This window comes from Rhinolophus hipposideros (assembly GCF_964194185.1).
Source record: "Rhinolophus hipposideros genome assembly, chromosome: 7".
NCBI lineage: Eukaryota > Metazoa > Chordata > Mammalia > Chiroptera > Rhinolophidae > Rhinolophus > Rhinolophus hipposideros.
Window position 1 is genome coordinate 7,239,538 of NC_138053.1, and position 144,179 is coordinate 7,383,716.

Here is a 144,179-nt window from a genome sequence, read left to right on the forward strand (position 1 = left end):
AGGAAGCATTCGTGAGTCCTTTTTTTTCCTTCTACTTTTTAAAAATTATGGCAAAAGACACATAACATAAAATTTATCATTTTAACCATTTTATAGTGTACAGTTCAGTGGCACTAAGTACATTCACAATATTGGGCAATCAACAGCTCCAAACTTTTCATTACCTCAAACAGAAACCCTGTACCCATTAAGCAGTCACTCCCCATTTGCTTCTTCCCTGAGGCCCTGCAATCACAAATCTGCTTTCTCTCTGTGAGTTCCTGTTTTGCTCCTGGTTCCTAAGGAAAACAGAATCATGGTTCAGAATAATTCTACATTCTATACGTTCAAGAATTTCATTTCAGGGGCGGCCCATTAGCTCAGTTGGTTAAAGTGCAGTGCTCTTAACAAGGTTGCTGATTCGATCCCTACATGGGCCACTGTGAGCTGTGCCCCCCACAACTGGATTGAAACAACTACTTGACTTGGAACTGATGGGTCCTGGAAAAACAAATAAAAGTTAAAAAAAATAATAATAAAAATGGAGGGACCACAAAGAAGAAAAAAAAAGAATTTCATTTCTTCAAATACTTTCAAAAAGTATTTCCTAAAGTGATTCCTCATTTCTCTCAGGGGTTCCAGGTATCTTGGACGAGACTAGAATCCAAGTTCTGCCCTGTTTTGTCATCCCGTTTTTTTTTGTTTTTTTTTAATATGTACTGTCAAGTTGTCAAATGTCACAGTGATTGGAATTGTATGTGGTACATAAAATGTTCAAATGTGTTTTTATTTTTTATTTTTATTTTTTTTTCAAATGTGTTTTTAAACAGGAAGTTATGGAAAGTATAATGACTATGATAAAAAGAACAGGTCGATTTAGAAAAGAACCAGAGTTTCTATAAACAGAATTATTGAAATCAAGTGTCACAAAAGGTAAGCAGGAGAGAAAACAAACAAAGGGAGATAGCAGTTGGCACCTGTGGTCACTTCATGACCAGGTGTGAGGCCTGGGAGGAATGCTGTCCCTTGGGGGGTGATTGACTGGCTCCGGAGCTGGACCTCTCCAGGGAACTACATAGAGCACAGTGTGGTAGGTACTGGGGTAGAGCCCACAAAGGAAGAAGTAGGATGATGAAAAATGTGTAATAGAAACCGTTCTCTTCTTTCATTGACTTCCACTTTACCACCACTTCATTGATATTCTGAGAAATTCAGGCTAGCAGTCTCCACTACCGTTCCAGAATCTTGATGCAGTAAGGATTAGGAGGAGGAGTAGAAAAAGAAGGGAAAAGGTCTAGGAATGACCCCAGTTACAACTTGTAAGTTCCCTCTGGGTAGTGGTAGGCCCAATGCATATGCACATTTGAATTATTAAGAAATACATTTTAATTCATATTCTTTGAATAAGCACTAAAGAGCAATAGAGCTTGGATTTTTGCACATGAGAATTTTGGAGTATGCAGAAGGTGAGTACATGGGAACAGATTTACTCATCATCTTGGAAAATGGTATTTATTTTACAAACATTTGTTGATAACATATCCTGGGTTCTCTCTAAGGTTCAGCTGGTAGACACATGGTCTGCACCTTTCTGAGGTAGAGAAGCTAGTCAAGAGTCTGTGCAGGGGGTTGGTGAGGGTAGAATACTGTCAGGGCTCAGAGAAGAATCTTGGAGGCTTTGTGATCCCAGAAGGTTTATAGAAGAGCTGGCAGTTGAGGCTGGGCCTTGAGAAATTTGGATGTGAGGAAAGACTACTTGGGACAAAATAGCATGAGCAAACAAATGGAGGCCGTCAGGCATGGGGTGTATGTAGGGAGTAACTGGGGAATTGGGTGTCTATTTTTACAACTTTGTATTTTGAGAACTTTCAAAATGCCAAAAGTTGAAAGAGTAGTTCAATAAGCTATGTAAACCCTTCCCTTAGATTCAACCGATTATTAACGTTTTGCCACATTCGCTCTATATTTCAATACACATTTTTTCTTTGCTTGAAAATAGGTAGCTGTCATTCTGACTCCTTAGATCTAAATGCTGGTATCTCCTAAGAATAAGGACATTCCCCAACATGACCAGAGTATCATTATCGTACCCAAGAAATTTAACAATGATAATATTTAAACACGGTCAAATTTCCCAAACTGTCCAGATAATATACTTTATAGTAATTCCCCACACCCCCAGATTCAGGATCTAATCTGGGAGCACACATAACATTTAGTTCTGTCTTTCTAGTCTCGTTTTAGAACCATTTTGGGGAGGTAAGTGGGTAGATTTCTTTCATATCAACAATATTTTTGAAGGGTCCTGGTGGTTATTTGTAGAATGTCCCATAATCTGGATTTGTCTTTTAAGAGTTTCAGGTTAAATGGTTTTGGCTAGAATACTACAGAGGTGATAAGTACTTCTCATTGCCTTATATTAAGCGACACTTATTGTCAGTTTGTCCCATTACTGGTGATGCTGAGTCTGATCACTTGGCTAAGGTGGTGTGGGCCAGACTATTCCACCTTTAGGGTGCATTTACATAAATAATCTGTAGGGAGTGTTAATTTTAGACGGTTCCCTAACAACCTTTCGCCCAGTGATTTTAGCATCCATTGATGACCTATTTCTGAATCAATTACTTCATGGGAGGTTGCAAAATGGTGATTTTTCTAAATCTTTTAAATCTATTCATTCACTCATTGTCAGCCTCCTGTAAATAACAGATTTCCCTTGTCTTTCACTTCCGTTTCTCTTTTTCTCTCTGAATATTATGACTGGCTCATGGATTCCTTTAATAGTCAATGTGTATTATATTAAATCCATCACTGTCATTTTTATTTTTGTACTGTCATTTTCTAAAATGTTCAAATTGTCCCAGATTCAGCCAATTGGAATCCCTTCATGCTGGCTCCTGTGTCCTTTTGACATGTCCCCATCATTATTTGAGCAGTTCCTTACTATCAGGCCCAACAAGATGTTCCTGTCTTAATTTGAACTTTGCTAGCCGCAGTCATTTTTCTTAGGAGCTCTAGATCTTTTTAGTGGGGCATTTAGAAACCTAGAAAAACCTGGTTTTGCTGAAGAGTACGGAGTCTGAGGGATGTTGTAGACAGATTGAAAACAGATTATGGAGGGCCTTGAAGGTCAGGCCAAATAGTTTGGTTTTATTCTGTTGGCTTTGGAGAGCCAGCCATTGGAAGCCAGGAACAGGGGAGTGACATAGTGTAGCAAGATACCATGGAAAGGAAAGAGGGAGGCAGGGGGACAAGTTGGAAGGACATTGCCCTCCTGATGCGTTTGCATGTATTGAGAGAAGACTTAGAGTTCTGTCAGTTTGGGGATAGAACAGGCAGTGACAAAGGAAAACAGTAATAAACTGAAGCAAACAATGGAAAACAAAAGAAGAAAGAAAACTAATCAGTTCACCATGTGGATCATCTGCGAATAATATATAATCATAAACTACTGAATTTTGATTTAACTGATTACAACATAATTATTTTGGGAATATTCTTAAATATGTGTGTAGTCTTTCTTGGGGAAGAAGACAACTAAATCCTCATCTTCCATTGAGGATTTCATATTAAAACTGAAAAACTAAAACAGCATTACATATGTTACTTAGAAATATGGAGGTAAATGCCAGAGGAAACAGCTTAACAAATTGAAAATGGCTGCCCAGGCCACTAGAAAGTCGATGGGGAGAGTGCTGCAGGGCTGCTTTTTGAAGAACTATTTGGTTTTTTAATCAGTTTATACTCGTATGTTCCCTTCTTGGAGCTATGTATGTTCATTTTACCATGTAAAAGACTATAGTTGAAAACATATAGTTTATAAAAATAGTATAGTTTAAAACATTTTAAAAGAAGTCAAAAAAAAAAAAAAGAAGGAAGTCATAGTAGTAGTTTTGGTCAGAAATAATAAAGGCCTGAAGTAGGATGCTGGAAGGATGGCGGGAAGGGGATAGTTCAAGATCTTAGGCAGATAGAATTGACATGACAGTAGTCCCCTTTATCCATGGTTTTGCTTCCCGTGGTCTTAGTTACCTGTGGTCAGCCATGACATGAAAATATTAAATGGAAAATTACAGAAATAAACAATTCATAAATTTTAAATTGTATGCCATTTGGAATAGTGTGATGAAATCTCATTCCATTCTGCTCTCTCCCACCCAGGACATGAATCATCCCTTTGTCCAGTGTCGCCACGCTGTACTATACCTACTCCTTAGTCACTTAGTAGCTTTCTCTGTTATAAGATCAACTGGCTGTATCACAGTGCTTATGTTCGAGGAACCCTTATTTTACTTAATAATGGTCCCAAACCACAGGAGTGGTGATGCTGGCAATTTGGATATGCAAAGAGAAACGTAAAGTGCTTCCTTTAAGTGAAAAGGTGTGTATATATAGGAAAAAACAGGATATGTGAAAGAAAACTTTCATGACTGAAAGCTTTTCCAGAAGAAAGAGTTTATCGAGCTTAATGTTAGCCAGAAAAAGGACTAGGTTCTGGAGTATGAAGTCTACACCACAAGCATCAGGGCTAGACCAAAAAGACAACATGTCCACCGTCCTGGATTTGATGGGCTCTTTTATGCAAACAATTTGGAAAACAAAGATGTAAGTTGTTTTGAAAGAATCTACATTGGCTATAGATAAAAGAGGTGGGAGAAGTGGAAGTGGGGCCCGTTCTGGGATAGGTTCATAGTCCATAAGGAAGAAGTGTTTGCTCCTGGGCAACAGTCTGGAAAGTTCTGCCTAGGCAAGAAGTGGAACTGCCTGTAGCCAGCTACTCAGCTATTCTCTTTAGATAATGGAGGTAATAGCCACCTGGAAGTTATTTCAAAGTTTCAACACATTCAGGAATGTAAGCAGTATTTTGTTGGTCTTGTCCCTTGCAGTGATTAACTGATTAACCTCTCTTTTCTCATTTCACTCCCAGTCCTGCTGCAATTTAATTTAGGACATCTCAGAATTTTCGCCATATATATAATATTATACATGTGTATTATATATATTTTATTATATGTTATATATATTATTTTATATATATGTAAATATAATATATATTTATAAACATATAAAATATAAAAATATAATATACATGGTTCAGTACTAGCTACAGTGTTAGGCATTCACTGGTGGTCTTGGGACATTTCCCTGTAGATAAGAGGGGACTACTGTATCTGGTTTGACCCTATGGCTGTGGAGCTCAAGAGAGGTCAAGGCTGAGCCTGCAAGTTTGTGAGGAAGGTGGGGCTATTAATAGAAATAAAATACTCGGAACAGATGATAGAGGGATGGAAGATAATAAACTGGGTTTGGGATGTTTTGAGTTTTAGGAACCACAGGACAGGCGGGAAAAGACCAGCCAGAAGCTGAAACTGTGTAATCCAGGATTTGTGTCTGCATCAGTAAAGGATGGGTGTGTGGCAGGGCATAGTTCCATATGACACAGACCACAAATATAGGCCCTGCTTACTGCGCTCATGTCATAGAACTACCCAGTGGAGATCTGCATAGGGAAATGTGCTATGCTTCCTTAGTGTACTCCTGCAGCTAAGCAGTCACAGTTGACTTTGAGCAGTAGAAGCACACATGTTAATCTCTGCCCTTTATTATCATTTATTCAAATGTTGGGAGAGAAAACACGTTGAACAACAAATTTTGCTAAAATTACGATTTAAAAAAACCCCAAGAAATATATGGTGATGGAAGGAGAACTGACTCTGGGTGGTGAACACACAATGGGATTTACAGATGATGTAATACAGAATTGTACACCTGAAATCTATGTAAATTTACTAACAATTGTCACCCCAATAAATTTAATAAAAACAAAACAAAACAAAACAAACAAACAAACAAAAAACCCAAGAGCTCAGTGAAAGCTGCCTTTTCCCTATGGGCTGGAACAATCGTGAAAAGGCACTAGGAAGACTGGGATTCAGATAGAGGAGGAAGAAGTACACTTCTGGCAGTGGGGAATAAGCATAGTGAATTCTGGGAAGTGGTGCACTTGGGGCTTGGTGAGAGTTAGACTGGATGGGAGAATAAACTCAGAAAGGTTTTGCTGGCAACAGGAGTCAATGAAAGTATTACAACAAGAAACTGACAGTTGTGTTAACTTAGTCTCTCTACTTCCCCCTTTTTTTCACATCTTCAGGACAAGATGTTAAAATCTTGTGTTAATCAATTCCATTGTTTGTAAACTTGAGCCAGAGAAATGGCACATATCCACCAAGCGAGAGTCACATTAAGTTTTTTATATTGTAAAAGTAATATAGCATAATCATGATAGAAAAGGAATTGAAAAACATAAAACATTTAAGAATAAAACCAAACATAATTCCACCTCTCCAACGTAAGCAGTTCTTTATTTGAGGAGACCATTATCAACTCCTTATTTTGGGGCTCCCGTTGATAAGCTGTGCTCACAAATCTCCACCTCCAGCTTCCACTTCTGGCTTCAGATTTTCCAACTGTGTTCTGGATGGCTCTCCGGGGTGTCTCTGGTTTTTGTGGCTGAAACTGAGCCCATCACTGAATCTCCTATTCTAGCTCTCTAACAATACTAGGGCTGGAATCCAGCGTGCATTGGCCCCACGGGCTGAACTAATTACGGTGCTCATTCTCCTGTGCAATTAGATGCTTTTTATGAAATATCAAATTTTCCCCAAAATTTGTTTCTTAATGCTTTTGGAGTCTGCGTGTGTAGTCTGCTGTTAGGTACCTAGCCCTGGGAATGTCTATCCCTTTAGTCACCTAGTCTGTGACTCTCAAATATGTCCGCCTGTCTCATCGATCCTGCTGCAGTTGAAGCCCTTGGTGTCACTGCCACAAACTCCTGCAGTTCCTTTCAAAGGGGTGACTCCAATTCAAGCATCACACGCTGTGCCCAGGGTGATCATGTCTTTTGCGACTCCCATGTCTTGTACTTTCTGCCTCAAAACCCGTTTGAGGCACATGTCCTGAATGTATCCAGTTTGTCCTGCGGCTCGCTGTCTGCAATGTTCGTCTCTCATTTCTCTGCCTAGTCAAATGCTCCTTATCTTTTCACAATCAACTCAAACGCCACATCCTCTGAGTTTCTCCTAATCCTCCTAGAAGAAAAGGCTACTGAAGGAAGATGAGCTCCCTCCGCTGCAGGTGATCAGAGGAGGCTCCAGAGAAGTGGCACCTAACCTAGCAGTTACGCTTTACGGGCCGTATACTTCTCACCTCAATGTGAGACGAAAAGAAGTCTTGCATTGGAAGGCTGCATTCGGGGACCTCCCGCAGTCGAGCCCTGTGGAAGAACAGGCTGGGAAAGTACGTCCTGGGGCCGCTGAAGATCTTGGAAACGCGGGGGACAATTTAAAAGGGAGAGAATTATTACGAGTGCGTTTCTGACTGCAGTGAATAGTCAAACAGATTTAATAGTCAAACAGAAGCTTGGACAAGCAGCTCAAATGTCTCCCTCTCCAGGCAGTTATTGCTGTCTCCTTACTGTGCATTTTGTTCAGCACTCATCACACAGAACTGTGATTATTTGTCTCATTTTTGCAGGGCAGTCTGTCTTATTTTCCACCCCTATACCACCCAACACAAGGGCTAGCAACATTGTAGGTGCTAGTAAACGCTCTGAAGGAATGTGGTCTCTTTAATAGATGGATGTCCTTGAATATATTTTTCCAAGAAGCCTCTATGGTATCATTTTCAGCAAGCCCCTAGAAACAAGCACCATACTAATATCCACATCTCAACTACACTTTCGTCCAGAAGTTAACTTTCGGGTGAGCAAGGCTGGGCTCAACGTCTCCTTCAGTAGAACCTTCGCTGGGGCAAGGTCTTGGGGTTACTTCCCGCCCAGCCCTCCTCCCATCCGCTCCACCCGCGCATCTCCGGGCGTGGCCGAGCGCTGCGCCTTTAAGAAGGGGGCGGAGCACAAGTGGAAAGACAAAGCCCCTGGCCGCGCGTTCCCCCTCCCCCCTCCGGCGCACCACACGGACAGTGGTGCCCGGATGTCGGTGTCGCCGTCGGTGACAGATGGCGCAGTGTCTGTATGTGTTAGGGGGCTTTTCTGACCTGACTTCTTTGAATTCCCGGCTTTTCGGTTCTCCGTTATCCCCCACTACCAATTCTGCGGGTGGAAGCCCGCACGCCTGTCAGCGGCGCTTACATAACGTGACCTTTCACCTCTTCATGCTGCCCTCTAGTGCGCTGCAACCCAACTACGCGGTCGGGGAAGGGGGCGGGACCCAAGAGCGGAGCGGCAGCTCCTCTGAGCCAATAGACTGTGAGCGCTGTCCAGCTCTCCGCCTATTGGATCCTTCGCCACCGGCGCCACAGGGGAGCAAGTTAGTGTGTGCACTGGCCGGGCGGGGGGGAGGAGGGGAATCTCCCGCCATTTTTCAATAATTTCCTCCTGTGCAGCTGAGGAGGAGTCGTGACTGCCGAACACGGCGATCGGTAGCGGAGGTTGGCCGGAGGCTGCCGGGCAGCGCAGCGGTGTGCGTGGGAATTCTGCGCTCCTGCGCCCCGTTGCATGGTCCTCGCGCGGCCGCGCCAGCAGTGAGGGAGCCGAGTTCGCGCCGCCCTCTCACCCCTCCCCTCCCCCACCCCACTCCCGGGAGCCAGGCGCTCACTCCGGGCCGCAGGGCCTAGTGTTGCACCGCGGGCTCGCCGAGCACCCGCCTCTGCCTGCCTTGCTGCCGCCGCCGCCGCGATGGCGCCGCTCCTGGGCCGCAAGCCCTTCCCGCTGGTAAAGCCGCTTCCCGGAGAGGAGCCGCTCTTCACCATCGCGCACACTCAGGAGGCCTTCCGTACCCGGGAGTATCCTTTTCCAGCCGCGCCAGCCTGGCTGCCTGCGGGGGGGGGCCGGGGGGGCCGGGGGTCGCCGGGCCGGACGGCCGTGCAGCCCCGCGTCGGTGGCAGCTGTCAGCGTGCCCGGCGATGGCGGGCGGGCGCGCGGGGGGTGTGGGCCGGCTCCGCTCGGGCCCTGGAGCCCGGCGCCCTCGTCCTCTCGTCCGCCCGCACTTTGTCCCCGGGCCTCTCGGTTGGGGGGAGACGCTCCTCCCGCGCCCTCCGCGGTCGGCTTTAGGCCCCGGGTACCACGGGGAGCGGGGTTGCCTTTGCTTTTGTTTCTTTTTAAATTAAACCTTCCACTTCAGTGGTTGAAATTGTACCCGCGTGGCCTCGTGACCCGGCTTGTGCGAGTCTCGACTGCGTGTTCCCCGGGTCTCGGCGAGGGCACCCGGGTTTTCCCCCTCGGGAGTGGGCGTTAGGCCCCCGCGGAGCGGACGGGACCCGGAGGCACAAAACCACGAGTCCATTTCCAGACTTCGAGGAGGAAAGGGGAGGAAAACATCCCCGTGCAGTGGCTGACGCCATCCTTCCTGCGCTGCACAGGTTTGAAGTTTTGACGATGGAGAAGGAGACTGGTGTTTGTTGTTAAGTAAAATGCAAAACGGATGCCAAGACATAAAGTCTTTATGTTTTAGAAGCATGAGACCGATGTGTTGAATACGAAGCATCCTTCTAATCATTGGGTCTTGCACAAGCTTAGTCATTTGGTTAAAAGCTGTACCTTTGTTTACTTTTTCCACGGATGCCAGTTGCGTCCGTTTTGAAGGGTAAGGACATAGAGGATTTCTGCATCAAGCTTCCTTTAACGTACGGAACGCTTCAAGAGTGCAGGCTAACGTATTCAGTTTTAGTTAATGTATTATTTGGGTGCTTTGAGCTCACGTTCCTGTAGGGCTTGATTTCTTGTGGCTTCTGCTTGCTTCTGTGTAGAGAAGGAAGTGCCCGTGGGAGCCGATATAGTTTAATTTCTCTTTGATCATCTCCTTAATGTAATCCTTGGGAAGGTAACCTCATTCTTGTTTCAGTGCAGTTTGTGAATGTCGGGTGTTTACATACGAAGAGACCTGGAAAGTGAGTCCATGCTGTAGCAAGTAAGGCTCTTGAAATGTAATTAGCGCATCTCAGAGCTGATGGGTTTAGGAGATGGGCAGGTTCTCCTCCCGGCCTTGCCAGGTGGGTCCAGAGAGTTGAGGCTGCCTTGTTAGAGTTCACACACACTGTAACTGGTGAGAGGCAGGAGTAGAATCCTGTGCTCTTCCTACCTCATCCCGTAAGTAAATAAAAAAAAAGAACATGGAATGCTTCTCCTTTCTTTTAATGTTAGCCTACTTTTGTGTCAGTTTGTGACATAAAAAAGGTGCATTGAAGGGACAGGTGAGAGTGGTAATCTGGTTCCTTTCCTTGTCCTGTTAGAGTTTTTGGATTGCTTTGGAGAAGTCCTCTACCTCCACTAGATACAGCATTATTCTAATGGTGCCCTACTTTTTATTTTTATTTTATAACATTCCAAACATTGGTGAAGTAAAAGATTACTTGGGGGAATCTGCCATATCCTTTTTAAATGTCATTTAGATGTCACCTTTTGAGCAGTTGATGATTACTCACACACTAATATTAATAAGATGTCAAATTTTCAGGTCTGGTTCTAATGCAGTAAAAGAAACGTGATAGAGAAGAGACAAGTTCTAAATCTGTAATAGGTACTGAGCCATGTAAAAAATTGCGGTAGATAGCTACTTTAGAACTGGCAGCACAAGCCTTTTCATATCATTTGCTGAAATGATTGAAATATAATGATATATATATGTATAAATATATATATGGTATATGAGGAGTTCCTCTTAAGAATGACAGTTGAATCCTGAAACTTTTAGAGTGGTAGATGTAGTTAACAAAATTCTTCACTTAGAAAGTTTCCCATACCAGTATTTAGAATACTTTCAACAAAGGAGTTCTTAAATTGTATTACATATTGGAGAGAAATTGCTCACTTGGGAATTTCTACAAGTGGAAGCACTTTAAAGATGGTTTTTAAACAATTGTATTGTGTGGTTGGTAGGTTGGCATATTTCTTTATTAGACTATTAGGGATTTCATAGAGGAGAATAAGTATGTGGTTGAGTAACAGTTGCCATTTGAAGTATTGCTATTTCCAGTTCTTAATTTATAGTTATAATTATGTTTTTAATAGGATTTGATACTTTAACTTTCTCGTAATACCTACCTTTTGATTGCATGTATATTCTATAGCAAATTTATATTTTATTGATTTAAATCTGTGAGTGTTGGTATGTTTTTGAAGGCATCGTTATACATCTTAAACTCACAGTGGTAGTTGTGAATGATGCACACACTTAATGACTGGGTGTTATATTATTGACGATGTGTTTATTATACTGTGTCTTTGAATCTGTGGTACATTACTCCCTAGGGTAGTACTACAGGCTAGACACTAGATCTTAGTTGGAAAAATTCACTTTATCAGTCAATTTTTGATGTGATTATTTGACAATAGGATAATACACTGACTAAGTCAAGATGTGTTTTAAGGAGGAATGAACCTACAAGCAGCCTGTTGTAGATTAATATTTTTGTTGTATTGCTTTAACCTAGTTTCTAAAGCCTAACCACTAATTCATAACCTTTGTGGCATCAGTGTTTGAGAACTTTTAACTGGTGTAATGAGGAGGGGCTGTTATAATATGGCTAGAATAACTTGACTTGTCTAGAAAAACATGGGTAGAGCACGGGACAACTGGAATACTGAGCTCTTACGTTGATGTTTATAATTTAATTTTTTAAAGTAACAGATTGTACTAGATCAGAGTTATTTTTAATTTAATGACAAGCTAGTCCAAAGAGAAAATAGGATAAAAAGCAAATCTTGACATGGTTCTTTGCCATCTCACTTAGAAGTCTTAGGGTTATAGTTGTGCTCCCTACTTTCCTGGGCCACTTCATTTCAGGCACTTGTAGAATCAAGTACTTTATTGAAAGAAACAATCCTCATACGGCTAAAGAGAACAAAGAAGGAGCATATTGTGGTAAGGTAGCTGTTGGACTCATGAAAAAGTAGATGCACATGAGATAGTCTAGGATTTGAAAATATCATTTATAGCTTACACAACCTTTAGAGAATTGCTTTGACATTTTGTCTGCAATTATATGTACAGCAGTCGCTGGAACATAAAAACCTCAATTGGCATTTGCTCTGAGTGGTTTTCTTGAGAATGAGTGGCTTATTTTCGTAATCTAAAATGTGAAATAGGATTTAGAGGCAGCTGGCTCAGTATCCTTTTAGTGGACGTTCTCTTCTTTCATTTTCACTTTTTTCTCTTGTTTTCTCTTAACATAAAGTAATAATCAGACAGAGGTACATAATACTTAATGTTAAGCATTGTAGGAATTTCAGTTTTAGACTTTTGAAATTACTCTAATTTTGATGACTAGCCACTTCAAAATTTTGTGTTGTCAGAGCCATTCATTCCTAGATGTAAACCTTAGGTTATAATGCTGTCCAATACAAACATAATATGAGCCACATGGAATTAAAATTTTTCTCGTGATCACATTTGAAAAAAAAAGGAAAATGGGTGAAAAAAGGGAAGAGACACATTTTTCTTATTTCTCGGCCCAGGCTGAAAGAGCGTCCCAGTCTGCAGCAGGCTTTTCTAGTGGCAGGAACAGCTGGAGGAAACCATGATGGCTTTTTAAGTTTCTTCCTGGAGGTGGCATCTTTCACATCTCACATCTGTTGGTCAAAGCAAGTCATGTGGCCAAGCCCAACATCAGTGGGGGAGGGGATATTTTTCCTCTTCACCTCAGGCATTGCAAGCCACATGGCAGTGGGTGGAGAAGTAGACTACTCTTATGGAAGGGAGGTGAATATTGGAAAACATAATACAGTCTACCGAATTTCAGGGTTTGAGGGAATGTTTCCTGGGGAAAGTTACTTTTAATCTGGGATCTAAATGATTAGAATGTAGTTAGATAAAGGATGGAGGACAGTTCTTTGGAGAGTTTGTGAGTTTGAACGGTTGTTGATTTTTTGAAAAATTCTTGAAAGAAGTTTCATATAGCTGGAGTGAAGATGGAGTTCCTTAGGGGTGAGAGATACAGAAAAGGGTTGCATTGCACAGGTCCTTGTGAGACAGGTTGAGGACTTTACCTTAAATTTAGTGGAGGCTGTTGAAAAATTTGAACAGGAAAGAAGCAGGCTTTTAGGTTAGAAAGATCACTGGCTGCAGTGTTGAGAATGGATCTGCAGCCGTGAGACTAGCGGCACCTACACTTAGGAAGTGGTCATTAAATAATCTAGGCAATAGGTATTGGCGGTCTGAATAAATATACTAGTCCTTGAGGTGGAGAGAAGTACAACAGATGGATCTCAGAAATACATTAGGTAGCTTGGACAGAATTTGGTGAGGAGGAGTCAAGGATAATGTTTTGGTTGTCACTTGGTTAGTGGTGTCAATGTCTGATACAGAGAACCCTGAAAGAGGAGCAAGTGTTTACTTTTTGTTTTGACTGGGAATGGGTGGGGGGGAATAGGAAGTGAAATGCTTAGTTTGGACCTTCTTATATTGAGTTCCTGTGGATATCCAAGTGGAAATGTCTGTATTACTAGTGTATAGGAGGTAATTTAAGTTTGCAAACTTGTTGCAACGATGTCACTAACCTTTTTAATATCAGAGGGATTATTCATTATGAATTTCTACCAACTGGACAAACAGTGAACCAAGTTGACTATTTGGAAGTGCTGAAAAGGCTGCGTGAAAAAGTTAGATGACCTGACTTAGATTAGTTAGATTGTCGCCAACAATTCACGGCTCCTGCATCACGACAATGCACCAGCTCACACGGCACTGTCTGTGAGGGAGTTTTTAGCCAGTAAACACATAACTGTATAGGAACACCTTCTCTACTCACATGATCTGGCCCCCAATGACTTCTTTCTTTACCCGAAGATAAAGGAAATATTGAAAGGAAGACATTTTGATGACATTCAGGACATAAAGAGTAATACGATGACAGTTCTGATGGCCATTCCAGAAAAAGAGTTCCAAAATTGCTTTGAAGGGTGGACTAGGCGCTGCCATCGGTGCATAGCTTCCCAAGGGGAGTATCTCGAAGGTGACCGTAGTGATATTCAGCAGTGAGGTATGTAGCACTTTTTCCAAGATGAGTTCGCGAACTTAATTGTCAGACCTTGTATAGGACCTGGAGTTCAGAGAGGAGTCTGAGCTGGTGAAAGAAATTATTAGCATGTAGGTTGTACTTGAAGTTATGGAAATGATGAGGTTACCAAGACTGAGACTGCAGTGATTTTCAAAGGAGGGTGGGAAATACACGTAACAGGTAGAAGGGACTTCCGTTGTTTGAAAAACCATAATCAATCAGTATTTGGTATTTAAATATATACAGTTTGAAACAAGGTTTCCCCTTTTTTCTAATTAAAAATAGTAAAAATCACAGAAAATAAACCTCAACCAAATCTTGATTAGTGGAGTGATTTTTCAGTACTGGGGGAGTCAGAGGATTGCTTCCCAGTGGGAACCTATTTGCATTTCAGGGGGCCTGAGGGCAGATGGGATTGTTAAAGTAATCAGAAGAAGAAATGAGTTTAAAAATAAAACTGAGAAAAAAGGACTTAATATTGAGAAGCACAAAGGACCAGAGAAGAAGAGGATTAACGGTGAGGCCAATTACAATGTTTTAAAATGTTAAGGCTGAGTGGGAAATGAGGATCAGAGGCTGGATTTAGATAATGGCTGTGTTACTAGAGAGAAAAGACTGAATTGAGAAATATATAGGGGTGACCGGTTTGCTCAGTTCGTTGGAGTGTGGTGCTGATAACACCAAGGTCGCCCGTTCCATCCCCACGGGGGCCGCTGTGAGCTGCGCCCTCCTTAAAAAACAACCAAAGAAATATGTAAGTGTTTGTATAGGGACTGAAGAGATGAAGATGATTTCCTGAGTTCTGATTTGGCACTAGGGCCATTCAGGGAGATTGGGATTATCTGTGAAGGAGCAAATTTGGGAGGGGGGAGAGAGATAATAAGAATATAGTTTAGAAAAAGGTGGATTTGAGGTATGACAGGCATCCAGGTAATACCAGTTCTGTATGTTGCTGACTGTGGTCTAGAGCAAGGAGAAGGGGCTGGGCACATTAGTCCTACTTTTAAAAATAACTAATAATAAAAACTTCATGTTCTTTCTTGAGGACATATTTGCTAATCTCATTTGCATTCACACTGATTACTCAGAGAATTTCTTCAGTGTAGCTAAGTAACATATTAGAATGTTAGGCTTTTTGTATGTTTGAATGAATCCAATTACTGATTCTGTCTTTATTTTACCTCCCTTCCCCCAGTGGAAACAGGCAAACAAAAACAAAACAAATCCTTCTTGTTGATTAGTTATGATAAAGGAAGCCATGCTATTTCCTTTTCTCTCTATACAGTAGTCCCCCCTTATCCGTGGGGAATTCGTTCCAAGACCCCCACTGGATGCCTTGAAACAGTACCGAAATACTGAAATAGTACTGAACCCTCTATGTGTTTTTTTCTTATACATACCTACTTATGATAAAGTTTAAGACTTCTCTTTAGCATATCCGAATTGCCAGCAACATTACCCTTTTGCTTTGGGGCCATGATTAAGTAAAATAAAGGTTATTTGAACACAAGCACTTCGTTACCCAGTGGACCTGATAACAGAGATGGCTACTAAGTGACTAATGGGTGGGTAGCCTATACAGTCTGGATACATTGGACAAAGGGATGAGTCACGAGTGGGATGGCACAAGATTTCATCACACTACTCAGTTCAAAAGATTTCATCACACTACTGCAGTTCAAAACTTATGAATCGTTTATTTCTAGAATTTTCCATTTAATTATTTCAGACCATATTTGACTATGGATAACTGAAATTGCAGATAAGGGGGACCATGTAGGCTGTTACAAATTTTTAGTGATTGGATTTACATAGCTTTGTATGGAAGTCTGACTCCTGGTTTTTACTGTTATTCTGTTTTGTTTAACCCTTTAAATATTAGCACCACCACAGTGAGGAAAAGAGAATTATTACTTTGTTTTTGTTAGATCCAGAGAATGATAGATACAGTGAGGGCAGGTGCTTTTACTATTGGCTAAAACTACTATTTTGGATTGCCCATAGATTTGACCCTGTTTCTGTTTTCACCGATCATAACTCTGGAAAACCAAGAATCTCCATATATTAAAAATGAATTAATTACTTATTTAGTTGTGAGATAATATTTCGGAGGGAATTGTTTAAATATTTTTATTTCAACCAGTATAAAAAAATGTCACTTGTGCAGAGATTGGCAGCTAATTCTCTAGTTGTGCTGTCAGTTTATTTTCTTGCACAGGGTCTGATGTCTGATGCTCTGCTAAAACAGTTACTTGTCATTTGAATTTGAATGTGGCTGGCTGATACTGAATTCCAGTTAGGATGTTTTGGAAAGTTACCATGTATATGGCACTAATTTATGATGTTCTCTTCCTCCATCTCACAAAGAATGACTGGTAAATGACTTGTGAATGTATTATTATTGGAGACAGCATAAAAACTGGATAAATATTATATCAAAATTATTTTTAGGACTTTATGAAATTTATTTTTTAAGCCCTAAGAATGAATCAACAGGTGTTTCTAAGGTAAAAGCCAGACTTTTAGTAAATGGATCCTTTGCAGATGTGGAAGGTTATTTCAAACTACCGTGAGACTGGTCTAGTCATCGCATCTTACTGTGGAACTGATTCTTAAACTTCCTGACTATCTGAGTTGTGTAACAATTCCATCTACCTTAAATTCTGTTCCTTGTGACTTATGTCTTGTTTTACCTTTATTTTTTCTTGTGAATTTTTAATACTGTGTAAGTTTTGTGAAATGAAACGGGTGAATTGAAGAAAACATTTGTACTAAAATATTAATATTTTGTTTGTAAAGCATGACAAACCATTCTAATCATAGTTTAGTCGTAATCGTCTTGTTTGAATTTCCTAATTGAAAACTGATTTTATCTTCTCATGCTATACATGATAGAAAGAATACTATAGGTTATTTTCCTATGTATGATAAGTATTTTATGGATATGGATTGTTTGTCTCTGTTGCTTGAATATTGTTTTCCTGAGCCACTGCTAACAGAGAGTATGAAGCCCGCTTGGAAAGGTACAGCGAGCGCATTTGGACGTGTAAGAGTACCGGAAGCAGTCAGCTGACACACAAGGAGGCCTGGGAGGAGGAACAGGAAGTTGCTGAGCTGTAAGTAACAGAAGCATTCCTCTTCCGGCACCACCTTCATATTAGTGTGAAAGGGAGGACAGTAACTGTAAAGCAGTGTTGGTGTTTAAATGTATGGGCAGAAATTGGAATACATTGCATTAGGATAATGTATTGGTGTCTGAGTGCCCTTGTCTAGCGGCATGTTGTTAGTAACAAAGTGTGTGGAATATATAATTGTGTGTATACTTACGTAGATAGTTACCAGGCTTTTGAGTGTTCCTGCTCTGTACCTTTACCTTGTAACTATTCTGGAAATGTGGTTCTAAGCAATGGATGCAAAGTGACCTAGAAGTAATATGGACGTAGCAAATTAGCAGAAGGTTTTATTTTGTGGTCGTTTGAAATTTAAGAGAGTATTGACAGCAGCTATCAAAAGTATGCAGTTTGAAGACCATTTATCTAAGTGGGGTGGTTGAATGAGATGTCTTCAAAATCCTGTCTGTATTCAAAGTGCCTGCTTATCTGGGTATTCTCTCAAAGAAAACACTCAGAATTTGTGCGGTAAGAGCATGCAAATGATAAGGAGAAAGTAGGGATGATAAAATTACTCTTCTGGGAATTTGGAATAGAATCTTTTTCTGTGGACTTCTCATTGGCTTCTCTTGATAGTAGATAAGCAGAGAGCAATACAGTGGAGTAATCTAATACTATTCTGCTCTTTCCCTGGTGTAACAGAGCACTGGGTTCAGTTGAGACCTGGGTTCTAGTCATGGCTCCATCATTGATAATAATTACTCAAGTCTGTTAACCTGGTGCCTGTTTCTTCTTTACTTGGATCACTTACATCATTCTATGTTGGATTAGTGTTATTTATGTATGTTCCTTGTTTAGACCAGGCATTGGTCAACCTGTTCTGTAAAGTGCAAGTTAGTAATATTTTAGGGTTTGCTAGTCAACTCTGAGGTAGTACAGTGAAAACAGCCATAGATAATATATAAACGAGCGGGAGAGACTGTGTTCCAATAAAATTTTATTTACCAAAACTGGTAGCAGGCTGGATTTGGCCCACGGGCTGCTCTTGCCTCCTGTAGTAGCCTGTACACTTCTTGAGGGCAGGGCTCATATTTTACATATTCTTGAACTGGTTACAGTCCTCTGCACTGTATAAACACGTACTGTTTGCTCTTTGCAAATAGAGATAGTGCTACTTTCTCTGGGTGTGTTTTTGGGAACACAGGAGACTAAGCTGAAGTTGCTAGGGAAAACTTAATGGGATTTCATGAAGACGGTGATGTTTGACATCTGAAGACAAGATGAGACATTCGAATTTAATTAAGTGAACAGTGTGAGGACAGCAATAATTAAGAGAGGTACATATGATGGTACAGTGATGATTGAAGTTGGGCTTTGAGAAGTTTAATCTGGAAGCAATGTGTAGGAAGAATGAGAAAGGGAAGAGGCAGGTGTGAAGTAGCGTAGGCTAACTAGGATACTATTCAGGTTGGGAATCATGGCACTATTGGGAAGAGAGAGAATGAGATGGATCCTCTAATTCTTCCTGAAAAGAGGGTTTTGGCCATAACTGGAAAACCACCACACACTTTGGTTTTGAAAAGTTATACACATTAGCATGTTAAAGATTTTCAAAAGACCTGTAATAAAGAAATGTTAGCTTGGTTTGATCTTGTGGGCTTCAAACTTCTTTGGCCTCGGAACTGATTGCATTAGTTGGAAGTTCTGAAGAACACACTCGAGGAATGTTTTATGTGATTGGATAGCTAACAAGATAGGGGGTGATGGGAGGAATTACTGAAAAAGACAATAAGGTTTTACAATTTTTATTCAGAGTAGAAATATTTTTTTCTGATTATAAAAGTAATGCATACTTGTTATAAGAATGTAAATAATACAGAGTTAGTAAAAGAATCTGAACATCATTGTTCAATTTCACTCAGAAATAACCCAGACAAATGAAGTTTAAGCCAAGTGACTGGGAGGATTAATGGAAAGAGTGTGTGAATTTATAGGGGCCAAGAAAGGCCTTAGGAACTTGAGGAAGGCTGAGGACAGCTCGGAAGCATGGTTAAGCTGTGAAGGAGGACAGTGGGGAGAGGACGAAGGTAACAGCCTTAACAAAGGCAGGAAGACCAGAAGCTTATTGATTGTGACTAGGGAATAGCAGCTAATTCGGTGGGTTAATTGTAAGGGAGTATAAGAGGTCCCCCCCCCCCCAAGTCAAGTTGTTGTCCTTTCAGTCTTAGTTGTGGAGGGCGCAGCTCAGCTCCAGGTCCAGTTGCCTGTTGTTAGTTGCAGGGGACACAGCCCACCATCCCTTGGGGGAGTCGAACCAGCAACCTTGTGGTTGAGAGCCCTCACTCCAACCAACTGAGCCATCAGGGAGGCAGCTCAGCTCAAAGTGCCATATTCCTTCTTAGCTGCAGGGGGCAGAGCCCACCATCCCTTGCGGAACTTGAGGAATTGAACTGGCAACCTTGTGGTTGAGAGTCCACTGGCCCATGTGGGAATCGAACCGGCAGCCTTTGGAGTTAGGAGCACGGAGCTCTAACTGCCTGGCCCTGTAAGAGGTTTTAAGTCTAGCAGTCAGTTGGTGGAATATTTGTAGTTATGAATAGTACAGAGAGCGATTGAGACTATTTTAAGATGATAATAAACCTAATATTTGTATTTGCATGAATGTTCTCATGCCTGATGACCGCCCCTTTACCCATAGCACAAATACTAAACTATCTGGTCAGAATTGGATATCTAAAGATCCATTTAGGTTGCTTTCTATTTTCTGCTACCATGAAGAATTCAGCAGTGAATGTCTTTGTGTACATAAGACAGTTTTGATAATTGTTGTCAAACTGCTTTCCAAAAGAGTTGAAACACAGGCTGTCAGTAGTGTATGAGTGTTACATTGCACTAGTCAGTTGCCCATGTTAGGTATAATTAAAATTCTTTTTTGCTAGCTTAGTAATTGAAAAGTGGTACATCATAGTTTTACTTTGCAAGGGCTTTGGAGTTCAAGTCATGGTTCTAACATGTTGACTCTTCCTGATTAATTTTCCTTATGTATAAAATGAAAATTCTAGGTACCTCATAATGTATTATGAGAACTAAATGAATGAATATATATGAAAGCATATTATTGATTGAGATGTAATATAAACATAATTGTTATGGTGCCCTAACCAAAAAATGGGAAGAGGCTATGAATAAATAAGTCACACCTAAAAAGGGAAATCTGCAAAAAAAAAAAAAAAAAAAAAACCAAAAGAAAAAAAAAAACTAATGGAAAAATAATCAACCTTACTAATTATGTGCCTATTATTTTTATTTTATAGATGAGAAGATTAACCTGGATAGGTCAATCTGACAAACTACTTAAAAGTTCTTTTCTTTTTCTTGTGTATCACGTGGTTTTTAGTCTTTGTATTCCCCAGTGCCTTGCATATACTTACCAAAGAAATGTTTGAATTGACCCCTGAATCAAATTAAAACTGGATAGGTTTTTCTGTGTTTTCTTGGTAATTAATGACATACTTGTTTAGTTTGAAGGAAGAGTTTCCTGCCTGGTACGAAAAACTTGTTCTGGAAATGGTTCACCATAACACAGCCTCCTTAGAAAAGTTGGTAGATACTGCTTGGTTGGAGATCATGACCAAATATGCTGTGGGAGAAGAGTGTGACTTTGAAGTAAGTGCCTTTCTTTTTCTTAATGTGATTTGACTCACTAACCATATGTCAGGATTGGAGCTATTGATGTAGATTATAGAATGCATTTATTTCTCTGTGTATAAAGTTGTGTTAATAGAAGTTTGTTTTTCTTAATATCAAATATAAGGACCAAATTTTAGAATCATAGTCATTATTGGGAATGTTTAATGTTATAATTGTTATACTGTGTATCATTGCACTTTTGTTTTCTCTGTTTTATACTTTATTAATAATTCAGTGCTATCTTGGCTTTTTTTCCGTAATTTTTTTTATACTTTGTTTAAAAGACTTTTAGATGTATTTAATCCAAAACTATGGTACCAACAAGCAAAGGATCTCATTTCACTCTAATAGTGAGTGAATTGACTTTTTTCTTTTTCAACTGAAATTTTTAAATTTTCCATCTCAAATAGCTCAGGGATAACTATTACTAAAGTGATACCTAACACTAAAACAATCTCTATATAATCCTTTGAAGCTTAAAGTAAGATTCAGAAGGAAGGGAAGTGACGTTTGTTAAATATCTGTATGCACTGGATACTGGACTAGTCATTGTATGTAATGTCTTACAGAATCTGCACAGAAATGTTGAGGTAATAAACAGGCTCAGCTATTTGAACAGGTTGTTTACATTGTTAACTCATGAGATACAAGTGATTTCAGTTGTGTATGTAATGAAATATCTAACAGGCCAGTACTTTTAAACTTTAGCCTAAATAAAATCACTTATTTTTTAAACTGTTTCAAAAAATTGAAGCAGAAGGAATGCTTCCAAACTTATGAAGCCAGTATTATCCTGATACCAAAACCAAATAAAGACGTTAAAAAGAAAGAAAATTACAGGCCAATATCCTTGATGAACATAAGTACAAAAATTCTCAACAAAATATTAGCAAACTGGATTCAACAATGCATTAAAAGGATTATACACCATGACCAAATGGGATTCATTCTAGGGATGCTAGTATGGTTCAACATCCATAAATCAGTGTGATACATCACATTAACAAAATAAAGGGTAAAAGCCATATGATCATCTCAGGAGGTGCAGAAAAAGCAGTTGACAAAGTTCAACATTCTTTTGTTATAAAAACTCAACAAAGTGGGTATAGAAGGAACATGTCTCAACATAATAAAGGCCATGTATGACAAACCCACAGCTACCATCATACTTAATGGTGAAAAAAGCTGAAAGCCTTTCCTCTAAGATCAGGAACAAGACGAGGTTTCCCACTATCACCACTTCTATTTAACGTAGTGGTGGAAGTCCTAGCCAGACAAGACAAAAACAATAAAAGGTATCCAAATTGGAAAGGAAGAAATAGAACTCTCATTTGCAGATAACATGGTACTACATATAGAAAACTCTAAAGACCACCAGGAAACTATTAAAACTAAAAAATGATTTTAGTACAGTTGCCGGATACAGAATCAATATACAGAAAACTGGTGTGTTTCTATGTACCAATAATGAAGGAGTAGAAGAAAAAATTAAGAAAGCAATCCCATTTATAGTTGTATCAGAAAGTATAAAATACCTAGGAATAAATTTCACCACGATAGCACAACTAAAGACACAAAAGAGGACTTCCAGAACTGCTGTAGAAAGTGGCAAGAACGGTGGGATAAGTGTATTTGAAGCAAGGGGGAGTACTTTGGAGGGGATTAATGGCAATGTATCTTTTACTGTAATAATTTTTTTTTAATTTAAATATTCAGCATATTTTTTTAAATCATACCTCGTACTACCTAACATGATAAAGTGATTCAGTGAAATTCCTATTAAAATATCAATGACATTCTTCTCAGAATTAGAACAGCTAATCCTAAAATTGATACGAAACCACAAAAGATCCCTAATGACCAAAGAAATATTGAGTGAGAAGAAAGTGGCAAACTTATACTACAAAGCTACAATAATCAAAATAGCATGGTACTAGCATAAAAACATAGATCAATGGAATAGAGAACCCAGAAATAAATTCTCATTTACATGGTTAATTAATCCTCACTTATATATGGTTAATTAATCTACAAGAAAAGAGGCAAGGATATGCAGTGGTGTAAATGTAGTCTTCAACAAGTAGTGTTGGCAAAACTGGACAGATACATGCAAAAAAATGAAATTGGACCACTTTCTTACACCTTATATAAAAATAAACTCAAAATGGATTAAAGACTTAAATATTAGACCTGAAACCATAGGAACTGCTGGAAGAAAACATAGGCAGTAAAACTCTTGGACATTGCTCTTAGCAATATCTTTTTGGATATATATTCTTGGGCAAGGACACAAAAGAAAAACAAATGGGACTACATCAAACTAAAAAGTTTTTGCACAGCGAAGGAAACTGTCAACAAAACAAAAAGCCTACCAAGTGGGAGAAGATACTTGCAAGTGATAACCTCTTGTAAGGGGTTAATATCCAAAATATGTAAAGCACTCATACAACTTACACCAAAACCCAAGCAATCCAATTAAAAAATGGGCAGAGGACCTGAACAGACATTTCTCCCAAAATGACATACAGATGGCCAACAGATATGAAAAGATGTTAGATATCACTAATCATCAGGGAACTGCAAATTAAAACCACAGTGAGATACCACCTTATACCTGTCAGAATGTCCATCATCAATAAATCAACAGTGCTGGTGAGGATGTGGAGAAAAGGGAACCCTTGTACACTGTTGGTGGGATTGTAAATTAGTACAGCCACTATGGAAAACAGTATGGAGATTCCTCAAAAATTAAAAATAGAGCTGCCATACGATCCAGAAATTCCATTTCTGGATATTTATCCAATGAAAACAAAACCACTAATTCAAAAAAACGTATGTACTTTCCACGCTATACAGCATTGTTCTCGATTCCCACGTAACTTAAAGGAAACTGTCGCAATGTCCCTAGCCTTTGATGTCCTCAAATTGCTTGTAGCAGTAACACACTTAGGTGGCACCATCCTCCCCCCTCTTCTTCTGCCTCCCGCCCCTCCCTCTCCTGTTCAAGCCTCTGTTTCTCAGTCTAGTTGTGTAGGACACAGCTCCCTGGCTCATGCTGGTATTAGGAGCCTTGCGCTCCCCCCCTCCCCCACTGAGGCAGCCAGTCGCCAGTCGTCGGTTGGCTACTCACAGCAGCTCACGGCAGCTCTCACTGGCTGCCAGCCGTTCACAATGGCTGCTGGTCACCAGCCAGCCACTCATGGCAGCACACAGTAGACCAGGGCAGCACATAGCAGCTCACACTGGCTGCCGGCCACTCAATGCTGGCCAACAACCGCTCATGGCAGCACACGGTGGCCCACGGAAGCACACTGCAGCCCACGGCAGCTCATGCTGGCTGCTGGCCACTGACCGCCCACGGCAGCACTCAGCAGCCCAGCTCCAGGGAGAGCTGTTGTTCACAATCTTAGCTGTAGAGGGCGCAGCTCACTGGCCCATGTGGGAATTGAACCGGCAACCTCGGCATTAGGAGCATGGCATTCCAACCACTTGAGTCACCAGACTGGGCCCGGCACCATCCTTGACTGGTAAATGGAACCGTACATCTACAAACAGAGAAGTGATGGCATCTACATCATAAATCTGAAGAGAACCTGGGAGAAGCTTCTGCTGGCAGCTTATGCCATTGTTGCCATTGAAAACCTGGAATACACGCTGGCCAATGTTCTTGGGTGGCGATGTATGCTGAAGTTTGCTGCTGCCACTGGAGCCACTCCTGTTTGCTGGCCATGTTACTCCTGGAACCTTCACTAACCAGATCCAGGCAGCCTTCTGGGAGCCGAGACTTGTGGTTACGGATCCCAGAGCTGACCACCAGCCTCTCACAGAGGTGTCTTATGTTAACCTGCCGACCATTGCTCTGTGTAACACAGACTCTCCTCTGTGTTACGTGGACATTGCTATCCCTTGCAACAACAAGGGAGCTCACTCAGTGGGTCTGATGTGGATGCTGGCCCAGAAAGTTCTGTACATGAGTCACACCATCTCCCATGAACACCCCTGAGAGGTCATGCCTGATCTTTGCTTCTACAGAGATCCTGAAAAGATTAAAACGTAAGAGCAGGCTGCTGCTGAAAAGGCTGTGCCCAAGGAGGAATTTCTGGGTGAATGGACTTCTCCAGCTCCTGAGTTCACTGTTGCTCAGCCTGAGGTTGCAGGCTGGTCTGAAGGCATGCAGGGGCCCTTTGTGTCTATTCAGCAGTTTCCTACTGAAGACTGGAGTGCTCAGCTGCCACTGAAGACTGGTCTGCAACCCCCATTGCTCAGGCCGCTGAATGGATAGGAACAACCACCGAGTGGTCCTAAGCTGTTCTTCCACAAACGCTTATTAAACAAAATGAAAAGGTTGATGAAAAATAGTTTCTAAAAGTTAAAGAGAAAAGGTATATGTACCCTATGCTCATTGTAGCATTACTAGTTACAGCCAAGATATGGAAGCAACCCACATGTCCATTAATAGATGAATAGATAAAGATGATGCGGTAAATATATGCAATGGAGTATTACTCAGCAACAACAAAAAAAATGAAATCTTGCCATTTGAAACAGCCTGGATGAACCTAGGGAGTATTATGCTAAGTGAAACAACTCAGACAGAGAAAGACAAATACTGTATGATCTCACTTATATGTGCGATATGAAAAACCAAAAATGAATAAACAAAACAGAAACAGACCCATAGATCTAGAGAGCAAGCTGATGGTAGCCAAAGGGGAGGGGTGAGAGGGATGGGGATTTATATAAAAGGAAGGTGTAAAACAAATGAGCTGCTTAAAAAAGAAACAGGGAGGGTACTATTTTTCTATTTTGGATAAGGGTTTTATTTTTACAGATTTGATGTGATCACCATAGGTAGACAAAGAATCTCACACACATAGACATATACACATGGACACAGACAGACTCAAATTAATATTCATGAGCCTACCGAAATGAAAACAACAGAGGCAAAGGACAAGAAGAAAACAGACACACACAGACATGAGGATAGATACAGAGATAAACAAATTAAGAGGTGTACACAGGTGCAAACATAGTTTTCTTATAAACCCATCAGCCTGGCCAGTCTGCCCATCTTGGGAAATAGTAGCTGATTCAGCTCAGCAGGGAGCAGCTGAATAATTGGAGTTGAAAGATTCCTTGTCCAGAAGGCTTAAATATATGACCACTACCCTAGGCAAGGAGATGCAATACAAAGGCTTATTTCAGGTGCCAACTTGTGGTTCCAGTTAATCTTCACTGGTGAATTCTCTCAAACGTTTAAGAAAGAAATAATACCAATTCTATACAAACTCTTCCGGAAAATAGAAGAGGAGGGAATTCTTTGTGATTCATTTTATGAGGTCAGTATTACACTAATACCAAAACTATATAAACACATTACAAGAAAAAAACTACAGTCTAAGAAAAACAAATATATATATATAAAAAATATATATATATATTTTCACAAAACTTTCTCATGAACATAGATGTAAAAATTCTAAAAAAAAATTTTAGCAAATGAAACCCAACACTATAAGGATCATACATTATGACCAAATAGAGTTTATCCTAGGAATGCAAGATTGTTTTACATTTGTAATTCTCCTTATTGAAAACAAGAAAAACAATATGATCTCAGTTTATACACACAGAAAAACATTTGACAAAATCCAATATCAATTCCTAATAAAAACTCTCAGCAGACTGCCAATAGAAAAGAAACTTCTTCAACCTGATAGAGGATATTTACAGAATAACTTCTAGCTAACACCATACCTAATGGTAAAAGACTGAATGTCTGCTCTCCCAGTCTACTTAACATTGTATTGGAGGTTCTAGCCTGTGTAGTATGTCAAGAAAAAGAAAAGTCATCCAAATTGGAAAGGAAGAAATCAAATTGTCTTTATTCCAGACATGATTGTCTATGTAGCAAATCTCATGGAATCTACCATAAAAGTTAGAACTAATAAGTGCGTTTAGCAGGGTGGCAAGATACAAGATAAATATAGAAAAACCAATTTGTGTTTTTACATGTTTGAAATTTTAAAAAAGTAATACTAACTTAGCCTGAGTGGAGCAGGGAAGCTGAGTTGTTACAGGGTCACATCTCAGAGACAAGTAGGTAGCGCTTGCAGCATGGCTGACCAGCTGACCGAAGAGCAGGTTGCAGAATTCAAAGAAGCTATTTCACTATTTGATAAGGATGGTGATGGAACTATAATAACAAAGGAATTGGAAACTAATGTGGTCTCTTGGGCAGAATCCCACAGAAGCAGTTACAGGACATGATTAATAACATGAATACTGGTAGTAACGGCACAGCTAACTTCCTGGAATTTCTGACAATGATAGCGAGAGACATGAAAGACACAAACAGTGAAGAAGAAATCAGTGCAGCATTCCGTGTGTTTGATAAAGACGGCAGTGGTTTTATTAGTGCAGCAGAGCTTCACCACGTGATGACAAACCTTGGAGAGAAGTTAACAGGTGAAGAGGTTGATGAAATGATCAGGGATTCAGATATTAATGGTGAAGGGCAAGTAAACTATGAAGAATTTTTATGAATGGTGGTAGCAAAGTGAAGATTCTGTGCAGAATGTGTTAAATTTCTTGAATAAAATTGTTTATTTGCCTTTTCTTTGTAACATAAGCAAAAGGTATCCCCCTACTGTCAAAAAATATACATGTATACTAATTAGGACTTCATTCCTCCATGTTTTCTTCCCTTAACTATCAATGTCCTGAAACCTTATTTTAGAAAATCAGTCAAGTAATATGTTGCTTGCGGCATGGTCTGGATATATCTAAGCCCTTCTGTACATCTAAACTTGGAGTTGGTCAAATGAGGGAACATCTATCTGGGTTATGCCTTTTTTTAAGTAGGAACTGTCAGCATGTTGTTGCAGTGTGGAGTTGTAACTCTGCATGGACTCTGGACAGTCAACAATATGTACTTAAAAGTTGCACTATTGCAAAACAGGTGTATTGTCCAGGTACTCGTACACTATTTTTTTGTACTACTGATCCTGTACCAGAAACACTTTCTTTTATTGTTACTTGCTTTTAAAACTTTGTTTAGCTACTTAAAGAAAATTTGCTTATAGCACAATTTGCCTCAAATCCATTCCAAGTTGTATATTTGTTTTCCATTAAAAAAATTTTACCCAATTAAATAAAAAAGCAATACTATTTCAATAACATCAAAAAATATGAAATACTTTGGGAGTAAATCTGACTAAAGATATGCATGACCTATACCTAAAAATTATAAAACATTACTGAGTAATTAAAGAAAACCTTACATCAACGTGTCAGTTTTTCCCAGATTCAATACAATTACAGTAAAATCCCAGCAGCTTTTTTGTAGGAATTGCCAAGCTGATTATAAAATTGATTTGGAAATGCAAAGAATCTAGCCAAAACAACTTTGCAGAAGAACAATAAAGTTAGAGCCTCGATACTGTCTGATTTTGCATCTTTAAATATTAAAGTATTAAGATGATGTGAAATTGGTGCAAGGGTAGACAAATAGATCAGTGGAACAATAGCATCCAGAAATAGACCCATATATATACACATGCATACATAAACACATACACACACTACTGAAATTTGGTAGAAGTGGAAAGGTAATTAAGCGAAGAAAAGATAGTCTTTTTAGTAGGTGGTTCTGGAAAAATTGGATATCCATATGTATAATCGACTTTTTATAAAATGGAAATTCTTGAACTGTAACTACATACATCTGTGGTTTGTGCAGTGATTCCCTGTGGCCTTAGTACATTGGTACATGAATTACGAATTAGATTGTGATCATTTTATTTTTTAAAATGTCATATTTTAACCTAGAAGTCTGAAAAATAAAATTGGAAAAACATCACTGTACTTGGCCTCTTTATAGAGTTTTAGTGAGTTTTTTTTTTTTTTAACTTTTATTTATTTTAAGTGTGTTTTTCCAGGATCCATCAGCTTCAAGTCAAGTAGTGGTTTCAATCCAGTTGTGGAGGGCACATCTCACAGTTGTTTCAGTCTAATTGTGGAGGGATCAAACCAGCAACCTTAAGAGCACTGCGCTCTAACCAACTGAGCTAACTGGCCACCCCAGAGTTCTAGTGAATTTTTGTCAAGTGAGGTGGAATATATAATGGATTAATATATTCTAAACATTATCTTTAAGTTTCTAGTTCTTATTTATTATCTCTGATTCTCTCTCCTGTCTCCTTTATAGATTGGCAAGGAAAAAATGCTCAAGGTGAGGATTGTGAAGATACATCCTTTGGAGAAAGTGGATGAAGAGGCCACTGAGAAGAAATCTGATGGTGCCTGTGATTCTCCCTCAAGTGACAAAGAGAATTCTAGTCAAATCGCTCAGGAGCATCAGAAGAAGGAGGCAATTGTAAAAGAGGATGAAGGAAGGAGAGAGAGTATTAGTATGTATGATGCTAGTTTTCTTATGTGACTCTGTTTATTTTATTATACACAGATCTTTTTGTATTCTCTTTCCACTAAACTTGTAATTGAGTTTTGTAGATAGATAGACATGCTTTTGTTCATTTATGATTCAGAAAACAACTAAAATACTCAGAACATTTTGTAAATTTCCCTACACAATTAAGACCTTTGGGAAGTAATTTCCTCTAGTTGCTTAGAAATCTACGTGCGCATACCTAGCTACTCAACAGGGTGAAGAAAATTTGCTTTCCTTTTCTAAGTTGGGAATACGTGTGTGTGTGTGTGTGTGTGTGTGTGTGTGTGTGTGTGTAGGGGGTCAGAGTAGGAGGCACAAATTCTAATTATTTCCCCCCCTTTTTCCGCCCCTCCACCCCCACTCACTCCCGTTCAAGCCATTGTTTCTCAGTCTAGTTGTGTAAGACACAGCTCTCTGGCCCATGCTGCTATTAGGAGCCTTGCGCTCCCCCCCAGCTGATGGGTCGCAAGTCAGGTCGCCAGCTGGTCATTGGTCGATTGCTCACTGTAGCTCTTACTGGCTGCTGACAGCTTTCGCTGGCTGCCAGCTGCTCATGGCAGCACAGTAGCCCACGGTCACGGCAGCCCAGCTCCAGGGAGAGCTGTTGTTCACAGTCTTAGCTGTAGAGGGCGCAGCTCACTGGCCCATGTGGGAAGCAAACTGGTGACCTCAGCTTTAGGAGCACAGTGCTCCAACCACCTGAGCCACCAGGCCAGCCCCAATCTATTTCTCTTCACATTGTAAGCCAATGTGATGGTTTTAAGATACTTCTTTTTATTTATATTCTGTAACTCAGGTCCCTCTCAGATGGGAGCTGCCAGAATTTTGAAACACTGTGATGTCTAAAAGTAATTTTTAGAGACTTGGAGATTCTAACAATACAGTTTTGAAAGTTAAAGAACTGACATTGCCCATTGGGAAAATTATTCAGCCTCTGAAGCTTCCATTTAAAAAAACAAAATCTAAATAAGGAATTTGACTAGAATAGATTCCTTCTGTCTCAAAATATGAGTACTCAAAGGGTTTATGTATTTTGAACCCCTCCCCATGACTGTTAGACGATCAAATAATTTTACCTCATGTTTAAGTGGTACAGAGTTTAAATTACAATGTTGCAGTAAAGTATTATGCTGTCAGTTTTCCATTCTATTTTGTGTCTTTCCAGATGTTTTGGACATGTGCAGATGGTTTTAGAGAGACATCGTTATCTAGCTCCAAGGAAACTTTAGATACTAGTGTTGTAGCTGGTCCACCCCAGTTGTTGATACTTCAGTTTTTCATTTAATAATTTTAAAATTGCAGTTAATATTATATTACTATACAATACTATGTTAGTTTCAGGTGTAATTAATGCTTCTTTTTGTTTTCCACTCTATTATGAATGCTAATGTCTGTGTTTCTAGTTTTCTTTTTTATACTGAAGTGTTTTTTTTCTTTTTTTCTGCAAGAGTGCCAGGTTATTAAAAAGTAACACTTGGTAAACTCCAAACAGCAAGCACCTCCCCATTCCTCCTAACCTGGCCCTGCTACATCTAGCTCCTTGGTACTAGGAGATCAGACGTGTCTCTTAGTTTAAAAGTATTGATAACACAGAAGATTATTCAGTAAATCAGTGTCTCAACCTTGCTTGCCATTAGAATCAAGGAATTTAAAAATATTGTTGTTAAGACTCCACCCTAGGCAACAAAATGAAATACTCCCCGGGATTAGTGTCTGGATATTGGTTATTGAGAAAAAAAAAATCTCTTTGGGTGATTCTTATGTAGAATCAAGGTTTTGAGACCTTGGACAAACTTGAACCATATGCAACCCACCTTTTTATGATCTTATAGCAGGATTCATCAAGTTGGTCTGAAAACAGGAAAGGCAAGTAATAATACCTGAGAGGTCCAAGTAGAGCAAGAAATATGGAGAAAAGACCATTTTTCAAATGTTTTTATCTCTTCTTAAAGTTCTCATACACTCATATCAGATCCTGAAGTTTTCTAATATGTGCAATACTTAAAATTCCCAGGACTCGACATTGATAAATGTTTTGGTTAGGTTTTGGCTGATGATATGTCCTGTAAAACTTCTTTCTTCTAGATTCAGGTCATTGGACTACCAATGATGTGTTGTAGTTGTTAATTTTATGCCTTAAGCACTGTGTACCAGGAACCCCTTACCTAGTTTTAGGCTTTGACTTCTTTTTTAGAGTGTTCTGTGCCTTAGTTTAGTTTTCAGTTACTGGGATATAATGTTATTGCTACTATGTGGGAAGAGTGGTGGGCAGATTAAAGAACTTGTGTGATGATGCCTTTGGAATATTTTCAGGGGAACAATTGATTAGAATTTCCATAGAAATGATAGACAAATTCCAGTATACAAAATATTTTCTTACCAGTTGACCTTGCCTTCTACTTTATGGAAAAAGATAATGAATTAGGCAGGAACTTTTTCAGTTTTGTGATCTTAAACTCCCTGTTACAATTTTCTCTATTCTTCCTCCATCTTAGTAGGGAGCTGTCTTTCTTCTTGTCTAAGATACTTGTGCTTTGTATTCCATTCCCTCCTACTTTCTCAAGGGTTGGATTAATTTAGATTATTCTACTCTACAGTGTTTTTTAACTCTCTCGCTAGTGATTCTTTTTTTTTTTTTAATTGAGGAATGTTGGGGAACAGTGTGTTTTTCCACGGCCCATCAGCTCCAAGTTAAGTAGTTGTCTTTTAATCTAGTTGTGGAGGGTGCAGCTCAGCTCCAAGTCGAGTCGCCATTTTCAGTCTTTAGTTGCAGGGGGCACAGCCCACCATCCCATGTGGGAGTTGAACAGGCAGCCTTGTTGTTAAGAGCTCGCGCTCTAACCAACTGAGCCATCCGGCCGCCCATCACTAATGATTCTTTTCAATTTGTAAACAAAGTTCCATTTTCCAAAAACAAAAACATATCCTCCCTTGATCCTGTTCTCTTTGTCTTACTCAAACCAAGATTCTTGAGAAAGCTGTCTCTACTTTCTATCACTTTATTTCTTATGTTATTACAGTCTAACTTTAGCTTCTTTACTCCCGAAATTGTTCCTAATAAGATTATAGGTGACCTCCTAATTGCCAAATCCATTGATTTCTTAGCTGTGTTTAACTTTTCTGTTACATTTAATTAACACTTTTGGTCAGAATCATATGTTTTTACTTATTTGATACCACAGTCTCCTAGTTTTCCAACTACTTTTCTGTTTTTTTACTTCCTTTTTTCCCTGTTATTCCTTAGATTTTTTTCCCCCCAGACGTTTTTGTTCTGCCTTTTTATTTTAATACAGATCTGTTGTATTTCATTCATGCCCACGGTTTTAAACTCAATCTGTCTATAGGCTGATGAGTCCCAAACCTAGATCAACTTAATTTCTTAACTTTAGACCTAGTCTTCAGTTATATGTCCCAGGCAATTCAAATTTAACACATGTAAAGCTAAATTGATCATTTAATTCTTTATGTTGTCTCTCCAAGGCAAGTAAACAAGAACTCTTGCTATTTTTTAACATTCTCGTACTCAATTAACGATATTATCATCTACTCCATTCCAAAGGCAGAAAACTTGGAAACTTAACATTCCCACATCTAGCTCGTTACCAAGTCTGTCTTCTGACTACCTCTTGGCTCTTTCCTTCTCCATTCTGGTTGCATTAATTCAGATATTTAACATATCTTCTGATTTCCTTCTCTTCAGTTTCACCTTCACATTTTATTTTCTAACTGCTGAAAGCTTTCTTTTTTTTTGATTTTTCATACTAGTGATTTTCCCAAAATGTACATCTAGTTAGTAAGACCAAAAATCATTTGCTTCCCTACTGCCCACAAGACAAATTCCAATCTCTTTAAATGGTATATAATGTTCTTTATAATTTGCTCCTTACTCACCTCATTAGTCTGATTTTTTACGATATTCTAGATCATATTCACCCATACTTCATTACTTGCAGTCTCTGAACAAGTCATATTTTTTCTGTGTCTTTCCTGCCTATCTTCCAGACTAAGTTAGACATAGTATTTTTCTGTACCAACTTCTATTATAGTATTTACCACATTGTATTATACTTGTTGTTGACTCCTCCCATAGACTTTAGCTTTAGCTGGTTGAAGTAGGATTTTATGATTCATCTTTCAGTGCCTGGTGCAGAGTAGATGCTCAATAAGTTATTAACGAATGAATGGATAGTATTAAGAATCATTTTTTTCACTAATTTTCTCTTGATTTGGCTAGATGACAGAGCACGTAGATCTCCACGAAAACTGCCTACTTCATTAAAAAAAGGAGAAAGGAAATGGGCTCCTCCAAAATTTCTGCCTCACAAATATGATGTGAAACTACAAAATGAAGATAAGGTTAGTTGGCTATTTATATTAAGGCTCTTACATGAGGTACATGTTGTTTAAGAAAATATCATAGGGCTAGTTTTCTGAGAAAATATAAATGAATGTGTATCTACAACAAATTCTGAGTGGTTGTCTAGTCTTAGTAATCATGATTTTAAGTTAAATTGTATTTTCTTTCCTAGGAAATTACATGGTTTTTCCCTTTTAATAGAAATTTTTAGGGTTAAGAGGAATTTGCATTTGATCTTCAAACTCAGATAGTTTGAAAAATAAGGATCTATCCCAGCAGTTACAGACTTCTGAGGTAATAGTTCTTCCCAGTTAAAAGTAGAGCAATTTGTAATGTAGTTAAATTCAGAAACTGAGTCAACACTAATTAGTGCTTTTTCAAGGAATCTGTGGAGCTAATAATCTAAAATAATAGTAAACACCATTAAAACAACTTAGTACTGTGTTTTATTGATTCTAAGATGTTCATCTTTCATATTTTTTAATACGTCAAGAATCAGTATATATCTTAAAGTCAATTGGCAAGAATTTTTTTCTTAAGTGGTGCATAAAATAATGTTTTTCATTAATAGCATCTCAGATTCCATAAACTATGGTATGTTACTTTCAGGTACTCATATACCTGTGTGTAAAATCTTATAATTAGAAAGAAGTGGGAAGGGTGGCTGGGTGTGGAAGGCAGCTGCACATTTTTCTGCACGTTTAACTGTTTTATAGAAGAAATTGTTAAGGCCTGAGAAATGTACTAATTCTGTCAAAGTTCCTAATTTAGTAAATAAGATTGGGAGGATTATAGCCCCTATTTTTTGCCTCTTTTAGAAAGTTGTTTTTTCCCCACCTATTCTATTTTGACTCATTTGTTTTATAGTTAGTGATCAAGACATAGCTGGATTGTGAGGACTTCTTTATATTTGAAAATGTTAAATACAATTTTTCGCTAAGTTTTTTACCTCCTGTTCAGCAAGGTAGCTCGTTGAAACATTGCTAGGGAGTTTCAACTACTTCCCTGATTATCATTTCTATTCTTATTGCTGAATATAAATTGTTTTGTTTCACATGTAGGTAAAAAAGTTTATACGATGATAGAAAATGCAAATAATAAAGATATTTCTAATCTCATACTCAGATGATAATTGATGAATATAGATGTGGTTAATGGTGGTTAGCTTCTAAGTGACTTTAAAAAGTAAGAATATTCTATACATACACTATTTTGTTGCTTGCTTTTTTCATTTACTGCATGGTAAACATCTGTATTGTTATTACATTTTCTTCCAAAACAGTATTCTCAGGTTGTCGTATATATATTAGGCAACAGGGAGTTTATTAAAAATGTAGATTCCCAGGCTTTACTGCTAGAGAGTCTTCTGATTCAGTAAGTTTGGGGTGAGGTCTATGCATTTGCATTTTAATAGCACCCTAGATGATTCTGATGCTTTGTTCTGATTGAGAAATGTTTTTCCCCCATGGCTGTATGGTATCCATTAAATGGGTGTATTTTAATTTTTAAAATCAATCCCTTATTAATGTATTTTAATTTTCAAAATCAATCCCTTATTAATAATGCCTTTATATAGTCCTACCCTTTCTTGGTTTTGCTTTTATAACAAGTTGATGACTGTCCATTTATTTCTAAAATTTTTTTTTAAAGATTTTTTTATTGGGGAAGGGGTACAGGCCTTTATTGGGAAACAGTTTTACTTCCAGGACTTTTTTTTCCAAGTCATGTTGTCCTTTCAGTCTTAGTTGTGGAGGGCACAGCTCAACTCCAGGTCCAGTTGCCATTGCTAGTTGCAGGGGGTGCAGCCCATCATCCCTTGTGGGAGTCCAACCGGCAACCTTGTGGTTGAGAGGACGCACTCCAACCAACTGAGCCATCGGGAGCTCAGCGGCAGCTCAGCTCAAGATGCCGTGTTCAATCTTAGTTGCAGGGGCCAGAGCCCACCATCCCTTGCGGGACTTGAGGAATTGAACCGGCAACCTTGTGGTTGAGAGCCCACTGGCCCATGTGGGAGTCGAACCGGCAGCCTTTGGAGTTAGGAGCACGGAGTTCTAACCGCCTGAGCCACTGGGCCGGCCCTATTTCTAAATTTTAACAAGAGAAATTGCTGGCTCAATGGATATACACATTTTAGGACTTGGATACATACTGATAAATTACCTAGGGGTATCTTTAAATGAACATACTGACTCTGAAAATTATTCTTTTCTTTCATTTAGTTTATAGCCCTATTTTATAGATGGAATTAGGATTTTTCTGGAGAGAACATAAATCTCCTCATTGGTTAATTTATTTTTACCCCAGTGTTGAATTGTTTATATTTGTTAACCTAGATCATCAGTAATGTGCCAGCAGACAGCTTGATTCGTACAGAACGCCCACCAAATAAGGAGATACTTCGATACTTTATACGGCATAACGCTTTACGGGCTGGCACTGGTGAAAATGCACCTTGGGTGGTTGAAGATGAGTTGGTGAAGAAATATTCCCTGCCTAGCAAGTTCAGTGACTTTTTACTTGATCCATACAAGGTAAGGTCACTTAATTTTTGAACAGCAGGATAGAACACTATTAGATGAGTTTCTCTTCTCAGATGGCTCCAATAAGATTAGATTTATAGCAGAGTTTGAACTCTAACATCAGATAATGAATTCAAAACTTTTTAGGGATGTCTCATATAGGTTGTGGTGTGTGGGGTTTGTAGGGGAGAGGCCACATTGCCCTATCTCCCCTAATTTGGTTTTTTACTACGGTTGCCTTATTAACAAAGAAACTACATATATGTGCTTTTTTTGCCTCAGCTCCTTGGAATGAGGTATGGTATAAATACAAAAAATGTTTTACAAATTGATTCTTAAAAATGAAAACTGATTTTGTGTATCAGAAAAGATGATAAATCATACTGGCAGCCTTGAAAAGGACTTGGAATGAGTATTAGTTTGGTAGGTTAGTAGGAAATCTGGCATTTCCCTTTTGAGAACTTGCTTTTTTTTGTCTTATTTGATCTTCAAAGTATAATTATGAAGTTGTATGGTGTGTGTATGTGTGTGTTAGCGTTTTACTTTCCAGTTTGGGAAATGGAGGTCAGTCTAATGAGAAGCAATAGAAAGTAAATGACAAAAGCCAAGAAGACATTGGCCTCAGATTTCTGATTGTCTTTTCCATCTCAAGGTTTCTCCAATAAGATTTTTAATGTAGGCTATGAGAGTATTTATGCTTCTTTCATTGGTAAATATTTGCATACTGATATTTTCATCTTGGTCTCTGGGCCAGAATGGGACCAGAAGAGGGCTGCTGATCCATTGAAACTAAGTCAGAGTTCCAGGATTTTTTATTTTCCCCCTTTTCTTTTTAATCATGAAAAACTAAAGATATCTTGAGTCACATAACTAAGTTACCTCAGTTACTTTATGTTGATTTTTGATGACAAAAGTATGTTGAGAAATAACTATTTCTCCAAACATTGATAAAGACCTCCAATCATAGTTTAGCATTTAGCATGTTTTCTTATTCAAGACCACCATGATCAAGCAGTATGCTCTTTACATTTATATTATTTGCATGAAAGGAAAAATTCAGGAATTAATTGGCTTTTTCTAGATCAGGACTAAATTTTCCATGTAACTATAGTAAACCAAAAATTTTTCCTTAATATTTGCATTTACTTAGGGGAAATAATTCATTGTCATTTCATTGCTATAGTTTTGGAACTGATACAGCTTTTGCTGGTTTTAACTTAAGATTACTATTTTTACTGTATGAGAATCCTATATAAAATTATCTTTGAGTGGGTTTTAGATTCTTGTATCATTTGAGTCCTTTAATAGTTACCTCTTTTTAAATTTTATGTCTGTCTTTTAATATATTTTAGTGATTCAAGTATGTTAATAACATAAAAGACTGAGTATTTATGGTTAAAAGTTCTTTGGAGTTTATTAGAATAAAACGGATCCACACTTTGTAGGGGCCAGAGACTAGAGTTCCAGGAACTTAGATCTTGAAAAGCAATTTCTGAAAAAATTTGCTACTCTCAAATTTTCTAATGCATGCTTAAAATATTAACTTAATGAAATTTGGCTATAATTCAGTTTGAGGCTTGAAAGTGCAAGCTTGTATAGACTAAACTGCTATAAGAAGGCAGTGATTCTACCTGGTGAGAGAAATTGAGACTCATGTAAAATACTAGTCTACAAAATTAAGGGCATATACTTAGCTTTTATATATTTTTCCTACCTTAAACAATATTTCTTATTCCCAATACTATTTGATATTTCATTGATTTTTGTCTCCTCTCAGTTTTGCACAAAAGTTTTTATTCCTTTTTGTAAAATTAGTTTTCTTAAAGGCCTCTTGGCGACTCAGCCAGGATGGAATAAATATAGTAAAGGCATAGATAAATAGACTACAAAATAGTGCTTTTGATTCTTTCCTTATCTAAATGAAAATTTAAATAATGTATTGAAAATTAGAGTTTTGATCACATGTGATCCACCTATCCCCAAAGCAACAATTTTTTTCTCTTTGTCTTCTCTTTGGTTTTGTAGAATTTAATGTTCTACTAGGCTGCTGAATACAACTACTGTTGAGAGAAATGAGGCTTGGAGAGACGAAGCAAGTTCTGAGTAATAGTTTTAGGAAAGGACCGATAGGGAAAACTTAGGTGGGAGAGAGGAAAATTATTTAGAGGTATAGAAGTTTGAACTGTTATCTGAATAGGACCCAGTATGATGAGGGTGTGTTTGTGGTCTTGTAAACACTAGAATATGAATTATTTGAGAACAAGTATTGTCTTACTCATTTTATATCTTGTGATGTTTAGCATAGATATTATAGGTTTGTGGCTAGTGAATTCATTTCTTTAAGAACTTCTGTTCCTCAAGAAAAATGGAATTGACAGTTGATTTTAGGGATAACAATTTTTTTGTAGGCCTAATGATTTGGAGGAATGATTTACAAGGCAATTGGGTAATAGGATAACTCATATAAGATGAAATCAGCCTTGTAGCTCATTTTCCTTTTGTAATACGTTCAGCTCTAGTGTTTTGTTATTCTGTCCATAATGTTTGAACTCTTCTTTTGTACTGGTATATCCTAGTGGGGGAGCTTTTGGATAGAGACATAGCAAGAAAATAATACTTTTAAAGATATTTAGAATACTGAAATAATTTGAATAATTTAATATGGTTCTTAATACATTTTAGAAACATTTTATTTTGAAATAATGTTATATAGAGAAGTTGACAAAATACTATAAAGAATTTCCCTTCAAGTAGATTGTAGGAGATTCATGTAGATCCTTTGAATGTTAACATTTACTACATTTGTTTTATTATTTTCTCTCTTTATACACACACCAATTTTTTTTTCAGAGATATCTGAGAGTAGGTTATAAGAAATGATGCCCTTTTACAAAATACTTGAATATGTGATTTTAAAGACAAGGATATTTTCTTTTTCTTTTTTTTTTTTTTTTAATTAAATTTATTGGGGTGACAATTGTTAGTAAATTTACATAGATTTCAGGTGTACAATTCTGTATTACATCGTCTATAAATCCCATTGTGTGTTCACCACCCAGAGTCAGCTCTCCTTCCATCACCATATATTTGATCTCCTTTACCCTCATCACCCAAGGCAAGGATATTTTCTAATATAACTATATAGTACAGTTATCAAAATCAGTAAATTAACATTGAAACAATACTATTACCTGACCTATATAGTTCTTACTCAAATTTTGCCATTTATCCCCATAACATCCTTTTAGACAAAAAAAAATTTCATTTTGGTTTTTATAGGATCGAGTGTAGTTTCATATATTACATTTAGTTATGTCTCGTGAGGCTCGTCTAATATGGAATAATCCCGCTGTTCTTTGTCTTTTAAAAACCTTGACATTTTTAAAGAATACAAGCCAGTTTGTTTAATGCTCCTCAATTTGGGTTTATTTTCTCATGATTAGGTTTAGGCTATGAATTTTTGGTAGAAGCACCACAGAAATGGTGTTGTGTTCTTCTCAGTGAGTTATATCAGAAGGCACGTGATGTAATTATGTGTCATTGATAGTGATAATTATTATATTTTAAAAGATGTTTCTTATCTCTCCCAATAACTGATGTTTTTAATAACTGTTCATTGCCGTACGATTTTTCTTTAAATTTTGGCTCTCCAAGTTTGTTTGAATTGGAGAATAGAACAGAAATATTAAAAAAAATTAAATTATATTCATTTTCAAAGCACTTAAAATATTTTGTACTGTGTTTCCCCGAAAATGAGACCTAGCCAGACAATCAGCTCTAATGCATCTTTTGGAGCAAAAATTAATATAAGACCCAGTTTTATTTTACTATAATTTAAGACCTGGTATAATATAATACCTGGTCTTATATTAATTTTTGCTTCAAAAGATGCATTAGAGCTGATGGTCTGGCTAAGTCTTATTTTCGGGGAAACAAGGTAGTAACACATTTCACAAGTTTGCTGATGGAGGCATCTGGGTTGAGACAAACCCACTATGTGAATGTTGCCTTGAAACTCCTAACATGGTTCCTTGGGTGAATGAGAAGAGGAAAAGAAGAATCAGAATATAGACAGCCAAAGTTTTCTAATTTAGGGTCCTTGCTGCTCACTGTTAAGTTAAATTTAGCATGTAAATGGGCTGCTCTAAATCAAGTTTCTTCATTTTTCTTGTTAGATTTCCTTTTTTGTGATAGTGGTGGTTTGTTGCAGGTAACAGGGAACAAATGTAGAATTGCATATACTATTTTCTTATAGCCTCTTATGTTACTGAGACAGATAATTCTTTCTTGTTTAGCAATCAGGAAGGGCTTTTACAGACAACTATAATAATACTGTTAATCCAGATGTCCATTCTTTTCTCCCTCCCTCCTCTAGTAGATTACTTATTCTGAATGGGGGGTAGGGGACACCCTTAGCACATAAGTGGTTTTATACTTTTTCAGATCCCCCTGAGTCCAGCCATGCTGGCTCCCATTTGGCTGTGACTACCCAGCATGCCCTATGCTGAGATGATCCAGTTACTGAAGGACTGCTCACGCTGGGAGCTGGCCTGTTGGGAGGGGGTTGGGTGAGTTAATTTCTTTCATTTTTAAGAGAAAAAACGTTACATGGTGTGGCTTGGCAAAAAACACACCTTAAAAATAGGAAGCTGGACCCTTTTTCATGGTTAAGCCATCCCAGCTTTTTCTTGCATAATTTCTGCAAAATACATTGCTTCTAAGTAGAAGAAATTAGAGGAAACTTATGCTAAATTTGAATGACTTTTTAAATAGAAAGAAACATGATCAGTAAATTAAATGGTCCAATTATAATAGACCCTATTAAAACATCTAAAATGGTGAAAATGAAAGTCTCAAATTAGTCTCCTTTTAAGAATGATTTAAATATAACCTGTTATCCTAAGCATTAGGAAATGTATCATTCTATATTGTCTGTACTCCGAAGATTTTCCAAGGCTAGCTGAAGATGTTGGTTAACTCTTGGGAGGCACATTTTTTTGTCTTTAATTCCTGCCAGGGTAGTGTTGGATCTAACTCTGATTTATAGAATCGTCTTGAAATATGGTTCTCTTTATTGTCCACAAGAAGTGTGAAATCTTACCTAAGTTATCTTTGCTTATTCTTTTTAACTTGTTGAAACTATTTCTGGGGAACCAGAACTGGGAGATTCTGCAGGGATGTATCCCCTGAGTCACTGATAATGTTTATATTCTGTAAACTACAAATTTGTCAGCCCGCGTTGATGCTGATAATTGAGGAACCCAATTTAGCCAGGCAACAAAACCAGTCAGCTAGAGTAACAATAACCTGCAATTGCCTATATAGTTCTTAAAAGGCAGATTGATTTTTAAAGTTAGAGAACTGAGCCAGAAAAAGGGTTTGTTAAGTATAAGCCCACTTATTCATTGCAGACCATATTTAAACCTCTTGTGCTGCCTTGGTTTGTGAGTTTGTATCTCTGATTATATCCTTAGGGTTTAAATTTTATTTGACAATGTAGTACAGATTATTAAATTTTACTATTCCTGTTTGTTTACTCCAAATAAGAGCATAGGTGTTTTTCTGTATCATCTCTGGGATTTATTTCACCATAGCCATTTCCCTATAAAAGGTGTTCATAATTTTATCTTTGATAGTCTTTAGCTGTTTCCTTGCCTACATCTCATTTCCCAGTAACCTGTTTTACCTACTGCCTCTAGAATGCTTCTTTATGTGTTGCTCCTATCAAGTTAGTTCCTTCCACTCAAAAACCTGAAGTTTTCTAGAATTAAGTATTCTAGAAGTAATCTAGTTTTTCCCCTAATTGCTTGAAACAATTATTTCTTTTGAAATATGCGGTACTTTTAATTGGTGGTTATTATTTCATTTAATTTGTGTTTTAGCTTCCAAGCCTTTTCTTAGTAAATATATTCTTTAAAGCATGGAAATCAAGTGTTTTTTGTTTGTTTGTGTTTTTAAATATGCATTTAAACAGAAACAGTGGTATGACAAGTTGATTGGTTCTAACGTAGTAACATTTCTGTATGATGAGGATAAGGTAGAGGTTTGAGGAGACAGGAGAAGATGTGTGTCAAGGGAAGTGGGAAAGTGAATAGACTAAGGGAATACTGTGATTACTGGGTGCCATTCAGGAGAGGTACCTGGTTATGAATTTAAATAAGACTACACAGTCATTGTAGTTTTTATTCTAGTCTTGTTTAAGCCGGACACGTGCAGGCCAGGAGTAACTAGATACAAGAGCAAAGGAGACAAGAGAACTGTCACTGTATGCAGGACTGATTATAATTACTAACTGGACTTTAATCTGGGTAAGAGGGATAAGGAAGTGAGCATGGTGAAAATGTGATAGAATTAACAGATTTAAAGTCGTGATGGGGTTGAAGGATTGCAGAGTTGGGATGCTCGAGGGAGTGAATTAGAAAGATGTGAGGGGATGATCAAAGAGAATGATATGAAATTGAGAATTTAGAGGGCTTCTAGTTACTAATGTATTCGTGGGAATGAGTTCTTGAGGTATGGGGAGACGACAAAGGGGGGTTTGAGAACTAGGAGGCCATGGTCACGGTGGCTTTTTATTTGTGAGCAGTGTTTTTGTTGTTAATGTACTCACTGATACTTTTAATAAGAAGAAAGCATACTTCTGAATTTAGACAAAAATTCTTATACAGTAAACACAGTAAACTTTTTCTTTAAAAGCATAGACATAGACTACCCCCCATTGGGAACAAATGCTTAAAGGATAAAAATCCAGTCCTGGCTCAGGAGCAGTACTTTTGAAATTTCTCACAGGTTGCCATTCCTAGATAATGGATATCCTTCATCCAAGATCCATGGATAAATTCTGAAATTGTATGCGTAGTTTTTGTGTGTTGTTTCTGAGGAAAGGGTTCATAGTTCATTAAAGTATTTAAGAACCTAATCTGTATATAAACAGAAAGCTAGTTGCATAGCAAAAATGTCTAATATTAGAGTATAGATTTTTAAGTGTGGGTATCGAGAGTATTTTGTGTTGATATGGCTAAAACATTAGCTAACATTTCATGTCTTTGTTTTTTTCAGGGACATAGTGTCTATGAAGAGAAATTAATATGTAGTTTTATCTGAATAGTGGAAAGAGGGCCTTTAGGCTGCTTAAATAATTGCTTCTTTAAATTAGTTTTTAAAATTAATTTTGCTCCTGTTCTTAAATTCTAGTACATGACTCTCAACCCTTCTACTAAGAGGAAAAATACTGGATCCCCAGAGAGGAAGCCCTCAAAGAAATCCAAGACGGACAACTCTTCTCTGAGTTCACCACTAAATCCTAAGTTATGGTGTCATGTACACTTGAAGAAATCTTTGAATGGTTCCCCACTCAAAGTAAAGAACTCAAAGAATTCCAAATCTCCAGAAGAGCATCTGGAAGAAGTGATGAAGATGATGTCACCTAACAAGCTCCATGCTAACTTTCACATTCCTAAGAAAGGCCCACCTGCCAAGAAACCAGGGAAGCACAGTGACAAACCTTTGAAAGCAAAGGGCAGAAGCAAAGGCATCCTGAATGGACAGAAATCCACAGGGAATTCCAAATCTCCAAAAAAGGGCCTGAAGACTCCGAAAACCAAAATGAAGCAGATGACTTTGTTGGACATGGCCAAAGGCACTCAGAAGATGACACGAGCCCCCCGGAATTCTGGGGGTACACCCCGGTCCTCTAGTAAACCTCATAAGCATCTGCCTCCTGCTGCCCTCCACCTTATCGCCTATTACAGAGAGAACAAAGACAGGGAAGACAAGAAGAGCGCCCTGTCCTGTGTTATTTCCAAAACGGCCCGTCTTCTGTCGAGTGAAGATCGAGCTCGTCTCCCAGAAGAACTGCGAAATATTGTTCAAAAGCGCTTTGAGCTTCTAGAGCACAAAAAGAGGTGGGCCTCTATGTCTGAAGAACAGCGCAAAGAATACTTGAAAAAGAAACGAGAAGAACTGAAAGAAAAATTGAAGGAGAAAGCCAAAGAGCGGAGAGAGAAAGAAATGCTTGAGAAACTAGAAAAACAGAAGCGGTATGAGGACCAAGAGTTAACTGGCAAGAACCTTCCAACATTTAGACTGGTGGACACCCCCGAAGGGCTGCCCAACACTCTCTTTGGGGACGTGGCCATGGTGGTGGAATTCCTGAGCTGTTACTCAGGGCTCCTCTTACCAGACGCTCAGTACCCTATTACCGCTGTGTCCCTTATGGAGGCTTTGAGTGCAGAAAAGGGTGGCTTTTTATACCTGAATCGGGTGTTGGTCATCCTCTTACAGACCTTACTACAAGATGAAATAGCAGAAGATTATGGTGAGTTGGGAATGAAGCTGTCGGAAATCCCTCTGACTCTGCATTCTGTTTCAGAGCTGGTGCGGCTCTGCTTGCGCAAGTCTGATGTTCAGGAGGAAAGCGAGGGCTCAGACACAGATGATAATAAAGACTCAGCACCATTTGAGGACAATGAGGTACAAGATGAGTTCCTGGAGAAGTTGGAAACCTCTGAATTTTTTGAGCTAACATCAGAAGAGAAGCTGCAGATCTTGACAGCACTCTGCCACCGGATTCTCATGACATACTCAGTGCAAGACCACATGGAAACCAGACAACAGATGTCTGCAGAGTTATGGAAGGAACGGCTTGCTGTATTAAAGGAAGAAAATGATAAAAAGAGAGCAGAGAAACAGAAACGGAAAGAAATGGAAGCCAGAAATAAAGAAAATGGAAAAGAGGAGAATGGGTTAGGCAAAACTGATAGGAAAAAAGACGTTGTGAAGTTTGAGCCCCAAGTCGATATGGAAGCCGAAGACATGATTAGTGCTGTGAAGAGCAGACGGCTGCTTGCCATTCAGGCTAAGAAGGAGCGGGAAATCCAGGAGAGAGAAATGAAAGGTAAAAACTTACGAGGAAAGAAAAGGGGAACAAGCCCTTTTAGGAAATGGCAAAAGTAAGGAAATTACTGAGGTAATGGTGGAGTCTATTTGTCATAACTGTGTCGTTATTTCTGTGTGTAACAACCCAGGCCCTACTATGTATGTAGTATTCTAGCAGGAGTGTTCAGCCTGCTAGAACGCAGTTTATGATAGCTTGGCTTAGAGCATTGTGATGTTAGCATCTTTTCTGGCTTTTCTGGTTTGTAACCAAATCCACAAATAGGCATAGTGGAAATAACGTATGACCTGGAAATTGCTGATAAGAGTTCTAACCCCACCTCTGACTTATCTGTGTTCCTTGGGGCAAGTTACTTATTCGTGCCTCAGTTTCCTCATATGTTTAAGATTGTTGTAACAATTGAATGACAAGGTATTTGAAGCCGTCAGCATAGTTGCCAACTTAGATATTAATATATATTAATTTTTTTTATTAAGATGTAAGAACATAAAAATTTGGGGCTTTGTTGATAGCCCCATCAAATCCGAACTTTTAAATAAGCAGCTTTATTAAGAAATAATTCATATACCATGCAATTCTTCCATTTATAGTGTACAATTCAATGTTTTTCCTTTTAACACATTCACAGATATGTACAACATTTACCACAATTTTAGAATATTTTCATCACCTCAAAAAGAAAACCCATACCTTTTGGCTATTATCACCCCACCCTCCCATCCTTCCCAGCCCTCAGCAACTACCAGTCTACTGCTGTTGCTAAAGATTTGTCTGTTTTGACACATATAAATGGAATCATATAATATGTGGTCTTTTGTGCCTGGCTTCCTTCACTTACCATAATGTTTTCAAAGGTTCATCCACATCGTAGCATGTTTCAGTAGTACTTCATTCCTTTTAATAGCAGAATACTATTCCATTTTTTGGATATACCACATTTTGTTTTATCCATTAATCAGTTGATGGACATTTGGTTTGTTTCTACCTTTTTGGCCATTATTAATAGTACTGCTATAAGCATTGGTGTACAGTTTTTTGTGTGGACATATCTTTCATTTCTCTTGGGTATATACCTAGGAATGTAATTGCTGGGTTTTATGGTAACTCACCGTTTGAGGAATTGCGCAGGTCCACTTAATATGTGGACATTTTTCAAAGTGGCTGTACAATTTTGCATTCCTATGAGCAGTATATGAGGGTTCTGATTTTTCCACTTGTCTGCATCCTCATGGACACTTGTTATTATATGACTTGGATTATAACCGTCCCAGTGGTAGTGAATTGGTATCTCACTGTGGTTTTGATCTGCATTTCCTTGATGACTGATGACGCTGAACATCTTTTCATGTCCCTGTTGGTCATTTGTATATCTTCTTTGGAAGAATGTTAATTCAGATCTTTTGCCCATTTTCAAATTATATTATTCGTTTTTTTTTAATTAGTGGTACGAGTTCTTTATGTATTCTAGATATAAATCCCTTTTCTATCAGATATATGATCTCCACGTATTTTCACCTGTTTTTATGCGTTGTCTCTTTACTTTCTTGATAGTGTCCATCAGTTTTTTCCTTTGGTTGCTTGTGGCTTTGGTGTCATCTAGGAACCCATTGCCAAATCCAAGGTCATGAAGATTTACCCCAGTGTTTTCTTCTAAAAGTCTTAACGTTTTAGCTCTTACCTTTAGGTTTCTGATTCATTTTGAGTTAATTTTTGTATATGGTATGAGGTAAGGGTCCAACCTCATCCAGTGATGTCCCAATATCATTTGTTCAAAAGAGTTTCTTTCCCCATTGGTACCTTTGCCAAAAATCATTTGACTGTAGACGTGCAACAGTCTATTTCTGGGCTCTCAAATCTATTCCATCGATCTGTATGTCTATCCTTACACCAGTATTTCAGTGTCTTGATTACTGTTGCTTTGTAGTAATTTTTGAAGTGAGGAAGTGTGAATCCTCCAATGTGTCTTTGTCGAGATTGTTTTGGTTGTTCTGGGTCCATTTTTTTGGTTGTACTGCGATTCCACAGTAATTTTAGAATTACATGTAGCTTGTTACTTTCTTCTTCCAAGAAGCCAGCTGGGATAGAGGTTGTGTTGAATCTATACATCAGTTTTGGGATCCATAGATCTAATAGACCTATTGCCATCTTAATGGTATTTTGTGTTCTGATCCATGAATATGAGGTTTTCCATTTATTTAGATCTTCAGTTTCTTTCAACAACGTTTTATAGTTTTCAGAGTATAAATTTTGTCCTTCTTCTGTTAAATTTATTTCAAATAAAGCTCAATACCCAAGGGTTCTGCTTTGCCGTTCCTCATTCTGTATTTGTTTTTCCCGTCTTGTAGTATGTGATCCCTGGCACTCATCAATATCATTTACTGACTTGATCAGTTTTCAGCATGCACAAAATTAGTTTCAGAATTGCTGTCACCACAGTAAACCTACTAAGTGTCTTAGGTGTTTGCTTTTTTTTTGTCATTTACACTATTTTGATCACTGTTATAGTTTCCAACCTTTTGAAAATTTCCAGCTTATAAAATGAAGGTGGGAAAAACCATTTATTTGTCAAAGTTGGATATTTAGAATTAGATAGACAGATACTAGAAATAGTCTTAAATTATGTGTGACAGATTCTAGGTTAAGTCTAACAACTTTAGTGGTTCTTTCATTAGAAAATACGTAATAATCTCTTATAACAGAATTTAGGTTCTACTGTTTATGGCCATTGAAATGTTTTTACATATATACGCACACCATGTGTGAGTATGTGTATATATGTACTTTCCAATTTGGAAGGTGGTATGTATACTTGCATTCGGATTAGCGTTATTTATATCACACTTCAGCTGTGTTTTATCTGAAATATAATGATTTCTTCTTGAGTTTCTGTGTGCTATATTTATCTTATAGGAGAAAAGCGAGGCAGACGATACTCTATTATTGATATAGAGAAATGGGACAAAGAATATTAGTATTTTGCCACAGCCAGTATTTGAATTAGAGGTTCAGGTCTTTCATATCTAGTTCAGTGCTGTAACCTCTGACACTAAATTTGGTCTTCTTTTGACTACTTGCCCAGATTCTTTTTTGTTTGTTTGTAGCTGCAGGAGAAGAAGCTTTTCCTTTATTGTGATTTGACCATCACTCTTTATCATTTACATTTGTGTACAGACCTCTACTGAAATCATTGTTGGGAGCATAGTTTCATTCAGACTAGAAAACTGTTTATTAAAAGGTAACAAATGCTATGTTATGTTTAAATAAATGAGATTTGTCTTAACTTTTTAAAAAATAACATAGTTAGACTGATACGTTTTCCAGATTCTCATCATATTGTAGATGTTTAACTGGGCTTTTGTTGTTGAGGGAAATTTCAGTTGCGATAGAATAAACCCATATAACGAATGATCAGAAATTGATTAAAACTTTTTTTATATCATTAACAGTAGTAAGTTGCTGAACAACTCAAAACATAGTGTTTAGTATGCAGTTATTGTTATTATCCACAAGTGCTTCCCTGCCCTTGTGTTCTCAATTCTTTTTCTTAATTCTTTTTTCACCACGGCTAATAAGCTGAATTACTATCAAATTCCTCAAGGGTGAAATTTGTTTTATCTTGAAATAGCTATTCAAGTTTTATTCACCCTGATCATTTTGAGGATCGTATGACTGGTCCTGTCATGTTTCAGTTAATTCCATTTAAGGACTGTTTAAGGTTACATTTGCAATGAATTATTAATAAAATAAAATTAATATAATTATTGCAATTAATATATTATATTTTGGAGAGAAAAGATTTTGCATTGAGCTGATGGCTGAGATAACACCAAAATTCAAAGCTCATTGAAGGACCAGATAGAAATTGCTGTCTTCACATGTCATTTCTTATAACAGATTGGAATTAGGAGGAAAAAACTTTGAGGTTTGTTGCGAATCGACTTTATACCAGGCACTTTGTACTCCATATTTTATTTAAGTTGTAAGAGTGGAATTTACTAGAAAAAAAAAATCTAGTTGATGCTTTTTGTCTTTAACAGTGAAACTAGAACGCGAAGCTGAGGAAGAACGAATACGAAGGCACAAAGCAGCTGCTGAGAAGGCATTCCAGGAGGGAATTGCCAAGGCTAAACTCGTCATGCGTAGGACTCCTATTGGTACAGATCGAAACCATAATAGGTAAGTTGAACTCAATTTTTGTCATCTTGTAGGGCCTTTATGTTTTTACTAGTTATGAAACTGTTTAAAGTATTAGGTTTGTGCAAAAGTAATTGCGGTTATTGCAATGTTTTTTAACCTTTTAAAGCGCAGTTACTTTTGCACCCACCTAATACTAAGAATAGACAAGCTTCCCTGTTGGTGGATTTTGGAAACAGAATTGCTCATCACATTCATTGAGTATTTACTCTGCCAAATGCTAGGGTTACAAAGTTAAATGAGACATGACCCTATTCTTCAAGATACCAGATATATGGAACTTAAAAATTATGGTGATAGGTGAAATGTGAACCAGATAGAGGTCTTTGAAAATTGTAATATATTTTAAATGCATGCATTGTCTGGAACCTAAAGTAGAGAAATATTAGAGTTATGAAAATTACAGATAAGTAAACAAGACTGAAATTCCAAAACTTTTGGTATTCTTTGCTGTACTTTATAATTTGTGTATTTCTGAATGTTCAGTAATATTTTGTAATCATCTTCCCAAACAACAGAGTCATCCTGTGCTCATGATGTATCATGTTATTAATATGTAGTTGTGATTTGTAGATACTGGCTCTTCTCTGATGAAGTTCCAGGGTTGTTTATTGAAAAAGGCTGGGTGCATGACAGCATTGACTACCGGTTCAACCACCACCGCAGAGACCACGCAGACTCTCCTGATGAGGATTACTGTCCTCGTAGTACGTATATCTGTTAGTCACTTACCCTGCTCAAGTAGGGTAAATATTAGGACTCTTCCCTCTGTCACCTTTTCCATTCGCAAAATTTCTTTATTGCCTTCTTAGGTAGATGCATGTGAGTGGGGTGGGAGGATGTGAAATGTACAAAAAGAAGGGAGGAAAGTAACGTTTTTTTGTTTGTTTTGTTTTTTTTTTTTTGAAATGAACGTTTTGATTATCAACTTTATTCAGGCATAGTGTAAAAAGGTAGAGCTTGAAAACTACTCGTATAAAATCTAATTCCCAAACAAAACGTTGACAATAGATTTTACACGAGTAGTTTTCAAACTTTGTTTCTTGGAAATTGAGGTAAGGGGGACTTGAAGGCAGTTTATGTCTTCCACTTTTAAAATTCATTTATTCAGTATTTATGGAGTGTCTCTTATTTGCCTACCAATTTGTCATGTGCTGTGGTACGAGAGCAAGTAAGACATAAGGTTCTAAATGTCATTTAACTCAAATTCTAGTGAGGCAAAACAACAATATCTAACTAAAAATAAGTGACTGAGAAGGAGGTCAGGAAGGGGCAGATTATGTTCTTTTTCTTGATCTGGGTTCTGGTTACATGGGTGTGTTCAGCTGGTAAAATCAACACAGAAATGTACTTTTCTAAGTATATATATGTGTATATCTTTCCGAGGTGTGTGTGTATATATATATATGTAAGTGTGTGTATATATATATATATACACACAGTTATATATATACTATATATACACAGTTGACCCTTGAACAACACAGGTTTGAACTGCACAGGTCCACTTGTATGTGGACTTTTTTCAATAAATACTTGGACTGTTTTTGACCTGCAGTTGGGAGTCCACGGGTGTGGAGGACTGACTACACATTTTATTTAGGGGACTTGAGCATCCTTGGATTTTGGTACCCGAGGGGGCTCCTAGAACCAATCCCCTGTGGATACCGAGGGGAGTTAAGTTTTTGGTGAGTCAAAAGTTACACGTGGATTTTCGACTGCACAAGGGTTTAGAGCCTCCAATCTGTGTTGACCAAGTGTCCACTGTATAATATTGCAAGGAAGAAATTAAATATATATATTTTTAATTAAAAAAACCACAGATGGTTAGGCTAGATCAGGTTTTCTCAACCTCAGCTTTATTGACATTTTGAGCCAGATAATTTTTTGTAGTGGGGAGTTGTCCTATGCGTTGTAGGATATTTAGCATCCCAGGCCTCTACCCTCTAGATGCCGATAGTGACAATCAAATAGGTCTCTGGACATTGCCAGATGTCCCTTGGGAAGCAACATGGCTCTGAGTTGAGAACCACTGGGTTAGATGATCACAAGCTTCCTTCCAGCTCTACTTTCTATAACCTAATAAAAATTGCTTCTCAAATATTAGATTGTTTTTTTGAGAAACCTTTTTTTAAAAAGTAGTTTTCCTTCATTTTAGAGGAACTCGTAATCCAAATTACAAACTCAGAAAGTTGTTAAATATGGTAATTAATAAATACATAGCCCAAATTTCAAATTTAAGGCATTTTTGTGTTCAATTATATTAAGTGCTAGATTATAATATTTAGTAGAAAAGTCTATTTCCGGCCTTTTCTGCCATCTTGGGGCCTGTGGAGGCTTACTGGGAACAGGACTTCTAAAATGACAAATTTGTCTGGAAGGCTCTGGTCCAATGCTATTTTTGCTGGCGATAAGTGGCGTCTCCAGACCTAGAGAGAGCGCACAGCTCTTAAAATTGAAGGTGTTTATGCTCGAGATGAAACTGACTTCTGTCTAGGCAAGAGCTGTGCGTATGGCCAAGAACAACACAGTGACTCCTGGTGACAAACCGAACAAAACCAGAGTAATCTGGGGAAAGGGAACTCGTGCTCATGAAAACAGTGGTGTGGTGGTTCGTGCCAAATTCCAAAGCAACCTTCCTGCTAAGGCCGTAGGACACAGAATCCATGTAATGCTGTACCCCTCAAAGATTTAAACTTACTGAACAGTAAATAAGGTGGATTTGTTCTCTAAAAAACCAAAAAGAAAAGTCTGGTAGACTCTGTAAACCTCCTCTGGTAGACCCCAGGTGAGGGCAGTTTGTTTGAGGGCAATAAGGTGAAGTCAGCATCTTCCGACAGAGAGATTCCAATGGGGTGAGAGACTGAGTGTGTTCCAGAAACTTAGTGACTGTCTTGGGCCTCCACGGTTACAGCTCGCTGAGAGAAGATTGGCGTCCAAATCCCTTCACTTGTAGAGCATCCTGGTAGATGTCGTGGCTTCCTGTTTTCTAGTTCTAGCATGGCAGGATCTCACCAAAATTACCTGACTGAAAAGGTGAAAAAAAGATTGTGTTAGTATTGCAGGGGTGAGAATGGGAGCAGGGGAGCAAACCATCGTAGTATTAGGTAAGACTTCAAATACTGGCATAAGATTTATCTGTCTATGTTAATGGCATATATTAGTGTATAGGAACTGGTTTACAAAAAAGTTAATCATGTCTGACATTTGAAGCTTTCAGGGATAAGTTTGTAGTAGTTGATATATTTTGATTGACTCTCACTACAGATGCCTTTGTGTTAACATTGGAGTAAGTTATTTATTTGCTTTGATAGAAACTTATTTAACATCCCCCTCTATTCTAAGTTGTGAAACTCTTAACCTTTGAACTGTACAATGATTCAGCTGTAGAGAGAGCCAATATCTCAAATAATGTGCTAGATGTGAAGATTTTTTAAGAGGTTAGCATCTATTGTATATGTAGATATATTTAATATGCAGCGTCTATGTTAATTGTTGGATTTGATGCAGTGTACTGCTTAGGTTTGAAACTAGGAATTGGATATTTACTATTTTCAACTTAATGTTTAAATTTTTCATAGGTAAGAAAGCAAACTTAGGCAAAAATGTAGGTGTGACCATACAACATGGACCAGCAACGGAAATTGCTGTAGAGACCACCACCCCCAAACAAGGACAGAACCTATGGTAATGTGAGCATTCATCTGGTTGCTCTTTCTTTTCCCTTTTCAATGTTAAGAAAGTACTTACTAGAATGATATCAGTGAGGTAGTGATTATTCAGGTCATTTTGTGTGACGTTGATTTCTTGGCTGTGTGAACTCATTGCTTTAAAAGCAGACTTGATTTGTTTTCCAGACTTGATTTTTTGATAAGGAAATATTTGTTTGTTCTAAGGTTTGGAAATTTTATTCCCCACCCTCATAATGAAACCTTGTATACTATATGATAGATGTGACATAGCATTGGAAATACTTTTCAGTCTATTTGGTAAGAGAAGTATTTAGGATTTTCATCTTCATTAATTAAAGAATAAAAAATTATATACATAGCCATTAATCTTTTGTGTGAATCTGCTTTCAGGCAGGGCGTTAGATTTTAAAAAGGCCCTTTGGACTTTGTGATTGCATTAACTGTTTTAGTTATGTTCACCTTTGGTGTAATGACTATTTATCTTTTGTTTTTGGATATGTTTACTCTTTGAAGGTGTGCGGACTAATATGCCTATTAACTTTATAAAATTTGCCTGATTATATTTTAGTAAGAAACGTTGGCTCCAATGTCCAATGATAAAGTTAACATTAAGCCTCATAGAAATAGTAAATTAGGGGCGGTTGCCTTGCTCAGTGGTTAGAGCGCAGTGCTCATGACACCAAGGTCTCCAGTTCTCTTCCCACATGGGCCAGGGAGCTGCGCCTCCACACCTAGATTGAAGATGACTTGACATGGAGCTGATAGTAGGTCCCCAATTAAAAAAAAAAAAGTAGTTCCTATCGTAAGCAAGTTTGGGATTCTGCTCTCCCAATTCCCACTATCAACCCTAGATCCCTTTCTTAGTTTGATCTCCCTCCCCCCTTATTCAGCTCTGTTTTGCCCCTCCAGGTTTTTATGTGATAGTCAGAAGGAACTGGATGAATTGCTAAATTGCCTTCACCCTCAGGGAATACGAGAAAGTCAGCTTAAGGAGAGATTAGAGAAGAGGTAAGGATTTTCATCTTGCTCCTCGCGTTACTTCTCTTCAGCATTAGATATTATAAATATCTTAGAGGGTTTTTTTTTGTGCTTCTCTGTAAAAACTTAAATTTTTACAAATGTCTGTAACTCATATTCCTTTTGCTTGGTATTTTCTTGGTACATCATGCTTATTTGGGAAAATACGCGTTTAAACCATGTATACACAGGGTAGCAGGACTAGTCATTGAATAACGTGTGCCATGCACCATGCTGACAGCCTCTTTGTAGGTAGGAAGCCTTGCAAATGCAGTTCCACATCAGTTGGTGTTCAGAAGTTTTTTCTCATATTCAAAATAGCCAAAAACCAAAAACAACCTTAATGTCCATCAACTGATGGATGGACAAAGCAAAATGTGGTTTGTGTATCCATAAATTCAGCCAGGAAAAGGAATGAAGTACTGACACACGCAACGGCATGGATGAACCTAGAAAACGTTTTGCTGAGTTAAAGAAGCTAGACGTAAAAACCACCATATTGTCATCTAGAATAGGAAAATCCATAGACAGAAAGCAGATTAGCAGTTGCCAGGGGGTGGAGGAAGGGGAGAATTGGGAGTGACTGCTACTAGGTATGGGATTTCATTATAGGGTGATGAAAATGTTTTGGAATTTTAGGTAGTTTTAATGGTTCCACAATATAAAAACCCCTGCAAGTGTATGCTTTAATACTGTGAGATTAATGTTATGTGAATTACATCTTAGAAACCCCCAAAATCCAAAACAAAATCTGTTCTGTGTACAAAATTAGCATCAACTCCATCTAGATTTGCTAGTGTCCTTCCTGTTCTATCAAAGCCAGGACAAGGTTTTGCCTTAAGGCCACCTTTAATTTCTGACCGCGTGCTCTCATGGTTGAATTTAGGTTTGATGGAAGAGAGAAGGAAAATACCATTCAGTATATACTGTGTTTGCCCGAAAATAAGATCAGCCGGACCATCAGCTCTAATGCGTCTTTTGGAGCAAAAATTAATATAAGACCCGGTCTTATTTTAATATAATATAAGAACGGTCTTCCCTAATTTAATATAAGCCCACTAATTTAATTTCCCTAATTTAATATAAGCCCAATTTAATATATTAGCCCACTGCTTAATGTGTAAAATTAATTAAATTTATATTCAGAATCATGCTGCATTGATACAGACGTAAGACTAGGCAAATTAAGAAAGACAAGGGAAAATGTCAGTACACAGAACCACAAAGGAGTACAGTTCTATAATGTTCCTTTTGTTTAAATATTTGCTAGGCACATGTGTTGGATTGAAAGGACTTGATCCATTTACTAAATGTGAACAGATCAAATCCTTCCATTAAAAGGTTAGAGATTGTCAGAATTAAAAACAAAACTTACACTTTTTTCCTTTGGTTTTGTTGATCATTAAAAAAACCCCACTTCGTTTTGTTTGGTTTTGTTTTAAACTTTTTAAAAGCTGTCAAATAGTATAAAGCCTTTGGGACTTTCTGCTCTTTACTCAGCACTAAAGAGCCATCAAATTTTTTTTTTTTTAAGTAACTGAACTTCATCATTTTCCTTTCTGTATACTGTTCCAAGATACTAATATTTGTGAATCTGCCCCAGTTTATCTATTTCTCTTGTTGGTGGTTATTTGAGTTGCTTCCCCTGGGGGTAGCCAAGGGGATAGGATAATGTATCACCATTTGAGGTTCAAATTTATAAAAAAAATATATATGCTCTTTATAAGAAAATATGTAAAGTGACGAAGGATATAAATTAAAGGGTGTGCAGTCAATTATAGCTCAATTAAAAAAATTTTTTTAAAATGTGCCAAAAGCTAGGCCAATTGGAAACTATAAAGAAATAGTTTTTTCTGTTAGATCCATTGAACATTTGTAAAAATTTGTCACATACTTAGCCACATAAACAAACTTCAACAACTTAAAAAATAGAAAGCTTCAGGATACATTCTCTAATCAGATTGTAATAAAATTAGAGATAAATTCTTTAAGATGACTAAAACGATAAAAGGGAAATTATGTTATATCTAGAAAGCAATGAAAGGAGAATTTTTTATAAGAAAAACAGCAGGACACAATGAAGTTGTATTCAGAGGAAAATAATATTAAAAACCCTTACTATTAAGAAAGGATGGGGAACTTAGTAGTCAGATGTCCTTGAGCTTTAGTTTTCAGTTTGGTGTAAGAACCAAACAGGTTTATGGCCCACCCAGGGTAGGTAGTCTTATTGAAGTCTTTTTTTGCTGGGACCTCCTCAAAGGGTTTAGTGTTAAGCTTTAGTATTTAGTGTTAAGAGTGAACTTGAAGGTCCTTACATAGGCTTTCAGTTGAAATCGTGTATCTTCTGTGTTGTATTTCAGGCAGATGACTTAAAGTAGTCTTGGGTTGGTAGCAATTCCTGAGAGCTGACATAAGCAAAGTGCACATTCTTTGGAGGAGTACAGCTTCACACCAGGCTTCAAAGAATTCCCACAGAGAAAATTCCAAGAAACTCATGGTAAAAAAGTTACAAAATACACAAACCAGGTACCATGATGAATAAGAGCTAGGAATTGGAACCCACTTCAGACACTGGAATTCATCAAATGTAGAATAAAATAAGGGTTTTTAAAGTCAATCTAGAATAAGAGAGATTTAAAAATCTGTTCAAGAAACATGAGACTACTAAAAAACACCAAAGACAGATGAAAAAGATCTAAATGTTTTATAGAAGTAAAATATGTTATTCAAGGAATTGAAATTTATAGACTATCTTCAGAATTCCTTTATTTTCCCTTCCACTTGCTTCAACTTTTCTAGGTACCAGGACATTATTCATTCTATTCATCTGGCCCGAAAGCCAAATTTGGGTCTGAAATCCTGTGATGGCAACCAGGAGCTCTTAAATTTTCTTCGTAGCGATCTCATTGAAGTTGCAACAAGGTTACAAAAGGGAGGTCTTGGTTATGTGGAAGAAACATCAGAATTTGAAGCCCGGGTAAGAACATGAAACACTCTTTGAAATCTCTTACTCATGGAAACCCAATTTGGAATTGTTCCCTGATACCGTGCTTGACTTCCCTAGATGATTCTGGAAGTCATACATTTGGGTTTGTCTTGAAAGACACATGTGGCACCAAAACGTATTTTCCCTTTGTCATCTTATGCTGGTATCCAGAAAAATCTATTAGTTGGCTCAGAACCTTTGTTTAAAAAGAGGTTTTCTGTTAAGTTGAAGAAAACCAGCATTGGAACCATAGTCCTGTAACATTTAACCTGTCTATTCCCATGTGGTGCTTGTGCTTTAAGGTATGAAACATGATTGTGTATCCTGCTTTTGTCCATTCTTTACACCTGATCAGCTCAGAGTTACGCTTATATTGGGCAACACACATGCTGTTAAATGGGTCCATTTCAGGGCCCATTTATAGTCCCATTATTTATGCTCAGTAGGACCCGTAAGTGGTATAGGTGAAACAATTCAAGAGACCCGATCGATACTACACTTTAGATAGGTTTAGGTGTCAAAGACGGAGAGAAGATAGGAGAATACTATCCATCAATTATTATTGTAAAATGTTTTTTACTGATTTTAAATAATAAAGTCCAGATTAACTCCAAATAATATATAGGGTGCCCAAAAAATGCATACAAATTTTAAGAAAGGAAAAAACTATTAAAATTGTAATACTCAATAATACAAGACAAGTTTGACTTCTGCAGTTACAAGAGGTCCTCAAAGTGGTTGCCATCAGTGTCCAGATGCTTCTGATTACAGCAAACTACTATTTGAGCAACATTGACCAGTGTCCTCTTGTATACATTTTTTTGGCACCCTGGGTATTTGTGGGTTGTTTCAAGTTATTCATATGCATTATAGCACGTGTATTGTAGTTGTGTGATTTCTATAATCCCCCCTCCATTTCCCCAAATTTATGAACACTTTCCATTTCTTTTAGTCTTAAATCTTTTGGGGGGTACATACTAACCCTTGGAGTTGATAAAATCAAATCTTCTGTCAGAGTTTGTATTTGCTATTTGAAATAGCAAATTATATGTGCATCTTATGTATGCACACCTTATACATGCAACTTTTTTCTTTTAAATTACCTTGGTTATGAATTCTTGGTACATTTCCTGCAGGAAAGAATTTAAACAACTGTTTTTTAAATGATCTTAAAAATTCAGTCCAAAGCACTTTGCCATTTTAAAATATGTATTACATTTACTTTTTTGTTTATTTAGGAAATGTTTATCAGTTGCCTACTTTGTGCCAAAATCAGCCCGTTCCTTGCTAACGTTGGGGTATCATGATTCTTTGTTTCTCTTTGTGGATTTTAAAATGGTATCTTTTAATGGCAAGTCTTGCGTGACAGAGAAGGCAGTCTTCAGTATTGAACAGCATGATTTGGTTCAGAGTGATTTAGTTTCTTTTTCCTCATTCATAAAATAAATGTGAGGCTTAGATGAGGTCAAGTATGTAAAGCATTTACCTGGCTTATAGTTAGTAAGCCAGTAGGTCAGAAAAGTTTTATTCTCGTCAGGTGTTCTTGGCCTTGAGACTGTAGTTTGCACACAATAGGCGCTCAGTTTCTGACTGAATGGACGTGCGGCCTAACTTCGTAAGGAGAGCAACTTGCAGCATCTCCTGGATCCCTCCACTGATGAAATGGACGCAGTCGGCTACTTTTAAATGCCAAAGCCATACGCTGAATTGAGGAACCGGGATCAATTAATGTCTTGTGACCCATTGCGGTTAGGTTGTTCGAATTTAGTCAAGGATAGTCTCCTTTCATCTTTCTCTTGGCCCTTCTCTCAATTTGGTTTTTAAATCAATTCCTGTAGGTGATCTCATTAGAAAAACTGAAGGATTTTGGTGAGTGTGTGATTGCCCTTCAAGCCAGTGTCATAAAGAAATTTCTCCAAGGCTTCATGGCTCCCAAACAAAAGAGAAGAAAACTGCAAAGCGAAGATTCAGCAAAGACTGAAGAGGTGGATGAAGAGAAAAAAATGGCAGAGGAAGCAAAGGTATCTATTTAACGAAGATAGAATTTTATGACTGTAGAAGAATGTGATTTGGTTTTAAAATAGTCTAACCCTATGCTTATTAACTACTGTAAGTACTGTTCCCTGAGCCACTCTTCCATTTTTGTCACTTCCACTTAATTTTGTGGTTTTCAAACTGGCCCGTGGAACACAGGCCTGTCTCTAGGGCTGGGTAATGGATCAGAATGCTCCCCCCTAACAGAGCCAATTCCTTTTTTTAAATGATGGTGGTGGTTTTAACATTTTTAAAAACTGTGGTAAAATATACATAGCAATTTAACATTTACCATTTTTATATGTACAATTCTGTGTCATTAAGTACATTCACATTGTTTTGTAACTGTCACCACCATGCATCTCCAGAGCGTTTTCATCTTCCCAAACTAAAACTATGTTTATTATAAACACTAAACTTTCCATTTTGCACCCCTCCCACTCCGGCAACCACCATTTTCTTATTGTGTCTATATATATTTTATTGTGTCTATATACATTTTCTCATTGTGTCTATATATATATATATTATTGTGTCTATATATATACACAAATATTGTATATATTTGACTATTCTAGGTACCTTGTATAAGTGGAATTGTAGAATGATTGTCCTTTGTGACTGTTGTACTTAGCGTAATGTCTTCACAGTTCATCCACATTGTAGCGTGTGCCAAAATTTTCTTCCTTTTTCAGACTGAATAATGTTTTGTTGTGTGTATAGACCACATTGTTTATTTCTCTGGGGATGGACACTTGGGTCACTTTCCAGCTGTTGGCTAATGCGAATAATACTGCTATGAACATGGGTTTACAAATATCTGTTCCAGTTCTGACTTTCAGTTCTTTTGGGTATATATCCAGAAGTAGAATTGCTGGATCATATAGGTATTCTACTTAATTTCTTTTTATATGCCTCAAATTTTAGTAAGGTCCCCATTTATTTGCTACTAAAAACTGAAATGCACATCAAAAAAAATTTTTTTAATTAAAGTTTATTGGGGTATCAATTGTTAGTCAAGTTACATAGATTTCAGGTGTACAATTCTGTATTACATCATCTATAAATCCCATTGTGTGTTCACCACCCAGAATCACTTCTCCTTCCATCACCATATATTTGATCCCCTTACCCTCATCTCCTACCCTCCAACCCTCTTACCCTCTGGTAACCACTAAACTATTGTCTGTGTCTATGAGTTTTTGTTTCTCTTTTGTTTGTCTTGTTCTTTTGTTGTTTTTGGTTTATATACCACATATCAGTGAAATCATAGGGTTCTCTGCTTTTTCTGTCTGACTTATTTCGCTTAGCATTATACTCTCAAGATCCATCCATGTTGTTACAAATGGTCCTATTTCATCTTTTTTTACTGCCGAATAGTATTCCATTGTGTATATATACCACACCTTCTTTATCCATTCATCTATCGAAGGACATTTTGGTTGTTTGCATTTCTTGGCCACCGTAAACAAAGCTGCAATGAACATTGGAGCACACGTGTCTTTATGGATAAATGTTTTCAGATTTTTTGGGTAGATACCCAGGAGAGGGATTGCTGGGTCATATGGTAATTCTATTCGTAATTTCTTGTGGAACCTCCATACTGCCTTCCATAGGGGTTGCACCAGTCTGCATTCCCACCAACAGTGTGTGAGGTTCCTTTTTCTCCACAGCCTCTCCAACACTTGTTACTATTTGTCTTGTTGATGATAGCCATTCTGACTGGGGTGAGGTGATATCTCATTGTGGTTTTTATTTGCATTTCTCTGATGATCAGTGATGTTGAGCATTTTTTCGTATGTCTATTTGCCATCTGTATGTCCTCTTTGGAGAAATGTCTCTTCAGGTCCTCTGCCCATTTTCATTTGGGTGTTTTTTTTGTTGTTGAGTTGCATGAGTTCCTTGTATATTTTGGATATTAGACCCTTATCGGAGGAACTATTTGCAAAAATCTTCTCCCATTCAGTTGGTTGCTTCTTTATTTTGTCATTGTTTTTTTTTGCTGTGCAGAAGCTTTTAAGTTTAATATAGTCCATTCATTTATTTTAGCTTTTACTTCCCTTGCCTTTGGAGTCAAATTCATAAATTAAAAAAAAAATTGAAATAGCACATCAAAAAATTTTTTTTCAAATTTTTGAAAAACAGAGAATCTAATGTACCCTACCCTAATTATGCTCCAGCCAAACCACACAATGTTTTCTCTTTTACATTCCTTCCACACAAATTACTTGCTTCTAAATTTTTTTTTAAAGATTTCATTGGGGAAGGGGAACAGGACTTTATTGGGGAACAGTGTGTACTTCGAGGCCTTTTTTCCAAGTCAAGTTGTTGTCCTTTCAGTCTTAGTTGTGGAGGGTGCGGTTCAGCTTCAAGTTGTCATTTTTTCAGTCTTAGTTGTGGAGGGCACAGCTCAGCTCCAGGTCCAGTTGCCCTTGCTAGTTGCAGGTGGCACAGCCCACCATCCCTTGCGGGAGTCGAACTGGCAACCTTGTGGTTGAGAGCCCGCACTCCAACCAACTGAGCCATCTGGGAGCTCAGCTCAAGGTGCTGTGTTCAGTCTTAGTTACAGGGGGCACTGCCCACCATCCTTTGCGGGACTCCAGGAGTTCAACTGGCAACCTTGTGGTTGAGAGCCCACTGGTCCATGTGGGAATCGAACCGGCAGCCTTCGGCAGGAGTTAGGAGCTCGGATCTCCAACCGCCTGAGCCACCGGGCCGGCCCATTGCTTCTAATTCTTGATATTGGGTTTCATGTCACTGACTTCAGGGTTCTAAAGCACACTGGCCATACTGAAGACAGATTAGTGCTTCTTTGGGTCAAGTAAAAAAGTATATTGAAGGGGCCGGCCGGGTGGCGCAGGTGGTTAGAGCTCTATGCTCCTAACTCCGAAGGCTGCCGGTTCGATTCCCACATGGGCCAGTGGGCTCTCAAAAACCAAAAAAAAAAAAAAAAAAAAAGTATATTGAAGTATACTTTAGTTCAAATTTAGTTCAAAAGTATATTGAACTAAAGTATATTGAAGTCATTCAAATCAAACTATATAGATTCCTTATAAGTTACGGGTATCAAGGTAGACAAAAAAGATGCAAGAAAAAAGACATCACAGAACATACCACAGAGTATCGGAATATTGGTATACAGTCTGTCCGAGCATAGAGTAGCTTTCCCTTTTATTTAATTTCTTGAGAAACTGCCATAACGTCTTCCATAGTGGCTGCACCATTTTATACTCTTACCAGCGATGCACAAAGGTTCCAGTTTCTCCACATCCTTGCCAAAACTTAGGTTCTGTTTCCTTAATAGTAGCCTAGGATGTGAAGTGGTGTCTTGTGGATTTGATTTGCATTTTCCTAACGATTAGTGATGTTGAGTATCTTTTCAAGTGCTTATCGGCTATTTGTCTATCTTTGGGCAAATATCTATTTTAGTCCTTTGGCTATTTTTTAATTGGGTTGTTTGTTGTTGAGTTGTATGGGTTCTTTATATTATCTGGATATTAATCCTTTATCAGATACATGATTTTCAAATATATTCTCCCATTCTGTGAGGTGCCTTTTCATTCTGCTGAATGTCTTCTGATGACTAAAAGAAATAGATAAGAAGTTCAACTTAGCTACTTCTTTTGTTGCCTCTGCTTTTGGTGTCATATCCAAGAAATTATTGCCAAATCCAATGTTGTGAAGCGTTTCCCCTATGTTTTCTTTGAAGAGTTTTAGCTTTTTTGTTTAGATCTTTGATCTATTTTCAGTTCATTTTTGTAGATAGTAAAAGGTGAGGGTCCAACTTCATTTTTTTGCACGTGCATATATATGTAAGTTTGTGGTTTTCTAATTTTAAAAGCCTGTTCATTGCAAGTAAATCATATGTGAGAGGTAAATAAAATATGAAACAATCTTTATTTTAACTTCACTCCCCAAGAATATCACTTTCTAATAGTTTGACCTGTTTTCTGTGTACATACAGTGACGGGTTTGTTGGTATTTACAGAATGCAATTTTCTGCGTGTTCTGCAGTTTTGTTACTTGTCATCCTATTCTGAGCATTTGTCCCCTGTCCCTGTGAGTCCATGTAGATTCACCTGACAGTGTATTGGTTTTGCTAATATCTCAATTCCTTACCTATGAATATTATGTTGTCTCTGTTTTTTCTTTATTAGAAAAATCAGCAGGTCTATTTTTGTCTGTTACGGGTATTAGATTTCTGCTTACGATTACTTAAGAATTAAGAATTATTTGAAAACACTACCTTAAGGGAAAGGTCCCAGCCATTATCCAATGGAATACTTTCCTCTATTTTTTTATTTCTCTCTCTCCTTTTCTCCCTATCTCCTTTCACAAACAACTGGTAACTGGCCTGTGCCAGTCACCGTGGTACGTCTGGAGGTTATAGTGATGAGTACAAGTCAGAAGTTTGTGCCCTCTGGAAACTCAGTTTGAGTGTGAGAGGTGGTTAGAGTAGTGTGACAAGTACCGAGGATGATAAAGGAGTGGTACTCGGCTCACTGGGAGGGATACCTAGGTCAAATGAGAGGACTACCCAGAGGAGACAGCCTGGCAGCTGGGTTTGGAAGAATAAGTTGGAGTTAATCAGTTCATGGAAGGGGCCATAACTTTGTTAGATTGAGTTGAAGTTGGCCTTCTTATCATAGCTGCCCTCCCAGTTTACACAGAATAAGTCTATTCGCTAAAGCTCCTCAGATATTTGAACACAGTTGTCATGTTTCCAAGGCCAAGGGTGATAGGTGATATATGGAAGATCATTTTGGGGAAGAGGTAAGCAGAACAGGAAACTAAGACTCAGTTAGATGAAGATTTAACATTTATGAAGTAGGCTCAGAGACTCCACGCCCATGTTGTTATCGTACTGGGATTTAGTTCTCACCTTCCTGTGTTCCTTTTAATGATTATACGGCATCCAGATAACTAGATGAAGTCTAAGACATTAGATAGTAGTCTCCTTTGCTAAATCTGTTCTCATTAAGCATGATTTCTAGCCTTGCTGAGTATTACATGGGTTTTGTTTTACACTTGATCTTGGCCAAAAGGCCAAGAAGCGATACATGGATTTTGTTTTTAACTTAGTTTTGTACAGAAGAGTCTTTCTTAATGTGATCTTTCTTTGCCGTTTCTTTACCTGTAATGTTTTCTTATTGAGAACTAGTAGATGTAGAATTCTCATGGTTTGTGTGTTTTGTTTTTTTTAGTACTCACCCCATAGTGAAGTAACCTCTTCTTAGCTTGTCATATGAGACTTTATTCTTAGCTTGATTGGGGAAGAAGTTATGAGCACTTTGCAGGTTTAATCTTGGAACCCAGACACGTAGTAAGTACACAAATAGAAAGCATGGAAGAGTTTCTTGGAAAATCAGTTAGGTTGCCTACCGAGTAGCTCAACAATGTTCTCCATTAAAATGGCATTGTACCCTTTAGTTCCCCACCAAAGGTCAGCTTTGCCACAGCTCTGAAATTTTCTACTGTCCTTTGCTCTGAAGGCTTCCACTTAGCATGGACCAGGCTTTTTTAAACTGGCACTGTGTTGTTGCATGAACTAATGTCAGTCTCTAATCTGGGCTTCAGTTTCCTTATGTATAAAAATAGATTATCTCTCAAATCTCTTTTTGTAATAGTCGATGATTTCAAATATTTAATGCTTATTTCATTTTCTTGTATTAAATGGTAAAGGCATTGTATAATTTGGCAAAATCCTAGGTTCTGTTAGGCTCTCTGTTTACTTAACTTTGGATGCATTTATCCTGACAACCTGATTATGTTTTTCCATTTTATATATTCTTTTGTGGAAGAATGTGGTCTGAAGCCTCATTATATTTTTGCCAAGATATGATACTGCCCTTTTACTATTAGGCAAAGGGACTACCAACTTTATTTCAATGTGCTAGGGAGTCAGAATTTTCATCCGAGTGCTGTGTCTAGCCTCCCCATAGCACTACATGACAGAAAGATTTACCGGATGCCGCCAGTGGTGAACGTCAGAACTGTATCTTGCTACTGTTCTGTTTTTAAAAACACTGTCGTGAATATGGTAGGGTTTTTTTGTTTTGTTTTTTTAATGTGCTGGACTGTTTGGAATTCTGTGCAATGGGATAAGGCCAGGGTGTTCTGTCAGATCTTCGGTGCTTACTGTTTTTACCCTCAGAATTCAAGGCTGGTTGGAGTCTAGGCTGGTCTACGTGGATAACTCAGTGGGTATAAAAGAGCTGCTGATGGTCTAGTATGTGTAATGCCAACAGCGTTGGACTGGGGATAAATTGACCTAAATGCTGTGAGACCTCGGGCAAGCCTTATTTCCATGAACTATAAGCGAACGTTACATGCACGTTCATAGCTAAGAAATAGAAATGACCCAGATGTCCATCAATTGATTAATGGATAAACAAAATGTGATATAGCCACACAACGGATATTCAGCAATTAAAATTGAATGAAGTACTGTTACGTGCTGTGATGTGGATGAACCTAGAAAATATGCTCATAAAAGCATCCAGTCACAAAGGCTACATGTTATATGAAGTGTCCAGAATAGGCAAATCTATAGACAAAAAACAGATTAGTAGTTGCCTAGAGCTGGGGAAGTGGTGGGTTAGGGTAGGGAATGGGGAATGACTATTAACGGGTATAAGGCTTCTTTTTGGAGTGGTGAAAATGTTCTAAAATTAAGATTATGTTGATAGTTGCACAAATCTGTAAATACATGAAAAACCATTGACTGTACACTTTCCAAATAAATTTTATTTCAATCAGTGTTTTTAAAATGAGGTTAAGTTTATTTCCAAGATCTCTTCCAGTTCTTTTTTATTTCATTGAGGCCAGATGAGCTATCGAGTACCCAGATTTATAATTTATTGGAAATAACTTCAGGAAGTAAAAAGCAGCACTGGGTTGAGTGCTGATGACTGTTTCCTGAATACTTCTGTGCATCTGACTGTCCACTAGAGGACAGCAAAGTCCATTTTACCCATTCCCTGCCTTTTCTCACTAGCACTCGTTTTAAGAACTGAGCCTAAAGTCTTAAATTTATATCCCATTGATGAGATTTGGGTTGGGATTACAAAAAGAGCCTATGGTTCCACGTGTTAGCTCGATTGTATGGGGAAAACGATCAATGTGGCAGCTGTCATAGTGGATGTCACGTTTTACTGAGCTCTGAAGAGGGAAGGAAATTGTGCTGTATTTCGAAGGCAGATGTTGAAATATCTGCAGTTGAAGGTTTGAGTAAGGAATGAGTCAGTTTCCACGACAACTTTAGCAGCCTCTTAAATAGATTATTTTGGTGTGTTTATATTATCTTTGTTGTTCAAGATTTATACCTGCAAGGCTCTCTCTGGTTCTCTATTTCTGTAGGAAAGAAAGGACGGCTTTAGTTTCTCTCCCTCAACCCTCACACCACAGCTTCAGAAGTTGCTCACTATCTGTGTCCCTAGGGAGCTCTGTTTTAAAGACTCTAGCCTTTCCTGTAGGAGGAAGACTATCTTACTGATCACACCTCTCTGCCTAGGGCAGAGCAGTGAAGTCCAGCAGTTTGCTAGCGCTGAATAACTGAGTTAGAGAAGCAGCAGGGGTTGCTGATCATGAGTGAGTTGGCAATGTGACCCCCACAAGGTTGATGGTACTGAGATAACCTAGTCTCTCAGCTTCCGGTGAATTGCCCAAAGAAGCTTTACCTTGTCCATCTCTGTTGTATTTTCTGACTCAGAATTATATCCCCCATACTGTATTTGTTTACGTGGATGCTCTCCTAATCATTTAGGCAAGAAGTGCTTTGAAACATCAAAAACTCACCTTTTGACTAATAAAACAGTAATGCAATGAAATGAATTATCCCAAATGGCATTTCTGTTCCTTAGAATGTAGTTTTATAGGAGAGAGGGTTGTGTTTATCAACAAAATTCTTGATTATATTTTCCACCATCTTATGTTTTGCTTGGCTGTTACTAAATTATTTTTTGTTTTCTGATGATGGGAGGAGGCAATGCAGGTTATACTGAAAGTACCTACCCGGAATGAAGTCAAGCGCCCCTGGGACTTTAGCATTTATTTGTACTTTAAGTTGGAAGTGGTGATAAAGGGGGATATTTTGTATCAGTACTTAATACTTTTTTTTTTTTTAATTGGGGAAGTGTGTTTTTCCGGGACTCATCAGCTTCCGAGTCAAGTCGTCATTTTTCTCCCCCTGCCCCCTTCGACCGCCTCACCCCCCCCCCCACTCTGGTTCAAGCCGTGGTTTCTCAGTCTAGTTGTGTAGGACACAGCTCCCTGGCCCATGCTGCTGTTATGAGCCTTGCGCTCCCCCTCCCCGGCTGCGACCACCAGCCCCTCCTGGCGGCCCACGGTGGCCCAGCTTCAGGGAGAGCCGTTGTTCACAAACTTAGCTGTAGAGGGTGCAGCTAAGGGTGCACTGGCCCATGTGGGAATTGAACCGGCGGTCCTTGGAGTTACGAGCACTGTGCTCCAACTAACGGAACCAACCAGCCGCCCAGTACTTAATACTTTTTTCTTAAGTATTTAAAATACATTTTAATGAGAATATTTTCTCACCATCTTTAAATAAAAATGATTTGCATGTTTTAATCTGAAACTGCTGTGGATTAGGACTTGTGTCCTGGTCTGCGGGGCTTAGATGCCAGCACACTTAACTCCCAGCCCTCCAGTGGCGCCTGTGACCCTTGTTCTCCTCTGCTGGGTGTCTTGTGACACCCTCAGGGGCTTTTTAACAAATGTTCAACCATTTAGTTCTGCATCCACTGGAGGGATGTAAGCTTGAGGAGTATGTGCTTTTTTAATCCAAGCATCTTTTATTACATCTTTTCCCAATATGGACGTCTTTTTGTATTTTTAATTGTGGTAATTATGCAGTTTATGAGTGTGCTTTGGATCCCCACCATATTTTTCATGATCTGCAGGTGAAGGCTGAAACGCTTGATCTGGAATTCTTGACTTGGTAAATTTGTGACAAATCCAGTCTGTACAAACACGAGACTCCACACCTTTCGTCAGTTTGTAGTGTGCCCGGGGCTTCTCAACTATCGGGCACAAAATCCCCGCCACGAGTGTGGTGACTATTCTCTGAGGCAGCGATTACTAAATGTTGTTCAGCTGAACTTACCTGCCAACCAGTACTTAATATTAGGTTGGTGCAAAAGTAATTGTGATTAAAAGGTTAAAAATAATTGCAAAAACAGCAATTACTTTTGCACCAACCTAATACTGTTTAAGGGTTGTAGAATGCTCTATAGATACCATTTATTATTTCTAGGCCCTGTAATCTCTGACTGGCACATACTAGTGTAGAAACTGATAATCTTTTTAATAACCAAAGTTTTATTAGCTACACAACATTGTTGCATACTAGCATTTACGTAATACAGTGTTCCTGCTTGTAAATGACACTGAATCTTTAAGTGGTTTTCATTAGAAGAGACCTGTCTTTAGTCATTTCCCCCACTTTAATTCTTTGTGTGACCTTTGGTAAGTTTTTTGTTAACCCTTCAGAACCTTGATTTCTTCTGTAAGATAAATGAGTTAGACTAGAGGATCTTTAGGAGGTAAATGTACTTGGAATTCTCTGGTATCTACCTGTTCCTAGTCCTCTTTCCGTGTATGCTCTGTCAGCACTATGTGAAAAATCCACGTCTTTGAGGTCATTGTCGTAATGCTGGCTTGATTTGGTCTCTGTTTAGGTTGCATCTGCTCTGGAAAAATGGAAGACAGCAATCCGTGAAGCTCAAACTTTTTCCAGAATGCATGTTCTACTTGGGATGCTTGATGCCTGTATCAAGTGGGATATGTCAGCAGAAAATGCTAGATGCAAAGTTTGTCGAAAGAAAGGTATATTTAGGTCGGAGTGTATTAGGGACTGGGACCTCCATTTCCCAGATCTTTTCTCCCCTAAAAAATTGTGTGCACAGCTTTCAAATGTGGGGAACGGATTTTACCTTCAGGGCTATGAAATGCTAGTCTTTGAAATCCCATGCCAGCAAATCATAGCAGGCCCTTTGTTACTCAATTTTGACTAGAAAACAATGGCAGTTGGTTTCTCTAATCTTTTCATTTTCTGGAGGGAACAAAATTACTAAAACATTCTAATTTACCATCTCTGAATTTTAGTCATCTGTGAAGTAAGGGGGCTGCCAGCAGAGGGCAGTGTTTGTACACAGAATCCTCACGTTTGGGCAGACATGCAGGGTGTTCTGTAGAGCACAGAATTTGGGACTCTAATGCTGAGAGCCATCAGAGCCCATAGGTATAAAAGGAACATCATGGCTAAAAGCCTCCCTCAGTGATTTGGCTCTCCAGTGGCTAAAGTTATCTCGTGAATTAGGGTAGAACTTAATTCCCAAGGACGAGAAGACATATATAAAATCATTCAGTTGCTCTAAAAATTGATACAGAATGATAGTTGGAGAGGGGAAATGACCATGTTAAGTTGGTTCAGTGCATTTTCAAATGTAGGCAGTGTTTGAAGATAACCGTATCAGGTATGAGTTGGGAAGTGCTTAGGGGGTCCAGGAGGAGGAAGGGCAGAAAACGTAATCCTTCTTGGGGGGTTCATCTCTTAGTAGGAGAGGAGCAGCAACATTTCCTGCTGTCACTTGGGTTTTGCTACCTCTTAGTAAATGTTAAATGCCCTGTCCTAGCCCTGGGTAGATTTGGAGATAGAAATTAGAAGCCCTGAGCCCTAAATTACCTACAGTCTGATTTGTGCTATATTTCTTTTCAGAAAATGACTGCAGTTTTAAAAAAAGGGTTAGCACTGTACTAGAATGTTTGTTCTTCCATGGTGTTGAGGGTGAATGGCCCTTTCTCACAACTCCTTGACTGTTGCCATTCTCCCGACAGTGCTGTACAGTTTTATCTCCTTGCAGGTGAGGATGACAAACTGATATTGTGTGACGAGTGTAATAAAGCCTTCCACCTGTTTTGTCTGAGGCCGGCCCTCTATGAAGTACCAGATGGTGAGTGGCAGTGCCCAGCTTGCCAGCCTGCTACTGCCAGGCGCAACTCCCGTGGCAGGTGAGAATTGCTTCTTTTAAAAACAAGTAAATGAACAAGGAGCTGTTATAATTAAGCTTCAGTTATTCATACTGGATGATTCTAAGGAGCTTTAAGTTCGTCTTTTAGGTATAGAGCCTAATCGTTTTAAGGTATTACAATAGGAGCTCAAAGGGCTCTGATTTAATTTTAGCTTAATGTTGACATTTCTACTTTTCACTGCCAGCCAGTTCTCTGTCTTGAACCATACCTTCTAAAATAACAATATATCTCCCTCTGCCTTTGGCTTCCACTTTGCCCCCTTCTTAATTTGTGATTAATTCTGCAACTGCCCATTGCTAAAACCCCTGAAATTCATTACCTTCATTACCCATGCCTAAGATTTTCCATCTTTATCCTGATTAGAACTTGGGTGTCAGCTTGGACATCTTCACCCTCATCGTCCAGTCATTTATTTGCCAGGTGTTGTCAAGTCAGTGTCCAGATGTCTCATGAGTCAGTGTCTCCTGCTGTCCATTTTCCAAGGTCGCTGTTGTCACTTGGCCCTCCTACACCTCTCACCTGGGCTTCCCAACTCCTTACCTCATACCTTTCCCTTTTCAGCTTTTGTGGTGATACCAGAATGGTTTACATACAGCAGAGAGCTGCTTGTGTCACTTTACTATTCAAAAACGTCAATCTTTCTGTTGTCTCTAAAGTCAAGTCCAAACTCCTTAGCCTAACTCCAGACTCTGGTGAAATACTGGCGTGTGTTTTTATGAGCCCTCATTCCCATATTTGTGTGTTTGTTACAGACTGTTCATTGTGTATCTTTGCTTCTTGTGCTTTCCTTCCAACTGGGAATATTCCCTCTTCCCAGAACTGCCCCCTGGGCAAACCGCCCATGGCCTACCAAAAATTTCACTGCTCTTTTGAAATATCCTTACATCCTTAGAATTAGTTGTTCTTCCTCTGTGTTCCCTCTGAGTTTTCGAGCTCTAAAACAGTATTTTGATGCATCTTGCCTTTATGATTAGTTTTATACGTGACCGTCTTCCCATGAGATTGTAAATGCCCTGAGAGTAGAGGCGATGCTTTGTTCTTCACCTTAACCCCAGTCAGGACAAACACAGGGCCTTGTAATGAGGAGGCGCCTAATGTTTGCCAAGTTAATAACTGTCGTTTTCCATGTTGAAATTTGAGGTTGTTAAAAGGTGGCTTGTAGGCACTCTGGCTCGGTCTCTGAAAAGGCAGAGCTGTTTGATCCTGACCCCCCCAGCAGTATTACTTGGTTATTCCTCACTCCACTCCAGCTACACTTAGAGATGAGGCATGCTACTGTGAAATGGTGGGGCTTTGGACCAGCTGTTCCGAGCTGGGATTACCACTGCTTTGATGTTATGGTCATCGGCAAGCTGTTTCAGCTCCTGGAAGGGGGCCATCAAGGTGGAGTAACACCTGTCTGGGCTTTTATGCTTTCAGTCCACCTCAGAGTTGGGACACATTTTAATACCTGAAATGTTACATTATCTGTCTGTTTTTATGAGATAAAAGGAATAGAGTTTTGTGTTGTTTGGTGTGGGGGAGGGGAGGGCTGCATTTTGGTCTTGATTGATGTTGCCATTGGTGTCTTATCCAAAGCACTGGGCCTGGCGGAGGCATGCTGTTGAAGCTTAGGTTTTCATCCTGTTTCCTGTGTCCGGGACTAGATTCAGGTTCCCTCCCCCACCATCAAATCTGTCTATTCTGCAAAGAAGAAAAATTTGCTGCGATCCCTATGGGACTCGATCCCCTTAGAAACGCTTTGACCTAGAACCATGTTCCGGACATGCTTTTTCCACCTCACAGGAATTACACTGAGGAGTCTGCCTCTGAGGACAGTGAAGATGATGAGAGCAATGAAGAGGAGGAAGAAGAAGAGGAGGAGGAGGAGGAGGAAGATTATGAGGTGGCTGGTTTGCGATGTAAGTATTACGTGTTCAGTGTGCCTCCGAAGTTAACCCTACAGCCTTTTAAGCTGACGTGGGAAGACTGGGCTGGCTGGCAGGAGATACTCAGCGTTGTCATCAGGCCGTCTTTTCCCACGTGGTGTGGCTGTTAGGGTGACTCCGTTGTCATGGTTTTCAAAGGGTTTATAAGATGCCGTTTAGGAGGTTGCATAGCTTGGTCTCAAGGACATCGATTTATGGCAGATCCATTTAGTCCAAGAGTTAGTGGAATTCAAGGTCTCAAGTTTGTTATGTGACGAGCCTGCTAGTTCTGAACCCCTCAGTGTCTGAGGACAATGGGTAAAGAAGGTCTAAGCCCATTGCCATCTCCTTACCGTTCTTTTGGCCTCTGGTGTAGTGCTGCTCGCAGAGGAGTTATTTTTCCTCTGGTCACAGTGATTTTCTCTTCCCTATAGTGTGCAGGGCTATAGCTTTACTTGTTTGAAAAATGAAGACTGGTTTTCCATAGTTTAGGCCTAAAGCTGTTATGAAGGTTCAGATCTGTTTCGCACTAGATGCCAGTAGGGAGAGTCAAAGGCCTTATTTCTGTTCACCGCGTTGACTCTTATTCTCTCATGTTTATGTTTCATGAGTCTTTGAGAGTCTTATCATTTTCATGGTTAAACCTAAAGTTCTGCAATCTATCCTTTTCAACAGTTTGCCTCTTTCCAAAACATACCATTTTTTGTAGGTTAGTAGAAAAGAGATCATAGGTCAAGATTTTGATGAGCTTTTGAAGAGATGGTACAATTCCCAAGATGATAGCACTTGAGCGATCGGACTTGGTATAAGGAGAGGATGTTTGGCATGACCGTCTCTCACTGCAGTGGTACTGCCAGACCTGAGGGCTTTGGACTCGCACACTTGCTCCCATCTGCCCAATCCTCAGGCTTTTAATTTGGGACACTTCAGTTTCTCCCATTCCTATTAGGCTCCTTTTGTTTGTTCACTAGGCATGTTTTCCAGGTATCCAGGGGAAGGAGACAAGCAGTCATTAACCCTGCATTACAGAGGCTGGCATCTGCTGGCCCAGAGTTGTGATTTGGATATACGTTTATCTGGGAACAAATTCTGAATATTCCAATGTGCGGATTTTGTTTATTTTCAAACTAGTTTGCTTTCCACTTCTGAGTTGTTACTCTCTTTCCAAGGAATTATTTCCTTTCCAGGTTTTGAGGATTTTATCTGCCAAAAGGATGTAGTAAGGTATTTGTTTGGTACTTTAGAGCTTTTTGCCTGCTCTGCCTTTTAGGTCACCAAAGATGTGGTCCTGGTGCAACTCACGTCCCTGGGTTGGTGGCTGTCCCTAGCATCCCAAGTTTCATCCTTGGCATCAGCTTCTTACTCTTTCTTTCTAGTCTGGTCTTGAGCTAGAGACCCTAAAATAGCCAATGAAGGCTTATCATTGTCCAGAAGAAGGATGTAAAACATTGTTTATTGACTCATTGTATCATTGCCTCTGTATATCCCCATCTCTGTCCAAATGTCACCTCCCCACTTTGCAGAGAAAATTAGTGGAGAAACTTGGAGCTAATCCTTACGGAGCATCGCTTCCTGAGGACATACTGAGGGAATGCTGGTTTGTGTGACAGTGAGCACCTGTTACAAACCTGAGTCACAAGTCTTGGGTGACGTGGTATTCTTTATTCTTTCCCGGGGATCCTGGGCAGAGTGCTTAGGGAAGTGGCCTAGCCAACTGTCTGAGCTTTTCAGACGTGTAAGAAAGCAGGACCGGGGCTAGCCCTAAATTGGATTCAAAGAGGAAGACTTCGCATAAGTGTTTCCCATAAATTATCAGCTTTTCTCTGAGAAGACTGATGGCGAGTTTAGGGTAACTCTGGGAACTATGAAACACGATCTCTTCTACAGTCAAATCCCATTTCACATGTAAATACACTACACTCTCTTAGGCTGAGCTTAGGCTGTAGGAATTCCAGGCAGACCTGTAGCAAATGGCCTCTCCTCCTGAGTGAGTCACTTTACAATTGACTCCTTCGGGGGCCTCATTCCTGGGAGTAACTAAACGGGGTAGGGCCAGAGGATAGAAGTACCGAAGGAACCGACCTTCTGAAGAGACTTAAGAGGTCTTTGGCAGTTGATGAAAGGCATCCATTCTTCATTGACACTGCTGCCTTCAAAGAGTCCTGATAGGTAAGGCAGGAGAGAGAGCAAAGAGCACCCGGAACCCAAGGAAGCCATTGCTCTGCTTGTCCAGGTTGTCTCCCCATTCTATAGACACGCTCCCGTCATCCTCAGTTGTTCTGCTCTTAGTTTGTATTTTTTATTGCAGTGAGACCTCGAAAGACTGTCCGGGGCAAACAGGGGGTCATCCCCCCTGTGGCAAGGCCAGGCCGACGACCAGGTAAGAAGCCGCACCCTACCAGGAGGTCTCGGCCGAAGGCACCACCTGTGGACGACACCGAGGTTGATGAGCTGGTAAGAATTACTTCTCATCCTGCCTCTAATGTTTCTGCTCCTGACCCCCACTCCAGCACTAGGAATTCATCGGGCAACAGGTGGGAGCCTTCCCCTCTCCTCCCGCCTCCCTCCCTTGGGCGGCTGATGGGTGGGCCTGCAGGCAGACGGGCAACAGGCCCTCCAGGAACAACTATGTCCGGCATCCCCTGCTGTAGCCTGCAAACATTGCGTCCTCCAGTTTAACAGGCAGCCTGGGACTTGTGAAGGGGTTTAAAATAGTACCCATGTGTCTTCATTGGCCCAGAAGGGCTGGGTCTCCATCGTGGGAATGCCAGCAATGCTGGAGCCTCACTTACTCTCGGGGCTTTCGCTGACAGTTGTTATGGGAGGGCCATTACCCTCCCCTCTGCTCCTCAGCCAATGTGATTTTAGTGGTTTTGCTTTAGATTTCACTTGAGCTTTAAAGAACAAAAAGAGTTTCTTGAAAACTTGCTTGTTTTGACAGATCAAATTGGCGGTGAGTGAGTTGGGGGCATGAAGTCAGCCAGTAGGGAGCTCAGAGGCCTTTGGAGATGCTCCCTGCCCAGCCCAAGCCCTTTGACTCCGTGGCTCCACTGCTCTGAGACACGGCCTGTTCGGGCTACTGGAAGGGAAGCCCACTCCCTTTCTTTTTAGCCGCTTAGCTCCCGCATGTCTGCAGCGGGAGAGCCCAGGAAGGGAACTACCTCTTGCTTTTCTTCTCCGACACTCCCTGCCCCCACAAAATTGGCTGCTAGTGGTCCCCATAACCCATCTGGCTTTCTGCAGTTGCTTGTACATAACCATCCACGGTGTTAACTATAATCCCAAGTCCATCTGCTCTCAGTGGGCCAGCGTCCTGTTGACAGTGGCCCTCTCTAGCTGACCTCTGGCAGGACTGCTGTAATATGGCAACTGCTGCCTGCCCCCTGCTTCTCCGATCATCCACCAGGGAGGAGGCAAGGGGCTGATGGGAAAATGCCTACTCCTCGCTGAGAGGGCTCCCTGACTGAGTGGCAGATGATTTTGATTGTTTCTGTTCCAAGAAAATGGTTGAACTCTTTCTCTTTTTTTAAGCAGATGTCCACATTTTCTGCCCTGTTCACTCTTCTTCTCTTGGACCTGTAATAACATGTCTTCTTCCTTGGACACCAGGTGCTTCAGACCAAGCGGAGCTCCCGGAGGCAAAGCCTGGAGTTGCAGAAGTGTGAAGAGGTCCTCAACAGGATTGTGAAGTACCGCTTCAGCTGGCCCTTCAGGTGAGTGAGCCTTGTGTGTTCACACACCTGGGAGTCGCACCAACCTAGCAGCTGGCGGAGGGAGTGTCAGCTGAGCCCCTAGGAACCAGCCCGATCCCTTCCTTTTAGGACATGTCTCAGTGACAGGGGATTAGCATTCCAAACCTGTAGAGACAGCCCTTAGTACCAGGTGAATTCATCTGCCCGGTGCCTGCCAGTTGGCTGAGGTCAGCAGGGCTGTGCCACAGGCTGGTGGTTTGATAACAAGGTTTCTGTCCGTTGTATTCAAGGCTGCGCTGATAGCTGCATTCGGTTTCTCCGCAGGGAGCCTGTGACCAGAGACGAGGCTGAGGACTACTACGATGTGATCGCCCACCCCATGGACTTCCAGACCATGCGGAACAAATGTTCCTGCGGGAGCTACCGCTCTGTGCAGGAGTTTCTTACTGACATGAAGCAAGTGTTTACCAACGCCGAGCTGTACAATTGCCGAGGCAGCCACGTGTTGCACTGCATGGTGAAGACAGAACAGTGTCTGGCGGCGCTGTTGCATAAACACCTCCCTGGCCACCCATATGTCCGTAGGAAACGCAAGAAGTTTCCTGAGCGGCTGGCTGAAGATGAAGGGGACAGTGAGCCAGAGCCCGCTGGACAGTCCAGGGGACGAAGACAGAAGAAATAAAGAGGCGGGGCCCCGGTAAGGGAGAGGGAGCTGAGGTTGGGGGGATCCCAGGGAGAGCAAGGGAAGTGTGGCAGGAAGGCAAGAGAGGAAGATGGAGAAGAACGTGGAAGGGAGGAGATCACAGAGGCCAGAAATGCCCACCATCCCAGTCTTGTGCTGGTTCTCTAAAACTCTCCGTAGGACCTTAATCACGCAGAACTCTTGGAGAGCTCTTACTGGGTTGCCGGTCTCTGCCTAAAGAGATTATGGGTAGTAGATGGCCTTAACTTTCCTTTCTTCTTTCCTAAGGTCCTTTCCACTTTGGCCACCACACCAGTGCCAAGCCCTCTGGTTTCCAGGGGAGGGATTACTGTATTACATAGAAGAATCAAGTGTAATCAGGCCAGTTGGGGAGGTGGTGGTGATTTTTTTAAAATCTATATTTATATACAGTCATGTTTCTTTAAGCCCGCACTCTGTCTCTTCCTCCCTCTCGCTCCCAGGTGACGGGATCAGTGAGTGCCATGCAGAGTTCTGTATTCACCAGCATCATGAAACAGTTGTGCTCTTTTCAGTTGATCTTGACAGAGTAAAAGGACCTGTCCCGGAGCCGATCCTGAACGCCCTGCCCTTCTTGTGACAACTCTCTCCCCACTCCCACCCCACCTCACCCCCTCAGAAAAACAAACAAAATCAAAAAAAACTAAGGCACTTCACTTAGAGACTGGAGTCCTGCTTATAATCATGCATATAACCTTTACTTTGATGGATCTGGCCAGAGGGGTGTTGGAGCCCAGCCCACCCACATACCAGACAAGCTCTTAGGGGAGCAGAAGAAAAGCAGGAAGAATTGAAATGTTTAATTTTTTTAAAATTGATTTTTCTAGTTATTAAAAGTTGCTTGTTTCAGCAGTGATATTGTATAAAGAACATCTTGTAAAATATTTCTGTCATCTTGCTTTGGCACATGTACAGTACAATTTATATGATAATGTGTTTGCTTTCCTTCGCCCATCTCCTCCCTCAACCCATCTTTTCTTGCTCATCAGAGCAGGCAGTGGGACCTGGTGGGGGAGGGGGCCTGCCCCTGCCTGCCCTGGTGGCCCTGTCCCCTCCTCCGTCTCCATCGCCTCCTCCTGGGCCTTTTCTGGCCTCAGAGTACTCCCAGAGAACCTGATCTGTCCGTGGTGTCAGTGGGAGGTGAGAGGAGGGACGGGAGGAAAAGCTCCCGCAGCCCCTTCCCACAATGACTCTAGTGTAGTAGTTACATTTAGGCAAAACTTTGTAGTCTTTTCCCTTTTATGGCCGATTTTGATAAAAATGCAAAACAGGGTTTAATTTTCTTTTCTATCAACTTTGAATTTGGAAATTTTGAGCACCTAGGTTCTTCTGTACCTATTTAAATTAAGGGAAAAGAATTCCACCAAGGGAATTGCAACTCATAGAACTTGAGAATAAAGCCTCTTAATACTGAGCTTCAAGGTGTGGTCCTTGTTTCTCCCGTCCTCCTCCTTCAAGGACTCCGGGGATTTGCTCCAGTGGCTGGTGGATAGGTTTACCGACCCTTCCACCACAGGCCTGGTTAGCACTGACATTACAATTACATAAGCCGAGCCGCCAGCACCTTCTCCTGCCTCTTACCCTAGAGCCAGTCTGTTCTTGTTAATAGTGAGACTCCTGTGTTCCCACTTCAGTGACACCTGAATTGTTTGTTTTTTAAATTGTCTTTAAGGAGGAAGGGCCCCATTGAGGGGTAAACTTGTAATAAATTGGAATTTCAATAAACATTATGTACTTGTGTTTATAAAGAAGAAAGTTCTGGTGAGTCTTTTCTTTGTGCTCTTGGGGGTGGTAGTGGATGGTAGAGGCCGAGCACTGTTCCCCACTGACTTGCCAACAGTTGTTCTTCAGAATCAAGAGGATCTCTGACTGACTTGGTCTTTTTAACCACAGGTCAGAGCCAGCTACTTATTTCTTTGCTTCCAGGAGACATTTCTGATGCCCTGGGTATCAAAGCACGGCCTTCAAGTTTCTCCTGGCCTTGTCTCTGTCTGAAACCCTTAAAATTTCATTTGAAACTTTCACGTATTAGGGGAAAATATTTTTTAAGGCTTCACGATGGGAATTTATGTCGTCCTTTAGGAGTTAATTTTGGGGAAACGCCTGATATTTTAAAATACTTTTCATGAAAATTTCAAATATAACACAAAAAGAGAGTGAAAATACAATGAATTCCCATGTACTCAGCTTCAGCAATTTTACCACATAGCCAATCTTGTTTTCTTTATACCTTCATTTTTTTTTTATGCTGGGAGATTTTATAAAGTCCGAGTGGTTGATTTGAGTAGGTCACTGCTGGGTGGCAGACAGCCTGCCCGTGGAGTTCAGAGGTTTTGCAGCTGCTCCGTGACCCCACTTACCGAGAAGGGAAACTGCCGGTTCCTGACTGCCTGAACCAGGGACAGCATGTGAGAAAATGGAGAGACGTTTGAGGACCCTAAGCCATGGGTGTGGATTTTGCCACGGACTCGCTGAGAATCCTTGCTGAATGTGGGTTTCAAGCCAGGCCTGTACTGAGCACTTGGGGATTTTCAGTCCTGCAGGGGAGGAAGGAGTTTGCCCCGAGGTCAAATCGAATTTGGTCAGCCTGAAGGCTCTGGACAAGAGAGCTGTGCTTCCTCACAGCATTTTCTACACAATCCGTTGGACTCCCAGCCCGAATCTGCAGCCCTGTTCCTCAGGTAAGTTCCTTAGGCCACACTAGGGTAGTGTCTGTGGGGCCATGTCACTCTATCTGGGTCCTGTCCAACCATCTCAGCCCATTTCCCAAGGTGTGACCTTGGAGGAGCCGCTTAATTTTGGTTGACTTGCAAATGAGGACAAGAGAACTTTCATTCTTGAGGGTCTGAGTCATTCTGAGAACCAACGGAGGCTTCTCCCTTGTGCAGATCACTCTTTCCTCAAACCTTGTCTCGGGAGGGGGCACAGTCGGGTGGCAGTGAGGTGGTATCTGGATTCGAAAGCCGCCACTGGGGCAGTGGGTTTTTCCAACTTCCTGCGAGTCAGGGTCTCCTTAGCAGGCGTGAGAAACTCAAGCCAGGTAGGAAGCGAGGGCTGCCCTCTTACTGTTTCCATTATTACCCTGCCAGGGCCTTAAGGCCAGAGAGCAGCTACTAACCCCCCTGGGGCCTCTCCTCAAGCTGACCTCGGTCAGCATCACCCTGCTGACTCCTGTGAACTTGGAATTGTTTCCCTGGAACTGACACTGACATAGGTCAGGGTTAAGAAGTCATCTGAACTCGGGCCCTCCCTCCCATGCACAAGGTCAGACCGTGTGGACAGGAGCACACAGACCTGCTCTACACTCACGTGCTGAGCCACCAGCCCCACTGAGGGGAGGGGCCGGGGCACACAGTGCACAGGTCAGCTGGTGTTGGTTTCTGAGGTAATTTTGGGGGCTCTAGAATTTTTCTTGGGGTCTGGGGAGATCCTGCTGTAGGAGGGGCTTCTCGGGACAAAACCATCCCAGGTTATAACACCTGCTGTCCTCCTGGGAAGGTGGTGGTGCTGTGGAAGTCACAAAGGCTCCGCAGCCTGCTGCCGGCCTGGCTGTGTAATCGAGCCAGCCAAGCCCTGCACTTTAACCCATCTGTAAAGTGGGGACAGCAAGGTGAAATGGAGGACGTCGTGAAAGGTCTTTAATGAAGGTTTCCTTCTTCCTTTTCCTCCAGGGTCTGGGACTTTTCCATAGTGTCTTCCAGCTCTGAGAAGCCTTAACTGGCAAGGACGACCTTCCCTCCTTCCCTCGCCGCCCTCCCTCCCTCCCTCCCTCAAGTCCTGGCTCACGGGAAGCATCCCAGCCTCAAAGCAGACAGAACCCCTTGGGGACTTATGGAGTCCTTTAGGAGTCCTTTAGCTTGTGCCAACTACACAGGGCCCTCATCCCCCACCCCAGTCCCAGATGTCGTGGAAGCCAGCCTGGCTTCGGCTGAGTGGGGCATAGCTAAGGACCATCTATCCCCCATATAGACTGGCAAGGAACAGGGTAAACTGACGCCACTTTGATGCCCACCCTCCCCTCCACCCTTTGCCCATATACACTTGCCTTTCTCTTCCTGGCTCCGGAATCCTCTCTTTTGCTCTGGCTGCCCCAGCCCTTAGCAGCTTCAGCTCCGCTCCCTGCAAACCTGATCTATAAGCCCAGCTGGGTGCAGCCACTGCCCTTGGGACCTGGCCCATCCCCTTCAAGTGGCTTATCCTGTCTCACTCAAGGATGTAACTCTCCTCAGGGAGAGTTACAAGGCGTTAGGGTCACTTGGTTTCACTGGTTAAATAAAGCCCTGGCACCTACAGTGTGCCCTGTGAAAAGGGAAGGATTTAGATGGGGAGGGCATTCCATGTTCAAGAAACGCAGAAGCAAAGGTGTAAGAGTTGCAACATTCCCCCAGGGGTCAGTACTGTTCCTTGTGAGGGACAGCCCTAAACCCCTCCCACTTCCTGATGGACTGGTATTCTGACAAACGGACACACACCCGTTCAGTTTTTATCTGGTTTCTTCCTTGCCCTTGAGATGGGTGGTTGGTTCAGGGCAAGAGCTCTGGCCATAGAGGCCCTGGGTCTGAGAGCTGAGCCCCACCACTAAAGCGAAGCAGTTGATCTCCAGCCTCCCCTTCATGCTAACGTGAAGCTGGCAGTGCGCTGTGTGTCACACATCCAGGGATCTTCACCCGCCTGCAGTCACAGTGGCCAAAGCCGAGGCCAAGATGGAGTTCCGGGGTCTGACCCCAAGCTGATGGGGGTCTCTGGGATCTGGCACACAGACACACACGGGACCTTTTCCTAATCCTCCCCCTCAAGAATACGCAACATGCCCCAGGGGAGCTGTGCACTTTCTCCTCACCGATCCCATTCTCACTGCTGCTCTCAGCACCTCAGATCTTATCCGCAGCCCGGCAGAAGTTGGGGGCCCAATTCCCACTATACCCAAAGGCTCCCATCTCCATGCCCATGTCTGCTACCAAGATGCCCTTATACCAGCCCAGCCCAATCTCTACTCCATCCAGAGAGATGAGGGGTGGGGTGCCCTGACTAGGGCCCCAAGGAGTGAGCTGGGCGCACCAGCAATCTTCAAAGGCAATGAGGATGGTCAGACTGCAGCCCCAGGTCCCAGAGAGGGACAGCAGGCTGGGCTACAGGAGGCAGTGGGAGCAGGTCCTGAACCTCTGAGGGAACCTTTGAGACAAGCTGATGCCCTCATTTTCTACACAAATGAGGAAAGCAGAGTCTGAGAAAGTGAAGACTTACCCACAGGCCCCAAATAGGCTAGACTCCCCAGGGCCGGACGTGGGGGTGTCATCCCAGGAGATTCCCTGAGTATCTCAGCTGGAATACTTCCCAGTTTCACTGGGAAGCAGGAACCCAGGCCTCAGAGACAGGCAAGCCGGTTGCCAAAAGGAGCAAAGGCAGGCAAAAAGGGACACACACACACACACACACACACACACACAGAGAATCTGGAACTCCTGCAAAACACAGCTGTTCCATGGGGACGTCCTGATTGGTGGGGAGCCAGAAAACGGGGGCAAGGGGATGAGCCCAGCACCCACCTCAGCTCTGCTCACAAGGGAGATGCCTACAGAGCCCCACCCTCTAATCTTCCCCTTTCCCAGCCCAGAGAGGACTCAGGAGTGCCACACGGGGGTTTATTCCAGTCACAGCTTCCAGAGAAACTCAACAATAAATTACATCATTAAATAAACTCCCTGCAGGACCACGCGCCCTTCTGGCCCCTCCTCCTCTCCACATGCTCCCCCAGGACCCTGTGGGGACTCAGCCAGGCAACCCCCTGCACTAGGCCATAGGGGAGTGAGCCTCACAGGGTCCTCACAGTGAGAGTTGAATGAGTCTCCCCACCCCGGTCCTTGGCCCCCTCGCACTCACTTGCCTGACCTTGACAGCTGGGCAGCTGCTAGTCAGCTGTCTCCTCCTGAGGGGGGGGTGTGCTAGGAGGGGACAGCAGCCGCCCTGTGCAGGCCTGTGTTCCTAGAGGTGTGTGGGGTTCTCCAGAGAGGGGTCCGTCTTAGTCATGTGCAAGACCACAGTGGGGGCCTTATAGTGGCAGTGGGTGCCACGACCATAGCCCCCAGGGGCCCGGCAGGCTTTTGCCCGGGCCCGGCCTGCTGCCATCTTGCGATGGCAGAGGCTCTGCCAGGTCTGGAAAGTCTTGGAGCTCCATACCCAGACACCGCTGGTGATGCCCACTACCAGTGACATGAAGATTTTCAGCATAAATACAGCCACGGTGGGCACGGAGCCCCCTTTCAGCGAGCAGTCCCTTCGGCCACCGGGCATGCTGGCCGGGGAGCATGGCTGCTCCGTGGCCCGAAGGCGCCAGAAGTCCATGTTGAGGCGTTCATACACGTAGCACACAATGACGCAGGTGGCAGGCACGGTGTAGAGGATGGAGAAGACCCCAATTTTGACCATAAGCTTCTCCAGCTTCTCCGTGTTGGTGCCACCTGTCTTCATGATCTTGCGGATGTGGAAGAGGGCCACGAAGCCGGTCAGGAGGAAGCTGGTGCCCAGCACCAAGTAGCAGGAGAGGGGCACCAGCACGAAGCCGGTGAGTGCAGCTGCGTCCATGCTGGCCACGTAGCACAGCCCAGTCAGCTCGTCCCCGGCCACCTTGCGCAGCGTCAGGATAACAATAGTCTTGAGGGCCGGGAGGCCCCAGGCCGCCATGTGGAAGTAGCTGCCGTGGGCCTCAATGGCTTCGTGGCCCCATTTCTTGCCGGCCGCCAGGAACCAGGTGAGTGTTAACACCACCCACCACAGCGAACTGGCCATGCCGAAGTAGTAGAGCAGCAGGAAGACCAGCGTGCAGCCAGTGTTCTCCAGGCCCTCCTGGATCACGTAGAGCGCGCCCGCCTCCTGGTCGCAGGCCACGCTCTGGGCCCCGGCCACCGCGCGGATGAGAAAGGCCAGCGAGTAGACGTTGTAGCACATGGAGAGGAAGATGATGGGGCGCTCGGGGTACTGGAAGCGGTGAGGCTCCAGCAGGAAGGTGAGTACGGTGAAGGCCGTGGAGAAGAAGCACAGAGCTGACCACACGGCCATCCAGACGAGGGCGAAGTCCTTGTCACGGCGCGACCAGAACACTTCGACACCCGGCCCGCAGCGCGGCGCGCACGAGCGGCTCTTCTCCACGTACTGGAACTTCTCGGGGTTGTCGCAGGTGCCCCCGCCGCCTGGGTCCGGGGCTGCGTCCCCGGGGGGCCGTGCGGGCCGCGGCGCCACGGGCAGCATGCCCAGGCCCTTGTGGGGCTCCGCCGGGCCGGCCGTGGCGTTCTCCGGCGCCTCCATGCAGAGCGCGTGCGGGTCGTTGCGCGTGGGCAGCCTGGCGCAATCGAGCGAGTCCGGCCAGCCGAAGTTGAACTGCTCCATGATGGGCGCGCAGCGCAGGCGCGCCTGCTCGCACATGGGCCGGCAGGCGGGGATGGGCGTCGAGACCTGGTCAGTGCACATGGGCGCGTAGAGCGAGCACAGGAAGAAGCGCAGGTGGCTGTGGCAGCCGTACTGCACGAGGGGCGCAAACTCGGCCAGCTCGGCGGCCGCCTCGCCCTGCGACGTGTGGCCCAGCAGGTTGGGCATGCGGGTCAGGTTGTAGCCGATGCCGCGACACATGGGGATGTCCACAGCCTGGCACGGCGCCGGCCCGCGCCCGCGCTCCGGGTCGAAGCGGCCGATCTCCAGCGCGGCGCCGCCCGCCGCCAGCAGCTGCCACAGCAGCAGCGCCCGGCGGAGCGGCGGCACGGCCATCCCGGGCGGCCCCGGCCGAGGGCGGGAGGTCGGCCCCGGCTCACTCGGGCCGCGCCGTCCTGCGCCCCCGTGTCCGCCCGCCACGTCGCGAGGCGCGGGCCATCGCCGAGCCGCCCGCGTGGGTCCGGGCACGGCAGGGCGCTCCGGGCAGCGCGCAGGAAAGCCGCCCGAAGGAGAGGAGGCGCCGAGCCGCTACCGCCACAGCCACTCCTGCGGCAGCAAAGCCAGAGCTGGCGCCGCCCGGGGAGGCCGCCGCTCCAAGCCTCGGGGCGTGGCGCCAGGCGGACACGCCCAGGGGCGGGTGCTCCGCGCATCGGCCACGCCCCCGGCTGGGCTTTAAAGGAGCCGCGTCTCGCAGCCGCCCCCTGGCACCCACCCCGCTGCGGTCCCGAGGGGCGGGGTGTAAGTATGACGTCGTGCCCGCTTACACTCGGTTATTCCCCTTCCCTTGCTGCCCAGTCTTTCTCCGAGACTGGACAGTCAGCCGGGAGATTCCCCCTCCCACCCCATCCTGGGTCGCCTCCTCTTACCCCACCCAGGCTGGAGACCGTTTCTAAGGCTTCCACGCGTAGGGAAGCCTTGGCGTTGGACTCAGTGACAGTTCAAGTGCTGCCTCTGCCTCTTCATAGTTGTATGTGACTTTGGGCTCTTCTCTCTAAGCCTCAGTTTCCTTTTCTGTGAAGCAGGTAGATAATCCGGTAAAAATTAACACCATTTGTTGCGCGCATGCTGCTGATCTGTCACACTGCACACGACCTCGTTGTCTCTTCTCGGCTCTCCTTTTGCCAGGTGAGGAAACTGAGGCTCAGAGAGGAGTGACATATCCAAGACCCTCGGATATTAAGTGTTCCATTTGTGATCGTCTAATTCCGACCCAGGTACATTTCACAATACGGCTGTGCTCCCCTCCAAGAGGTGTTGTTACCTTTATGGGCCGGCCGGGAGTCCCTGCTGTCTAGGGTACCCCCTCCACACCTCTGGGATCCACTTAGAAACTGCTTTCCACAGAGCTGGAGGACTCGGTTTAACACCTCCGGTTTCCGTTTCCCTGCTCCCATCCTGCACTCTGAGCTCCCTTGGGCTTTCCCTGGGACTCCCTCTCAGTCTCACCCAGCCGGCTCTAGTGCTGCCTGCACCTCCACCCTTCAGGCCCTCAGAAAGCCTCCTTCTCCTTCCGGAGCCTGCAGAGTCATGGGCGATGTGTAGTGACCTCCCATAGACACACGATATCACCACGATATCAGAATAATACTGGATTACTACCCCCGCTTCCATGGGGGCATCTCGACTTGTGGGGGACGACTGTCCTTTCCCCTGACAGATGGAACCACCAAGGCAGGGCACAAGGCAATAACTATGACCCCCTATGGATATGGCTTAGTCTGCCGGTGACAGCTGACAATAAGTGAATGTGGTCTGAGACTGAGACCCTTGACTACCCACTCCACCCCACCAGTACACCCCCAGGTTGGGAAGGTGCTTCTGAGAAGCTGGGGTTGTGGGGACTCCTTAGGGTCTGCTCGGCCTCTGCCCAGCCAGGTTCCCCTCATGGTTCCTGGATAGCTCTGTGGGTGAAACCCAGTGCCACCCAGCTGGCTAACCAACAGGCCCTGCTCTGGTCTGGGACTCATTTTGAGACTGCCATCTCCCCTCCCTCACCCACCCCATGTGCTCTCACCCTCTTGGCGTAGGAATACCTGGAAGACTCAGATTCAGATTTGACATGTGTTCTCAGCACATGCCCGGGCACCCTAGCAGCTGCCCAGGACGCTTAGAAGGGGAATGAGAGATGAATGACCCACACTGCAGTGGGGCTAGGAAACTGACCAAGGACATACAGTGGGCAAAGTGGGCCCAGGCCAGGCATTTTACAATGACCTTTTAAACTCTCATAATAGTCCTGCAAGGAATTCTGTACCCATTTTACAGATGAGAAATTGAGGCTCAGAAAACTCAAGATATTTGCTATGGATTACAGAGCTCACAAGGGTCAGGTTCTTCCAGTGAATGAGCTTTCCTGTCCACCAGAGAAAGGGCGCCTGCTTAGCTGGCCCAGTTCAGCCAACACTGCCCTGTTGTAAAGCCTGGCATGTGGTGGGGGCTCAGGAAGGAGTTGGATCAGAGGCTGTAATTAGGGCTCACCCTGCCTTAGACCTGTGTGGGAGCAAGGAAGGGAGAAAAGAAAGATGCTCTGTTGCGGGTGCGCATGCAGCCTCTTGCTCTCCTTGGGGACATGAGCGATTGGGCGTCCATGGAGATGCAGCCAGTACTGTGTCCAGTGCAGAGTACACACTCAGCTCACCTGAGCCAGGAGAGGTGCTGCTGCAAGATACTGAACTGCCCAAGGTATAGGCGTGGAGCACCTCTGGAAAAGGGACCTGGCTTTGACCACCTGGTAAAGGACAGCAGAGGTTTCCAAAATGCCAGCGGCAGCTTCCCATTGCACAGGGTGAAGCTTGTACTCCTGGGGAGAGCAGGCATATTTCCTTCCAGGCATAACCCCCACCTGCCTCTTCATTTACCTGCCATGCTCCCCCCCACCCCCCAGAACTTCTCATGGGAAATACCATGCCACCTCAATTGTGCCTCCTATCCCTCCAGCCCAGAAGACCCTTCTCTGCTGTTTTGGCAGGCACATCTCCTAGGAGCAGCCCCCAGCTCTCCTGGATGGAAGTGGAGGCTCTGCTCTGTGGGCCTAGAGTCCTTGCCCACCCTCTGTCCACCCACTTGTGCACTCATGTACTGTTAGCCCTCCATCCATTCGCACCTCCTCCCCCACTGCCCCAACATCAGCAGCTGTTCGAGGAACATGGGGACATTTTATTTTTCTCCATATCTTGCTGGAGCATGGCCCTTCCTCTGGAGCCCTTACATCATGATGTTGGTAGGACGTGGGAACTCTAGAGCTGCCCCCTCTGCTGGCAGCTAGATTGGGAGGCTCAGACTGGTGAAGGCTTCCTTTTGCTAGGGCTGGCCTGGGAGCCAGGTTTTTTGTGGGCCTGTCCCCCACCTCCACTTCCCCCACAGGATGGAGAGGAGTCCGGGGCCTTCCTCTGGCAGCTGTAATGGGGAGGGTGCCCCAGGAGCCATGGGATGCCAGGCCTATCACCATGGCAACAGCTGCTCCTGAGAAGCCAGAGGGGGGTGTGGAACAGCCCCTCCCCCATGCAGATGGGGCCTGGGAGAGAAGAGGCCTCTTGGGCCGCCTGCCCACCCACCCAGCTATGTCACTTGATCCCCCTCTTTACAAAGGCGGAACAATACCCCAGGCCCTCACTGAAAGGGAGAAGATGAGGACAGAGGGGAGTGGGAGGAGCATCGGAGGGAATGGAGGGGGGAGATCACTATCAATGCCCACCCCCAATTCTGCTCCACTGGGTAGAGAGGGCCAGAGATGGGGGTGAGGTGGGAACGAAGCCCCTCTCAATGCCTCCTTCTGGGGGAGATGCCTCCCTTCCTGGGGTCCTTTGGCTGTGGGCAGCATAGCCCCGCATATGTGGGAAGGAACACCGTCCCACCACTTGGGTCTCCCCATACTGCACTCCCGCGGCCCTTCCTACCACATCCGGAGGCCCTTCCTGACTGTAACTACCACTCACCCCATCCAGACACAAGCCACCCTCTCTTCCGCACTCGACTCTGATATTGCCTCCTCTAGGGCGATCCCTCACCTGATGGCCCAGGTGCCCAGCTCTGTGCCTTGTATCCACCACAACTGTGCCTGTCTCCGCACAAATCTGGGAGCTCCTGGGAGTGCCTGGCCTGGAAGAGGGTTCCAGAAATCTCTGCTGAATGAAAAGAATGTTGTGATGAGGAGGGTGAATGCAAATGGACCCTGCGGTTGGGGAAAGGGTGTTGATTGGACTCTGGGGGACAGAGGTGTCTGTGAGTAAACAGGAACTAAAAGGAAGGCCATCCTGCCCCTCTTCCGGGTCCCCAGGACATCCCTCAGGAGGGGCATCGGTGGTGATGCAGGACCCAGCAGGTACACTGGCACACCTGCTCCTGGGCAGGGGTGGGATGTGGAATGTCACTGTAGCCTAGGCTGATGGAGGGGGGTGCCGGCACATGTGTGCACTATGTGTGGAGGGTTCAGGGGTCAGTTAAGGGGGGTCAGTGCACACCCAAGGACAGGCAGGGGCCTGGTTATTCATGTGTGTGCACACATGTGCCCCTGCACTGGGCAGGGCTGGGTAAGATGCTTGGGTGAGCCTCAGAAAATGGGCCCACCTCCCTGAAGCTTGAGCCCTGGTTCTGACTCAGTTTCCCTTCATGGGGATGTAAAGGGCTGGACTAGACTGTTCCATGCTTTCTAAAGAAACATTTAAAAAGTTCCTTCATAGGAATTTACAATTTCTTTTAAATTTGCACAACTAATTCAACATTAGAGATGAGCAGAGAAATAAAATAATTGTTTCTTCCTCCCTTTACAATCCTAGCCCTCAGGTAATCAGTATTGAGTTCGGACATCTCTATTGATACTTTTTTCTAGATGTTACAAACACTTGTAGTGCAGTTTTTTTCTTTCTTTTATTAAAATTGAATTAATACAGTACATTTCACACCTCATTTTCCATACCTCATAATCTATTATGAATAAATGGATGGATATAAGATTAAAGTAAGTGTAGTAAAATGTTAGTGGTAGAATCTAGATGGTAAGCATTCAGGTACTCACTATAAATTTTGTGCACCTTTTCTGTAAAGTAAAAAATTTTCATAATAAAATATTTTTTATAAATCGATCATGAAAGTCTTTCCATGTCAATGCACAGGATCCAACCCATTCTTTTTAATAGTCACTCTGATTTCCACAGTGTGAGCTGATTATAAATTATTCAGCTAATCCCCTTTGGATAGACATTTAGGTGGTTTCAGTTGTGATCTGGACTAGCTTTGCAGATACATGGGTATATGTGTCTTTATCAGTTCTGCAAACTGTGGTCCACAGGCCAAACCTGGCCCATTGACTATTTTTGTAAATAAAGTTTTATTGGAGCACAGCCATACTCATTGGTTTACGTAGAATCTCTGGTTGCTTTTGAGCTACAATGGCAGAATTGAATAATAATGACAGAGACAATATGGTCTACAAAGTCGAATATATTTACTATTTGGCCCTTTACAGAAAACGTCTGCCCTTCCCTGAAGGTACTTGTGTTTTTATTTTTATAACAGTCTGAGAACTTGCTGGGTCATTGGGTATGTGAATTTCCCCCCCCAGCATTATTGTAGTACATTATTGATGTACAATAAATGCACATATTTAAAGTATACAATTTCATGAGTTTTGACACATGGATATACTTGTGAAATTATCACCACAATCAATCCAGATAATGAATATTTGCCAGTTAAAATGCAAATATCTTACTAGGAAGTAGCACATTAATTGTTAATAACTGGTACATATATAACTGGGATATATAGTAACTGGTCAATACAGTGTGAAATGAGCTTAATAATAACTACCATTTATTAAGTATTAACTTCTAGCTCATTTAATCCTCAGAACACCTTATAAGGTGGTTATTATTTATTCTAATTTTTAGATAAATAATTTAGATAAATTTAGATATTTTTTTAAAAGAGCATATTAGCTCAGTGTGGAGCTGCTCTGTCTTTCTTAAATTTTTTTATTTATTGGGGAATATTGGGGAACAGCGTGTTTCTCCAGGGCCCATCAGCTCCAAGTCTTTGTCCTTCAGTCTGGTGGTGGAGGGAGCAGCTCAGCTCCAAGTCCAGTTGCTGTTTTCAATCTTTAGTTGCAGGGGGCACAGCCCACCATCCCATGTGGGAATCTAACCGGAAACCTTGTTGTTAAGAGCTCACGCTCTCATCAACTGAGCCATCCGGCCTCCCTGATAAAGGCACAGTCTTAAAGAGAGTTGAAGCAACTCGCTTGCTTAAGGGCAAGCCATAGCCCAGGATTAAAAATAATCAAAATACATTCTTCACTCTCAAAACTTTTCTTGTACTCTTCCTCTCCTTCCCAGGCGACCACTGAACTGCTGTCACTATAGATTAGTTTGCCTTTAGTTTATATCAATGAAATGTTCACATGATTTTATGGGAATTTCTGGTAGCAAACATAAATTGAGCACCTACTTTGTGCCAGGCACCGCCTCCTTTGTGTCCAAGGAAGCACACAGCACTGATGGGGCTGAGTGCTGGGGACACAAGAGGACCAAGATAGGCCACCTGCCCTCTGACTGCTCATGGCGAGCTGGAGTCACATAAAACAGTGACAACTCTGGTGTAAGCTGATGTCTGTGATTAGAGAGGGAAGCTGGAAGTGGGTGTCCACGAAAGTGACACATGAGCAGAGTCTCAAAGCCAAGTGGGAGTCAGATAGAAGAGAAGGAAGGGTGTTCTAGCCAGAGGGAACAGCCTTTCTGAATGTATTGGAGAGAAAACGGAAGCAGCCTGCTAGGATCCATAGGGAAGCTAGAAAGCCAGGATTTACCCTTGGGCAATGGGGGGAAATGGGCATGTTTTAAGGGAGGAAGTGTTTTATGTGGGCTGTGCACAGTGGCAAGGGTAAAAGACAAGCAAGTGCTCTGCTGGGGAAGGCAGGGATCAGAAGAGGTGACAAAAGTCCTGGAGAGGGAGGTACTTTAAGGGCAGAGAGGGATGGAGGGCACTGGAGGCAGAGGGAAAGCAGAACTAATAGCAGGAAACTGGTCCTTTCTGTGTAGGGACTCTGAGGGGAGCTGCTGGGAAAGGACGTGGTGTCTGTGTATGTGGGGGCAAAGGGCACACCACCTCCGGGGAGCCCCCATCTGTGTCCAGCACCAGCCCTGCTGGGGCTGCTGTGGCCACCCTGTGGCCAGGACGCCCAGAGGCGCCTGCCGCTGCTGAAAGCCGCTTTTGTGCGGCAGATCCAGCTCCTGTTTCGTTGACGTTGGAACCTGCTGCTTATTTATCCAACTCGAAGGGAAATTCGGCAGCGGCTGATGGGAAAAAAATAACCTCAGCTGCCGAGGAGGAAAGAGGCCCCAGCCTGGGCCCCGCCACCCTCCCGCCACCCTACCCAGCCCAGCGAAGGGCCTCAGATCGCGGCTCCCAGGCTCCCCCAGCAGCTGTGGGCCTCACACTGCCTCCTAAGAGAAAGGCCTGGTGGGCCTGCCTCAGCCCCAAGATCTGGGACCCCACCCTCTCTGAGGCTGCTGGCTCTCTGTAGGGGCCCCTCTATGGCTTCTCCCAGGGATCACCTGAGAACTGGGCAAGCTGGCCCTCACTGAGGGCTTCACCTCATCACTCTGCCCACCCGTCTGGGGAGGATCCAGGTGCAGGAGGATCCTAGTGTGTTCTGAGCCATTCTCCTGCCCTCCCCAGCCCCAGAAGGAGCCTGGCTCTAGGCCACAGTGGCCTCTCAAGGTGTGAGAGTAGAAGTCCTGTCAGAAGTGGAGGTGCGACCTTTAGCCACTCCCGACCATGTACTCCCTCAGCCGTGGTGGATGTGGGGGGGATAAGGTGTGGACACGGCCCCCAGGCCCCACCCCTCCCAGGCAGGGCCTCCCAGCTCTCCACAGTACAGACCGCCTCCCCTTCCTTCTGAAAACCCTTTTGGATTACAGTCCGTCCTGCAGACCCTGTGTCTGGTGAGGCTCTTTCACACCCACGACCTTGTTTGCTTCTATTTTACAGATGAGGAAACTGAGGCTGAAGGGTGGAGCTGGACCCTAGGCCTCCTGACTCTAGGCCTGTGCCCTGTCTTACTTCTCTGCCTTAGGTATTCACACCAGACAGGTCCACTTGCTTCCACCCCCAGTCAGCATGTCTAAAACCTTGCTCACCTCTCTCACACAAAGGTCTGCACGAGGAGCTCCCGTGGACAGGTAGCATGTCCACGCACCTGGGCTTATCCTGGTCCTTGCCCATTCCTGGCCATTCCTAAGTGTGCGGAGGGGAAAGGTAGGGGGAGTTATTCTATGTTGAAGGCCAGAAGCCCCCCTGGATCCCCCCAAATACCTGTCTTATTCTGTTGCTGGTACTACCATTTCTGCAAGCACCCACACAAGGAAAACCACACGTCTATCTTTGAGGTGTTCAGGCCCTGGGAGTCGGTGTCACAGAAATGGGGATTCAGCTGCCTGTACTCAAACTATGCCCTGCAGCTGTCATGTTAGATAATCTGTTGGAGGTCTCTGGGCTGTCGTAGTCTCAGCAGGTAGGGGATGGATACTCTGGGGGTGCCAGCGCTCCAGGTGGCAGCTCAGCACAGGTTGGGGGCCAGGACTCCACACACCAGCACTGTCACTTCACACCCAGCCCCTCCCCTCCAGGTCCCCCCCTCCTCTCGCTCCCTCTCTCACACGTATTCTTCATTCAGTGTCTGCAGGGCTCTGGGCAAACTATTGTCTCAAGTCATCATCATGGAAGGCCCTGTTGTCACCTGGGCCACATTTTGACTTTCGTGGTCCTTAGGCACTTTTGCTTTCCTACACCCTTTCCTCCACTAAAACAATATTAAAAATTATGTTTTATGACTATATGAACTATATTTTATGACTACATGATACCTTATGAATATATTAATATTATATATAAAAACACTTTTTGACCTAAAAGTTTATTTTGTTTCTTCTGTTTTTAAAAGAAAACATTTTGGTGGTTCCCTGGCATGGTGCCCACTGAGCCTGATGGAGAAGTCGGTCCTGGCTGTCGACCGTCCCAGCGTCATCTCCTCCCGTGGGACAGTAGAACTTCCGCCAGGAGAACATACACACCAGCAGCAGTTTCTGCCTTTCTTATCTTGCCTGGAATTCCATTCCTTCTTTCTTGTGCCTGGACAAAGGAAGCTTCCTCTTGTGAAAGTGGGAGGGCTGGCCCAGGAGAGTCCAGCAGGCCTTCTCACATCCTCTGCAGCTGAGAAATCTCCAGGATTCCACACTCCTTCTTGTCTGGATGCTTTGGGCCAGCCTGGGGGTGCCTCTGGCCCCTCTCGCTGCAGCCGCCTCCCCATCTCCTGGCCCCAAGTGGTTTCCCTCTAAGAGAGGCCAGATCTTTCTGATGCACCATACTACTCTGCTCCAAAGCCTTCACTGGCTCCCACCTTCTGTGAGGTCAGACACAAAAGCCCCAGCCTGGCAATGAATGCCTTGCCCTGGGCTCCGTGTCCAGCTTTCCTGACTGGAGTCCCATTCATGGAGCCCAGGGTCCCAGCTCTCATGCCCTTCACTGGCCTCAAACACACTCCCAAATCCCTGATACTGGGCTTCACCTTTGTTCAGCACTGCCCCTTTGCTGACGGTATTTACCGATGCTTTCTGAGTTACCCTTTTTAAAGAGAAAGAAATATAATATATATAATTTATAATAACATATATTTTAAAATAACAAGCATTATGCGCTGTGCCTACTTTAGACCACACATGAGTTTAAATAATAAAAAGTGACAATCCACACTCTTTATTTAGGCCCTTACCTTCCCCCTTTCTGCAAGCGGCTCCTGTTGGCACTCAAAGATATCTCCCTCCAGACTTTTACAGACACGGATGGACTCGTACCCTTACTTACAAGTGATTAAAATTGGAGTGCTTTTATTTATTTGTAATTAATTTTACAATTAAAGTAATACATGCATACAGTTTTTTAAAAATTGAGATATAATTTACACTAAAATGCACGAGTCTTGAGTGTGCCACCTGATGAATTATTAACAAAGTGAACATGCTGGTGTAACCACCACCCTGATCGAGACACCGAGCACGCCCCTCACCTCAGAAGGCTCCTTTGTGTCCCCTTCCAGCCAGACGCTCTGCTCTTCTCACTGCCTCTATTCTGGCTTAGCTGCACCTGTTCTTAAATGTTGTATAAATGGAATCATACAGTATTTGCTCTTTTGTGCAAGGCTTCTTTTGCTTGGCATATTATCTGTACGACTCATCTATGTCATTGAGTGTATCTGCAGTTTGTTCATTTTCAAGGTTGAGTAGCGCTCCATTGTATGGACGTAGCACAGTTTGTTTATTCTCCTGTCGATGGACATTTCGACTGCTTCCCGTCTGGGGCTTGCTTATAGACTGAATGTTTGTACCTCCCTCCCCCCAAATTCCTATGTTGAAATCTAACCCTCATCGTGATGGTATTAGGAAGTGGGGCCATTGGGAGGGAATTATGTCACTAATGTGGAGCCCTCATGGATGGGATTAGTGTCATGAAAAAGGACCCAGCGAGCTCCCTTGTCCCTTCTACCATGTAAGGACACAGGGAGAAGATGGTCATATATGAACCAGGAAGTGGACTCTCACTAGATGGCGAATCACCTGGCACCTTGATCATTTTTACATCATCCTGTTCTGTTTCATTATGAAAAAGTTTTTTTAAGTACATCAAGTAAGAATCTATAGAGCAATGAAAATGCATGAATGACCAGTATGGTGAGTCTTTAAATCATAAGGCTCAGTGAAAGAAGCCAAGCCCAACAGAATCCATACTGTTCATTTACGCAAAGTTTGGAAACAGGCCAAATGATATGTATGATAAACAAAGCAATGCAAAGAGGTGAGCATCGTAATCAATAGGTACGATGAGGCAGGTAAGGTGGGGGCAGGGACTTGGTGAGGGTTGTGAAGGGCAGGCGGGGGCTTCTGGGGGCTGGCAGTGTTTTACTTCTTGTCTGGATGGGGTCACCCAGATATTCACTTGATAACAAGTTTTACTGCGAATACGTAAGTTCTGGGCACTTTTCTTTGTGTTATATTTTACTATTTAAGAAGGACAAGGTACATGAAGTATATGAAACCAAGAACAAACGTCCCATCCCTTCCCTCTCAGCAGAGGTGACACGGTGGGTCTTATTTGGTTTCCTTCCAGACACTTTTGTAGGTATTTAACATCCTTGTATGCACATGGACACAGGATACGCGTTTTCTTGGGCTTCTCTTAAATGATATATGCCTCGTCCTGTAACTTGTTTCCACTTGATGAGTCTTAGACCCTTTTGAAGCTCAGTCTGCCTTCTTTATGGCTGTGTCACAGCATTTCACGCAGGATGAATATATCATAGCTAGACTGAATTAGTAAGAGTACCTACTGCGGGGGTTGTGGTGAGGAGTAAGTGAGGTGGTAGATGCAGAGCGCATAGAGCAGGGCCTGCGGCACGCCAGGCTGGCCTTGTGCGAGTTACATGAGTCCTTTGTGCTGTAGTTTCCTTGTCTGGAAATGACAGTAGCTATAAAATGGGGTTCACGTAAGGATCAGATGGGTGAGTACGGGACAAGCTGTTCCTAAGAGTGCCTGACACCTGTCAGCCTCAGCTGTGACAGCATGAAAGCGCAGGTGCCCTCATTTTAATTGTTGTGAATGCACCGTTTGCTTTAATACCGGAGGGCAGGCACCCTGTCTTTTCTCTTGATTTTGATCATCATCCTGGCTCTTCTTCCTCATTTTCTCTTCCAGATGAGCTTGGTCATCTAGTTCCTTAAATAATCCTATTGGATTTCGAGATGGATTTATTGAAATTGTATAACAGACTCATTTGGGGAGAACTAACATTTTTACAATATTGAGCTTGCCCTCTGGAAACAGATCATCTCTCCTTTTATTCCGGTCTTTTCTTTCCTCCCTCTCTCCCTTCTTTTCCTGCTACCTTCATCCTTTACACATTTACTGAGCACCTACTATCCCACATTTGGGGACACAGTGAAGGAGACAGACCTGGTCCCTGCTGGTGAAGCTGGTGGTCTGGCTGTGGGAGAAACAGCAGATGAACACGTCCACGGTGCGATGTCCGGCTGTGAGGACAGCAGGGGTGGGAGCAGAGAGTGATGCCCTGAGTGGGGGTGGGAGGTGGTAATTCAGATGGGAGGAGAGGAGCTGGGACGCACAGGCTCCAGCCAGGTGGCAGCTGCGCACATTTCTTGTCCCAGGTCTTCATCCCAATTCTGAGGTGCCCTGGACTCTCTTCCATCTGGAAGGATGCCCATCCTGAAGCCCCCCTGAGTGCTGGGTGGGAGACATCCATCTCATCTCTGACCCCCCAATCACTGGTGTTCTGGGGCCTGAGGAGCCGGTGGGGCTGAGCTCACAGGGCCTGTGAGCATCTTTACCCAGAAAGCAGTAGGAAGTCTCTGCTTTAGAGACAGGGGTGACGTAATCAGATCTGCATCTCTCAAACAGCACTCTGGGAATGGGGGCGGGGGGGTTGGAGGACTGACAGGAATAGAGAAGAAGGGAGTGTGCGTCCAACAGACAGAGAGCCACATAATGAATGAATGAACGAGTGGAGGAAAGATCAGCCCGTATGGACAGTAGCCTGTTGGTAAGGAAGATCCAGGGCTGGAGAGGGGTCAGCCCTCCCCAGGGACCACCACGATGACATCACGCCCCACATCAGCCAGGGCAGGGCTCGGACCACGGGACTCTCCAGCCTCCATCCCTCAGGGTAGGGAGGCCTAAGGTCAGGTGAGCTGCCTGGCAGGAGGTGGAACATGGGAGGGGAGGTTGAAGCAGGATGTCCCACCCCTGAGGGGTGGTATCTGCCCACAAGAAGCTGGGGGTGCCAGGGTATGTGTGTGCCAGGGCGAGAGACTCCCAGGTCTCTTCCCTCCACCTCAGGCTGGCAGGTCAGTCCCAGGTGGGCCCTAAACAGAGATGAGGGGCCATCCCCTGCTGGTCTCCCTGCCTTATCCACTCCCATTGCCCACGCACAGAAGCCCTTTCATGGAAGGCTGGCTGGGAGCGTTGGCTGTCCCTCGGCCCCCACGCCTCCTTCCTGCCTGCGCCCCCGTGCAGATCCCCCTCTATGAGCTCTGCAGCAGCCCAGGTTGGGGAGCTCCCGCATGGAGCACAATGTGGCTCCTTGTTCCCCAGCCTTGCCGAGCCTCCTGGAATTGGCCCATTTCCTGCCTGGGCCGTGGGGCCTTTTCCAAGGTAAATAAACAAATACAGAGAAGTTGGGGCCTGGGGTAGAAAGCGGGGTGTTGGGGTTTTCCTTTCCCCCACTCCAACCCCAGAGCTATAGTTACCGCGTGACCACAGGGGTGGGATGGGGAGGCTGAGCCCCACAATCCGGAGTCTTGTTGACCCCTGGGAGAGCGGGACCCACGAGGGTTTGTGCCCCTCTGTGCCTCCCCTCCCCACCCTCGTCCAGGGGCTGCCCCCAGAGAACAAGCCAGGAACCAGAGAACCCCCAGCAGGGACCCCTGGCAGGGGAGATCGCAGCTGACTGTGGGCGGAAGGGGCTCTGGGGTGGACAGCAGTTCCCTGGGCTCTAGTCCCAGCTCTGCCACCTCAGAGGGCTGTGCCCTTGGGGAAGGAAACTCCCCTTTAGCTGCAGAAAGGCTAAAGGAGGGGCTGCCTGCATGGAGGGCTGTGTGTCCCCAGCTGCCTGCCCTGGATAAGTCACGTAAGCTGCCTGGGCCTTAGTTTCTGCAGCTTTAAAATTAGGCTATCACTTCTCACAGGTGCACGGTGGGAATCCCTGGTTTGGGGAGTGGATAAGGGAGGACTACTGTACAACATATTTCCATAAACTAAGGTTTTCATCTCTTAAGTCAGTGTTCTCCAAACTTTAGTGCCCTGAAAGTTTGGGGGCGTATAGTTTCTTTTTTTCCTTTAAAAAAGGTACACGGTACAGCAAAGCACATATGATGCCAATGGGAGTACTTTGGGGTGGGGGAAGGATGATCAGTTCCACCCTTGGGTCTGGAAGGCTCCTCAGGAGGGCCGAGATGGGAGAAACAGACACAGGCCTAGGTCCCTGCCCACATGGAGCTTACATTCTAGAGTCCTCCGGGAGATGCCAGGCCCCAACCCTGACCTATGTTATTGCACGTCGTGTGTGGGCCTTGATTTCCCCATGACTTTCTGAATGTTTGAAGGCAGCACCAGTTTTTCATTTCCGTCAGTGACCTCTCTCACTATACACCCGTGGCTGCCAAATTTTCATCTTCTACCTGACCTTCCCTCTGAGTTCCGACATCCAGTTGTGTACCTGATATCTGTCTCCGCTTGGATGTCCCGCAGACATTTCACATCTAACGTGGCTGCAACAGAATTCTCGCCTTCCCCCACCCGCTCCTGCCCCTCTACCTCCCTTCTTGTGCTCAGTGGGTGACAGCATGTCCAGCAAGTGGTTTGTGTTTAGAAACCAGGGAATACCTCTGACTCCCCGGGCCCAATGCGTCAGCTAGTCCTGCAGGCTCCACCACCTCCAGTAAAGATCCTGAATCCATTCTGTTCGTCGCAACCAAACAGCACGGTTCATTTGCCCAACTCGTTGCTCTGTGAGAACCAGACAGTAAAAAAGGAATTTTAGGGACAGATGGATTTTTTTCTCTGGCATATTGACTTCAACATGTCCCCATGTGGACACCTTCAGACTATCGGGACTCAGTGTGACGTTGGGGCTCTTTCTGTTCTCAAGATGTGTGGCTCCAAGGCTGGACACCAGGCGCCCACCAGCAGGGGCTGTGCTGTCCCTTCCCCTCAGCACCAGGCCAGTCCTCGAGCCGGGAGCCTCCTCTCTGGGCACAGAGGGAGGAAGAGTCAGGGAAGCAGAGCTTCAGGAGGGTCCCAGCTCTCTGACAGCATCCTGCTGGGAAGGACACTGGGACGAGAGGGCTCCCCTCTTAGTCAATGCCAGGAGAGCTGGGAGTGGAGGCCAGGCCAGAGGCCCTTCTACAGCGCAGGCAGCAATGCCTGGACCATCTACCAGGCGGGGCAGCATAAAGTTCTGGGGAGTGGAACCCACCCTTTTCTGGTGCATCCGTTCCTCCCCTCCATAGCCCTGGCACCTGGGCCTGTCACCCACAGCCCTTGTGTGAGGCTCTTCATCTTTTCTGCCCAGAACGTCTTCCCAGAGGCCTCCTGAGGATAGAGGGGAGGCCCTCACCTGGGGCTCCTACTGCCCAACGCTGTGTGGCACGGCCCAGGCTTGTGGCTCCCCTGCCTGCCCTTGGCCTGGGCTCTCCCCTCACCATCTTCTCACTTTCCTGCCAGCCTAGGATGGGTATGAGGGGGCACAGAAGGACAACAAAAATGAAGGCTGGATTGGGACTCAGAGTTACCCCCACCCACCAGACCCCACAGATGACTCGAACTTCATGAAGGACCAGGAGGGTAAACACACTCGTGTACAAGGAGTGTGCTTCTTGGCTGGAGGGAGAAGTATCTGCACAGAGCAGAAAACTGGGTGAACCGGAGAGGGGGACCTACAACCGGGAAGGAGAAGCTAACGCTGTTAGCTAGCAAGGCTTCGAAGGGAACACGTCTGACGTGCATTTTTAAGGGTAAAGGGGAGTTTGCCGGGCTGTTGGGTGTTGGGGGGTGGACAGAGGATAATGCATTCCAGAAAAAGAGAGATCATGTGCAAAGACCTGGAGATGGGAAAGCATATGGTCCATTCTGGGAACAGAGAGAAGTTCGATGTGTTAGTTATAGAGACGAGAAATGGCAGTGGCTTCCACAAAATCGAAGCTTCCCTCCACACCCCTTACCTCGGTCTCACGCAAAAGTCCAGAGGGAGGCAGTCAGGGCTGACATGAGGGCTCAGTTCCATGAATTCCTCAGGGACTCAGGTTCTTTCCAGCTCACCCCACACCCCTGGAATGTGGTTTTTGACCTCTTGGCCCAAGATGGCGGTCAGAAGCCTAGCCATCACACCCATACTCTGGGCACTGGCATGGAGGAAGAGGGGAAGAAGAAGGGAGCAAAGGTACATGTTGGTGTGTGAAGGAAGGCTTTCAGAAGCTGGCAGGTGATTCTGTTTATAACTCGTTGGCCAGAACTTGGTTCGTTACCACCCTAGCTGCAAGGACAGCCAAGAGATTATTCTGGGCGGCCACATGTCCAGCTAAAACTCAGGGGTGCAAATGATATGGAAGAAAAGGAGGAAAAATACTGAGGGACACCCAGAGGAGAGGTCTGTGGCACCTTTGGTGTGGCTGGAGCTGGCTGCGGTAGGAGGGACTAGAGAATTAGGAAAGACTGTGGAGAGGACCCCAGCCCCACGGGCAAGGGGACGGCCGCAATTGTTAAGCAAGAGAGTGAACTGCTCAGTCTTGTTTTGTGGAAGGAGGACTCCACAGCGGCCGTGTGTGGGGCTGCATCATCGGATGAGCAGGGGCTGGTGGCAGAGGGAAGCCGGTAAGTCTGCCTGATACATTCCCAAGTCCCTTAAAGTGTCCCTTAGTCTGCCAGAGATGAAAACAAACCCTGTCTGTCTGAGAACCAGTCCTTGCCCATGACTCTTCTCTCTCGCAGAGGGCACCCTGGATACGGGCAGGGAGTATGGGCTGAAGGGCCCAGCTTCCTGCCTGCCCAGGGCCTGTGCTGGTGCCTGACAGTACCTGCTAGTGTCCAGGACACTGGCTTCTGCCCCCTCCCACCCTCTGCTGAGGTGGCACCATGTCCAGCACAGCTGTCTCTGTGGCTGACCCGCAGGCTTTTAACCCAGAGACTCCTCCTGTGGGACCCACCACGAGAGGCCTTGGAGAGCTGTGCCTCGAGGGCTTCCCCAGGCCCGTCACATGGCCCCTGGGTCGGCTTTGGTGTGGCTGAGGCCAGGACAGCACAGGGAGCCTGCAAGGGTCTCCTTCACAGCCCCAATGGGTAGCAGGGCAAGAGAACCCTGTCTGTGCAGCCCCTTTGCATTTATCCCTCCGAACTCCCCCTCCAGGCAGAAGCCCAGCTGAGAACACCCAATCCAGTTGCTTCCTCTCCCACAATTCCCAGGTCCAGGAAGTGGAGGACCCCCCACTTCTTCTCATCTGCATGATTTTCCTCATAAAAAAGCAGTGTGGTTCACCAAGCCTGGACCTTAGTAAGTTACAGTGGGAGAGATTGGCGTTACGTTCTTTCTTTTTCAAGATGGCAAAATATCTTGGAACGTCAGAGATCCCGTCCTTTCACCTCTTTCTCTCTACACTGCATCCTCTGTAACAAGTCCTGGTCTTCCTCAAGCTGCCTAGACAAAGGATATGGCTCAGAAATGCAAAAGAGTAAAGTATGTGAATAACTAAGCATTTCTTTTTTCCCCCACTCCCACCTTCAAGACAAAAGCTTCCTGGCTCTGGTTAGAGTTGGATGGGAGGTGTTGTTCCTTCTCCTTCCCCTTGCCACAAAGTATCTCCTGAACCACCACCCTCATCATTGTGCAGGCAGAGATGAAAAATCAGTACATTAGATTATCAGTCAGCAGCAGTCACTCCCTCACTTCCCACTCCCCTCTGTGGGAGGAGTGTGCCCCCACCCCATTACATTGGGCTTGGCCATGTGACTTGCTTTGGGCAATTAGATGTAAGCAGACATGAGGCAAGCAGATGTTTGAAAGTGCTGTGCAATTGGACTTGCCCCCAGGGCTCCTGCCTTAGCCTGGGGAAGCGCATGTCCCAGACAGCCCTTTGGTCCAAGGAGGCTGAGAGAAGCATGGAGCAGTCGTGGATGTAACTGGGCTTGCAGCCAAGCCCGGCTGCCTGGCAGAAGCATGAGCAAGACTTAAATGCTTGTTGCCTTAGGCTTTTGGGTTTTCGAGTGGTTTGTCACTCAGTGTTATTGTGGCAATAGCTGACTGGCACTATTAGAAGAACTCTGAGGCCCCTTGTAGCTCTTCGTGTTTATGAGGGACCAGTCTTGGCCCGGGATCAGCCAGGTTTGGACATGCAGTTCTCTGGATGGGATGTTGCCTAAATGGTCTCTGCCTCCCATGAGCAAAGGAACTGAGTTCCCCAGGAGCTCCCAGAAGCAGCTTTGCCTCTCCCCCACGCAGAGCAGAACTGGGGTCCTATGATCAGTGCTGCCCTGTGCCCACGCTTCATGGATGAAGGAGCAGGGCTGCTCAGAGGAAGAGGGAGATATCAGACAGGGGCTGACCGTCCTGAGTATCTCCTTCGCTGCTCCAGCCCAGCCTGAATTCTATACACATCAATCCACATGGTATGTGTTTTTACACGCATTTTCAAAAGGAAAACTTGAGGCTCAGAGAAGTTGAGGGACTAGTCCAAGACCGCACAGCTGGTATGTGGAATAGCCCAGCCCCTGCTCCTGAGCCTGAGATCTTCCTGTGACAGAGCACTGCCTGCCGTTCTGCAGCGGAAGGAAGGGGCGGGGCAAGGATCAGTCCTGGGCCCAGAGATGCCCCTTGGTACAGGTGCCTGCTACTTTCCAGGAGGGGCCTCTGATCAGATGGTACATCTTGGGAGAGAGGCAGAGTTTTTCCTTGGCCTACCTCTCTACTGCCTGTGCCCCTCTCTTCTTCCTATTCCCCAGACCTGTCCCTTGAAGGAAGTGTGACGCTCAAATTCAAAGCCTTTCTCCTTTTCCCCTCATCAAAGCCAGCTCCCAGACAACGGTCACTCCTGAAAGCATCTGATAAACTCACTCACACCGAGTTCCCATGACTGAGGGATGATGACTGAGGAGACTGGGCCACCATAGCGGGGGCAGCTACCTGGAGGAAGGCCACCTCAAGAAGGCCACATATGTGTGGACACAGCTGAGTGACGCAGAGAGACAGGCAGGACAGGCCCAAGCTTTCTCTCCAAGTGAACAAGAGTGTGGGGCCAGGTGTATTTATAACACAGCCCTGAAGGGGACCAGGCCTCACATAAATCACACTATTTCCTTGGCAGGAGTAAAAATAGCCACATGGCATCGTGCACATGCTTGTGCATGGAACAGAGCTGGTCCGGCCAACCCCTCCACCCCCCAGGCCCTGCCCTCTAGTCATATGACTTTTGACCATTGGGACCAAGTTTCCACCTCCTCTTCCCCAGCGGGCACCAACCAGGCTTGCTGCCTGCCCCTCATCTCCACGGTGGTGGGCGCCCCCTGCAGCTCTGTCTACCGGGGCTAGAATGCTGCAGGGCCAGCCACGGAGGGGGACAGTACAAATCCTTGGCCAAGTCAAGTTGGGGAAAGAGTCAGAGCTGGGCAGTGGGTGAGGAGTAAGGATTGGGGCTGCAGGAACTGAAGCAGAAAACCCCAAATAAACATCCTACTTCACCCTTAGGCCTCCCATTATCTGACACCAGGTGAAACAGAGACGGAATGGAAAGGAGGAACTTAGGGAGACCCCCTCAGCCAGTGCGCCCCAAAGGGCAGTGTGAGGCCTGCATCAGAGTAGTTTGGGGAGCTCCTAATAATGGAAATTCCAGGTCCTGAACTCCCGGACTGTGGGGCCAGAACTGCATTTTAAGCAAGGCCCTGCAGCCTCTGAGGCTCACAGTCTCTGTAAGCCCAGTTCTCCCGACTCTGATGCAGAGCCTCCCCAACCCCGCCCCCACAAGACTGGAGCTCTGGGAGGTGGGAGGTGGGACAGGGTCAAGGCCCTTTCCTTGCTGCCCTCCCTTCTACCTCTCCTCCTCCAAGGGGAAGCCAGTTTTCCAGCTGTCTCTGGGTCAGCAACAGTGGGAAAAAGTGACCAGCTGGAAAGTGACATATTTGAGGCATGCTCACACCCTACCAGTGTCCCAGCCTCTCTGGGAAATCCACTCCCAGCTGGGGGTGGAATAGGCAGCCTTCCTGTGGGTGAGCCCTGGGGTCAAGTCTCTGAGGAGATGCAAGGGGAAGGGCCTGTTTAAACTATTCGGGTCACATTTGTCAGTCTGCGTGATGAACTTTCCCAGTAGGTTGTCTGCCTGTTTTATACTCGAGGAAGCAGGAGCTGGGATTTGAACTTAGGTCACAACCACGGTCTATCTAGGTGAGAGTGGAAAACCCCAGATTCTTTCTTGTGTCCAAGCTAAGTATTGTCACAGACCTGTCTTCGGTGTCTCTTGTGATGTCCAGGGGGTGGGTGTCTGGCCTCAACCAGACCAGGGGGTGGCAGGTTGCCCTGTCCCCACCCTCACTGGGTACTGCTTCCCTATAGCCTGGCCCTTCTTCCTGGGTAGAACCTTGCCATACCCTGGGAAATGAGGGGAGAGGCGCTTGCTCTGGCAGAGCCTGCAGGCACTTAATTCATCTAATTAGAAGAGGACAGCGGTGCTGGCCACACCACGCCCAGGAGACCGCAGAGGAGTTACTCTCCTCTGAGCCTCCTTTGTGCAACCAATACTTGATGAGCACACACCCATCAGCAGTCTCTGCCCTAAATTGGGAATTCTTTCATTAATTCTACAAATGTTTATGGAGTTCCTCCTATGGGTAAGGCACTCTTCCAGGGTTGGCGGTACAGCAGGGACAAGACAGGCCGGTCCTTGTCCACATGGCACATTCCAAGGAATATCATAGTGCCGAGTGGCAGGGTTAAGAGCAGAGACTCTAGAACCATCTGGGTTCAAATTCTGGCTCCGACTCTTAACTAGTTGTGTGACCTTGGATGAAATACTTCACCTCTCTGTTCTCCAGTTCCCCATCTGTAAACTGAGGGTAATAATGGTACCTGCTTTGCTGTTGGAAGGATGAAATGAGTTAATGCTGGCCACTGTCACTGTCAGTGCCTGACCCAAGGACCTCCCAGGAAGCAACATATTAGGCATGAAAGTACAGCGTATCCTAATTTTATCCTATGGTAGCTCCAGCATTCTTTCTCTCTTATGAGTTCAAAGGGCCCACCCTTTTCCTCTGATTGTTTCCTCTTGGGCCACAGCCCCCTAAACAAGTAATGACCTCCTGGTTCCTTATGTAACTAGAAGAAGGGCATGGAAGAAGCAAAGGTAAATATGGACACCCTTTTCCCTCGGACTTCGTTGAGTTTTTGTTTTTCAAGAAATCTGCCATTTATTTACCCTCTTTTCCCTTCTCATTAGAACCCCATTTGGGGTCTTGCACTGGGTGCTGATGGTTAACCAGAAAAGAGACCCCCTGATGGGAACAGAGGGGAACTGCAGTCATAAAGCCCAAGCACCTTTGAGCACCGAGAACCTTCAGCTCTGCAGGGGAGAGCATGCCAACTGAGAAAAGTGGGTCTAATTCACAGTCCTGCCTGATGACTATTTTTCCTCAGCAATTGGTCTAAGCTATAAATGGATCAAGAAGTAATAAAAAGAGACAGCTGAAAATGCTGGAAAGTCTAGTCACATGGGTTATTTCAGTAAAAAGCCAGATAGTATTAAAATTTAAACACCCGAGAATATCTTTATATTAAGGAAAACTTGGGACATATTAATAATAATACCAAGGCTGTCTGTGTGCCAGACACTGTTCTAAATACTTCACAGATGTTAATGCAATAATCCTTACAATTCTCTAATGAGAGAATTTTTCCCCAAGTATTGGGAAGGATGGCTGGAGCAGTGGTTCTCGAAATATGGTCCCTGATTGGCCCCATCACCTTTACCTGGGAACTTATTAGAAATATGAATTCTCTAGCACCCCCTCAGGTCTGCTGAATCAGAAACTCAGGGGGTGAAGCCCAATGCTCTCTGTGTTAGCAAGCCTTCTGGGTGATTCTAACCATAAGTTAGATTTGCTGTAGTAACAAAAACTCCCGACTCTCAGTAGTTCAAAATAGCAAAGGAACATTTCTCCCTCACACTGCTTGTCCACTGGGGATGGAAGGAGGACTTTGCTTATCATGGCACTCAGGCATCCTTTGGAAATTGTCCTAAAGGCTTATCACAAATAAAGAAACATTTATTCAAAAAACTCTGCTCTAACTTGGTAAGAACAGTGAGAGTCTGTGGTATCTGAACAAGATCTACCCCCACCCCCAGCTGAGCAAGATGGAAATTCCATTCCAGATTGGTACAGCACAGAACACTGGTCCCTTTCCCTGTAGCTCCCAGTCAGAGGCCTATCTTCCTAGAAGGGTAGGGCATCTGCATTACTCAGCCTGGACCCAACTACCTGTTATTGAGGTGTTGTTCTGGGCAAGTGTGGCTGAGAGGTGGGGGCTCCCTTCTTCCATCCAGCCCCACTCTACCATGGGCATAGCACCACTGAGAATATTGGAGCTTTGATCCCCTTGCCCTGGCTTTTAACACAGAAGTTCTGTCTTGGAAGAAGCAAGCCAACAAGACCTGAGGCTGCTGTCCTTCCCCTCTAAAGTGGCAGGACACTGAGCTCCTAAAGCAGGGATGTCACGCAGAGAAAAGCACACCATTGTCTGTATCCTCAGCTCGAGTCATGGCACAGAGATTTTATTCCCAGAGGAAGAGGCAGGCTGTAGAACAGTGAGCTCCCAATCTCTTCCCAAAAGAACTGACTTCATTTGCAACAGAATGTGGAAAATTCAAGCCTAGAGGTAATTCTCAAAAACAGTGGAGGTTGTGGTGAAAGGCAATTGGGAGGAGATAGGTAGATTCATCAACGATAGAGGATAAAATATAGGCTGGCTAGTTTGTCAGAGAGAACCAGGGAAAGAGACAACTGGAAGAAGTCCTTCTAAGGTCAGAACAAATCTCAAACATTGACCTTGCGAGCTATCCCTTCAAATGAGACTAAGTTTGATTGGATCAGTCCGTGAACAGTTTACGCCACAGGTCATAAGGATTGGAAGCAATAGAGCAATTAGCCAGTTTAATTAGTGGAGTTTAACAGACGAGAGTGATAGGGAAAGAGACAGTCAAAGAGATCCCTGCCCAAACCACTGTCATTCCAGAGTGACTGTAGGCTTACCCAGGGCTGTACCTCCTGAGGAACAACGTCAGAGGCTACACACTGAGAAGGGGAGAGGGTGGAATAAAGTTCAAAGTAGCCATTATAAATATGTTCAGAGAACTAAAGGAGTCCACAATAAAAGAAGTAAAGGAAGGTATGATGGTAAATTTGCACCAAATAGAGAATATCAATAAAGAGATAGAAATTATAAAAAGAATCCAATGGAAATTCTGGAGTTGAAAAGTACAATAGCTAAACTGAAAAATTCACTAGAGAGGCACAACAATTGATTTGAGCTGATAGAAGATTAAATTAGTGAACTTGAGAGACTGATAGAGATTATGCAGTCTGAAGAAGGGAGATAAAAAAGAATGAACAAAAATAACAGAACCTCAGAGAAACGTGGGACATCATTAAATCCACCAACATATGTGTAATGGGAGAAACAGAAGAAGAGGAGAGAGAAAAAAACAGAAACATATTTGAAGAAATAATGGCTGAAATTTTCACAAATTTATTGAAAAACAATCTATACATCCAGGAAGCTCAACAAATTCCAGCAAGGATAAACACAAAGAGATCCACAAACAAACACCTTATAGTATAAATCCTGAGAGCCAAAGACAAGAGAAAAATCTTGAAAGCAGAGGAAAACAGCTCATCACTTACAAGGAAACTTCATTCATATAATATTAACACCTGACTTCTCATCAGAAATTACAGGGACTGGAAGGTGTTGGGATAATATATTCAAAATTCTGAAAAAAAAAACCCTGTCAATCAAGAAGTTTATATTCAGCAAAGCTATCTTTCAAAAATCAAAGCAAAATAAAGACATCCCCCCCAAAAAACACACAAAAACTCAGATAATTTGTTGCTAGCAGACCAGCCTTAAGAAGTACTAAAGGAAGTTCTTCTGGCTGAAAGTTAGTGACCTCAAAACAAGTGACAGTAATTCACATGAAAAAACAAAGAATGCCAGTAAAGGTAATTATGTAAGTATAAAAGACGGTATAAATGCACATTTCTTCTAATTTCTTCTCTTAGCTAATTTAAAAAGCAACAGTATAAAACAATATATAATAAAATGTATTGTTGGGCCTATGAAATATAGAAATGCAATATTTTTGCCAATAGCACAAACAAAATAGGTTGGAGCAAAGCTGATCCTAAAAATATATAGAAATGCAAGGGACCTAGGATATACAAAACAATCTTCAAAAAGAACAAAATTGGAAAACTCACACTTCCTGATTGGGAAACTTACTGCAAAACAAAGTAATTAAGGATAAACATGTAGGTCAGTAGAATTGACAGTCCAGAAATGAACCCATGTGTCTATGGAAACTGATTTTTGACAAGGATGTCAAAACCATCCAATAGGGAAAGAATAGTCTTTTCAACAAATGGTGCTAGGACAACAGGAGAGCCACAAGCAAAAGATTGAAGTTGGATCCCTACCTCACACCATATTAAAAAAATAAGTCAAAATGGATCAAAGATATAAGAGCTAAATCTGAGAGATAAAACTATAAACTTCTTAGAAGAAAACATAAGGATATATTTTCATGACCTTGTTTAGGCAATAGTTTGTTAGAGGTAACACCCGAAGTATGAGCAACAAAAGAAAAAAACATAGAAAATTGTACTTCATAAACATTTAAAAAATTTGTGCCTCAGAGGTCATTATCAAATAAGTGAAAAGACAACCTACAGAATGGGAGAAAATTTCTGTAACTCATATATCTGAAAAGGGAGTTGTATCTAGAACATATAAAGAATGCTTACAATTCAATAACAGAAAGACAAATAACCCAATTTAAAAACGGGCAACGGATCTGAATAGACAATTCTTGAAAGATATATAAATGACCAATAAGCACATGAAAAGATGGTCAATATCATCAGCCATTAGCAAAATGCAAATTAAAACCACAATTAGATAATACTTCGCACCACCATTATGGCTATAATAAAAATGTCAGATAGTAACAAGCGTTGATGAGGATGTCGAGAAATCAGAACCCTCATGCACTGTTGGTGGGAATATAAGATGGTACAGTCACTTTGGAAAACAACATGACAATTCTTTAAACAATTAAACAGTCATTTACCATATGACCCAGAAATTTTGCTCGTAGGTATATACCTAAGACAAATGAAAACATATGTTCACAGAAATACTTCTATGTAAATGTTTATAGCAGCAATATTCTTGTAAGCTAAAAGATGGAAATAAGCCAAATGTCCATCAACTAATGAATGGAGAAATAAAATTTAGTAGAACCATACAATAGAATAGTATTCAGTCATAAAAAGGAAAATACTGATATATGATACAACATGGATGAACCTTAAAAACATTATACTCAGTGGAAGAAGCCAGTCACAAAAAGTCATGTATTGTATAATATGTACAACATATACATACATACAAAATGTCCAGTACAGATAAATCTATAAAAAACACAGTAGATTAATTTTTGCTTAAGCAAAAAATGGGGGTAGGGGCATGATAGCTAATGGTTACAAGGCTGTTGTGATTTTTTTTTTTTGAGGTTTTGAAAATGTTCTAAATTTGTGGTAAAGATTGTATATATCTGTGAACATACTAAAAACTACTGAATTGAATACTTTAAATCATATGTTTTGTGAATTATATCTCAATGAACTGTTTTATGATGCAATACCTAGGCAGATTTTTTTTGAGTATTTATGTACGACATTCCAATACACAGAACAGATGGAAGTGGTATTTTATTAGTATACTTTTTATAGTGTCAAATTTATTTGCTTATAATAATAGCAATCATTTATTGAATTAACCTTAGTCATAGTTTTGCGTTGTGTAAACATTTGGTGTAAAGTACATTTTAGTATGCATGTTGATCTTTTGTAAATAGCCAAAAATGTTATTTTTAAACAAATGTGTCAAGCACTCAAAAAATAAATTATGTAACCAACAGCTAACACAATCCGTCTTTGTTAAATCTGCACACTTTGCATTATTTGCTTCAGATTTGTCTTTTAAGAAATAAAACCAGTTGAAGTTCTTTGCATAAACCTTCCTGTCCCATTTCTCTCTCTCCCTCCCCGGAAGTTAGTGTTTATCACTCCCATGAAATTTTTTTTTACCACATATATATGTATCACAAGGCAATATAAAGTAGTGTTTTGCATGCTTTTAAGTTATGTAAATACTATAACTTTGAATATATCATTCTTCAACTTGCTTTCCTTTCATGCCATGTTTTTTTCCAAATGTTCACAAAAGAACAGAATACTATAACGAACCCCCCTGTATCCATATCCCTGCTTCAACAATGATCAGTTATGGCTACACATGCTTCATTAAAACCCCTGCCCCCTTCCTCTCACTCCTTTGAATCATTTTAAAGCAATTCCATCTGTAATATATATCTCTAAAAGTTAAAGACACTTATAAAAACCAGCACTATATTTTAGATCTATCCATGTGTAACTCTACTTTGTCATTTTAACTGTAATGTAAAATTTGACTACGTGGGAAAATATTTTGCTGTCTTTAATCACTGGCTTATTGATGGATTCCACATTTAGGTTGATTCCACATTTTCACCAAAACAATTTTGCAATGGATATTCTTGTACATATTTCCTTAGGCATGCATGCAACAGTTTGGGTATTTACCTGGAATTGGAATGGCTGGGTCACAGGTAGGGAAACTGTATGATTCCTCTTCATCCTGGAACTGTATCATATTTATTGTCTTACTGCACTGGCCACGAATTTCAGTACAGTCCTGAAAAGAGGCTATAGGAGTGGATGTCTCTGTCAGTTTTGATTGGAATAGAATTTCTGATTTTAAGGTAATGTTTCTAATATTCTGCTACCAAGTATAATAGTTACTTTAGTCTTTTGGTAGACATCCTTTACCAGGTTTGTTCGTTTGGGATTAACTTCAGCTGTAACAGAAACCCTCCAAATAACAGTGACTTAAACAAGATAAACACTTATGTCTGAAAAACAGCTTGGATATAGCCAACCAGGAGCTGATATAACATCTCTTCTACAAGGAATCCTCAGAGACTCAAGCTTCTTCCAGCTTATTGCTTCACGTCTTTCTGACGTGGTCTTTCTTATGGTCCAAGGCAGCCGATGAGTTCTACACAAGATGAAGGAAGGGATGGAACAGAGGCAAAGGGTGCACACCAGCTGTCTGTTAAGGAAGGCTCTAGAAATTTGCCCTTGTACCCCTTTGCAACAGAGGTTCACACCAAGCCTGCAAGGTAGGCTGGGAAAGTGAGTCCTTATGCTGGTGGTGCAGGTGCCCAGCTAAAAATTCTATTACCAAAGAAGACGGGATAAAATAGATTTAGGGGGATAATATAGCAGTCTCAGCTAAGGAAATGCCCTTGTGTTTGTAGTTTACTGAGAGTGTTTTAAAAACATAAACGGATGTTATTCTATCAATCGCTTTTTCTGCATTGATTGAGATCATATGATTCTTATCCTTTAATCTGGTAAAATGGTGAATTAGATTAATAGATTCTTCTAATATTGAACAATTTTTATATACCTGGTGTAATTTACAACTTGGTCATAATGTTTTATTTTACTTTAGTTTTTTGATTAGTAATTCTGTATTGAAAGCAGTAAGAGATTCCACGACACCAGATAAACCACTTTTGAGGTTTTCCCCAAGATAAAGCTTAACAGCTCCAGCTTCTTCAGTGTTTATCAAAATACAGAAGAAAAAAAGTAGAGGTTGTCATTTTTGATGGCAAATCTGACCCTTGCAGGCTGAGGGAGTGAAGCACATGTGGACGGGGGCTCCAAAGGCCTGGACTCTAGGATGACCCATCACCCATCTGCCTGTGCTCCTGCTGGTGAGACCCAGACACCCTGGAGTCAGCAAACACGCGTGGGGACCACAAAGGCTCCCACTCTGGCCACTATGGTCCCACCAAAGCACCCACGCTGACCCAAGGGAAATCTGGGGCCCCCCCCCCAGGGGTCCGAGGGGTGGCCACAGCGCCCAGCCCATCCCCTGGGTGGCGGTGTAAGCACAAGCACAAGCACAAACGCTATGGGATGCAGGATGACCCAGCCAATCACGGGGACCGTATGTGACCACGCAGAACATATCGTGGCTGGTTCTGCCCGCCACACGCTCCAGATAGAAGACAGACCAAGGGTGGCCTGGACTCAGGCCATTACTGCAGAACCTACACCAGGCACATTTCTCCCTTCTGTGTGTTCAAGTGTCTCCTCATCTTGTATTTGTTACTATTTTTAAAAATGCACTGAGTTTGGGTTAAAAACCAACCACCAAAATGGATCTCAGCGCAGATCTAAATTTCAAGAGTGTCAGGCTGGTCTAACGGCGGCTCCTGGAGGCCCCAGGTGCCTACAATCCCTTCTCAGTACTAACAGTGGGTTGATTCTCTTTTTACAATAAAAAAGCTGAGTAATATTGCATAGAGTACCAGAAACTGCCTCATTGGAAACAAGAACTATTTACATTAAATAAAAACCCGGTTGCAGGCTGCGTCTGCACATGTACAGCCTGGGGAAGCACAGTGGCACCAACCATGGAGACAGCTTCTGGCACTCACACCACAGGGGCACGTCTGCCACATGAGAAGAAGGCAAGGGCGGAAGAGGGAGTGGGGGGAGAAGAGTGCAGCTCACTTCTGGTTCCGGAGCTGATTGGACAGCCAGTCCCTTCCCTCATAGAGCCCATCCCCACTGGTGGCGCAGGTGGCCTGAATGTACCCGTTCCTGTGGCGCAGAGAGTGCAGGCCCAGCTTGTCTGTGATCTCAGCTGCGTTCATGGCGTTGGGGAGGTCCTGCTTGTTCCCGAACACGAGCAGGACAGCATCCCTGAGCTGGTCCTCCACCAGCATCCGCATGAGCTCCTCCCGGGCCTCATTCATACGCTCTCGGTCATTGCTGTCCACCACAAAGATGAGACCTTGTGTGTTCTGGAAGTAGTGGCGCCACAGAGGCTGGATCTTGTCCTGGCCGCCCACGTCCCACACGGTGAAGCTGATGTTCTTGTACTCCACTGTCTCGACATGGAAGCCTATGGTGGGGATGGTGGTCAGGATTTCACCCAGCTTCAGTTTGTACAGGATGGTGGTCTTCCCGCAGCGTCCAGGCCCACCATGAGGATGCGTGCTTCCTTTTTGCCAAAAAGGCCCTTGAAGAGCTTCGCAAAGATATTCCCCATGCTGTGGACTACAGAGAGTGACACTGGCCAGAGAAACCCTCAGCAGCCGCAGCACAGCGGCTGCTCTGAGTCAGGTGTTGGTTTTGCTCCCACAAGATGGCGGCTTAATGTTTTATTTGTTTAATTGCTGGATTTAATATGCTAAATTTACTTACGGTTTTTGCATTTATGACATATTCTATGCTATTAAGAGAGATTGATTTATAATTTACTTTTTAAATACTGTTTTTGTTTGGTATTGGGTTTGAAACTGCATCAGCCTTATAAAATGAATCAATAAACATTCCCCTTTTTTTCCTCTTCTTTAGAATATTTTATTCACAATTTGTATTTTGTGTTCTTGTTCTTTGAATATCACACCTAAAAAGCTACTTAAACCTAGTGTTTTATTTTTGAAAATGTGAAACTACCAGTTCAGTTTATTTCGTGATTATAGGTCGATGGAGCTTTCCTATTTTTTGGTCATGAATAATTTTTGCCTCTATTGTTTTGCTATTATAAGTAATGTTCCTATGAATATTCATGTACATGTTTTTGTGTAAACATATGCTCAGTTCTCTTGGTGATACACCTAAGAGTGTAATTGCTGGGCCATATGGTAACTCTATGTTTAACTGTTACCACAGAGGCTGAACCATTTTACATTCACACTAGCTGTTTAGGAAGGCCCAATTTCTCGACATTCTTGCAAACATTTGTTCTTTTCTTTTTCCTTCTTTCTTTTCCTTCCTTCCTTCCTTCCTTCCTTCCTTCCTTCCTTCCTTCCTTCCTTCCTTCCTTCCTTCCTTTCTTCCTTCCTTCCTTCCTTTTAAAAATTATAGCCTTCCTAGTTTGTGTAACGTGGTATCTCATGTGGTTTTGACTTGTATTTCCCTAATGGTTAGTGATGTTGATCACTAACCATTGTGCTTATATGTCTTTTTAAACACTTTGCCTATTTTTAATTGGGTTGTTGGTCTTTTTATTTGTTGTGTTTTTAGAGTTCTTTATATATTCTGGATACTAATCCTTCATCACAGATATGATTTGCAAATATTTTCTCCCATTGTATCAGTTATGTTTTAATTTTCTTGGTGGTATCCTTTGAAACACAAAAGTTTTTAATTTTGACAAAGTCCAATTTATATATTTTTTCTTTTGTTGCTCATGCTTTTGGTGTCATTTCTAAGGAACCATTGCCAAATCTAAGTTCATGAAAATTTACCCTTATGTTTTCTTATAAGAATTCTATCATTTTAGCTCTTATATTTTGATACATTTCGCGTTAATTTTAACTGATTTTTGTTTTGCATTTCTGGGCTAAATCCCACTTGGTCATAATGTATAACCTTTTTTATATGCTGTTGAATTCAGTTTTCTAATATTTTGTTGAGAATTTTTTTAATCTACCCTTCATAAAGGATATCAGTTTGAAGTCTTCTCTTCTTGTATGTCTTTGCATGGCTTTGATATCAGGGTAATGCTGGCCTCACAGAATGAATTAGGGTATGTTCAGACCTATGGATTATTTAGAAGTGGGCGTTTTCATTTCCAAGTGTTTGAATATTTTCCTGTTATCATTTTGTTATTGATATCTAATTTAAGTTCACTATGGTCATACTTTGTATGGTTGCACTTCTTTTATATTTGGAAAGGTTAGTTTTATGACCCCGGATATAGCCTATCCTGGTGAATGCCTCACAGGTACTTGAAAAGAATGTGTATTCTGTCATTGTTAGGTAGAGTGTTTTACAAATGTCAGTTTGATCCAATTGGTCAATGGTATTGTTTAGTTCTTTAATGGCTTTTCTGATTTTCTGTCAACTAGTACTATTACTTACTGAGAGAAAAGAGCTGTAGTCTCTAACGATAATTGCGAATTTGTCTATTTCTTCTCTCATTTCTGTCAGCTTTTGCTCCATGTGTTTTGAAATTCTATTTTTACGTACATACACATCTAGAATTGCTATGTCTTTTTGGTAAATTGACTTTGTCCCTTGTAATTTTCTTTGCTCTGAAGTACACTTTGTCTTTTATTAATATATTTACTCCAACTGTCTTTTTGAATGTTTTCTGGCATATCTTTTTCTATTCTTCTATTTTTAACCTATTTATATTGTTATATTTGAAAAAAGTTTCTTGTAGGCAGCATATAGTTAGGTCTTGTTTTATTTTTGTTTTTGTTTTTTCTGACAATCTTTCTTAACTGATGTGTTTATCTACATTTAATGTCATTATCAATCTGTTTGGATTTAGGTCTACCATTTTATTAATTTCTGGGGTTCTTCTCCCTTGTTTTTCCATTTCTCCTTTCTTGTCTACTTTTCAGTTATTTGAATGCTTTTTAGTATTTTATTTTAATTTATCTATTGTGTTTTTGACTATATCTTTTTGTTTAGTTTTTTAGTGGTTGTTCTATGGAGCACACTATACATACTTAACTTTTCAAGTCTACTTAGAATCAATATTTTACCACTTCAAGTGGAATGTAGAAACCACAATATAGATCCCTTTACTCTCTCTCCCATTATGATTGTCATTTAGTACATTGATGTGCAAGGTCTGACAATTAAGTTCACAAACTTGTTGCAACGATGTTGCTAACCTTTTGTTTGATACCAGAGGGATTATTCATTATGAATTTGTACCAACTGGAAAATAGTTAGCCAAGTTTACTATTTGGAAGTCCTGAAAAGGCTGCGTGAAAAAGTTAGACGACCTGAACTTTTCACCAACAATTCATGGCTCTTACCTCACGACAATGCACCAGCTCCCACGGCACTGTCTGTGAGGGAGTTTTTAGCCAGTAAACAAATAACTGTATTGGAACACCCTCCCTACTCACCTGATCTGGCCCCCAATGACTTCTTTCTTTACCCCAAAATAAAGGAAATATTGAAAGGAAGATATTTTGATGACATTCAGGACATCAAGGGTAATACGATGACAGCTCTGATGGCCATTCCAGAAAAAGAGTTCTAAAATTGCTTTGAAGGGTGGACTAGGTGATGGCATCAGTGCATAGCATCCCAAGGGGAGCACTTCGAAGGTGACCATAGTGATATTCAGCAATGAGGTATGTAGCACCACATGAGTTCGCGAACTTAATTGTCTGACCTCATACATTAAAAATCTCATCAAACAGTATTATAATTCTTTTGCTTCCAACCATTACACATAGTTTTAAAAAACTTAAGAGAAGAATAGTATATTGTATTTGCCCAGATATTTACCATCTCTGTAGCTTTCTGTCAATCCTGATATTTCGTTTCCTTCTGGTATTATTTCCCTTCTGTCTGAAAAACTTCCTTTAGTAGTTAATTTTGAGTAGGTATGCTGGAAACAAATTCCTTTTGTTTTCCTTCATCTGAGACAGTCTTCATTTCACCTTAATTCCTGAAGGATATTCTCAGTGGATACAGAACTATAGGTTGACAGTTCTATTCTTTCCACACTTTAAAATGTTGTTCACTTCTTACTGGCCCCCATCGTTTCCAATCAGAAATCCACAGTTATTTGAATTATTCTCTTCTAATAACGTATGTTTTTCCTCTGGCTTTTTTTGTCTTTTGTTTTCAATAGTTTAATTAGAGTATGTCTGGGTGTGGATTTCTTTCTGTTTATTCTGTTTGTTGCTCACTGAGCTTATTGAATTTGTAGGTTTATATCTTTTGCCAAATTTGGAAAGTTTCCCGCCATTGTTCTTCAAATACGATCTGTTCACATTTTATAGCTTTATTTTGTGGGAGGGATGTTGTGAAGTATGTTACTCCATCTTATCTACCATCTTATCTGGAAAAAGAATCTTAAGTCCATTTTGATTAATAATAATATGGCTAAATTATCTTTTTTTGGATTAGAATTTGCCTCATAAAATTTTCCCATTCCACTACTTACAATATTACTGTATCCTAATATTTATGTGTCTTTTTGCCTTTTGCTTAATTATTTAATCTGACACTCTCTTTTAACCTATGAAGTTTACCCATTTCCATTTATTGTGATTAATTATATGTTTGGATTGTGTTATTTATGTATCTTCCCTTTTCTTTATTTCATTTTTCTCCTTTACTTTTTTCTATTAGATTGGTAGCATTTTCTGTTTTCTCCCCAGCGCCTGCTCCATATATTGCTTTGCAAGTTATACGTTCCATTTTGTTTCCTTTGTAGATTACTCTTAAAATTTTAATCTATACTTGAAATAACAGTGTCTATGGCATATGGCTACCCTTTTGACTAATGTAAGGCACTTGGTGTCCAATACTTTAATTACATCTTTTTATACCCTCTAAATGGTTATTATTGTTATCATTAGGTTTATTCACATGTTTACTCATTCTTATTTGTATTTTTTGTTTCTTTCTTCTCATCACTTCCTTCTGTGTTATATTACATATCACATATAGGAGATATATATTATGCCTATATGCTACAAAGGATATACAGGATACATATCTCTATGAGGGTGCCAAAAAGATGTATACACATTTTAAGAGAAGAAAAAACGATTAAAATTGTAATACTCAATATATACTGATAACAAAAATGATTACAAGTCACGTTTGACTTCTGCAATGACAAGAGGTGCTCACCAAAGTGGTTACCATCTGCGTCCAGCCACTTCTGATTACGGTGAACTGCTGCTTGGGCAACGTTGACCAAAGTGTCCACTTGTACACATTTTTTGGTACCCCTGGTATATGTGTATAGTAAATTCATAAGAGTCTGTTTGTAGTAAACTGTTTCAGTCTTTATTAAAAATGACATTTTTACCCTTGCTCTTCAATAATAATTTAGCTAAATTATTTCTATGTCACTTTTATTTTCTCTTAGCACTTTGAAGATACTCTTAAAGATAGTTTTCTAACTTTTAATGTTGCCATTGACAAATCTACTGACAGGGTAATTGTCATATCTTTGAGGGCAATCTGTCTTTTCTCTCTGATTGCCTTTATGATGTTTGGCCGTTTCACGGTGATGTATGTAGGTGTCGATTTGTTTACCTTACCTGGAACTGGTGCTTTTTAAAACTGAAGATTCATTTGTTTTACAAAAACTAGAATTTTGTGAATATTATCTCTTTGAGTATGCCCTCTCCACCATCTGCCTATTCTTTTCCTCACAGAACCCCTTTTGGATGTACATTGGACCATCTCATTTTATTCACATCTCTTACTCTCTCTGTATCAGTAAGCTTTTGCTGTATAACAAACCATCCCAAAATGTACTAGCTTAAAATAACAATCATTTATTTAGCTCATGATTCTGTGCATCACCAATGTGGGCTAGGCTCGGGTGGATGGTTCTGGTCTTGGCTGAACTCATTCATGCATATTGTATTAGCTGGGGACTGGCTGGTGTAGGATGGCTTCAGCTGGGATGACACTCCACCTAGTCCCTCACCCTCCAGCAGACTAGTATGGGTTAATTCACTAAGAGTTTTAAGAGAAAGAATGGAAGTACATAAGATCTCTTGAGGCCAAAGCTCAGAACCAACATCACTTATGCCACATTTTACTTGTGGAAGGAAGTTGCAAAGGCAGCCTAGGTTAAAGGGGTAGAAGGGGATTGGGCGGGAAGACTCCACTTCTTGATAGTAGAAGTTGCAGCTGTAAAATGATATGGAGAAAAACTGAATTTTATAAAATTAGGAAAATGATATTTATTATACTTCTGTGTTTGTGGCCTGTGTATGAGGTCTGACAATTAAGTTCACGAACCTGCTACTGTGCGCTCACATTGGCAGCACTGTACAAGCAGCTCCATAAGGTTTCATAACCTTGGTGTATCAGTGTCTCACAGCTGTGTTCGTGTCGACATGTGATGATGTCTTGCTGAGTGACATTCATTATTGTTATGTTTTTTTGTGTGCTGTTGTGAGAATGTCTGAGCTTGAATTAGAGCAATGAACAAACATTCAATTTCTTGTTGAACTTGGCAAGCGTGGAAGTGAAATCAGGGTCATGTTAGTCCAAGTTTATGGGGATAGTGCCATGAAAAAAATGGCAGTGTATAAATGGATTAAATGTTTTTCTGAGGGGAGAGAACACATCACTGATTAAGAGAGGTCAGGGCGGCCAGTAACAAACAAAACTGACCAAAACATTGCAAAACTTCATTGACTTGTGCATCAAAATCATTGGCTAACTGTGAGAAGCATAGCAGACCAAGTAAACATTGATAGAGAAACAGGAAAATCTTAACTGAAAATCTTGGCATGTGAAAGGAGTGTGTGCAAGAATGGTCCCAAGGAGCTCATTGATAAACAAAAGCAAAGGAGAGTCGACGTTTGTCAAAACTTTTGGAGAGGGAAGATGATGTTTTCGGCCATGTTATCACTGGAGATGAAACATGGGTGTACCAATAGGACCCTGAAACAAAACGTCAAAGTGCTAACAAATTGGAAGTCAGCCAATTCTCCACGACCAAAAATATCGAGTCAAAACGATGTTGCTAACTTTTTTTGATATCAGAGGGATTATTCAGTATGAATTTGTACCAACTGAACAAACAGTTAACTAAGTTGATTATTTGGAAGTGCTGAAAAGGCTGCGTGAAAAAGTTAGACGACCTGAACTTTTCGCCAACAATTCATGACTCTTGCATCACGACAATGCACCAGCTCACAGGGCACTGTCTGTGAGGGAGTTTTTAGCCAGTAAACAAATAACTGTATTGGAACACCCTCCTTACTCACCTGATCTGGCCCCCAGTGACTTCTTTCTTTACCCGAAAATAAAGGAAATATTGAAAGGAAGACATTTTGATGACATTCAGGACATCAAGGGTAACATGATGACAGCTCTGATGGCCATTTCAGAAAAAGAGTTCCAAAATTGCTTTGAAGGGTGGACTAGGTGCTGGCATCATTGCATAGCTTCCCAAGGGGAGTACTCTGAAGGTGACCGTAGTGATATTCAACAATGAGTTATGTAGCACTTGTTCTAGGATGAGTTTGCGAACATAATTGTCAGATCTCGTATAATAGTAGTTTAGATAATAAACTGGGATCAGAATGGAATAATTTTGACCATTTTTGCAAGCAATCTACAGTCATGGTTAATTTTTATTAAACTCTGTTTCTCTATGGGGAAATTATGTAGTTCACTAAATTTCTCTTTCGCTATGGGTAATTTGCTGAAATCCACTGAATTTTTAATTTAATGATAGTATTATTCGTTACGAGACATTCTATTTGATTATATTCTCATCTGCCTATTTTTTTTCATAATGCCATTTTTCCCTCATATATCTTACTCCTTCCTATTATAATTTTAAATATTCTTATTGTATAGTCTCTATCAGATTGTTTTGGGGCATTTAATCTTGCTGTTTGTTTATCTCCAGTTTATTTGTTCTATGCACTATCAAATTATCTTTGGCAGGATTTTACCTGTGTGGCTTCAGTGGAGGACCTATTCCTTTAGAGCAGGTTTTGAGTTTGTTTCTGTTCAGTACCCCACATATATTACTAAGCCCGGGACTAATATTTATGTTAATCTCTCAGTTTTAGGGTAGAGAGATAATTTGAATCTAAAACTTGTGTGAGCACCGGCTCATGGAAACAAACTCTCAGGAGGGATTTAAAAAATTCTACCAGCTAGGTTTAGACAAATTACCTTGTCTTTCTGTGCCAAAGGTCTCTCGTTTCTTTCCTTTTACTTTTTTTCCTAGCACATTATTTCACTGAGGGAATAGCCCTAGATAACCCCAGCATTAGTTGGGGGTCTCTGTTTCAATCCCCGCTTTGGGTAGGTCCAAGGCCTCACCTTTGTTGAATGACAACCTGCCCCCATTTCCTGCCTGTGCCCTCACCACGCCCCCTTCCTCCAATTAGGGCAGCTGTGGCCAACTTGTTTTCATCACCCTCTTCATTTCTGGCTCTTGCAGATTTCTTTTTGTTTGTTGGAGAGTTTGTTTGTTGTTGTTGTTGTTTTAACCTAGCTTTCTTAGGTGTTTGGAGCAGGATGGATTTCAGGTTCTCTAATCTACTATATTGCTCAAAACAAAAATCCAAATACAAACATAAATTAATTTTTTTCCTTAAGAATCAGAATCATAAATTTTCACGGCCCTCAACACAGGCAGAAGCTCTGTAGAACACAGTTTGAAAATCACTGAGGCAGAAGGAGAACTCAGCCTTCCTGCCACCTGCTTCCACAATTCCAGCCCCAGCACACTCATGCTCTGTGACCTGAGTTCCTTAGGTTCTCTGAGCCTTCCTTTTCCCTGCTGTATGAATAACCATACCTAACTCTCAGGGTCTGGGAACACGCATGGAAAGCCCTGGCCCTGTGATGCTTGAGGTGTGTGTGTGGGGCCTCTCCAAACGGCAGTCTTTGGTATAACCTGTAAAATTACATTAGGTGTAATACCCCTCTGCCTAGTCAGGTGAATGGCTGGATGGCTGGTGACAGGCACTGCTGCAAGCTGTTTAAGCCCACACAGGGGCATCGGTACAGAATGTGGTCTCCCCAAGCAGAACCTGGGACCCGGGGGTCCCATCTCCTTTCCAATTCATTTCTGGAAGGACAGCCCTGGCTCTCTGATCAGCTGTGGTCACGGACCCCTCGAGAAGTACCCCACTCCCTCCCACTGACCTCGATTTCCAAACTGCAAATTCACTTGGGTTGGGGGTGCGGTGGTGGCTAGAGAAGGATCCCCAGTCTCTCCCCACAGGCGGGGGTGAAGGGGTGGGGTGGGGGAAGGGAAGAGGGTGACCCCCAGGGTAGGCCCCTGCACAGGAAGAAAGGCATTTTTGTCTCGTTCAGAATCCGCCTCGGGTTTCGCACTTCCCTTCCCCGGGACAATCCCGACCTTCACCGTGAAGGGCCTTTTGCAAACACACACACACGCACATGTATTTTTGGAAGAAGGGGAAAAATTCCAAGAGAACCTCTGCTCGGTTAAAAATGAAGTGAAGATTATATTAAGAATGAAAGCCGAGCGGGGCCGCTGGGGCGCAGACAGAAGGCCCTTTCATCGCGCCCGGCCGCGCGCCGCAGGCAGCTGCCAACACAAACGCGGGCGGAACAGAAGCTGCGGAGCCGCCGCCGCGCTGCCAGGCCGCGTCCCCGCCGTCCCGGGGCTGGCGCCGCGCCCGTTTCCGCTCTGCTGACGCGCCCAAATCGCCCGACGGGCGGCGGGGACCCCGGGCGCGCGGGAAGAGCGCCCGTGGGGACGCGTGACTTCCAGGTCGAGCTTCACCTGCGCGTGCGGAGCCCCCAGGTGGGACCCAGAGATTCCTGCCTCCGCACTTCGGTCCACACCACTGCCTGCCACCCTTCGCTGGGACCGTCTTCTGCTTCTGGGACGTTCGTCCTCATCCCAGCGCTTAGTGTGTGCTCAGTGAGCTCAAGGCAGCCTCCTCCATGAAGCCTGCCTGGGACTCCCACGGGCCATACCTGGGTCTTCCCCAGCATGGTCTGTGTCCTTCCTGCAGCCCCTCATCCAGGGCAAGCCTCCCCCCCACCCCACGTGTTGTTGGGCCAAAGAAAGGGCCCATGCCTGCCACCTGCCCCTGCCCTGTGCGCCCAGTGCTGGCTCCCTGTGGCAATCCCCCCTAGAGGATGGGCAGCTTAGACGTTAGACAACTGAGGATTATAACTTCCATTAATGTTGGGAAAGTCGTTTAACCACTCCTGTGCGTTGAACTGGGTGCAGCCAAGTCATCCTCCCCTACTTCTCAGGACTCATGTGAGACTTAGGACAGTGGCTGTGGAGAGGTAAGAACAGCTTGGGAAGTGGGGGTGCCTTAGCCTTGCTCTATGAGGCATGCACACCGAGCTACTGCCCAGATCTCACCTCCTCATCCCCTTCCAAGGCATTGCCTTCCACCCACTCACAGGAGGATTAATCACTCTGTTAGGCTCCCAAAGCTCCCTCCTAGCAGTGGGAGAGGTTATGTCAAGCCCACAGCCTGCCTGACTTCCAGGATACTTCCTTCCCAGTTTTTCCTCATCACTGGGCTTTCATCCCAATGCAGAGGAGGGCACTAACTTGGTTGGCCAATCCGAGGCCACCACCCACCCACCTTCCGGTTGGCTCAGGGATGGGCAATGACCCATCCTAAGCCAATCAAAGCTTTCTGTGTGAAAGCTGGCAGTGAAGCTCTGGGTTTTGGTACCTGCAGGGGTGAAGTTGAAGCTGCCAGGGGTTCCCTGGACCCAAGAGGGAAGCAGAAGTGAGAGATGCAGCCAGTGAGGGGCAAATGAGAAAGAGTCAAGTCCAGAGAGTCAGAGACGGAAATCATGCTGGGTCCCCAGGCTCCAGCTGTGCTGCAGACGGAGCCACCTCTGGACCACTCAGGACAACAGCCAATCCATTCTCTTTTGGTTTGGGCCAATTCAAGTTGCATCAGTTGGAATTGAAAGAGTCCCACCTAATATCCTCTCCATACCTAAAACTTAAGGCCTGAGTCCTTGCACCTGGTGTTTGTGGCCTTCCCTTTCTGGCCTTGGGCTGCCTTAAACTTGTCCAGCAGCCTACCATTTACAAAGGACTTTCACAAGCATGAGCACAGGGGATCCCCACAACAGCCCAGGTGTCAGATAAGGAAACTGAGGCTTCCGTATTAAATACTGTATCCGAGGTCACAAAGGCATAAGGGATGTGGATGACACGCAGCCAAGTCATCTCAGACCCCAGCTAGTCTCCCAGCCGCACCCAGCCATACTCCCCTTTGCCCTCCTGCAGCCTCCCTCCCACCTTGGCTGGGATGGAGTGCTTCTGAACCCCACATTCATGTTTCTCCATGGTGCAGGGTGGTTCTGGTCCCCCTCCTGCTCTCTGCTGACCTCAGCCCTTCATAGCTCAGTGCATGCACCGCCCCTCCCCCACACCCTGAAGCCTGCAGCCAGTATTGTTATTTGGCACTTGTGCTCTGGATGCTGCAGCCTGGGTGGCTGCACCTCCCATGCTCCCCATGCACAGGGCCAGGGGCTGAAGGCAGGAGCCTGTCCTGTGCCACTTTAGATCTGTCTTTTGTATATTTAGGGGGCAAAAGCCACAGGATGTGACAACTGATGAGATTTCAGAAATGAGGGCAAGAGAGGAGAGTCAAGCGTGGTGACCCCTAGGTTTGCTTCTGGCTGGAGTGTTTACTAACCAATCTCAGGAACGTGAAAGGAGGTTCAGGTTAGGTGGAGAGACCAGCGACAGGCGGCCTCAGGCCCCTGGGGGTCCAGAGAGGGTGGGGCTGGAGCAGGAGGTTTAGGAGGCTCTGAGGTAAATAAAGATGGGGCCTGAGGCTTTGGAAGTTGATGAGTTTACCCAAGATGAACTCATTCATGTGGAAGAGAAGATGATCAGGGACAGCACCCCAACATTTAGGGACTGGGGGAAGAAGGAAGAGGGGAAAGAGGAGGAGGAGAAAGCGAAGAGGAAGGTCAGTGAAGGAGACAGAACAGGAGAGTGCTTTGTGAACGCAACATGAGAAGGAATTTAAGGAAGGAGCGTTCATAAGTGGCAAATGATCTTAGAGTTCCATGGGAGAAGATTCTTTCCAGAAGGAAGGTCCTCACTGGACCGTCAACTAAGGGGTCACTGAGGACCTAGGTAAGAGTAGTGTCCATAGAGTGGTGACATGATGGGCCAAGAGGCAACTGATGGAGGAAACTGAGAAAGAAATGCAGACAACTCAGCCAAAAGCCTGGCAAATGTGGACTTAACAAAAAGGAACAAGATACACTGAAAACGACACAACATCATTGAAAGTTATTTAAGAAGACCTAAATGGAAAGACATTCATGTTCATGGATTAGAAGACTCAATATTGTTAAAATGGCAGTACTCCTCAAATTGATCTACAGATTCAAGTCAATCCCACCAAAGTCCCCCTAAAAGCTACTTTTTTGAAGAAATTGACAATCTGATCCTAAAACTCATAAGAAAAAAAAAATGTAAGGAACCTAGAATAGCTAAAACAAAATTTTTTAAAAAAGAACAAAGTTGGTGAACTCACAATTCCTGATTACAAAACTTACTAGAAGGCTATAGTAATCAACCATATGGTAAACTGTATGGTAGTGGCATAAGGGTAGACAGATTAGTGAAATAGAATTGAGAGTTCAGAAATAAACCCATACATGTATGGTCAACTGATTTTGGACAAGGGTGCCAAGACCACTCAATGGGGAGAGAATAGTCTGTTCTACAAATGGTGCTGGATAACTGGATACCCACATGCAAGAGAATATAGTTGGGCTCTTCGTGCCATATACAAAAAATTAACTCAAAATGGATCGACAATCTAAATATAATACCTAAAACTCTAAAATTCTTTTTTTATTTTAAGAAAACATAGCTTATGAAACCATTAATTATAATAGCCAAATACCAAACAATGAAGCAATACAGAAATTACTATAGCCATTAAAATGATATTTATGAAGATACTACAATAATAATAATCATATAATCATTATATTATCATTTAAGTGTATAAAGTTGTAAAATTGTTTATATAGTATAATTAGGATCACAATGATATTAAAAACAGCACAGAAAAAAACGGAGTAAAATATTAATAGAAATTATGTGTGGATAGTGGGGTAAAGATTTTCCCATTTTATTTCTATATATTTTCTAGCTGATTTATAACAAACATTATTGCTTTTATAATAAACACTGAATTATGTTCTAAAATATTAAAATATTTTAGTAGTCCCAGACTAAGAGAAACGATCAGTACTGACTCTCCACTTCCTGCATTTAGCTAGACTTTCCTAAGCATTTACTACATGCCAGGAACTGGACCAACAGTCATCACTTCTTAATCCTCAGCACCACCCTAAGAGGAAGGCAATGCTGCTATCCCTGTTTTATAGCTCGGGAAACTGGCTCACAGAAGTTAAGTGAACTTGCCCAAGGTCACAGAGCTAATAAGTGGCTGAGTGCAACGTGAACTCAAATGGTCTGCCCAGAGCTCACCTCTTAACCACTGTGCAATGGAGGCGCTCTCCATGAGACTCTCAGAGATGGTGATTAAACTAATGCAACCCTGGCAGGTACCGGAGCTTCTCTGGCTTCTAATTTCTAATACTAGTATCTACTCAATAGACTTGTTGTGAGATGATACCTGTAAACAAAATGCCTAACACAATGCTGGGCACACAGTAAGCATTCAGTGTGAGGTCTGGTCATTTCTAAACAAGAACAAGTATCTCCAGCCATGAGCTCACACCTTCAGCAGGATGAGCACTCCACGGGACTCCTGAGAATTGTCACTTAGGCGTCTGCATCACCATGAGGTTCCCCACCCATTTTATTATTATTTTTTATTAGTTTCAGGTGTACAAAGCAACGTAATAGACATTTTAAACCCCTCATAAAGTGATAACCGCCCCCCGATCTACTACCCCTCTGACATCTTATATAGCTGTTGCAATACCATTGACTGTCTTCCCTATGTTGTACTCCACATCCCGTGACTATACATACCTATACATTTAGTTATAGTTGACATTCAATATCATTCTACTTCAGCTTCAGGTGTAGTGCGTTAGTCAGGCATCTACACCGTCTATGACGTGATCCCCCGGATAAGTCCAGTGCCCGTCTGGCACCTTACATGATCTTTACAACATTGTTGATTGTATTCCCCATACTGTATTAACTACCAATTTGTATTTCTTAATACCTTTATTTTGTTCACCCTGCCCCCAACCCCATTTAAAGCTCTAAAATTCTTAAAAGAAAACATAGGGGTAAATCTTCATGACCTTGGATTTGGCAATGGTTTCTTGTGTATGACACTAACAACATAAGAAACAACAAAAACGATAGGTAATTTTGGACTGCATTAAAACTTTTGTGTTTCAAAGGACAACATCAAAAAAAGTGAAAAGGCAATCTGCAGAAGGGGGAAAATATTTGTAAATCATAAATTTGATATAGGACTATATATATGTGTCTATATATAGTTCATATATATATATATATATATATATATATATATATATATATATATATATATAAGAACCCTTAAAACTCCACAATAAAAGGCAAATGACTCAATTAAAAAAATGGTTAAGGGACCTAAATAGACATTTCTTCAAAGGAGATACACAAATGGCCAACAAGCACATGAAAAGATGCTTGACTTCACTTGTCATTAGGGAGATGCAAATCAAACCGCAATGAGATACAATTTCACATGCATTAGGATGGCTATAATGAAAAAAAGAGAAAATGACAAGTGCTAGTGAGGAAGTGGAGAAATGAGGACACTCATACGTGACTGGTGGGAATGTAAAATGGGGAAGTTGCTGTGGAAAATAATATGACTGTTCCTCAAAAAATTACACATAGAATTACTGTATGACTCAGCAATTTTAAGGAAGAATGTTCCCAAGTGACAAATGACCTCAGAGTTCCGTGGGAAAAAGACCAGAAGGAAGGTGCTCCCTGAATAGTCAATTCTTTGGTATACACCCCAAAGAATTAAAAACAGATGTTCAAACAAAAATATACATGATGTTCATAGTAGCATTACCCACAATAGCCAAAAAATGGAAACAAACCAAATGTCTATCAATTGATGAGTGAATAAACAAAATGTGGTACATCCACACAATGGGACATTATTCACCTATAAAAAGGAATGACGCACTGACACATGCTGCAACATGGATGAACATTATGCTAAGTGAAAGAAGCCAGCCACAAAAGGACAAATATTATATGATTCTATTTACATGAAATATTCAGAATACGCAAATTCAGAGAGAGAGAAAGCAGAGTGGTGGTTGTCAGAGTCTGAGGGGAGAGGAAAATACGGAGACTACTAATGGGTGTAGTATTTCTTCTGGGGGTGATCAAAATATACTCAAATTAGATAAGGTGATCGTTGTGTAACTTTGTGGACATGCTAAATAAAAACCCCACTGAACTGTATACCTTAAAAGAATGAAATTCATGGTATGTGAATTATATCTCAATTTGAGAAAAAAAAAGGAGGAAGGAGATATGATATTGTCTTGTAAAAATTGTTAACTCTCCTGGAAGGATACCTAGAAAACTGCCAACAGTAAGAAGGGACTAGGAATAGGGTAAGGGGCAAGGATTGATTGAACGGATTATGTTTTCAAGAAGTAAGTAAATGAAGTGAAATAAAAGGGGTCTGGCTCTGCAGGAAAGGAGGAGGCAGGGTTGAAGGAGTGTTCTAGTAGGAAAGAGAGACGGGCCATGTGTGGAGGCAGAAGAAACCTATGTCACGAACAGAGGACGGCTTATGAACTGGATGGGACCAGGGTCAATTGCACAGAAAGTGACAAGGAATGGACCCTTCTGCCCCCAGGACCCAGGGGAGCAGGGGAGGTGGGCAGAGATACAGAGAGGTGGGGTGAGGAGAAAGGGGGGGCCTTATTTCATGTTCAATTGGCCTTTGTTTTCTCTGTGATGGAAAAGACCAGGTCACTGTGCTGGAGAGAGAGAGGAGTGGGGGGTGCTTGGAAGGGAACGGGGCCTGAGAATCCAGGGCAAGGTTAGGAAGGGCCTCCTCATGGAATCAAAAAGGAACCCGTGACGCAGGAAAGGGCTGCTGAGTAATTCTGAGGTTGGAAATGCACCTTGGTGATTTTCAAATCCATTCCACAGAGCCTGAGTAAGGCTCTTTGTGAGCTGGGGACACTGCGCTATTGATGGCCGGTAGCTATCGGCTGTGGCCATACAGGGGCCGGCCCACCTAGACGTCTGCGTTAAGCTCCAAATGCCAAGTGCGGTGGGAGAAGTGGGCCTTCCACGCCCATGGGAGGGAGGGAGCGCGGGTGAGGCCGGGCCCTGGCAGGGGTGTGTGTGACACGGGGTTGCACTAGCACAGGAGCACAGTCTGCCAGGACCCAGGGGAGGCCCCCCTGGGCTGGGGAGTCACGCTGGCTGTCTCGGGGCTGGGACCCTGAGAAGAGGTGACTGACGTTGTAGGGGTCTTCAGTCCTAGCAGTTAACTCCAAGTTTTCTGACAACCGAGCGTGAAGCTAGTTGTGTCTGCTGTGGCCCCAGCGGGTTCCCAACGGTCCGCTAGGGGTTTCCCAACGGGATTTGGCTTTCACAACCAGCATGGATGGAGGTAGCCCCATCATGAAGGGGGAGAAGCAAGGCACAGAGCACAGCTTTGTCCAATTGCCCTCGGCCCTTCTCTGGGCCGGTGACCATCCTCAGATCTGCAGCCTGCAGACCTGCCTGGGGTCTTGTGGCTGGGGTGAAGCAACACAAACCATGGCCCCCACCTGCATGGATGGATGCTGTCCCCCCAGCCTGCCCCCACCAGCACTTGCCCTGTCCTTTTTAGCAGTCACTGCACCTCACAGTCATACTGAGCTCACAGTCAGTCACCCCGAGTTTGTCCTTTTTTGCATCAAGGGTCCTTGACGCAGAATTCCTTGACACAGCACACCGATGCTGACCTCATCCTAAGCGACCAATTCCGCGTTATTTTTCTGACTTGTCCATAGGATTTCATGGGGCTTGTAGACATACCTCATAAATGAGATCCATTTGTTTCTTCGACAAATCGGGGCTTCTGTCTATCTGACTGCACTGGGGAATGGAGAACCAAAGCAGCCGAAGTATTATTGTGGCCCTGGAGGAGCTCACAGCCATGGGGAAATCAGACCATGTGGTTACCATGGGCAGCAGGGGCAGCTACGTCAGCGTGGTCAGGGAAAGCTGCTTGGAGGAAGCAGAGCTTAAGCTAAGTTTTTTTCCTTCTCTCCAGGTTTACGCACATATTTTAAACTACGTTATATGTGTGGTTTTTATATAAAGAAATTAAAATGGTTTTTAAAAACATGAGAAAAAAATCTAATACCAAGCAAAGAGGATAACTTCTGTGATTTTGTTTGCTGGATTGGAGACAGAAATTCACTTTTGTGCCAAGTGGCCCCTATTCCACGATTGTCGGGGCAGCTGATAGTCAGCTGGGGACACATATCTTGACTCCCAGGCCTGCCACTATAGGCTTGTGAGTCTTGGGGCCTTCCATCTTGTCTTAAGCTAAGCTTTGGGAAAGGAGTGGAAATGCGGCCTGAGAGCAGCGTCTGAGGAGGCACACAGGTGAGGAATGGTGTGAACGTTTGGGAACCGAAATGGCTCAGTGTGGCTGGAGGGGGGCCAGCCCTTCCTTGCTAAATTAGGGACTTGAACTTTATCTCAAAGGCTGCTGGGAGCGAGGGAAGCACTGAAGCCAGAGCAGGCCAGCGCTAGCTGGTGGATGAGGGCTGGTGGAGCCCAGACTGGGACCGGGGAGGCCGACTGGGAAGGTGAGAAGTCCTTGGTGTCTGATCCAGGCAGGGCAGAGAGAGGAAGAGTTGGGGTTTGCGTGTGGGGTTGCGATACAAGGGACATCAGGAGGCGAAATCCTCAGCCTTGGTGAGCGACACGATGAGGCTGAGTGAGAGGGCAGCTCAGGCCTGGTCAGAGGGGCAGGAACAGCAGCAGCGGAGGGTATTGAGATGCACCATGTGTGGGGGTCCCTCCAAACCAAATCAACCAACACAAATGTGTTTGGCAAGCTTCTCCTTCAAGAACAGAGGACGGCTCCAGCATGTCGGCACCTACTTGTCCATCTCACAATTTACCTCAGAAGGTGCTTGGAAAGTTTCTCTGGGCGAAGTCTGACTGCGCACTCTTATGATGTCACCATCATGACCGAGTTGATGAAAACGATGAGAGAGGTCAAGGTAAGCTTCTTCCCCAGGTCAGGAGAGAGAAAGAGCGACAGGAAGAGCACAGCCTTTCTGTGCAGCTAAGAGAGAATAGGAGTCTCCAGGACTGGTTTTCATCTGGGGAAGAAGAGCCTTCTGGGCGTCCCAAGGCTGACAGCAGGGCTTTGGGATCCTGTCACACAGCCTTCTGGGATCTGGTCCTGTCTGCCCACATGCCCTCTGCTCGAAAAGACTTCCATTTTCTCAAGTGCACAGGCGGGGTCATGCTCTAGGTTCTGCTCCCACCGCTCTCCATCTGGCTCAGATCCTTCCGGCTCCTGTGTTCCAAGGCTGCTCACTCAAGTCACCTCCCTGCAAAAGCCTTCCCAGCCCTCCCGGCTTTGTCCTTGGGATGACTATACTTGCTGCCTTTTTCTCTTTGGGGATGAGGGCCCAACTCTTGGAGCTGGGTCCCAACACCCAGCACAGATCAGTCTTCACTGAGTGACCATGTTGAGCCGCTATGGCGGAGGGGAGGGCGGAGAGAGAGAGAGAAAGAGAGACAACAAGCCCAGGTCACTTGCTGTGGCACAGGTGAGCCATAGTTTCTCTGAGGCCACCTGGCTTGCCCGGAAAGTATAAAGAGGGTTATGTCGCCACCTACTGTCCACTTTGCTCTGCAAAAGTCAGCCAGGGCCTTCCGGCCCTTGCAGGGAGGGGAAAAGAGCTCAAATCCTCTTTCAGAAGACAGTAACAGGACTTCCGTGCAGAGACAGGGGAGAAGTCCTTGACAACTTAGTGGAAAGGGCCTTGTTCCAAGTTTGAACTGGTCCAGCTCAGCTTTAACTATTTGAGCTGGGACAATCCTTCCTCCCCTGGGCCCAACCACCATCTCTCAAATGACATGGTAAGTTGTCAGGTTCTGTGGTGAGGACGATGAAACCCTATAGGGAGTCAGTTTCTTAACCTCTTTTCCTTCCTTGGTAAGTGCAGGTGCCACCACTTGCCTCACAGAGTTGTCATGACAATGAACGGAAGTGTGCTGTGAGGGCCCTGCCAGCCCCACAGATGGCAGCTGTCATTACCCTGACACCACACTGCCCAAGACGCCTTGGGGAGGCTGGCTTGGTAATACCTCATGACACACATTTTGCGAGAATGCATTCAAAGGCACACACACACACACACACACACACACGAAACACATTAACATGATTGTCTATGGGAGAGGATATGGGGATACAGAGATAAGTAAACGGAATAGGAGGGCCTTGCCCAGGTTAGTGGTGATAATGTGCTATGACCTGACTGAGACGCATAATTAACTCTAGTCTCTGCACCCGAGGTTAAAAAGGGGACTAAAGCCCCAAACCCACTTCTGGTGAAAAATGGTTTACTGAGAACCAACTGTGTGATGTGACTAGAGGAGGCCAGCACCACCTTAGTTGCCACACGCTGCCCACCTGAGTGGGGAGCCCTTTCAGAAGTTCTTTTTAGGAGATCATCCATAAACAAGCTGATCTTCTTGTTCTCCAGGGGCCACAGGTCTCCCTGGCGGCATCAGGAGACATTAGTGTCAGACACACGCGTCCTGGGTGAGGGGCAGCCAGCGGTCTTCCCTCAGAGCCCTGCTTGTGCGTGCTGCCCGGCCACTCCTGCCTCTCCAATTCCTCTCCATAGTTCACACTGCAGCCAGTTATCTTTCCTTCTAGTCTTTAATTATTCTAATAACACACAGACACATCTTAAACCACATAGAAGCGCTCAGAACAAAACATGGAAGCCCCCTTTACCTCCCATGCCGTGCTCGCCGGAAGGACCACTGTGAAGTTTGGAACACATCCTTCTAGTCCTTTATTCACACTTCATATACTCTCCAGGTTCTACCTGAGACTTTAAAAGCCACCAAGTGTCCCCAGCATAGCTATACTGTAATTTCTCTCATCACTCCCCTTTGAAGGACTTGTGTCCAGTTTTGCCACGTCACCAACAATGACGCAACCCATTTAGTCCACAAGTGTAAATGGTTTTGAAGGATAGAGTCCAGCAAGTGGGATTGCTGGGTTCAAGAGTGTATATTCTTAAACTTTTAATACTTTCAAACTGCCTTCCCAAAAGCTTTTACCCTGAAGTAATCTTCCAGAAACACCAATGTCATGACACTTCTCTGTTCTAAAGTTCTCTCAGCAACTCCTCCAAGATAAGGCCTGGAAAGGAGGCTGAACAGACAGAGGGTGGGCATGAAGGGTCAGCTCCCTCCACTGGAGGGTCTTGTGTGCACCACATGTGTGTACGTGCCTGTTGTGGGGGTGGAGGGAAGGCCAAGGACACATCACATGGCGGGAACTGAGGCAGAGGTCCGTGGAGGCTAAAGAGTAGACAGCGGAGTGGCACATCCGTACAGCAGGGCTGACTCTTAGCCTGGCTTGCTGGACGGCCACACCAGAGGCCAAAGACAACAGAGACAGATAGCAGGGGGTGAACAACCTTGCCAGCTGCTGGAATAGGGCTTGGCAGAGCAGGCTGGATGGAGTGTGGGGGAGGGATGGTTCTGGTCTGGGTCCCCCTGAAACTGGAGGGACTGAGGGACATCTAACCCTAGGTGACCCCAGACCATGGTCATAAGGTCATGGCCTCTATAGAAAACCACTCTCCTGAGGCTGTCATTCCAGCCCTCTGGGTTGAAGGAAGCACCTGGGAAGGGCAGGGGTCTCCTCGGGGAAGCCACTTAGAACTCCGGTCCCAGACACACCACTCTCCCCCCTTCCCCAGGCGGAGGCAGGGCGCAGTCCGCTCCAGAAGAACTCGGCTTCTGCTTTCTACGCAGATCCTGTCAGAAAGGGAGTCACTGGAAGGTGGGGGCACAGGCCAGGAGCTTCCCCGGGTCAGGGAACACGCCCAGCCCTCCAGCAAGGCCTGTGGTCTGGTTGGCTCCCTTGTCAAACCTCAGCCACTGATTGTCTGAATTATGTATGAAATGCTCTTAAGTGTTTTTTGAAGGGCGAGGGGCAGGAGGGGTGGCAATGGAAAGAGTGAAACCAAAGGGTGGCTCAAGGGGTAGGAGGAAATCCAAAAGTGTGGACGGTTGGAAATTCAGGGAAGGCAGTGTCCCAGGAAGGAGGCAGCTCCAGAGCATGATAAAATCAAGTACAGTAAAGGCAGAGAAATGCCCGCTGGATTAGACTGCCGGGGTGTCGGGGGTGGTGGTGGTGGTGGTGAGATGGCAGGAAGGCAGCAGCAGGCTGAGGAATAACTGGCAGTGAGACAGTGGAGACAACACCCTTGAAGGCTGGCCAGGAAGAAAGAGGGACGCCATGGGGCTGACAAAAGGGTCCAAGGGCAGTACGGGCATTGTGGGAAAGACTGCGCAGTTTACTTCCTGAGGGGAACACACAGCTGTGGGGTGGATGGCAGGGGCGGAAGCAGAGCCAGCTGACAGGGGTGTGGGGGTCAGCCCAGGAGGAGGGCGTGCAGAACAGCGAGGCACCAAGGCTGCCCCTGCCAGGGAGTCAGGCCCCGGCCGAGAGGTGTCACAGGAAGCCCTGGGCTGTACAATGGCGGGAGGGCTGGCTGCCTCCAAGGTTTCCAGTTAACTGTCTCAAAACAGCTCTGCACAGAAGGGGGCCGGTTTCAAGGGAACCCCAATCCCAATGCGCAAGCATTTTATTATTAGGTAAATAGAAAAGAACTGCTCTGGTTATAGAAAACAAACCCAATAACCCCTCTTGCTGATCCAATTGGTCTTAATGAATGGCTGTCCCTCCACCCCACCTACTGACTTTACAAGTTGAGTTGAGTTCACACAATTAATTTACACTGGATCTTGCAAGGACAAGGAAGTGTTTTATTTATTTACAACAAAAACATTTGTAACATAATTCTCCCTCTTCAAACAGAGAACCCTATAAAATACACACAGCAATCTCTATTTGTATTTACCCAGGGACATTAGCAGCCAGAAGGGGGTTGGGACTGGGAGAAAAGCCAAGAATTCCATTAAAAAAACCAACAAGAAACTGCCTTAAAAAAATAGCATTTTTCTACTTGTCGGTAGCTACACTTTCCCCTACTCTGTGTATGAAAATGTGAAACAGAAAACAGCACCTGTGAAAACACATTTCAGCAGCGTCAGAGATGAGGCAATGAGCAGGGCTCTGGAATCCCAGCCCCTCTTCCGAGCAGGCCACTGTGACACAGTCTGCCCCAGGGAGTTCTTTCTTTCCAAAAAGCCCCCGCCACACACACAAGTAACGAAGCAGTCTTACTTCTCTTGCTTGTAGTGAGGTGAAGTATCTAGAAATCAAACACAGGAGTTGGAAACACAGCAGGACTCAGGCATCCAAAGTAAAGGCACTGCCCGTGGGCACAGCCATGTAGGGGCCAAAGCCAGTCCTGGGTCTGGGGTGACAGCACTACATGAGAATCGGGGACAGATGCCCCCATTGCATGGCTTCTGGGAAATGGTGACCAATTAATAAGGTGGCTTTGAAACTTCTATTCAAGAACACAGGACACAAGTCGCAAAAAGTCAGAACAAAGGACCCTAAAATCATCCAGCTCGTGTTCTTAATTTTTCAGATGATGCCCCGAAATAAGTGATTAATTTCTGAACGCAGACACAGCTTTATTCATTAGTCTCTCTCAACTGTTTCACAAAGAGTGACTTCCTTAACCACTTAAATATGCGAATAACATCTCCAAAGAGCCAAACATGTAAGCAGCAGCTTTTCAGTGGGATCCTACCAACACCTGTACGAAATACTGGGCAGCACAAGCCACACAGGGTGTTAACCAGACGAGAAGCCGGGGCAGACCTTTCACGGGCGGCTCCACATACACTGGCATCTAACCACACAGGTAACAGCCATGCTGATGGCAGAGACAGTGAGGTCGTTGAACTAGAACCAGAAGACCTGGGTTGACTCCTCGGCCACACTGTTTCCTGTTCTGTGATGCTGGGCAAGTCACACATCCTTTGTGCTCTCACCTGTAAATTGTGCGTGACAGGATGTCCTTCACTGAGCTGTTACAAGGCCACTGTGACGGTTCTCTGAAGCAGGGGACATAATGAAAGCTATTCTGACAACAGATTGAACGTTCTGCAGTCATCTCTTGCCCACCACCCCTCCTTCCCAATTCCCTTGGAGCCCAACCTGGCCCTGGGCCCATGTAAAATGCTGCTGCACAGGGCGCTGGCAGGAGGTGTCTTCCCGGCACTGGTGTACTGGTGTTACCAGCTGCCTGGGCCGTGCTGGGGCGGGGGGTGGGGTCTCAGTAAGATGACCCCATTCATTCCCTTCTTGCAGAATAGCAGTTTCTGAGGTGAGGAGAAAAACTTGCCCTGTGACACTCCCCCCACCCCTGCCCACCTCTGGGCAGCAGCAGCCAGTGGTCGCAGTGCAGGGCAGAAGGGGGAGGTCACTGCTTCCTCCTCCAGTTGTCTGTCCATTGTGTTTCTCATTTAAATCTAGTGTGAGGAGTGCTTTTCTTGGGCCTGTAACTACTATGGCACCATACTCAGTAATTGTTGGCTGGCCTTTAGAACAAATTATAGAAAAATATGGTACCAGGGAAATTAACTTACAAATCTCAGTCACCACTCTTAGGGAACTCTTTTTAGTGGGATAAAGAGATGAATAAACAACACGTGCTATGAAGAAAATAAGTAGGCTATGGGGACACAGAATGACATAGGTTTCTACTTCACATCAAGTGGAAAGATCTCTCTGAGGAGGAGACCTTTAAGTAGATGGAGCTCTGAATAATCCAGAGAAAGGCGTCCCAGGCTGCAGGAATACTGACGCAAAGGCCACGAGTCAGGGACACGATGGGAGTGTGTGAGAAACATCCCAGAATCCACTGCGGCTGAGGTGGGGTGAGCACCGGGAAGAAAGGTAAGAAATGACATTGGGGGGACAACAAAGGGCCGAGTCATGCAGGGCCAGAGGTATCAAGAAGCGCTTCAGGTTTTGCTCAGAGTGCAATGGAAGCCACTGGAGGCTCTGAGCAGAGAAGTGACTTAAAAAAAAACCCAGATTATTCTGGCTGCTTTGTGAAGAGAGATTGCAGGGGCATAAGAATAGCAGCAGGGAGAACAGCCCCTTAACCTGGGCAGGCTCGCAGACTGCTCTGCCTAATACACAGGTCGTGATGCCATGCCCGTTTCCGGGCCAGGATTTCAGAGACTGGCACCTCACTTCCCGTTATTCCTCTGCAGACCCACATAAGGCCGACTATTCTAAGACCTTTACACTGGAGAGGCCATCTGTGGGCTCCCGTTGATAGTCCAGCACACGCCTGATGACAATGAGGGCCACCCAGCCACTGAAGTGGGAAGCTTCTGCGGTACTCTGTGGGCATCCAGCAGAGGAGGGGATGAGCGCATGACCACACAGCATGCACACGGGCAGAAACATCAGAAGCCCTCCTGTCCACGCCCATGCAAGGTCATGGAGAACGAGGTGCTCGCAGTAATCTTGGATGCAATCTGGGGCAGTCGCACGGAGACATGTCCAGCATTGGGGTCAAAACCAATTTGACGTTCCCTCTGACCACCTGTGACTGCTGTCCATCTTGAGTTCCAGCAGGACCTGCCGTGTTCAGGCCCAGAACCTCCTGGTGAACGAGACAGGGCTCAAGCCACAGAGTCAGTCATGGGGGAGAGACACCCATCAGAACGCTGATGCTGAGTAACTCAATAATGCTACCGCAAATGGGGTTTAATTATTCCACTACTCAGGCCAACTTTGTGTTACCCACTCATGCAAGAGTCATTCTACCATGAAAGAATGAATTAATTTACCCTATATAGATTTTAACCCTTTGTTCAGAATATGCTATTTGAAGTCAGTAAACAGGTTTTCGTACAACTGTTTAGCCATTTGAATAAAAATAAAGTTAGATACCTACTTCAAATTAAAGATGTAAATAAACTGCTAATAGCTTAAAAATCTAAACATAAAGAATAAAACTATAAAAGCACTAGAAGGATACAAGACATTACTTGTCAGTGAAGAAGGAGAAATGCAAATAGACAAATGAGAAGATGCTTAAATTCACTAGTAACGAAGGAAATGCAACTTAAAGCATCAAAAGGTAGAGTGAGTCCCCTCTTACAGGCCATCTCACTTCCTGAACTCCAACAATAATAGATACATACAGACACATACAGAAATAGATACACGTGCCATACATGAGGGGCTTAAACCTGGGTAAAGCTGACTGCCTCTGCCCGCCCGCTGGCCGCCCCTTCCTAGCCGCATGTCCACACTCAGGTTCCCTCTGCCCCTCTTCACGGAGCTCTTGGGCTCTTTCTTCTTTGCTTTTCCCCCAAGTACAAAGTCCCCTCAAACTCTTCCCTCTGAAGCATCAAGCAGCGTATGAAGAACAAATTTAGTAACCTTTTGCCTCAAATTCTCCTACTCAGTTTAAAGGTCTTTCATTACAAAATGTGCCATCAAGGGACGGAACTGCTCATTTGTGTAAGAGGAACTGCGCTGCTCTCTCAAAGCAACCAGTTAAAGATGCACACTATTTCTATTCCTGCCACATCAAAGATTCAATATTATAAACCCTAGTAATAGGTCAAAGGGTAAAAAAAAAAAAAAAGCTTATATTTGTGACAGGAAGGCATTGGGTAACAATCATTCTTGATAAAAGCCTTTAGTAAGAAAACACTTCCTTAACACGATAAAAAGAATGTATTTCAATCCAAAGTCATGTTAGGCCTCACGCTTAACAGTGTGACAGTGGCAGGTCCATCATAGCCTTGGAAGGTGCAGGTGCTCAGTCGTCACCACACTGCTCTGGAAGCACGAGCCCACACGATTAGATGGGCTCTGAATAAAGTAAGAGATGTAAATGGTAGAAAGGAGAAGATCAATTGGCCATTGCTTGTATATGATGATCGTATGTCTAGAATATCCAGGGAACCAACTGACATAACTAAAGTAACTCCACTGACATAACTATCAAAAAACTAAAAAATTCAGAAAGGTGTTTGGTTACAGAGACACAGACAGGACCCCTAACTCTGTAAGCATGGGAAAAGATGACGGATCAGGGACAGGCTAATTCTTTTTTTTTCAGGGACAGGCTAATTCTAATAATGAGGTTCCATTTCAGATGCACCAACCTGACAAAGATTGAAAAGTCTAACAGCACCAAGACGGCAGAGCATGGAATGAAATCTCTGACACTACCACAGGGAACGCAAAGTGGTGCAGCCACTTGAGAGATCAATTTAGCAATACCTAGATCCGTTGAAGATATACATACATTATCACCACCCAGGGATATCACGTTTAAATAAAAGCATAGAAAGCTCAGGTGTGGTGATAATAAGTATGTTACCTCCTACCTATTAAGCACTGTTAAGAATGCAATTATGGAATGCTACGCAATCATTTTTTAGAAAATGAGACAGTTCTTTGTGTACTGACTTAGAAAATACCCCAAATGCATTAAAAAACACATTATAGTACAAAATATATAATTTTATTTATGGGGAAGACTACATAAACACCCATATTCTCAAATATTCTCATTCTCTCTCTCTCTCTCTTTCTGTCTCTCTGTCACACACACACACACACACACACACACACACACACACACACACACACCCCCTTCAGGAAAAAACTCATGAAACTTTAACAGTGGTTACCTCTGGAGAGTGGGCTTGGGTACTGGGAGCATTTACTTTTACCTTTCTTGTTTAAACTATAAGCATGTAGTATTTTAATTTTAAAAATTTTAATGTAACAATTTTATAGTTTAAATTTAAATACTGACAAAAAAATGTAGGGAGGGATAGAGAACACAGAGCAGTAGAATGCTGATAATTGTCACAGACGGGTGACAGGTACAAGGGCAGATGTCATGTTATTCTTTCTACCTCTGAATAGGTTTGAAAAGGTCCATATTAAAAAGTTTAATAATAACTAAGTGAAAAAAGAAAAACTGTTTCAGTGTAGTCTGTGTCCCCTAAAATGACTTTAGAAATAAGCCCTGTAATCAGTATTCACTCAATGTGAACCTGTTCTCAGGAAGGCAGATGGGCAGAGATAACCTCCAAGATCAGACAGCGGGGATTTGATGAGGTTCACTTAGCTGAAATTTCAAATTGAAACCAATAAAAAGTAACACATTAGCATAAGTGAACATGTGTCACAATAGAAAAGTTTACACTTCATTTTGAAAATCAAGTACTCAAAGCACCGTGGAGTGTAAAGTCAGAGAAAAAGCTGACATGAATCTATGGCTCAAGGAAAGATGAGCCCGGAGACCTCCAAAGACAAAAGCAGTCAGACTTCGGCAGGGAACACAGACAAAGGTCCAACAGGGCAGACGCCAGCTGAATATATTAATACTAAACAAGGTGCTTCCAATGAGAGCAAAGCACAGGCCTGGGGAAGAGGCACCGTCAACGTGAAATAGAAACTCCAGTAATGATATGATCGGTGTCCACAATAATGAGCAGTAATCAAAGAAGAGTGTGAAGTGTAACGGAGAAGACACGGGAGTGACGTAATCCTGGAACCACGAGCCGGAGGCAGCGGAGCCCAGGATGTTTATGTGGGAAATCCGAGGACCAGGAACCGAGAATCAGGGCAGGGCAAGCGGCGTTCCCACGGCTTCGGCTTCGTGTGCCAGCCCTGCCCCTTCCCATCCTCAGTCCCATCATACAGCACTTTCTTCCAGCCCCATGACAGTGAGCCCGAGTGCACTGTCAGGCCGGAGGCATCTGTAAGAAGCCTCTGGAACAATGGGTCTTGTCTTAACCTTTTACGGGTCACATGGCCCTCTGAAAAAATGGACGAAAGCTATGGTCCCTCTTCCAAATCCCAGAAAACGTATAAACGTCGTACATAAAGACAAAGATTCCAGACCCTCCCTGAAGCGCTTAATGTGTTCCCTTTCTCAAAACACATTAGTCAGTCCATCGGAAGAACCTAGTCTGGGTATCTCACATAACTCCAACTGAGAGAGAATTCTCGAGGGAGCCCTCGCCCACTGTGCTCTGTGATGGGGTGTTCTGGCACCCCACAGCCAGCTGCATCCTCTGGCCTGTCTGGGCTCCCTCCTGCTCCTCCCGCTCCTGCTACCTGCCAGGTCACTGCTCCGAGCCAAGTCTCCCTGCCGAGCCTCTCCCCTCCCGCCTCGCCCCAGGGGCCTGGTGTTCTGCTGCCTGCCTCACACCGCCAGGCCCCTGCAAGCTGCCCCCATCGGCTACACCCCTCTGCCTCCTCTCACTGCTGGCCGAGTCCAGCATCACATGGTGGCGTTCCCGACCTGCTGGGAACACACAGCACTCTCTCTAATGGTTCCCAGAAACCACCCCCCTTTCTATGCTGAAACTGACCCAGAGTACCCCAGGCCCCTAACCCACTGGAGGGGGGCAGGAGTCACAACACAGCCCTGTTGCACTTCCTCTGATGACAACTGTCCGCAGACGATTGTCAGGTGCCAGAGTGCCACCTGTGGGTATGGTCAAGAGGGGTCAAAAGTGCGACCCGCCTGCCACCCTCACTTGCAAGCCAAGTCCACGTCACTTAACATATGCTTCTAGCTACACCGGCAATGCCTCCTCTTCCCATGACAACGTCTTGATACAGGAGCCTACGTGACTGTGCTCCATGGACCAGCTGGTCCATGTCACCTGGGAGTTTGTTAGAAATACAAATTCTCAGGCTCCCTGACCCGACCTGCTGAATCAGAATCTCTGGGGAAAACTCCTCGAAGATGTGTCCTAACAAGGCCTGCAGGAGATTCGGATCAGGCTGAGCTTCTGGCAGCACCGGCTTGTCTCCCCTCTCTCACTTCCTGCTCACTACTCACTCGGGATTCCGCAGCACAGTAACACTGCTGGTTACTCTTTGAAATTCGACCTTCTAGAGGTTCCTTACCTTTGCTGGTGGCAGAGACCCCACCTGGGAAGCTGATGGCAGCCATGGAATCTGTATATATATGCAATTACGCAGGGGTTCATGGGTCCCTGAAATCCACCATGGACTCTGTCATCCGGGTCTCTGGTCCCGCTCCCCACACAAGAATGCAGGATATGGTGAGGCCAAAAAGGAACACCCATGGAGCCATAGTAGGGGAGTCATAGCACTCTATTCTCACTGGCGGCTGGGTTGCAGACACAGGAAGCAGAAGTCACACAATCCGCAACCTGCCGTCCACTTCTCTGCCAATCAACCCAGCAACCTACCTTGTCAGCATAGCCATGACAGTTATATTAGTAACTAATGGCTAACTGGTAACAGCTGATGGCCATCTAATAACCGAGCCAGCACCTTTCCATGTGAGGCTGAGAGCCTGGAAACTGCTCTCTGGGACTCTGTCCCCACAGACTCCCAATGAAACCTTCCGTTCTGCTTTCCTGTTTTTCATGGTGGCTCCTTCTCCTGGTTCCTGACTTCTTTCTTTTGTTCCACACTGGTGTTCCCAGGGCCCACCCTTGGCCCCGTCTTCCTCTTTCTACACCTCCTTCTGGGTGACTTCGTTCTCATTGTGGGATGTTCCTGCCCTGCGTATACTCATGGCTGCCACACGCTCTCCAGACAGGCCTCTTCTCTGACCCGCAGACTTCCACCCAACCATCTACTACGTAGCCACCTCAAATTCCTCAAACCCCTAACTGAAAATATTTCCCAAACCTCCTTCAGTTGGAAACACCTCCATGGTCCCAGCTATCAAAGCTGGAAATCCGGGGATCGTTCTTGCTTCTTTCCCCATCTGAGCACTGAAACGTGTGATTCTGCCACCTGAACAGTCCCAAATGTTTCCCCTCCTCTCCACTCACCCCACACCTGAGTCCAGGCCCTCGTCTACTGGCTGGTTCCCATCCCTTTCCCTTGTACCCAGTAGTTCTCTAGCCACCAGAGGGATTCCTGTAAGAGAGGAACTTTCCAAGTGTTCCTGTTATGATGCTCTTATTTGGGATAGAAAAGATTAAGTGGAGATCATTTAGGATATATGGTTCTGAGTTCTCTTTAATTAAAAAGATTTTAGTTCCCATAAATGTTGATATATAAGAGGGTATGACAGACCAGAATAATGTCGCCCCCAGGTGTCCATATTTTAATTCCTGGAACTTGCGACCATGTTACCATACGTGGCAAAAGGGACTTTGTCATGAAGGATCTTGAGCTGGGAGGTCGGTCATCCTGGATTATTCAGGTGGCCCGATGCACTTAGAGGGATCCTTATAAGAGGGCGGCAGGAGGGTCAGAGAAGGAAACATGATGACACAAGCAGAGGGAGGGATTGAGAGAGATACTGGGGGCAGGAGAGTTGGGGGAGATTTGAAGATGCCATCCACTGACTTTGAAAATGGAGGAAGGGGCCACCAGCCAAGGAATGCAAGCGGCTTTTCTGGGCCATTTACTACAGCAGCAACCAGAAACTCGTACAGAGGGTTGTTAATACTGAAGGTTATCAAGTCAGCTCACCCAAACCCCCAATATACATACACGTACACATATACATGTGCACACGGGCATGCATGTGTACCTCAAGCCCTACACCGTATCAGGGTGCACACAGAGCTACAAAGGCCTGCGTCTGTCTCACCGCCTTTCTGTGCAGACTGTGAAAACAACTGCAGTGGGTGTTGTCACAGGACCAGGGTGTCCCTGTGGACACACACGTCTCTGTGCTACAGACGTCTGCTCACAGCTCTTGGCTCCCTTTGTTTAACAGATTTGAAAACACTTCTCTGGGTTTCTTGAAACTCTCAGGCTTATCCCAGTTCATTTCAGCTTCACCCTGGGCCTGTGACTTCTCTGGCCAAAAGACCAGGCTAAGACGTTCTCTTCTCCCTCATGTGTCCCAAGGTGCTAAGACACTCACTTGATGTCATTACCTATTGCTTGTCCTCACTTCCTTCACCATTAGCCTGCTCCTTATTTACCTAAACAGGTGTCGGGATTACATATGCCTGCAGGCAGGGCTTACACACCTAGTTACGAACCTAGTTACGAACCCAAGAAATTAAAAACAGACTAAGCCGCCATCTGATGGAACTTAAGGAAGTGCACAGAGACCTTAAAGATCTGATCTCTTTGTCCTAGAGATGATGAAACAGAAGTCCAGAGGGGTTCAATGACTTAGATAAAGTCACAGCGCGAGGTCTGAGGCAGGGAAGCAAATTTCCCATCTTCCAACCCTGTCACGAATGGTGAAGGGCACTTCAGCAGTCACTGATTTTGAAGATTAGCAAAAGGAACCTAGTTATCTCTTGAAATTTAATTAAGTAACCCTCATTGCTATCTCACCACAAAGAACAGAGAATCCACTCAAGTAAACCTTAGTAGGGAGCAGGTTTAAGGGTTCATTACGGCTGTCTACCAAGTGAGGGTGCAGATAGAGGTGAAGGGGTCAAAGAAACTCTACCAGGGGAAATGCTTTCCCAGGAAGGGGTATAATGACAAAGTGCCAACCTAAGTGCAGTTATTTATAGGCACACAACAAAGGGATGACTTCAGTGACACCTCCTGAGCTGGGAGGATAGGCATTTCACAGATATCCAGAAGATCAAGAGACTGTGTCTAACAGTTTGCCTGGAAAATTCTCATCTGAAACAAGAGAATGCCTGCCTGGCCCCAGTTATCCTGGAGAAAATACAACTCCATTTTGAGGAAGAAAAAAAAAACAGTGAAGATGCAGGGAAAGAAAATCAGAAGAATTAATAATATATAAAATTACAAAAACACAATTAAGTTGTTTGTTCAGAACTCAGATGAGTCTATGGAGGCACAACATACCTTTATAGACTCAATAGA

At 43.2% G+C, this 144,179-nt stretch overlaps 2 protein-coding genes and 4 pseudogenes across 6 annotated transcripts; 4 read left to right on the forward strand and 2 right to left on the reverse strand.

Moving 5' to 3' along the window:
• Positions 1–7,939: 7,939 nt before the first annotated feature.
• BAZ1B (bromodomain adjacent to zinc finger domain 1B) lies at positions 7,940–78,051 on the forward strand. The gene is made up of 20 exons (XM_081054205.1): positions 7,940–8,778; positions 16,989–17,105; positions 20,621–20,765; positions 29,002–29,203; positions 33,476–33,597; positions 35,932–36,129; positions 43,312–45,013; positions 49,051–49,189; positions 49,781–49,914; positions 52,789–52,894; positions 53,809–53,907; positions 56,716–56,893; positions 58,741–58,923; positions 68,632–68,779; positions 69,817–69,964; positions 71,771–71,886; positions 74,201–74,346; positions 75,502–75,605; positions 75,909–76,281; positions 76,749–78,051. Exons 1-19 carry the CDS (start codon positions 8,672–8,674, stop codon positions 76,264–76,266), a joined length of 4,452 nt encoding a protein of 1,483 aa, XP_080910331.1. The 5' UTR covers positions 7,940–8,671; the 3' UTR covers positions 76,267–76,281; positions 76,749–78,051.
• Positions 24,321–25,094, forward strand: LOC308500065 (small ribosomal subunit protein uS2B-like; annotated as a pseudogene). Its single transcript has one exon. The product of its transcript is annotated as a small ribosomal subunit protein uS2B-like (transcript).
• On the forward strand, positions 26,910–27,337 carry LOC308500155 (calmodulin-like; annotated as a pseudogene). Its single transcript has one exon. The product of its transcript is annotated as a calmodulin-like (transcript).
• On the forward strand, positions 51,569–51,914 carry LOC308500066 (large ribosomal subunit protein eL33-like; annotated as a pseudogene). The gene has a single exon. The product of its transcript is annotated as a large ribosomal subunit protein eL33-like (transcript).
• A 3,889-nt stretch (positions 78,052–81,940) lies between the features above and the next one.
• Positions 81,941–84,296, reverse strand: FZD9 (frizzled class receptor 9). Its single transcript, XM_081054019.1, has one exon. The coding sequence runs from the start codon at positions 84,061–84,063 to the stop codon at positions 82,288–82,290; it is 1,776 nt and encodes a 591-aa protein (XP_080910145.1). The 5' UTR covers positions 84,064–84,296; the 3' UTR covers positions 81,941–82,287.
• Positions 84,297–111,909: 27,613 nt separating this feature from the next.
• Positions 111,910–112,768, reverse strand: LOC308499717 (ADP-ribosylation factor 1-like; annotated as a pseudogene). Its single transcript has one exon. The product of its transcript is annotated as an ADP-ribosylation factor 1-like (transcript).
• Between the last annotated feature and the right edge of the window lie 31,411 nt (positions 112,769–144,179).

Excerpts from the sequence above, each read along its gene's own strand:
- BAZ1B (XM_081054205.1), top strand. The coding sequence starts at position 8,672 with ATGGCGCCGCTCCTGGGCCGCAAGCCCTTCCCGCTGGTAAAGCCGCTT. Across the intron at positions 58,924-68,631 it reads AAATGGCAGAGGAAGCAAAG|GTTGCATCTGCTCTGGAAAA; the intron begins GTATCTATTTAA and ends GTCTCTGTTTAG. Across the intron at positions 68,780-69,816 it reads CAAAGTTTGTCGAAAGAAAG|GTGAGGATGACAAACTGATA; the intron begins GTATATTTAGGT and ends ATCTCCTTGCAG.
- FZD9 (XM_081054019.1), bottom strand. The coding sequence starts at position 84,063 with ATGGCCGTGCCGCCGCTCCGCCGGGCGCTGCTGCTGTGGCAGCTGCTG.